A 144,179-nucleotide genomic window follows, 5' to 3' on the forward strand; every position below is an offset into this window, starting at 1 on the left:
ATAAGTTTTTCTCGTTTCTCGTTTTTAATATATATTAGACCTTTGCTTTTCCTGTCTGAATGGTTTTACACTAGTTATTTTGGGGGTCCTTCATAGCTGGCTGTTCGTAGTGAGCCAATGTTCCGTGTTGAAGACCGAACTTTGACCTATAATGGTTGACTTTTACAAATTGAGACTTGGATGGAGGGTTGTCTCATTGGCTTTCATACCACATCTTCTTATATCTAGGTATTCATTTAGCTAAGACGCCAACCTTCAGACAAAGATATGAAGAAATAATTACGCTTCATTAAACTAAGAGTTGACACGGGATCCCCGCATTTTACGGTAATATTAATGAATGATCCCGAAAATAATGGTTTTCTTCGATTTTCCATCGAGGAAATATTTTTTTCTGAATTATATTATATATAAACGACAAGGTAAAAGTCGCATTTGAATTTCTTGTAGTTATCAGGGACAAACACATATACAAGGACATATTCAACCCTATAGTACTTAAACAGTTTTATACAGGAACCAAATGTATTACATGTTAATATCCCATTGCCTCTGTTGTCGAAAATTTGTAATAACAATCCAGCGGACTATAATTCTGGAGGCGATCCATGACTTCTTTGCGTGTTCGTTCATTTAAGAAGTAAGACGAATGTCAGGTGAAATCATCAGCTTATCCTTTTGTGTTGTTCGTGTTGCTGAACCTTAAGATCTATGTTTTTTTCTTTGAATTGTTGTTTTTCTCTGGTTTGGGCTGTGGGTTGTATTCTCTTCTTTAGTTTTCTGTTGTGTTTTTATACTGCTTTTTGTCTGTTTGTCTTTTCCCCTTTTTAGCATTACGTTCTTTTGTTGTTACACCATTGACTCTCCCCATTCTGTATGTATGTGCCTGTTATTCAGTGGTTGTCATTTGTTGCTGTGTTACATGTGTTTTACGTTCATTTTTTGTACATACATTAGGCTGGTAGTTTTCTCGTTTGAATTATTTTACATTTGTCATTTCAGGGCCTTTCAAAGCCGACTACGATGCCCTTTAGTTTGTAAAATCGGTTTCATTTGGTATCGTGTGAAGGGATGTCTCATTGGCAATCATACCAAATCTCTTTTTTTGTATTGTCAGTTTATTTCCGACTTATGAGTTTGAATGTCCCTCTAGTATCTTTTGCCTCTCTTTGACATTCACCTGTAGACGCTCTCTGCTTTTTGCTTTCCAAAAAGTATTTGATTATGATTTTTTTATTTGAAAATATTAAAACAGAAAAATAACAACAAGTAAAGCACGTCGCATCTGTTTTTCTCTACGTGTAGGATTTTGCTCTTTTCTTACGTCTGAAAAGGAAAGAAAAAATATATACAAAATTAAAATGATAACACATATATGCAGTTATTAGTGGAAAACCTACAGATTATCAATAGTTATTCACGGTTAGTCCAATGACTTGTGTTGTGTTGAAATTTCTTAAATTTTTTGCCACTAGAATTTTTTATATATATATAATTAAACCAAATTCAAAAACTACAACTATCACGTCGGTACATCTTCTTATTAACAATAAAATAAAATTGAGAATGGAATTATTATTAACAAATTGGTTTTAGCCATATAGCCACAGTTGAAACATTATTCAACATACAGGATGCCACACCGAAAGATGCTTTGATTAGAATACGACTTTTTGTAAATTTGTGTGTTCATAATTGTAATTCGAATCCAATTTTTGCATAAAAGAAAAGCAACATATAAAAGATTTGTTACGATTGTCAATGCGACAACTATCTACCAGAGAATGACGTAGATACACGCAACTGAATTTTACCGTACGGCCTTCAACACTACGCAAAACATATAGTATGAAAACATTTAAAACAATTCAAACGAGAAAACAGAAAAAAAAAGTAATAATATATGCCTTTTGGTAAGCTCTCCAGCTTTTGTACTAGGTTTTAGATTTTTTCAACTATTTTGTCCTCGAGCATCACTTAAGGGGGTCTTAATTGCCGAAACGCTCATCTATAACATTGGTACGGTGACTTATCACCACTGAGTCGAAACCTATGTCGAAATCTGTACCAGTAAAAGTGGCACCGAAATTTTATTAAAATGTGGCCGGGTTAAAAATTCGCGGGTCCACAACCCTTCCCTAACCTTGGACACTGGTGTAATAACACACAATAAGAACACACTGAAAAAAAAAAATAGTCAAAGAGACTTGGCTCATCATATTGACACAAAGCACAAAACAAGTAGCAAAAAAACAAAGACGCAAAGTATCGTTCTAAGAGTACTCGCGGTCCCAAACTATGTTCTATTTTTTTATATATAAAAACATGCACGTGACGTCACTATGACACTATGCTTGACATTTTGTACTAAACAAACAAAACTTGAGCAACACGACTGGTGCCACATGTGGAGTTTGATCTGCTTACCCATCAAGAGCACTTGAAATCACCCCAAGTTTTTTGTGGGGTTCGTGTTCTTATTCTTTAGTTTTCTATGTTTTGCCTTGCGTACTAGTATTGTCAGTTTGTCCTTTTCTTTTTTAGCGATGGCGTTGTCAGTTAATTTTCGATCTATAAGTTTGACTGTCCCTCTGGTAGCGATAATAAAATAATTCATTTTTTGTAAATAATTGTCAATAATTGTCAAATTCTCCAATAAGTTTCTTTGAAACAACTTAAAATATAAAGATTATTAAAAACAGATATAAAAAAGACGCACACATACGATATTTATTCGTGAGCCCAACGCAAGTTCTTGATGAACGGTTATCGAGTAATGCATAAACACCTAAATGCAGAATAAGAACAACCGAAAAGTCCTGAGGTCAACTCTGATTGTATCTTTAGTTTAGCAATAAATTAACATAATTATAAGAATTTATAAGGAAATTACTAACAAACGGTATTCAAATCAATGCCAGTAAAATTGAGAATGGAAAGGGGAATGTGTCAAAGAGACAACAACCGACCAAATAAAAAACAACAGCAGAGGGTCACCAACAGGTCTTCAATGTAGCGAGAAATTCCCGCACCCGGAGGCGTCCTTCAGCTGGCCCCTAAACAAATATATACTAGTCCAGTGATAATGAACGTACACATACGATATTTATCAGTGGTTGGTTGATACGCTCTGGACATTGAAATCCACTAGAAACCGTTTTTATTAGCAAATGTAAGGAAATAGATTTATGATATCAATTCTCATAACACGTATTTAGACCGTCTGGCTGATCTTCATGGGTTATGTTCACGAAAAACCAAAGGGTATACAGAGAAAAGCCAAAAACGTCTAAGGTATAATGCAATCTTAGTTTTAGCCTATAATTTTATGGATTGGAATTGTACATACAAAAAGTTTCGTTTATATCATGTCACTTCTGAATCACTGGCTACTGAGTTGGTTGTTTTATCCGAGACTGATAGTGTTCAAGCAGCGATACCAACCAAGTACCACAAATGATGTGATTTCCGTTCGTAAAACACTACCAAAGATGTGTTACTAAATATAAACATAGGCAAATGTCCGCAATAGTTGAATGCGTTGAAGGGGTCATGATTGAGAAAAAATGAAATGGTTGCTTCTTATACTAGTAGTTATAAAGTTTGACACAAACTTGTCAAGTTACTTACAAAGAAAATCTGTTGGTACTCGGTCTTGGTGTTAAGTCTGAAAGCAACTTTTGTCTAGCATTTTGTTGTGGTGATAACAAATCGGCTGATAAATCTGTAGACTTGGTGATAAACACGTCTGATTCCAAATGATTGTCATCGGAAAGAGAATCACGTGACTTTGATATTTCGACGGCTGAGGAACATTCATCGAATGGTTTACATTCTTCAGCAGTGTCATTAGAATTATGTGGTATAAAAGCTACACTAAGATAACCACCTTTGTTACCGGAAGATGATTTTGAAGAACTATGAATGGTCCCACACTGCTTACATGGATCGCTCGATTTAACATCAGTCACATCTGGCTGAACCTCTTTCTGAGATTGACCTTGTGCAATGTCAGGTAGGTCAACAGATAATTGTTGTTGTTTCTTACTTTCATCTGATTTAGATTTCGTTGAGGTCCGTTTATAGTGGACCACACATTGGGCTGCTTGTGGAATGTGGATTTGAACATGATATTGATATTGTGGATTAGCAACATGACATTGTTTTCTAAAACATCGCAAATGATTTGCATGGTTATTTTTGTCATCGTCATGGTTACTTGTCCTTGGAGACGTGATCGAACAACACCTCCTTATGTAGCTACAAAGTTTCCTAATGAAAGATTTCCTCAATAGAATATATAACCATGGGTCTAAAGTTTGATTTAGACTCGCTAGTCGAACCGTGGTCAAATCTATCACAAAATTGGATTTCCCTGTGACCATTGTGATTATAATCTGAACCTGCAATAATAATGGAAAAAACGATTATTAATTACGTTATTTTAGTCTGACAAACATGATTTACTATTACTGTTAGTTGTATATGACTAGCTTTTAGTAACTGCCAATACAAATGTACTTTTAAATCGGCACGGTTTCTTTAGTTATTTCGATAGTTTTGTTAGTTCAATCTGAGTCAAGTTTTTTCAAAAGATTTTTACTGTTTATTCTGATGTTATCAGTTTGGCTGTCACACATTGTCGCAAGTTATACTGTTAGGGGAAGGGTTGTGATGTCTCTATAATTGTTATATTGATGTCGATTTGACATAGTTTTTGTTCAGTTGTTGCCAGTGAAAATATGTGGTATGATTTTTCTTTTAGTGTCATATTAATAAAATTGAGAATGGAAATGGGAAATGTGTCAAAGAGACAACGACCCGACGAAAGAGTAAAATAACAAGTTTACAGAAGGCCACCAATGGGTCGCCAACACAGCGAGAAAATCCTGCACTCGGAGGCGGACTTCATGTAGATAGCCCCTAAACAAAAATGTGTACTAGTTCAGTGTAAATTGACGTCATACTGATTTCCATAACATTTAAATGAACTAAAATAATAATAAAATTAAAAAAAACAACATACAAGACTAAAGAGACCAGAAACAAAAATGCGGCGGGCTTAAACATGTTTTGTGAGATCTCAACCCTAAGTTTTGGGCACGTAAGATAGTGAAAAGGTTCTTACTTAATGAATAAAAACTAAAATAGAGAAAAAAAAATCCCAATGTTTTCACTTAAGCGCCATAAAAGCCTACGCGTGCAATTTTTCGCGCCACAAAAGCCTACGCGTGCAATTTTTCGCGCCACAAAAGCCTACGCGTGCAATTTTTCATTTTGCATTCTTTATTATCTTAATGATTTTTGAATCAAAACAGATTTGGGATGTTTCATAACTAACATGTTGCGTGTCGTTTTTTTAAAATAATTCCTAAAATGACTAAATACTAGTAGACTAGACAATTAATTAACGCATGTACCAGAAGCTGTTCATCCCACTTATCACAATGACATTTACAGTATAATATTGATGAATATAATGATTTATGATGTTTCATGACTGTAATCAACATTTTGCTAACCGATTTGTGTTTCTAAATGAATTCCTGAAATGGATGAATAATCTTTATTGAGATATAACACCACAAATTACCATAATTGATGAACTGTCAAAAGTCAAAGCTTTCATTGGAATTAAAAATAAATACTGATAACTTTTAACTGAATTTTTTAAACTTATCACGCGACTGATAACATTTTGTAATTTGACTGGATGGCTGGTTGTCCAATGTCCAGTAACAGGTTTGTATGACATGAATATGAATCCTAATTTGAACTGTACAGTTACGCTTAACCGGGTTTGTAAAGTGCTTTCGTCTGACTTTGAGCCGACCAGTCTTTGCTCTTGCTCGTAAAAGCCGTGTGCATCAAATCCTAGCAAATGTTTGAGTCTTAAGAACGACCCAACACTGAAATCAAATGCACGGCCTCGCGCTACCACGAACCCGTATTTATATTCAGTTGTAAAGGAGAGTAAAAATCGTCTATTTATATTGTTATAAGAACTGATCAGACAATATTTACAGTTTGTTCTTATATTTAATTTGTATAAAAGTAAAGAAAAGTTGTATTTGTGACGACCAACGAAATAACTATCCATAGATGAAGAAGCTCCGTTTCACTGCTAGTCCATGGTGAGCCAATTCAAGAGCCTGTGATTGTTTGTTGCTGATCTAGCATAGAGTTTCTCATTTGACCTGTTTCACGTTTTGTCACATTGAAGCCTTTAATAGAGTTATATACGGTATTTGGCCTATAATTGTTCAAATCTTTTACATTAAAGGTGGCACGGTATAGTATTTTCTGGCCCATAGGGATAATGATAGCCTTTTTAGATTTTTCACCACTTTTTTACACTGCCCAAAATGATTATTCAGTCAACATTCACAGTTAACTGAAGTATTTTCATTATTATTTTCAGAAAGGAATTTGAAGTCCGTATCATGACAGTTTACTTATTATGCTATCTTTACAAACCTAGTGTTTTTGTCATGCAGTGAATACAAAATTTGAAAATATTTAAAAAAAATAAAATTCTCACTTATATGTAAAATTATTTCACAATTTTTTCTACACCTGATTCACCCCTCATTTTCGAAAAGTATGTTATGTAGATACTGTATTTTTGTCCAATCACACTGTTCAGATACATTGACAAAAGTAAGGAATGTACAAAAGAGCAACCTAAATTCCGGAATGTAAAAACTACCGTGCCATCTAAACGGATCTTTAACCATCACACCACACGCTTTATTTTTTGTATTCATTACCTGTATATGTCTTTTATATAATTGCACGACATATTTGCACGACAAAAATCCATTTCATGACATTTACATCTTTTTCGAATTCGATATATTGTAAACCGGAAGTCGTGCATCCGGCGTTTCTTGCGCAATATATGGTTTATGGCCATTTTAAAATCTTATTTCAAATTTACATTTATATATGCTTTTGTAAAGGTTGAAATAAGCAAACATACCACGAATCGTTGTTTAAATGATAATGGTCATTTTAAATTCAAAATTCAAAAAGTTAACCAAAGATATTACCCTTACTTACACACTCGAGGCTTTTTGATGTAAACATTGTCTAAAGAAGAACTAGTGTCCAACTCCATCCATATCTCTTAACCTCTGAGAAAACTTGCGTTCGCAATTTGTTAGATTAGGAAAGTTATACTGAAAGATTTGAACATGCTTTTTTCTTCTTCATAGAATGACTGAAAGTTTTTAGTGGGTGATTCAAATGGTGTTTTATACATTTACTTATCTATATTTTTATGATAAAAATGAAATTCTGAATTCTTAAAATCTGGAGAGCTCACATAACACAATATTGACTACCTTAAATTGTGGTTAATCCTTTTAAATATTTTAAAAGTTTCAACATGTATCTAAAATTTATGTTTTTTTTGTGTTTATTTGGTTGCTATCTTGTGCGTCTGAAAACGTTATTATGTGAATGTCAAGATTTATTAGTACTTGTTTTAAAATAAGAGAACACATGCATTCCAGAAACTAAATATACATGTAGTAGTGATGTACTTATTTTTCATGTATTAGAGAGGGGCCTGGGGTTAATATTCCATTTTATTTATTGTCAAACAACATCTGGTATAAAGTATAGTTATTTAATCAATTATTTTAATGTAATATATTTTTAAAATTTACTGTATTATTCATACTATGTGTATATTTGTATATGCTTGGAAACGGGCCCTTTTAATTTGATTCAATAAATATTCTTGTTGTATGAAAAATATATCTTTGTTTCTAGTCATGCACCAATATATAGTTTTTTTTTTCTTCAGGCAGACATATGCATTTCTACTTACCATTAATGGCGCCCAACAAATAGCAAATACTGTTGTTATCACGCACATCAGAACAATCATTTGTTTTTCTATATCTTTTTGTTTTCGAAATTTCTTTCTAGCTTTTGCATTTTCGTGAAAAACTGGTTCTAGATTGCCTTGCTCTTTAAGCGTCACTTTCTTTAAATATCTGACGCGTAACAAGATAAACATGACGTATATATTACATGATGACATCACAATAATGACGGTTAAATTGACGGAAGAATAGAAATATCCATATGCCGAACTCACTGGATCGTAACTATGGAAATCTAAAAAACACCAAGTACATGGATATTGAATTACATAACGTCCAAAACCCAACAATGGAAATATTCCAATTACAAATACAGTGATCCATATTGTGATCAAAACAATTCTTCCAAACTTCTTACGGCAATATTGGTTATGAAAGAAGGGAAATCTCACTGCAAACAATCTTTCTATCGCCATTGCACATACAATTAAAGGTGTTGCTATTCCAAAGCAAACCATACAAAAACCGTTGAATTTGCATAGCATTTCTCCTCCAACCCATTTCCTATTATTAACATACTGTACTACAGGTACGGGTGATGTACAAATAATTCCTGTCAAATCCGTCCAAGCAAGTCCTGCAACTAACGTATAAAATACACTTTGACTTTTGTTTTTATGCAACACATATAAAGCAAGGATATTTCCCAACAAACCCGCTAAAGACATCAATATGGGAGATATTATGGTAGCTCCTTGGTGGTCACCACTCTCTGATACGGTTTCATTCGAACAGCTTCTATTGCAGAATTTAGGCAAGCTAAATGAATCCATCGTTCTAGCAGAGTACATCTCTTCACGTTATAAACATCGCTACTGAACAAGCTCCGAGGTTGAACTATAATTATCAGATTGATTAAGCCTTCAACCACGTAGTTTTATTCCATGATTTTAGATGATGACACCCGATATAAAAATACGAATGGAAATTATGACCTGCAATAGAAAGTTCTAATGAATTATTTGTTCATGAAACAATCAGTTTAATCAATATGCGTTATACTATAAATCCATGTTTATCCTAGGTGTTAACATGAATGGAAAAAGTATCATATTTTCCACTAATGTTTGGCTAAAATCTTAATGGGGTAGAATCAGTAACAGCCTCACGGCAGAGGTTATTGACCAAATGACATTCTACTTCACATACAGTAATTTAGGTCTTTGTCGGTCATCAACATCATGTTAATATGCTTAACTTTGACATTTCGTTCTATTTAATGTACGTGCAATTCATCGATCTGGTCCATACATTAGGGAAATAACAACATAAATTTTACAGATTCTCAAAATTAAATATCCTTGGACCAATTATCTCAAATCGAAATGAAACAATATTTATGTGCCAATTACCGTTGTTTACTTATTCTGAAAATCCATTACTGCAGGAATATCCTAGTTTGGGACGGAGCTTTCATTAATTATTGTATGAAGAAATAATTCAATCATACTACCTAATGATCGGGTAACGGTCTCTGTTGGGATTTGTGGTGACAATCAGAAATTAAAATTGATATTCATAAAAGTACCAAGATTGTTGCAGAAAATCAGGACTCGGACGAAGAGAATAAAGGTTTAAAATCGTGATAGCGAACGACATTATTATAATTTTAGTAAAGTGACGATGATATCCAGAAATAGTATAAAATAATAAAAACGGTTTGAGCCTTTTCTTTAAAGCCTGTTAATGTACGCTTTCTTCTGATGTTTTAACGTATTTGGCTCTAAAAAATTGTGTTTCTGATCGCTGCTTCATGAAATTGAACCAATAAACGTGAATCCAACAAAGAATCAAAGAATTTCTTGCATTTATACAAATAATTTCGATACACTGTAAATACATTGAATACATTGTGGAACTGTCCATGACGTTAACATACTAAATAAATCCCTGGGTTGTGTTTAAGTTGATTTTAGTCTCCCTGGGTTGTGTTTTAGTTGATTTTAGTCTCCCTGGGTTGTGTTTTAGTTGATTTTTGTCTCTGATGCATATTTTTTTTTTATTAATTGCGTTTGGCTTGTTACTAGCTTTCAGTAACTGCGAGTACTATCAAATCGTACTTTCGTGTTAATTTGAATACATTGGCGGTTCTGACAAAGCATTGTTTTTCGCCAGTTATTTAATTTTTGTTTCGCAAAAAACGCATGTGATTTAGTAACGTTAAGTAATCTACTAAAGCATTTATATACGCAATTAATTTACTTCTATAATTTATCTCTTATATCGTTAAAGTGTTTTTCGTTGAAAATTTAAAGTAAGAAAATCAAATAAATAGCGGAAGCGAATAAGCACACCACATTTATTAAGATAAACTCAATTACTTTGACTTCTGTTCACAGTTGACAAGGAAGATTATTATTAGAACAAGAAAAAAACCCACACATATTCTGACGGAAACTCACATTCTAAGAGACAAAAAATCCTACAGAAATTCAAATATATTTACAGATCCCTTAAAATTCTACAGAGTCCTATATAATTGAGGTTTTCATTGATTACTATTGCGTTTGTGTCAAAATTGACGCACTCCAAAAATGTTTGAATTAACATCCTATGAAATATATATATATAATGGTCGACAACCATCAAAAACCCACAAAGCCACAAAGACACCACATGTTTAGGAATTGTATACATTATATAGATTCAATAATTTCTCTGTCACTTTCAAAATTTATATATCATAAAAAACACATTTTATGCGTATTTGTAGTATTACAGATTTTAATATTACGTACTAAAATTGTTAAAAACGACTCCGCTGATACATATGAATACTTTCATAAAAGTCTTTTTGCTTTGTTTTGCGTTATATATTATATATTCTAATATGACGTGCTTCTTTCGCTTTATGAATAAACCCCAGCTCTAAATCCAATATTTTTTTTTGCACATGCGTATATTGACTATTGCAGAATAATGAATTTTATCAAATTGACATGCATTTAATATATTTCATTAACTTAAAACACTTTAAACTCTTAAATGATGCACATGTTGTTACTACTTCATTTATTATGACTGTAATGTGTTGCATTCCGAAATTGACATATTTGACATAGATACGACAACCGTTCATGCTGGCTGTTAAAAAACTCCTCCCTCTGAAAAATCACGGTGCCAGCTGTTTTCTTCTTTACAAAAAAAAAGGAGGTTCATGGAAGAGCCTACACAATCGCCTTACCCTTATACACATCGGGCATAGACATTACCTTAATTGTCCTAATCAGAATCGAAATAATTGATGCAAGCAATGCTTTATTGTAGTTTTAACATAGGTAGGCATTATATTCGTGTTATTTAAGCCCTCACTATCGCTCGGGCAAAAATAATCACGAATATAATGCAAACCCATGTTAAAACTACAACAAAGTATAGCTTGCATCAATTATTTCTTGAAACAAAATCAAAAACACAAAGAACATGATAGACAAACACGGGTTGAAAAAAATTAGATAACTAGGCAAGGCTCTAACAACAATATCCGGGTGAATACCCAGCACCATGCAAAGTTTTTTTTATATTACAGAAAACCTAAAAAAAAAAACTCGAATAAAAAATATCGCTAAAATAAGAGATGCACAATGCTATATATACTTAAAGATTTCATTAAATTATGAAAAGGGGTTGAGATGGAGATGAGGATACAAATGTGCACTTTTATGTGCAGATATGTAATCCCAAAGATAACCACAAAGACCGTCCAGATAAGAAATGTAGTAAAAGAGGGACGAAAGATACCAGAGGGACATTCACACTCATAAATCGAAAATAAACTGACAACGCCATAGCTTAGAGGCGAACAGAACATCTAGTGAGCAAGATTTTATGAGAGTTGAAAAAAATTAGTGAGGCGATCAGGAGCAGATGCGTATACAATAACCGTGCGTCGACATGATAAATAAAGGCAATGCTAGTAGTGGTATACCGCTGTTCATTAGTCATAATCTGATCTGATTATAAGCATAAACTTATCCGGGTTATAAACTAAAACTGTGGGAAACACACCAACACAACAACTATAAGAGTAAAACAACGGAACAACAGAAAAAAACTACAACGAAAGCAAACGTCAACACACATAGAAACGGACGGTAGATAACAACTACCATATTCTTTGATACAGGGCATTTTAAGAAAAAAAGATGATGGGTTGAGCCTGGTTTTATGGACATCCTAACCTCTCGCTTATATGGCATTGTTAAAAACACCACCAAAACAACAACACTACAGGACAGAAATACAGTACAAACAAATACAAGACAACAGAGCACAGAGAAACACACAAACAAACAATACAACAGCTTACCACAACACGAAAACCGCAGAATAACAACGAACACCTCCAATGAATTTACGCAACAGGACACCACAAACGTTTAAACTTTGTGTCACATGAACAGATCAACGTCACAAAAAAATAACTTTTTTACTCTAGCTACCAAGTTTTTAACATATAAATGATATAACTATAACACAGCGAAAACCCAAAGTCTCAACGAAAAAAAAAGAAATAAAAAACAATTTGTATATTACAAGAAAGTTTGGTTTGTCACTGTTGACAAATTAATTACTTTGTGGTGAACTTTATAAATTTATCACTAGATTTCTATTCCATTCAGATTATTGAATGATAGCTATGCTGCCTTTGGAGATTGTGGTGGAATCATTTTGCTTGGAAACAGAGTATAATGTATACAAGGAATTATTATAGGTTTGTTAACCTTGAATGCTTTGAATTAGGGGATTTACAGGAAAATTTGACAATGATGATTTTGATAAAACGTATACTGAAAGGGATAACAATAATTAATGACTTGAATATGTTGAACATAAGATCGAGCAAATGTTGATTAGACAGATTGCAACCCACATGATGCCATGAAGATACATTTTGTGATAGTTCATTTGACAGCTACCCACTCAGAATTAATGAAGTATGGCCACCTTGTTTGATAATCAGCTGTCACCTAGAGACTACATGGCATGCAAGAAAATATGTCAAAATGTTAATAAGTTGGCTGCCAAATTCAAACCGATTGGCATGAAATAGAGAGTGGCACAGTTATAAACTAGTCAACTGGCCGAAAAAAAAAAACCAAAAAGCACATGCGTGAAAAAAACCCCACATGGTAGTATGAACTTGTATGCATGAGATTCAAACGATAACAAAATAGTATGTCAATTTCGTGTCGCATTCCTAAAAACTCAACTCGATATTGGTATGCGTTTCTATTTCCAGTTGTACAAGCCATAAACAACGAATGCCAATATTCTTAAGAGTCTTTTTAGATATACCATAAGGTCATCATGAACATGAAATTCGGCCAGTTGATATTTATAAATGTACCACGTATTTTTCTAGAACGGTAGGTTTATATGAAGCAGGAAAAGAAGATGGAGTTCGTATTAGTACACATCCAAATTTATTATTATAAATTATTAATTAACTACACTGTTATTGGACTTGATATGATGAAAACTGCCTATGCAATATAAGGTGTATACTCGGCCAATATAGATTTGTTCTGTATTGGCCGAGTTATTCTATATTGGCCGAGTTTACACAATTACAGGATTTCGGAACGACTTTAGTTTTTACATCGAAAGACACGATAAACACAAACTGAAAGTAAACAGTTGTTTGGAAAACATTAATCATCATTAACATGCTGAAAAAGTTCAGTATGGCATATATTTCAGGCTAAAGATGGTCAAATTCATTTAAAAAGCATTTTGAAAGCAGACGATTGAATTATTTCAGGATTTGGGAACGAGTAGATTTTCACAGTTCATTTCTTGACGACCTCATAATTTCACGATGGTACCACAGGCACTTGTCTCAGAAAAATTTTTTCCTATATACCTTAATATAACATATTCAGGTATATAGGAATTTTTTTTTCTGAGACAAGTGCCTGTGGATGGTACAAATCGATCTATCACGTTTACTTTAGCTTATTTTTGGAAACTTTATTTTTAAACCCGAACCAGGCATATGCATTTTGTAATTATGCAAATCTTCGTTCTTTGGTCATTTGGCTTATGGATAGTTGTATCATCAACTCCTACATTATTTTTTTTAAATAACACATGCAATGACAGTACCTTTCGGGGCTTTCCAATTACATTTGATGTGTTGCGTATAAGTTTAAGTTGTAACACTTTATAGTGACTGGAAAGGGTAGAAAAATTCAACAGATGAGGAAATGCTGAAGACACCTGGAAACAGCACCAGATCATTATATATTGGGGGGATTATTGCATCTAATAAAAAGAAACTGAGATTTGGATAGTTCCACTTCAAGGTAAAACTATTTATCTCTTGTGAAATGAAATAAAAAAATATATTGTAACACAGTAGTTAATTAATAAAGATACTATTACGTGTATTTCTGTATTGGCCTTATTATTGGTCCTCGGCCAGCTGTATTGGCATTTGGCTTCGACTCAGGCCAACACAGCAAGCTTCGGACCAATAACAAGACCAATACAGAAATACTTACGTTAATATATCATACTACGGTGCCTCCCTCTCCAAATTAAAAACACACTATATGCAGGGAACGTTATTAAAAAATAAGGTAAAGAGGAGGAAATGGGAAATCACCACCAAAGAGAAAGCTACGCTATCTGCACGACAAATTACCCTTGCAGCCTTCCATTAAGGGGTCTGTAGTGAGTTTTTTCGATACAAAATGTCTGCTCCTACACATTTAGATTAAAGTGCATGCGCTCTGTTACAATAAGATTTATTGTTAATTTTTCCACGTCAAATATACATGAAATATTTTTGTGTAACTATACGTAAAACAAAAAACAATTAATCAATCCCATCATTAGGATTTTCAAAAGTTTTTACAAATTCATATCGCCCTGTTTCAATTATTCATTTGATGGACATTTATGAACAACTTTATAATAGATAAAATTGTTTGTTTAGAAAATATTTTTAGTGACATATCTGAATGTCACCCTCGAGTCTGTTTTTATTTTTACCAATCTCTCATATTATTCCCAAACAAATATCCATCATTAAAGATATTCATACATTAGACTTTTGGGAAATTCTTGAAACGGTATTGCATGTCCTTGAAATTTTACACAATTGAGAGATTAATACAGTCCAAGATGTTTAACGTTTAGATTAGAAAAAAGTACATCTGAAGAATAGTTTTCAATATATTAATGGCGTTTATAAAACTTATCTTCAACTCTTTAAAAAAAAATATCGGGGATGTTAAAAAAAAACAACGGCAAAATAAAGGCAACAGTAGTATACCGCTGTTCGAAAGTCATAAATCGATTGAGAGAAAACAAATTCGGGTTACAAACTAAAATGAGGGAAACACTTCAAATATAAGAGGAAAACAACGAAACAACAGAAACACTAAAGTGCAACAGAAAACCAAACGACAATGTAACACACATAGAAACGAACTATAAGATAACAACTGCCATTTTCCTGACTTGGTTCAGGATATTTTAAGAAAAAAATGCCTAACCTTTTTTTTAATGTAGGAGCACAACAAGAACACAACTTCCACAAACCATCCAATATGAGAATCGAAAACTGTATTCTTTCCATAAGTCTATAATATATACAACCGATATGCCATAATTCTTTTTTAATATTATGAATTATACAAGGTAGTTTATATAATGAACGATACCAATTATTGCAATCAAGGACAAACATAAACAAATTATACAGATATGTCACCTACTTTGGGAATTGAACCTTTGGCACAAATACAAGATAACTCAATTATTAGTCTTTCAAGGAAGTTGACAATATATTCTCAATTCTCTCAGGCAACGTTAACATTTAAGTCAAAGTCAAAGATTTTATTGAGATAAATTCCAAAATCTGGATTATGTTGTTTTCAACTCTCTGAAGCAAGTTTGACATTATATGATATGTTACTTTCATTTCAGGCCGGACATTTTACTTAATCCCTATGCGTTTTGCATTTCTGAATCTTTTCTAAAATGTCGATCAATTCAAGTTGTCATCGCATTGCAATCATCGTTTTAGTAAATGATGGAAAGATCAGAATTTAGAATAAAAGAAAACGATGCAAATAAATATTAATTTTTTTTTTACTATAATGAGACAGTAAAAGGTGAATGCTAGTAATTGCAGTATTAACATGCATTGTTGTTAGAAACAGAAGTTTTTTACCATCATGAAAATAACTAGATGTGGATTGGTTTTCCAAAGCTGCCCAGTAACAACTATCAGAACAACTACAGGTCACCAAAAGCCTTCAACAATGAGCAAAACTCATTTTTTTAGACCTTGCAATGCCTTATGGCACATAAGGCAATGACAAGTTTCCTCCACTCTTCTCGGTTGTTTGCTTTTCTTTCCACTGTGCCCCAGGTATATCCTCTTTTCTTTAGCTCATTTTCTATGGTGCGTCTCCATGTCGTTTTAGGTCGGCCTTTTTTTCTTTTCCCCTCTGGTGTCCATCTAAGGGCTACCTTGGTCATGTCATCAGATGGTTTGCGTATAACATGACCAAGCCACCTACATCTTTCTTGTATTAGCAAAGTCTCCATGTCGTTGGTGCTGGTCATCTCATAAAGATCTTTGTTGGAAATTTTGTTTGGCCAGAATATTTTCATTATCTTCCTCAGGCATGTGTTATGGAAGCTGGAGAGTCTGTTGATATCTTTCTTAGTCATTCTCCAGCACTCTGAGCCATATAGGAGTACAGAAAGTACACAACTGTTATAGAGTCTGGATTTGGTCTCCTTTGAAAAGGCTGTTGTTTTCCAGATCTAGCTTTCCCTATTCGGATCTTTTATATCTTATTCAGCACCACCTTCTGTTGTTATACAACTGCATAGATAATTAAATGAATCTACTGTTTCCAGATGTTTCCCTTCTATAAAGATGACAGGATGTCTCTCTGTATTGAGGTACATTAACTTTGTCTTTTTGGCATTGATCTTAAGCCCAATCATTTTAGCTGTTTATTCTAGCTTTTTGGTCTTCTCCTGCATATGGTGTTCGGTATGGGATAAAACTGCTAAATCATCAGCATAGTCTGTGTCCTCAAGCGTGGTACACAGTGTCCATATCAGTCCGGTGTTACTTTCTGCTAGGGTTGTTCTCATCCAATCAATAGCAATTATAAACAGCACAGATGAAATAATACATCCTTGTCTTACTCCTGATTTTACATGGAAACTAGTGTCAGCTTCAGAGTTGATGGTACATGAGAAATTTGTATAGAACTGCCTGATGAGTTGCACTATTTTACTTGGTATTCCATAGTTTCTCAGAATTTCCCAAAGACTTTCCCGGTGTAAGCTGTCCAACGCTTTTTTGAAGTCCACACAATTTACTAGAAGTTTTCTCTGCCACTCATGACACTGTTCTATGATGTTACGTAGGACAAATATGTGGTCTATGCAGCCTCTACCTTTTCTGAAACCAGCTTGTTCTTGTCTTAGTTTCTTATCCACAGCCTCTATAATTCTTGATATTAAAATTATGCAGAAGACCTTACTTGAAATGGATAGTAAGGTGATTCCTCTCCAGTTGTTTGCAGTTAGTTAAGGCTCCTGATTTTGGAATTGTTATGATGCTGCCTTTAGACCAAACTGTTAGGAATAACAGCTTGTTCCCATATTTTCTTGAATACTGGATGTAAAGTTTCCGCTGCTAGCACTGGATCTATCTTAAAAAGTTTTGCATTTAGTTGGTCTGTGCCAGGTGCCTTTTTGTTTTTCAAGCTTTTAATGTTTTTCTGTATTTCTTGTTTTGAAGGTGGATCTGTGTCTATTTCAAGGTCTAAAGGTGCCGCGGGAATAATTGCTAGATTATCTGGATCTTTCCGATTAAGAACTTCTTGAAAATGTCCCTTCCATCTCAAATATTGATCTCGTTCTGTTGTTTGCATATTGTTGTTTTTGTCTTTAATTGGCATATTAATCTTTGCTTTTTTACCACTTAGTTGTTTAGTTACTTGATAAATCTGTCCCATTCTCTGATTTGAAGCTGCACTTTCTGCTTCTCTTGCTAGGTCTTCCATAAAATCTCTCTTGTTCTTTCTTGTTGCTGTTTTTACCTTCTTTTTGCATTCTGTATACTTTGTTTTAAGCTTTTCTTTAATTCTCTCAGAATGTGTTTGACAAATTTTGTTGTTCACTCCTTTTTTTCATCTATCAATTTCAAGTTTCAGGTGTTATACATTCTTTGTGTACTTGTCTTTTGAATCCTAGTACCTTTCATCTCCGCTAGCCAAGGGTTACGATCCACTCCCGCTCTCTTCACCCTTAGCAGATTGAGCCAACATTTGTGATATCTATGTTGCGCCATCTATCGGAAGATTAAAGTCACGCCCATTCCGAAAACATTATTCTTGACCAATGGTAGCACTTGAACTCTTCAATTTGGAGGTAAAAACACGGAAGCGTCTAGATTCTACCCACTTGGTAAAGCCGGAAACGAAAATATACGTCAACATTCATGCATTTGTGCATGAAACATACACAGGAACTTCTATTAGTTGATTAAAAATATTCAAGTTGTCACTAAATATAGTCGTATGTTTAGTGATGTAAAGACTTGTTGCACAATTAACACGTGGCAATTGTTTACAAACACTTTCTACATTTACACGTGATCATGTTATAGGCGCTTTTTGATTGGATGCAGCGAGTTTCTACTGCAACCAATAAAAATCCTTACCTTGTGTCTCCGAAATAGTATCTCAATCTGCCAAGGGTAAAGAGAGCGGGAGTGGATCGTTACCCTTGGCTAGCGAAGATGAGTACCTTTTTACTGGCTTCTGTGTATATTTCATGTATATGTTGCCATTCATCATTGACTGATATTGTGGTTGTGTCGTCAGTTGTGAGGTTGTCTAATATCTAAAACCTGTTCTTTATTTCCAGTTGAAACTCTTGCTGGATTTTTGGATCTTGCAGTTTACTATCATCCAATTTCCTTTTCACGTTTACATAAGTAGACAGCTTTTTAAGTTTTAGTTTGATGTTTGCAATTACTAGATGGTGGTCACTAGCAACATCTGCACCCCTCATAACGCGTACATCTTACAGCGATCTTTTCTACTTTCCATTGATAATATGGTCTATTTGGTTTTGTCTCTACCATTTGGAGAAGTCCATGTCAGCTTATGTATATCTCTATGAGGGAAGATAGTACCCCCTATTACTAAGTTATTAGCACCACACAAGTCCACTAAACGTTCTCCATTGTCGTTGATTTTGCCACATCCATATTTTCCCATTACTCTTTCATTCCCGTTGTTATCATTTCCAACTTTGGCGTTCAAATCACCCATCACTATTGTAACATCATGTTTTGGTACTTTTTCTATCTCAGATTGTAGCGCTAGATAGAAATCTGTTTTCACTTCATCCTCTTGCTTCATTTGTTGGAGCATAGCATTGAATGATGGTTAGTTTTCCTTGCCTTGCTTGGAAACGAGCTATAATTATTCTTTCATTTACAGGGGCATACTCTATCATGGCCTTTGTTACGTGTCTGCTCATTATAATTGCTACTCCTGCTTGATGTTTCTCGTCGTTTCTACCCGATTACACAATTGTTTCACCTGTACTTATAATTATTTTATTGAATGACAAAACTATTTTATTTATTAATACTACTTTTTCTGTTAAGTCTGTTTTTTGTGATATATATTTGACGTGAATCTGTACTTATGTATCCCGTCATACTTTGAACCACACAATTATTTTATTTATTATTATTACTTTTACTGTTACGTCTGTTTTTTGTTATATCTACTTTACTTGACTCTGTATTTATGTATGCCGTCATACTTTGAACGACAAAATTATTTTATGTCTACCTGTGCGAATTTCAAACGCGCAATTTTACACCAGTACTGAAAACCTTTCATCCTTTATGGGTGGATTTTACATAGATAGATAAAATCGTATAATATAAGCAAAATGAGGATGTTAAATTTGATATATGCCTTTTTGTGCTTCTTCGTTACATTTGTTGTTTTTATAGTGATTAAGATGATAACACAATGTTGACTGCTGTACCCCTATTTTTGACATTTTTACCTATTGCGTCTGTTTGTTTTGTTCACGCATCGTTGACAATGTAATGGAATTTGATGAGACTGTCATACAAGTGAGAGGTTTAGCTAGCTATAAAACCAGGTTCAATCCACCATTTTCTACATAAGAAAATGCCTGTACCAAGTCAGAAATATGACAGTTGTTATCCATTCGTTTGATGTGTTTGAACCTTTGAATTTGCCATTTGATTTGGAACTTTCCTTTTTGAATTTTCCTCGGAGTTCAGTATTTTTGTGTTTTTACTTTTTACCACATCCAGTCCATCTACATTCAGTAATACCTAGCAGGTGGAGTTTGTATGCTCTCATTTCTCTGATGACTTGCGCTTGTTTTCCTGTTTCGTACATTGTTCTTACATTCCAGCATCCAATTTTTAGTTTTGTTCTCGTGCTCAAAATACTTTTCATGTTGTCAGCTTCCGTTATGCTTTCACTGACATCATTCATACTTGCAGATGTCTGCTGGTACTCTGATCTTAATACGAGATGAGTTAGGTTTTTTCTTGTCTTTGTTTCCGTAACTGCATTTTTATTATGAGACGAGATAGTTGGTCTTGTGCTCAACCCCCAACCTGGCGAGCCGGTGGACTTCGTGTTAAGGTTCAAGTCCTCTAGATCAGTTGCAAACCAAGGATTACGAGTCATGATATGTCCAGTTTTGTTCGAGTTGTCTCTATTAAATAGGTTGCCTTGCTGGGCTTTTGACTCCTATCTACCCAACTATTTACCCATAGCTGGAGCAAGGTTGATGAGTGCAAGGGCATGTCCACACATCGATGGGCCTACACACTGCATCTCTAGGGCCCTTGATGCTCCGAGATCCCCAAGCAGTTCAGCCTGACTTCGAAAGATGTCAGTTACCAGTGTTACCAACGAGGAGGATACTGCTGGAGTCTTGGTAATGTAGAGGCTGTACACTGGCAGGAAAGACTTACACACTCGGCTTTCTTTTCACATAAATATGCTAGCCCGCGGAAATAAGAACCATATAAATAGATCTACCGCACTAGACGCCTGTGGAAGGTACACCACCAACACCTAGAGCAAAACTCATACTGTATTGTAAACTATAAAAGGCCATGTGATGACAAAAAAAGTTTTATCAGACTTGTTATTATTTTTCTCAGCGTTGTAATTTGAAGGTTAGGAATCAAGACGAAACTTTGATTTGAGAAGTAAGCCATGGTCACTTTAACACGAATTCACTGACTTTTTAGGTAATCAAAAAACAAGATGAATACAATTTATAAAAGGAGACAAGATATCTTATTGCCAAAAGGGACTGTAGCGTTAAGTAAGAAACGTAGTTCATAATTCAAGATATAAAACTTAACATGAGAATAAGAGAATTCCAACATGCATACCTCTACAACAATAGAAAAAGAATGTTTGTACTCAATAGAATAAACAATAATCAGTATTAACGATTTTCTCTGGGAAGAAAGCATATGCTTCTTTAAAATTTTCAACATATAATTAATTATTTATTAATTGATGTTTTCAGATAACATGAATCCGGAATCCATACAATTCCATGATTACTTGGAAGATCAGACGATTATTATTCATCGTGAATATACTATTGGTAAAAAGACCCCTAGTTATCAGTTACGAGTTTCGTAATTATCAAATACACCCGAAAACAATGTTTCACTATGGTAACATATATATGAAGAGCAGCGAAATACTCGCCATTTTCAACAAATATACTTCAAAGGCAAATTACTTTACAGGCAAACTGTTGATTTTCCTCTGCACAATTAATTAATCCACATCGGTGCACCTATAATCCACCATTGTTGGTCTATTGGTCAATGTAAGTATTACTACTACAGAAATGTTTCACCGCATGGTCAACAATTTTAGTAAATGTACAGTCTGCGGCACATGCGTTCTTCCTTTATCACGAAGAAACAAAGCCAAATAAAAAAAAAAACAAAAGAAAAACAACAAGCATACTAGGAAATTTAGATATGATTAAACATATCGAGAAGCAAAATTCAAATTGGCAAAAGCGAAATAAAAAGAATGGTACCTCCAAGATAAACTTGCGTCGGGAGATGGTACTTCATTTCACTGATCAGATGTATTTTATTCACACAATTATGTTATAAACCTTAGCGTCTTATCGTCGTTCGATTTATTTTGCAAATACATTGCCAGTTTATTTTCGACGAATGCATTTGGATATCCCTTTGGTATCTTTTGACTCTCCTATTAATAAAACTATATTTTACAAATAAATATGCGAAAGCAGACAGAAATTATTGTAAAATGCTATTTATAAAAACAATATATATGAAATGAATTCAACAATGCACGTAGCTTATTATTAATGTGAATATAGTCTTAGTGAAAATAACGTGTACAATGACAATTTTCATTAAAATTTTAGATTGGAAAAATACAGACTGATACAATTATCTTATAGGTAGTTCTACTTAATCTTAGTTACAGAAATTTACAAAATGAGCTCAATTACCGAACGAGTAAACAAGAGCATATCGGGAAACATCAATGAGGCGGCAACCCTCCGAAACAACTACGGTAACCTATTGGTATTCAAAAACAGTAAAATAGATACCAATTTAGAAAAAAAAACAACAAAAGGAACATTCAAATGCATAAACAGAAAGCAAACTGGCAATGCCATTGACGGTAATCAAATTAGTAAAATGCTCCAAATGCTGATTTCTGTGGCATGTGGGTAGAGTGGATTGAGTATAACCTCCTATAAACTGTAAACCAGAATTATTTACTTCAATTAATGTAGACAGTTTACTTATTGAGAGCAGTTGTAATGTGAATGTCTAAACATATCACATTAATATATAAATCAAAATGATTTAATGTTTTTTTTCTCACCAATTTAAAAAAGTTAAAAGTCACTTCTATAGCAAACGAATTACGTGAAACCAACACAAATATAAATTCTTGTGGTCAACACAGTATTTGTGCAGGTGCGATGTTCCTTATACATATTACCAGGAATTTACTAACACGAGCAACACGACGGGTGCCACATGTGAAGCAGGATCTGCCTACCATTCCGGAGCACCTGATATACCCCCAGGTTTTGGTGGGATTCGTGTTGCAAGCCCCAGTCACACTCACAATTCGGCTATCCCGTTTTACTACGTTTTCAAAACGTAGCTAAACGGCAATATACGTAGGGAATCGTATCAATCCGTATTTAAAACGGCTACATACGTAGCTAAGCGTGGATTGAAACGTGATAGGTCCCGTTTGTAGTGGTCTGTAGAATACAAACGTGACTAAAAAAACGTAGTAGGAACGTAGAAAAGCGCAGTAAAACGTAGAAGGAACGTAGAAATACGTATTAGAAACGTACCTGATACGCACTAAAACGTATTTTTGTACGGTATATTACGCTTCATGGTACGCATTACTAGGTTTCATGACGTTTTGCTAGGTATTATTACGTGTCTATGAGTATAACTACTCATGTTTATCTTGTTCTACGTATAATCAAACCAGGTGTATTCATATTTCCCACCGATTGCTGAAATATTTCCTCAGTCTAAGAGCAAGATGAACAGACAACGGATTGAATTGACAAATTGTGGATTATTGTTACACAGTTATTTCAATAAATCGGTGTCAAATCTATCCAAACTCCAGAGATCACAAGGTGTTTCTATTATTAGAATAAACTAATTAACCATGTATATGTCAATCGCCAGGAGCCTAAGCCCTTGCTTTGTGACACTTATTTTGAAAATACTGTATTTGTTTTTAACTTGATTTTTTACCTATAGTTTACCTATAACACATCTTATCAGAAGTCAAAGGAAAGATCATTGTAAAACTCTTAAGCAAGGTGAAAAATTACATGAATATGCACGACACATCAATCAATCCACTCGTTAGTATTGTAAATTTTCAAAAGTTTCGATTTTATATCGCCTTGTTTAAATTTTTTGAATTAATGGACACTATAATATATAAAACTGTTTTTCTCTTTAATATTTTCAAGGACATATCTTGTTGCTTGTTTCTCTACTTGTTTCTGAATCCTAATTATGAATGTGTATATTTGGTGTCAAGATATCTCAGTAGCAGTAGTTTGAATCCTGGCGAGGGAAGAACAAACACTTTGCGAAAACAAATGTACAGATCTAACATTGTTGGGCTGATGTTTAGACGAATTATATAATTATGTATTTATATGTATAAAATGCACTTGTATTATTATTCATAATAAAATATTGTTTACACCAAGGACATATCTGAATTTTACCCTCAAGTCTGTTTTTATTTTACCAATCTCTCATTATGTCATTCCAAACCAATATCCATCATTGAAGATATTAACACATAGGACGTTCGTAAAATTCTTGAAAACGGCATTGGATGTCCTTAAAATTTTGAGTGATTTATTCAGTCCAAGATTTTTAACGTTTAGATATAGAACATGATACATTTATAAGATAGTTTTTCTTACTCTAGTATATGGCGTTTCTAAACCTTTTTTTCTAACACTTTTAAAAATATTAGAGGTGTGAATAAAAAAAAAACAACGTCAAACCCTTTTCCTAAATGTAGGAACACAAATAAGAAAATGAATACATAAACCGTCAAATATGCCTTTGGGATCCGAAAACTGTATTCTTTCCATAAGGCTAACAAACGATATGACATAATTCATATTTTATAATTATGAGTTATATAAGGTAGTTTATATAATGAACGATAACAATTATTGCGGACAAACATAAACTAATTATACAGATATGTCACATACTTTGGGAATTAAAACTTTGGCACAAGTACAAAGTAACACAATTATTAGTCTTCCAGGAAAACTGACAAAATATTCCCAACTGTCTCAAGTATTAACGTTACCATTTATGTCAAAGTCAAAGATTTTATTGAGATGGATTTTAAAATCTGGATTATGTTATTTTCAACTCTCTAAAGGTTGACATTGCATGCTGTTTTAATTTAATTTTAGGCCGGCCATTTATGTTAGTCCCTATGCGTTTTACATTTTTGAATCTATCCTAAAATTTTAATCCATTCAACTTGTCATGTCCGGATTTTTTTTTTATTAAATAATCATTCATTTCGGAATGAAAACAATCTTCTGCTTCGTCGATTGTAATCCATCCAGTGATACAAAGAGGTGGTATCTTGAAAACACATTGTTATGTACTGATTTTTCATGGATAGGAATTATTTCAGTGAAAGATATACAAAGGGATGGAAAATATGTCATAACACATTATAAGGCAACGATAACATATATATATATCTCATAACACATTATAAGACAACGATAACATATATATATCTCATAACACATTATAAGGCAACGATAACATATATATATCTCATAACACATTATAAGGCAACGATAATATATATATATATCTCATAACACATTATAAGGCAACGATAACATATATATCTCATAACACATTATAAGGCAACGATAACATATATATATCTCATAACACATTATAAGGCAACGATAACATATATATATCTCATAACACATTATAAGGCAACGATAACATATATATATCTCATAACACATTATAAGGCAACGATAACATATATATATCTCATAACACATTATAAGGCAACGATAACATATATATATCTCATAACACATTATAAGGCAACGATAACATATATATATCTCATAACACATTATAAGGCAACGATAACATATATATATCTCATAACACATTATAAGGCAACGATAACATATATATATCTCATAACACATTATAAGGCAACGATAACATATATATATATCTCATAACACATTATAAGGCAACGATAACATATATATATATCTCATAACACATTATAAGGCAACGATAACATATATATTTGCATCGTAATGATAATTATAAACAAAAAAGATAAATACTTATCGATATATTTTTTCCAAATAAAGCAGATATATCATAAATGAATAAAAGGAGATATAAATGAGAGTAAATATTAAGTTTTTTTTACAATATCGATGCTCACTAAAGTAAAAAGGATACTCGGGTTAATATCACAAAGATGATCATGAGTTTCCAACAAAGCCAAAGCATAAACAAAAAAAAAGGACAGATAGCTCAATTTTCCTAAGTGAGATAAAACAACAACAAAATACGGATTATAAAAGATGTGTAATCACTTGTTGCCAAAACGGAATGTAGCGTTAAGTAAGAAACGCAATTCATAATACAAGATACAAAATTCTCTTATAAACATGCAAAGGTCTACAACAGAACGAAAAAAAAAATATGTTTGTATTCAATAGAATAAACAATAATCAGTATCAACTATTTTCGTTGGGGGAAAAAGCACATGCTTCTGGAGAATTTTCACAAATAATTAATTATTTATTAAGTGATGTTTTCAGATAGGATGAACCCGGAATCCATACAATTCCATGACTAATAAGAATATCGGACAGTTATTATTTATATCATTATTATATTGGTAAAAAAGACCACTAGATACTAGTTTCTCAATTATCAAATGCATTTGAAAACAATGTTTTACAATTGTAACATCTATATGAGCAGCAGGAAAATGCATGCCATTGTCAACAAAAAGACGAAGAAGAATTATCTGATTTTCTTATCCAAATTCATTCATCCACCTATAATACAATATTGTTGGGCTATTGGTCATTGTAAGTAATACTAATATTAGTGAAATGTTTCACGACCCATAAAGGCCTTGAACGGTCGGCAATGTAAGTAAATTTATAATACCATTTTATCTGTAGCACATGCGTTCTTCCATTACCAGAAAGAAACAAAGCGAATACCACGCCCGTTTTTTCACACAAATATTTAATAAGTCTTAGCGTTCGTTTTATTTTGTAATTGCATTATCTGTTTATTTTCGACTAATAAGTTTGGATATCCCTTTGGTATTTATCGACTCTCCTTTTATAAATTAAGATTCGAAAGCAGATAGAAATTGTAACATGCTATTTCTAAAACATCTGAAATTATTTCCACAATAAAAGTAGCTTATTATTATTATGAATGAAGCTCAAGTGGAAATAACGTGTACAATGACAATTTTCATTAAACTAAATGAAAGTGATATGAGATAAACAGAAATTAGATGCTCATGGGAAGTTAGAAACACAGACTGATTCAATTATCTTATAAGTAGTTCTACCTAATCTTACTTACATATATTTACAAATGGGAAAGTGCAGATAATGCTCAGCTCTGTTATCTGAATGAGTAAACAAGTCTAAAAGCATATGAGATCACGGCAATGAGGCAGCGAAACAAATAATAAAAACTAACTTCTAGTAACTGAAAATGATAACCTATTGATATTCGAAAACAGTATAACAGATGTGAATTGAAAGATACAATGGGGACATTCAAATTCTTAAACCGAGAACAAACTGACAATACCATTGTCGGTAATCAAATTAGTAAAAGCTCCAAATGCATATTTCTGTAAAGTTGTTTTTACTGCGATTACCTTTTCACAGAAGGGTAAGTATTCGAATCTTACCTCCTATAAACTGTAAAACCAGAATTATTAAGTCCACTAAACGTACATAATTTACTCATAGAGAGAAGTTGTAATGTTAATGTCTAAACATCTCCCAAGGATATTTAAATCAAAATGATTTAAGGTGTTTTGTTTCACCAATTAAAAAAAAGACGATGCATCCTACTAGCCTTAAAATTGTTATCAGAAATTTTTGTATTTTGTTTAGATGATCGTTTCTTCTCTTATCAAGTTGAATAAACAGTTTTTCTCGGAAAATAATCAAATCAAATCTTAAATGTCACAGAAATAATTCCAATTACATCTCTTTATAAACACGATCTTACTTTCAGAATAAGAATAATTCAAATCTCGAATAGTTCAAGTCATCTTGCATTGTACCAACTAAGGCAATATACGTTCTCTAGAGAAGGGACATGGATATTCATATAACACTCGCGTGATAGCCATTTATTCGCCGGTATAAGTATTGAATATATTATGATATTGATATAGGCTGTTCTATAATAAATGGAGATAAATAAGTCATCTGTCAATATTGGATATTCAATTAATATACACTCTTGGAGCAGAAAACTTCCCAACAGGACAGTTGTCATATCGCTGTTGTTTCAGATAAATATGATGGGTTTCTTATAATGACACAGATTCATTCCACGAACAAGTTTAAGTCACTTCTATAGCAAACGAATCACATGAATCCAATAAAAATAATAAAATTCTTGTTACATGTCGACACAGTATGTTTGCAGGTGCCAAATTCCTTAGACTTATTACCGGGTTTGTACTGACACGAGCAACACGACAGGGGCTGCATGTAAAGCAGGATCTGCTTTCCCTTCGGGAGCACCTGAGATCACCCACAGGTTTTGGTGGGATTCGTGTTGCTTTCGCCCCTTTTTATCACCATGAAGCACAATTATTATAATACTCTTTAAAGGATCCTAAGTTGACCTCTTTTGCTTTGTTGATGTATGACAATTCATGTACGGGGTTTACTTTTGTCCGATTTTTGTTATTTTATGTCCAAAGATTTCATGCACATTAGCCTTGTCAACTTTTGTCTCATCTAGCGTTTTCAGTGCGAATTTTACCCAGAAAGCGTTTCGATTAGAGCATATTTGGTATGTCTGATTACAATAAATTTGATTAACAAAATTAAAATAACATACCTTAACGAAAAAGTGCTTGCATCTTTAAGTACCCTCATTTGTCTACAAAAAAAATAACGAGTCATTTCAAATATCCAGGTGACAAGAAGATAATCCATTACATGCAAGGTCGCTGAATTATTACATTTATCATTAAATAAACACTCATTACTCTCCTTCCCAAAAATTAATGCCGTAGGATTGCTTGATAAAGATTTCATTTAAAACATATTTGAGAATTCAAAGATAATATAAAAATTATATTAACTGTATTTTGTATTTTTTATTTTTTATTGATAGATATGCTTAAATATATTGAAATTATATATGTAAATAATGAAACTTAAAAATTAGATTTTTTATAAACAGAAATCTCTTTTGTTAGGGAATTCGACTATAATGCAAAACTATTCATATCAAGAATGTTCCTGCACTGGGATGTTCAAAAGACAAATTCAAAACAGGAAATAGTTCTTAATAACAACGACAACTTCACACATTTTGAATTATGCATAGCTTGCTGGAATTATTTTTTCACTTACCTTTTTGAGAAATAAAATCATGTCAGAATACTAAACTTAATATCAACTAAATTCCTACTCATGCTATATGACCGTTTGTATACGATTATAGAATCAATGTTTCACGTCTTTAGATGACTGACGCTGAGGCAATCTTCTGAAGTTATTTAACATAATCAATCGGATATAAAAATGATGTAAACAAAATTATTACTTATACTTACTTAAGCTTTTATTTAGTTTTTAAATGTAATCTCTTAAAAGAAAGATAAACAATGCAAGTTCAGTTTTGTATCATAATTCAAATGTTTTTTTTTAATAATCAATCATTTCCTTTCTAACACAATGAGCAACTATTACTATTCATTTTAATAAGACGGGATATAGCATCCGCCTTCCCTGTTTTGATACTTTATTAGTGATAATACTTTGTTAACATATTTTGCTTTGACAAGAAAGTAATATTATTTGCAATGTAAATATATGTATATATATCATTTAGTACTTTTCTGACGTAGAATAATTTACTTAAAAATAGTATCTTAATATGTAACTTGCTATTTCAAATTATGTTGATTAGTCTGGTACCAGTATTGATGCGAGTTGAAATTATATGCATTTCATCTTCAGTGTCGCTCGGTGACAAGCACTGGACACTTAAAAGTATCACCAAAGAGGTTAGAGAACAAAGATATGTCAATTATTTTTTTTCGCTCCCCATTGTTATCCTTTATCAAACTACTTATAACCATGTCAACTTTTGAAATATCAGTGTATGTGAACATGTTAAGTATGTCAATGGCAAATACCAAACAAAAAAACCCAACCAAAAACAATTATTTGAAGTATAATAAAGTTAGAGAGGAATATTAAGATAATCATATCAATACTGAGAGATAAACTATGCTTGAAGGTAGATCATGTTCTTGTTCTGATTCCGGTATCTATTGTCAGGTAATTGTTTTATTCAACTTTGTGTTGTACAATAGCGTACAATTCCAGAGGCCTTGACATTATTGGTGAGCTTTAAGTATGCATATATTTTCAAAGGAACTCAAAGGAAAGTTTTTAAATTATTATGTATTATGTTTGCGTATGTATTCACTGAGCACATCCCAGCGGAGCTTAGATTACAGTCTAACTGCCGGGCACGAAAAGTCTAAGAAGCCATATGTACACGGAAAATTTAATTACACGACACACCCGTTATAAATGTTAAAGCATATACTTATATTCTCGCTTGGCGAAGTACATAATTCTTGTGAAAAAAAGTAAAACAATTACCAGTAGCTGGCCCAAAGTCATGTCTTTCATTTAAATCGACCTACTTTGCAGAACCTCCTTACTTGATTAGTTGTTTAAATTTTGGACATGCTTAACATGGTGTCCACTTAACCTGAAGCATAAACTATTATCAAAGATCATCAAAGTTAAACGTACTATCAATCTTAAAATTTGAATGAACTTTACACTAAATCAAATTCAAAGCTGTTCTAGGAAAATGTTGCATTTATCTCGCGGAATTCATAAGTGGGCAAGATAGTACAAAAGAGGTATTTTGATTATTATCATATAGTCATTTGGTAATTTAATTAAAATGTTTTTTACGTCATCGCAAATGATTACATAAAGAAGGATACTTTATTATCGTCTTGACAATACAAACTATTTAAACAAATTACAAAGTTCAATGATATAAAACTCGTCATGATTTTTTTAAATTATCAATCAATATTAACCTTACATGAATTCTACACTGCGATGAAGGTCATTAAGGGTTTAAATGTAATATTCGTACATTGTAGGAAATTATAAAATTTATTTGAACGAGCTTTAGAACCAGATCTGTTTCGTAACGAGTAATGTTTTCCCGTTTTCTACAACGTACAAATATCGTTTTTATACTGCAGTGCAACGTTTTGCTAAAACCGATATAGTTTTATTTACTTCCCATACATTTCGTTGTCGTTAAATAGAAAATGTACCCAAAATGGAGGATGTCCTTAAAAATGGACGAAATTAATGTTGGAAGATCTTAAAAAACTTAGTTCCAAATGGGAAAAAATTGAACGTCGATTGTTGTATAATAAAAGGTTTCCGAGACAGTTCAACGAATCGATTGGAAGGGTTAAGGATATTTTCGCGTTTGTAAATCCATTTGAATCGCTACAAAAAGTTTATGAAACCGGACTTGCCGTTGCTACAAACATATTTATTTCATGTTTTATCCTAAAATCTCAGTATCATATACATCTTTATAGGTTTTAATGATATTAACACAGAAAGCTTACGTGAAAGAAACAACACTATCAAATGTACAAATGAACATCTGAAAGACTGATTACCTTTGATCATCAAACCCAGTCAAATATCTGAAAAATTTTTTGTCAGTTAGTTGACATTATCAGTGTCAAATCAAAGGTTTTGGATGATTGATATGCACTAAAAAGGATCTAAACCTTTCATTATTAATTTCTAATATCCATACTTTTTTTTTTATTGAAACAAATCAGTGTAATACCAGCTTCAATTATTGATCAACTGCTGTTTGTTACAAAAGGTTTGCAAAATAAAATTAATAATGTGAATACCAATTGTTAAAATGGCAATCCCCATTTCTAATTCCCTTTCGTAGAACTATGTATCAAGTTTATACCATATCTGTTGAACAATCTATTGTTTCACCTGATACCGGTTCGAAATAAATTCATTATGTATTAATTCAGTCATTATCACAAATATGGTCACGATTTTGTCTGTTGGGACTATTGTGGAATTTTACCATGGACAAGGGAATTATGTTTGTTCATTATTATCTAATACGGAGAACATTGTTAACGTTCAATAAGAAATTCAGATGAAGCTACTGATTTATCTGGAAAATAGTTCAGAAAAATTGATTTGAAACTAGAATTTGAAAAGTTTGGAGAAAATAGTTTTTCAAATAAGAAATTGGTTGTTTATATTTCATTTAAACCAACACGTATGTATTTTTTCTTAATAATTCGGATTGTAACTTTATATATGTTAAGAATAATAAATGAATTAAAATTAACAACTTTATTTTCTAAGTTTTCTGCAAGTACAATCTGTAATAATCAATGTGAATTCGCCTCATAGGTTTTGAGTTTAGTGGATGGATATTTCAAAAAATGATTCTGTATTTTAGTAGGAACTTATTGTGCACCCCGAATGAACTCATATAAAACCGAATCCATACAAAATCTCTCAAAGTGTAATTAAAAATATTGAAAAATTTATTTCTTTCTTTTTCTGATCTATTGTTAATGCCATGTAACTCAATTTCCTTCATTTCAGTGAGTGCCGGTATCTCATATGTCCCATTGAACTATAGATTGAGGATATTACCGAAACTGAAGCTTTGCTTCATACCTTGATATTTTTATCGTTATTGATACAGATGAATGACTTTAATGATCTTGAATCTTCGACAAAGGTAACGATTCTTTTTCCAATTCTCAACTTCCCAATTCTCAGCAGTAAACTAACTGCTGCTACATCGTATGGCGTTCACGATTTGTTTTAACAGTGTTTGATTTAAGTATACCAGATTAGTATTTTAATCGGTAATTTTAGTGATTATGTCCTTTTCCAAAATTGTTACCCATTTGATTGGGTGTGGATTCGCATGTTGGGTTATGCATGCCAATTGATATTTCATCGTGTGTTTTCAATGTTGTGATGTTATACTATTGTTTCTTAAAAAGGGAGAAGGTTTGGTACCATTAAAACGTTTAATCCCACTGCAGATGTTTGCACCTGTCCTAAGTCAGGAATCTGATGTACAGTAGTCGTCGTTTTTTTATGTAATTTATACGTGTTTCTCGTTTCTCGTTTCTCGTTTTTTAATATAGATTAGACTGTTGGTTTTCCCGTTTGAATGTTTTTAAGTAATTTTAGGGCCCTTTATAGCTTGATGTTCGGTGTGGGCCAAGGCTCTGCGTTGAAGGCCGTATATTGAACTATTATGGTTTACTTTTATAAATTGTTATTTGGATGGTAAGTTGTCTCATTGACACTCATACCACATCTTCCTTTATCTATTGCACGTGATGCTTATCCTGTCGAATATCGCTTAGTTCTAATTGTTGTCATTATAAGTACTTTAAGTAAGGAAACATAATCAATGGTTCTTCAGTACTATCTGTAGTTTTAATTGATACAGATAACACAAAATTTCAATTAACGTTTTTAATATTTATCAACTAAAATTATGAACTGCCATTGTAGATAGAATTGACTACTAAAGCACTTAAAAATTAATAAGTTAGTGTACTCTTATGCAAGATTTATATGCTGACTTTCAAAAATTAAGGATTAAATAGATTACACATTATCTTTGTACTGAGAAATGAACAGTAGAACAAATGATCAGCTGCTGCTACTTCATACAATTATATCAACCATAATCGCCAGAGAAACCACTTATAGTTTAATAGAATATAAATGAAGGTAATTTATAAAAGGTTTAACATAATCAACATAATGTTATAATTCTTGTATATTAATAATTTCCTCAACTGATTAGAAAGTTCAAATAAAAAAAGCTATAAGTTAAAAATGTGTTCGAAATATTTCTTCTGAAAGTTTAACATTTGAGTCTTTAAAAAAACAACAAACGGATTGGGTTTTCAAGTAACCATAGGTACTCTGAGGTCGATGCATAGTGTTTTTTCTTTCTTTCTGTCCTTAGCACCGATTTGATTTCAAGGTCATGCACGGACTATTTTCAAATTAAAAGATTCAAGGTCATGTAATTTGCGGTTTTACATTATCGCAAAGTTTAGGACGAAAACATACAGGATGTTTACAAACAGGTTTACGATGGATTCCCATCTTCTGTCAGCCTGTCCTAAGACCATATGATCCAATATGCATGTTGTCGGCTTTTGACGGTCAATTCTATTTTTCGTTTATTAATTTAGGGTAAATTTGGCCGTATTTTGAATTGCATCTCTTTTCCCTTTCTTTCTATGATCATTTATAGCATACTATACGTTTTAGCTCATTGTTGGTGAGCCATGCTATCAACTGTGAACGTTGGATAATCACGTCCTTGTTCTTTGTTTTTTTGTAAATACTTATCAAAGGTACCAGGCTTACAATTGAATAGTTTTCTCTTAGGCAATTATATAACGTTTACTTATTATTATATTGATAACACCCTTAAGATCCCTTTGGGTAAAATATCATTACATTAAAGGATAAAACGTACAATCAAATAATGTGTCTACACCATTATTGTACTGTAGAAGCGATAACAAGAAAACAAAATTAGAGCAGAAAATCCCACTTATGAAACGGTTTTAATCGTATCCACTGCTGAGTGCATGCCAACAGGCCATATTTTAAATATTCAAAGTTCATATATACTGTCATAAATGTCAATCATCTTTTTTGATGTCGCCAAAAGAAAAACAAATAATTGTCAAAACAATTTCAAACTGACATTGATTAGAGGTTGATAATACTTTGAGAAAACAGCAAATGACAGAAAAATGACAAAAAAATCATCCATTGTAATCTATTTAACACTTGAGGGTGGAATGGTATATAAAATCAAAATGCTTCTCTCACTAACAAACGGCTTAAAACAAGTATACATTTATAAGGACAAATGTCTAAATGATATTTTTGTTTTAAATTTGTTTTTACATTTTCTAATTGTCTTGCTACTATACCACCGGTTTGTGGATTGCAATTCTCCAATCTTATCAAAACCTAGAAGTAAGTTCTATGGTGAAACTTGCTTCGACTTTTATTTGATACGTGTGAAATTTAGCTGACAAAACAACCCCGTAACTTGTTTAATTTTATAAGGTTGTTAGCTAGAAGAACAGATACATTTTACACTGATAAACAATATTTTGCTTTAAATGCCCATATGTTGCATATCAGATTATTATCATCTTGCAATATTATTGTTTAGATGCAAAACCATAATGATCGAATATATGATTTAAACGGTGTTTTTTAAATTAAAGAATGATTATTAATAAGATATGTGAATTGGTATTTCTCTAATTGTTCACTGATTTATATCTTTCTTAGAGCACCTATTGATAAATTCTGCTGAAAGTATATTTATCTGATCTGTAAGCTGACTTCCATATAATAATTTAAATGATAAATAATTAATCACAAAATATAACAGTAAACTGCTGTTGTACGTATTTATGAAAAAAAACTGACAATACGACACCACATAAAAGAGGGGCAAGAGATACCAGAGGAACAGTTAAACTCATAGATCGAAATTAAACTGACAACGGCATGGCTAAAAAATTAATAGAAAGAGACAAATGATAGTACAAAAAAGTGATGGCTTCCGTAAATTTTTTAAAACCGATACACTGTGATTTAACTCATCAGAACCATGTTTTACGATCTAAGAGTCTTGTCTTTTTCATTTATCTTGTTGTACTTATTATGTGGTATTGTCTTTCATTACAGAAGGTCGTTCGATAACGTATAGTTTTGTACTTTATCGTCATTTGGTGGAAAATTGTCTCAATCGCAAAGATACCACTTCTTATACTTTCTAACTAACTAAAGATCCCAGAATAGAAATCAGAATTGTAAATCGATTTTGTCCTGTTCCTTATTGTGGCATTTTCACTGAGTCTCATTCGCATTGCAGGTATGCTAGGTTGGTCCCCTCCGTAAAACATTCAGTATGCCTTCGGAATATACAAATATTAACGGTCAGTATGAGCTAATAATGGCCTTGAACTTGAACGTTTCGGTTCCCAGTTTGATGAACGTCCACATACGGTACCAGTTGAAATGCCATTAAACGTCAGACTGAAGTCAGTTCTTGATCAGTTCGTGGAAATCATCCTAAAATCATTGATTCTTAATTTCATAATAGGGAGAAACATGATTATATTAAGGCAAAATAGCAAATATGACAAATGAACAACTCTGATTGAAATATCTGAATTCAAGCCGGCAAAATAAGCTAATTCTATGGAAATGGCTATTTGACCGGAACCAGCAGTGCCAGTTCTTTGTAAAGAATGAAACTTAATATTTACTTTTAAAAAACAACCGTTTGAAAATGTTCACTGACAACATATAATTATCAAATAATTAGTGATATACCAGTAATTAGTAAAATATAACAGCTATAATTACTGATATGTCAAGAATTTCAATAATGGCCGGGAAACAGACTACAGGTATGCTAGCGTAGAAGGAGACACGTAACCATTAGAGTTCACCAAATTCCCGCAGTTGTTTTCTTTTGGTTCTTATATACAAAAGGAAAACAAAAACGATATTTGAATTACTGTTTCCTTATCTTTTTTTTATATTCCATAAGAATGCGACTAATGCTGTATATTGAGCTTTTCATCTATATAATATCAAGCAGTAAATTGCCTAACTCTAAAGACAAGAGGCGAACAAAAAAAAAGACATATAATCTACATGTGATTGAAATACAAGGATATGGGGTTTTAATCAATGACACAAAATCAGTCACTCTAGTGAAGAAAATAAAAGAGGTAGGTACAATTTCTCATAAATTTTAACACGGCAGAGTTATTTTTAAAAGTAGTTAATCACGTATCTGAGAATCTATCAATATTGATGGCTTATTTTGACACTACAATCAAATTATAAAAACCTGAAATAGCCCAAAACTTAAACGTATTTTGGAGGAAAGCTGTATAAATGTATTTCGAATACAACAAATGCATCAATACTTGTTGGAGACGTCAATGTAGACAGACTTTACAAAATCAAGTATAAATTTTTCCTTTTTTTTTTATATAAAAAATGCCTTAAAATGCAACATTCAGCGCCGAAAAACTTCTTGAATTTTTTGAAATATGTGTCCTTATTCCAAAATTTCTCTACCATATGAATACAGAGTATCCATATTCATTCCAATAGGTGCATCTTTCAGATTATCGACCCTGACAGGAAAAAAGTACAGAGGTAATTGTCTCAGTCTCTTTGTCTGACTTATATATTATTTACCACAGTATCATTTCCATTTTCTAATTTCAATAACTTCCGTTGAGTAAGACAAGTTACAATATATATCCAAACAATTTCAATTTAATTTCCGATCAAATTACACATCAAAGGCTTTAGCGGTCACGTTTTTAGTATTCTAAACTGATAAATTATCCATCAATGCAGAAAAATCAGATGTTTGTAAACTCGTCATGTAGTCTTTTTGACTGAGTAAATTATAAAACAACATCCTTGTAACAGAATACAGTGAGCGTTTTGACATAATCTTGCGACTAAAATTAATCGTAAGTTGATATGCTGAAATGTTGTTGACTTACGCGTGTTGTTAGTAATAAATAGTCCCTGGTAAATACTGTTGATAAATATTATGTATTTTACAAGGGAGAAAACAAAAAGTCGAGTACACGTGGCGTAACATGACAAAAATCCCATTGTTTTCGGGGCGCAGGACATTTAAGCGTATTATGTAAATCCTGGAATATTAAAGCGCATACATTAAAGCTCATTTTAGCATAAATATTACAGCCAATTTTAGCGCATATATTACAGCTAAAAAACCAAGAGTTCCAAATGGTGGTGTTGAAATCATCACTTCGTAAATTTTACGGACGCCATCACGAGTTGGTTGACCGTTATGGAATAACCGTTTCACAAAGGATATCGGATATGTTCCTTACGTCGTAACTACAATCCCCTTCCCTTTCACGAATGTGACCTACCGAATTAGACTATTTAGCGGACTTGTAATCACATAAGCAACACGACGAGTGCCACATGTGGAGCAGGATCTGCTTACCCTTCCGGGGCACTTGAGATCACCCCTAGTTTTTGGTGGGTTTCGTGTTGTTTATGCTTTAGTGTTTCATGTTGTGTCATGTGTACATTGTTTTTCTGTTTTTTTTTTTCATTTTTAGCCATGGCGTTGTCAGTTTATTTTCGATAATGAGTTTGACTGTCCCTCTGGTTTCTTTTGTCCCTCTTTTACAGTTCATTTTAGAGCAGACATTACAGCCCATTTTAGAACCAGACTAATCCGTTCATTTGTAGTCCATTTTAGCGAAAACTTACCATGACCACTGAATAATTTATAGCAAAAATAGACATATAGGTAGAATTTCTGGTTTCATCTTCCATATTAAGAAAAAACACTTGAGTTTAAAACTGTTTAACTTTTAATGTTCTGTCTTCAAACCGAATGTTTCTATTGTGCATCCTGAATATTTGTAGAATAATATCTTGTCGAAGTTATTCATGTCATACCAAACAATTAATATCTTTACATTATCATGATTATTGATATAACCAATTTAAGTTCCATTTAAGAATATCTAAATGAGAAAACATTTTAACATTCATAGAAACATAATGGTTGTTCTAAATAAAGTTTTCTCGCACCAATAAATTTAACATCAAAATAATACACGATCTTAAAGATCTTCTAAACTAAATATCTAGTTCCTATACAGTCCTAGATCCATGCACAAGAAAGTGAAAATTTCATATCTTCTTTCAATTATAAAATGGTAAAGTAGTGCTATAAATCTGTCATTTCATACCGATAAGGCGACCGATAATATTACTTAACTGACAGATGTTTTAAACACAAAATTGTAAAACTTTGAAAGTTTTAGGAAAAAGCACAGGCACATTTGGGGTTGACCATCACCGCCTTTTTTTTTTTAAATTTAAAAAAAAATAAAATTGGAAATATTCTTTGATGTTTCTTGCCTGTTAAATTTTATTTGAAAACTAATTATTTTTATATTTGGTTTTTAAATTATTTTAATCTTGCAATTTATTGGAAAAAAATAAATTTTGTAAAAAAAATCAGAATCACATGTATAATGAAAAAAAAAGATACTTTTCTTGAGTGGTATTGTGTATTACATTTTTATCCCTTCTTGCAATAATTGTCACCTATAGATTGAAAGAGAAACGATGTGGTGTCTATGAGTGGTATTGTGTATTACATTTTTATCCCTTCTTGCAATAATTGTCACCTATAGATTGAAAGAGAAACGATGTGGTGTCTGTGAACTAATATAATATAATTGATTTGACAGTTTAATTTGAAAATATGGTGTTTTCTAAGTGGTGCTCTTTTTATTCAACATCATTTTGATGCAAATTCTTGGGCTTAGATCATAGATTGTATAGAATACGCGCTTTCTTTCTTACAGACGAAATCAATGTGGTATTAAATATGACCGAAGAGTTTTGAACTAATTAAGATATATTTGTATTCTTTCATTTTATTTCTACTTTGTTATCCAAGTTATCATTTTCGAATTGAAAATCTATTTTTTTTATAATTTGTCTGCATAAAAAAACGTTAACATTTATATTAAAACTTTGAACAGTGATTGCACAAATTTTAAAGATTTGCACCTCCTATTTCGGAAAGCTTTGCTATTTTTTTTCTAAAACTGCCACTGTTTTGCAACTCTTTTTCTTTAATACTACAGTTGGTACGTAGTTAGTATTTTTTGTAACAACAATAATACTAAATTTTAAACGGAGATTATTATCGTCCATCTCATCTCATTCCGTTTATGAAATATGAAAAAAAGTAAAAAAGATGTTCCTCTTTTATTGGCCAACAATAAAAAAAAAAAAAAAAAAAAAAAACTATAAAAAATGAATGCTTTTATATTGTACTAAAATTTCTACTTACTGGGTATATTGAAACTAATTTTCCCCAAACGAAAACAAATGGTGCTGCTGAATTTCGGAACTCTAAAATAAATTAAAAAAGGTGAAGTTCATAAAAAGTGATACTATCAAACATTTTCAACTAACGTAACCAAAAAATAAAACGAAATCTGGTTTTATAGCTAGCTTAACCTATACCAGTTGTAAGTCAGTTGTTTATAATATACAATCATAGCTTTTAACGGCATACTGTAAAACATGGTATGGTACGATGGTATGGTATGTGTTATGGTATGGTGGTATGGTACAAATACCCACGTACCATGGTATGCATGAATGGTACCACGGTATGGTATGGTACAATTTCTATACCATGGTATAATTTGATGGTATGAAGCATGGTATGTATGTTTTTTTTTTAAATTTCGAAAACTTATTAAGGTAATCGGAAACATGATTTTTCTTTAATTAGCTGACATCTGTATCTGGTTTCTTTTTTGAAAAAAAATATTACTAAAAAAGAAGCGATGTAGACAAAACAGAGACCTTTACTTACATATAGTTGTGAACAGAAATCAAGAGAAAAATGTGAATAAAAAGTGATTGCATCTCCTGCATCAATTATAAAACACTACACTTCCAAATTAAACTATCATTCATATAATACTATGTTAGTTGATAGATACCACATGATTTTATATGTGAAAATTGTTGCATGAAGGAATAGTTAATACACTATATCTGTAGCAATCAAGGAATGTGTCTTCTTTTACTATGTGTAATTTTGTTTTAAAACTTTATTTCAATTTGCTAAAGTCAATACAAAACTGGAATATTTGGATATTATGTGTAATAATAACTAGGTATCCAATCATAGCCTACAGTTCCAGATAAAAAAAAAACAAAGAATATTGACCCCAAAAAAATTGAAACGCAAAAAATATATGGATTTCCACTACATATCTGTCACTGAATTTTTTACAACTATTAAAGGTTCACTTTTTCTTCTTTTTTTAGTAATCTGTTTGATAAGTTAGAATATCTGTCATCTTATCACCATGGCCAACTCTTCTTAAAACTTTTCATGATTGAGATATGCAAATATGTTTTTTTGGGCAAAAATGTAGGACTGTAGAAATCATTCATCATCTCTTTGCCTATAAAACTATGACATCAAATATATACTATATAGCGGAGATATGCTGTTTTATATATATATAAAAAAAAAAACCAACATTTTTGTCTCAACATGTTACATTAGTCATTGTTAGCCTAATATTTTATTGGCTAAAGCATTCTCTGTTATTACATGTCAGGGCTTATATTGCATTCAAATTGTCTGTATGTCAGTCTACTTGTCCCTGTTTTCCCCAAACATTTCTCATATGCTTCTTAAATGAATAACTTATATTTGGTGAGCAACTTATCAATCTATTAAAATGTTCTGCTAATAGGCAAACTGAAAAATCCCAAAAGGAAAGAATCCTATAATTTGGCCATTGTGACACATTTTAAGACCGTCTTGTGATCAATATTAAAAGTTTCTCTTTATCTATTATAGCTTCAAAGATAATATTTGTTTTGGGTCCTTATTGGTCCTTAATTACTAAACAGCTACGACAATAACCCCCAAAATTAAACCCAACCTTCCTCATGTGATTTCGAACCTTGTGCTAATAGTTAATAGAGATCCATTTACTTATACTGAAGTTATTGTCTGTGAATCAGTCAAATAATTGTTTCTGTTAGGCCCCTTTTGGCCCCTTAAACCTAAACAGCTATGATAAAAAAAGCTAAAATAAATCCCATCCTTCATATTGTGGAATGCTAAAGTTTCATAGATATATATATACTTTGAACTATAATGGTTTACTTTTACAAATTGTGACTTGGATGAAGAGTTGTCTCATTGGCACTCATACCACATTTTCTTATACTCAAGTTATTGTCTTAAACCCAAACAAATAATTGTTTGTTACCCCTTTGTGGGCCCTATTTACAAAACGACTATGACAATAAACCCCAAAATAAATCCTAATACTCCTATTGTGATATTGAACCTTGTGCTAAAATTTCATACAGATTTATACCCTTATATACCACGACTCCTTATACCTCTCTGTTTAATAAAAATTGATTTCTTTATTTCTGCATATAAGAAGAACCTATAACCAAGGCTAGAGTCGCTGACGAGGGTACGGCTCGATCAAATTAAAAAATATATAAATTGATCTGAATAGGTACCCGAAACACTTTGGCTGGTCGAATATATTTGAACGGATTGGGAGTGATCTCATTTAAATAATACTGCAAAGAGATGAGTATCGTAAAACAATATTTAAACAGATGCCTATCATTTCACGAGGTAAAAATATAAAAGAGCAACTAGCATAAACAAGACATTTAAATAGGGGGACTTTTGAGAAGGGACCCTTGCTAAGTTGCAAGAGAACTTAGTTGAAAAATCCATAAACACTGTTAATTAATTAAATATATATATTAGATATTTCTAGTAAAAAGGCAATTAGTCATTACAACTCTTGTTATCCGAGATGTTTAAATTGAGTTTGCTCTTGATTGCACAACTATATATAAGTAAAAGTCTATCTGTCTACAACTACTTTCTTTTTTTAGTTATATTTTTTTTCAAAAATAAACCAGATGCATAATGTCAGCTAATTAAAAAAAAATCATGTTTCAAATTACCTTAATTAACCATACCATGCTTCATACCATCAAATTATACCATGGTATAGAAATTTGTACCATACCATCATACCATACCTTGGTACCATTAATGCATACCTTGGTACGGTGGTATTTGTACCATAACACCATACCATAACACATACCATACCATCGTACCATACCATGTTTTACAGTATGCCGTTTTTAACACAGCTTAAATTGGGTTAAAAGATGAAAGAGCAGACATAACAACAAGCATGTAATTATACTGTAATCTCCTCTTTTCAAAACAATAACAAATTTTGGAGATTTGTTTATATTCCGGAGATGGTTTTAACATTTTCATTATATTCCATCAATTGCTCACCTTTCAAGTGTTAACAAGCTATCTTATATTTTATTATCGAGACATCTGTCAGCATAGACGCTTCATTGCCCATAAATTATCTATGCATGTGATATACTGTTTTTTCTATACTTTTCCTATGTAATCATTTTTCCATATCTGAAGAGAAAAATGTGAACAAAGCACTTTTGAACAAAGAAATCTTCTTCTAACGGAACTGTATCCTGTTTGTTGTATAGGTGCAACTATGTAGTACACGACATTTTTTTAATGTATCGTTCTACCTCGCATATCGATACAATATCGATACAATGTGCTTTGTACCGATATTGCATCGATATGCGAGATAGAATGGTACATGACACAAAATTTATTGAATTAATTAATTAATTAATTAACCTCCACTTACATATTAGCAAAAGTAAAAATCTAGTTATACATATTTCCGATGTAAAGCTTCCTAAATTAAACAATTGATCACTTAGTCTACATATCTAACATATTTTATGTTCTGATAAGTTGACATTTAGTCTGTGTTGATCATAGTATCAAGTGTATATACATTGATAACAGAAGGCCATACATTTTAGCAGACATAATCCCTTGTACACATTGAGAATATGTTACTAGTACCTTATTTATCTACCATTTGTTATGTTTTCATTCTATAACTGCGTTATAGTAAAAGATCTCTTACATAAAGGCAACAGTAGTATACCGCTGTTCAAAACTCGTAAATCTATGGACAAAAAACAAAATTAGGATAACAAACTAAAACTGGGGAAAACGCATTAAATATAAGAGGAGAACAACGACACAACATACAAATGTTACATACACAGAAACGGACTAAGCATTAGACAAAATCCGATGAGAATAACAAATATAACATCAAAACCAAATACATGAATTTGGGATAGAAAAGTACCGTGACACGTCTTATAGTAATGTGAATTCACACTCAAATATAAGAGAAAACAAACGACACAACGGAAACACAACGTTAAAATGTGAAACACACAGCAACGAACTATAATATACCAATGGCCATTTTCCTGACATTGAGAATATGTTACTAGTACCTAATTTATCTACCATTTGTTATGTTTTCATTCTTTAACTGCGTTATAGTAAAAGCTCTCTTACATACCTGTTCACTTTCCACTAACAAATCATAAAAAAAGAGTTCTATATCCCGTCATGTATTCAGAAAACATTTGAAAATGTTCTAATAGCAAATTATAATTCCATACTATCAGTAAAATTCCTATAGGCTAATTGTATGATCACAAAGCTACCATCACGATTTATACAATATTTGCAAATACATTCACAGGTTTTAATTACTAAATCAATGGCTGATCTATAAGTTTGATTAAGCATGAATTCAAATAAGTTCCTTTAGAATTATTTCGAAGGTGAAACGTGCTACAAAGCCATTCCTAATTATTAAATGAAAAATGTCGTAGTTTTGTTAAGGCATTATCATAATATATCATCAATGTGAAAACTAAATAACACATTTCACAAGTTACGCTTGTAAACTAGTGACACCGTCTGTGGAATATGAACCAAAACGACGTTTATTGTTGATAGGAAACGCAGATATTTACAACTTTTACAGATGTTACTGGGTGTTGTTACATAAAAAAATGGAAATCTCACAATTAGGAAATTGAAACCACATGTTTGTTGGAACTGTTAATTTGTAAACAAATCAAAATATGAAGTTCGTTTAACGACTGTATGTGTGGAATACTGTATGCAAATATCAATGGTATATCTGCGATGAACATAGTCACCAAATTGTATTTATTCATATTCGTTGTTATAAGATAATACGTGTTGTTTGTTTAGTTTCTAGCAAGTACGAAATTAACATTCCTCCTATCCACTTAATTATAAAATGAAGCTGTCAAAACGACATCAAGCTGGGATTATAACACTTTTTAGTCAAGCAATTATTGAAGTAATTAAGGACCATATCTCTATAACTACAAAAGGTGAAAGTGGCTAATAAAAACTTGACCTCTATTTTTTCATAAGTAACAACATATTACAATTTTAAAAGCATTGGACAATAGTGTTCAAAGGTACCAGGCTTATAATTTAATACGCCAGACGCGCGTTTCGTCTACACAAGACTCAACAGTAACGCTCAGATCAAAACAGTTGTAAAGCCAACAAATTAAAAAAGTTGAAGAGCATTGAGGACCCACAATTCCAAAAAGTTATGCCAGTTACTGCAGGCTAAGGTAATGCATGTCTGGGATAAGAATCCTTAGTAAATTGAAAAGTTCATAATTTTGTAAACAGGAAATTTATAAAAATGACCACATAATTGATAGTCATGTAAACTGCAAAGTGCTGACTCCTGGGCTGGTGATACCTTCGAGGACGAATCCTCCACCAGCAGTGACATCAACCCAGTGGTGTAAATAATTATCTAAGGTACAAATTATTTCAAAAGTTGTTCAACAGACACAGGCAAGGACGTATTTTTACAAAAATAAAAAAAATACCGAACTGCGAGGAAAATTCAAAACAGAAAGTCCCTAATCAAATGGCAAAATAAAAAGCTCAAACACATTAACATAATGGATAATAACAATTGTTTATATGCCAGCTTTAGCTTTAGATTATTGTTTTTAATGGCGGCCGAATTTAACGTTTCAACGTGAGCATGAAAAAACGGGACAGATCGGAATAATTTCGATGTTAAATACGACATGAATTTTTGTTTGTTTACAAAAACAAGAATTCAGAAATTTTGGTAACTAGTGTAACTTATTTAAATTTTATTGTACCACGGAAATTACCGAAGTTAGGACACCAACATCTGACGCCATGTTTCGTCTGCTTCAACTTTCCATGATCAGTGAGGTCAAAACAAATTACTTGAATAATCACAGGTACTTCATATAAAAGTCATAAAATCATAATTAACGATAACATATTTAGCGTAAAAGTTCCGTCCAGCCATGGGAACACAGAAAAAATCTCTCTGCAAGCAATACATATCGGATTTTTTTTTATAATGACCATGCGGCATGCGGGGTAAACTCCGGTGCACTGATTGACCAGGACTACTTATGTTCATCTGCCACATAATTCCACACATCAAGGAACAGTGATAATGACGTCGGTTATACTGTTGAATGTGATCACGGTTGTTCATGTAGCCAATGGCGAATCCAGAACATTTCATAAGGGTGGCACGCTGACGGGGCGCTCCAGTCATGCTTTAGTGATTCCCTATATAATTCACTCTACCATGTACTTTAATATCACTATATTACTATCAGGTTCACATTTCAACCTTTTTAGCAATACACACTTATGGTTACATGTATATAACATCACAGTACCAAAATTGCACTCAGTTACCAAATTGCACCTATTCAGCAAAAATAAACCTGCAGAAATCTTACAAGTTTTCTTTGACCATCTTTTTAAAATGAGCAAATTAAATTTGTTACCAGCATCCTTTTCTTAAAAAAATAATAGTTGAAGCACGGAATAATGTCAAATTGTTTGAAATATTTGAAGAAATAAAACAAAACATCTGTTTATATTTCAGTTTTAAGGATTTGGAATTAACCATACATGTAATGATGTATGGAATTTGGGTACTGACCTCATTACAGTATCATGGATTGTTTGGAGGTCATTTCAAACCCATTTTTCTATGACTCTACATGGTCTCAAAATTAAATTGGTGTAACTATATTGTAAACAAGGATAGTCTACAAAAAAAGCACAGCATACACTTTTGCCTGGTACATAAAAAAAAGTTGGTGAAAAATAACTGACAACATAGGTGCAATTTGGGTATTCTCATGTTAGCAACTTTACAACAGAAATACAAATTTATTTTCATGACCAAAACAAAAAAAGTACAAACCTAAAGGCAATAAAATGCTTCGCCATGCACAGCCTGATACAACAACAGATGTATATTTAGCATATAAAAAACACTAAATGTTTTATGTCAGTTGAAATCAAACATATTTAAATTTTGGACCCTTCAAACCTCAATATGGACTAATTTGAAAACAGTTATCAGGTGAACTCAAACATTTCTTTTCAGCAGAAGTGTTTAACTCCTTAATTTCATATGATAGTAAGTCCTACAAAAATATTGAAAATGTGTACATTTAATTTTTTTTCTAGCTTCTCTCATGTGAAAGCGGTACCTTTTTGGTCACTATTTATGTGTTGCGTCTAAACAAGAAATGTAACACTTGATAGTGACTGAACAGATTAAACAAATACTTCTCAAGAAACAGAAAAAGAAGACAACTTTGAACAGCACCAGTCATGCCAGTATACATGTATGTATGAATAAAAACTCAGATCAGAATAGCATGGACAATATGTTAGTTATATGTCCTTGTGAATATATAGTGAGGAAAGTTATCAATAATTCTGCAGATAATGCAATTTTATCAAGTGTTTTGTACATTTTCTGTTTAAATTTCACACAATACGTGAAACATTCAAACAGGCTAAACTAAATTTTTATTACTGAAAGTTTCAAACAATGACAAGTGTTTTATTTACCAAATAACTCATGTGTTTCTGTGAGAGAGAAAAACATGTGCTATTTTGGGAATAAAAGGGAAAGAAGATCCTTTGCAGCGCACTGGCGCATATCAGTTGTGAATATATATGTGACACTCCCAAACGTGTCCTGTCCCCCAAACGTGTCCGATTCCCCTAAACGTGTCTGTTCTCCCTAAACGTGTCCGTAATATCCAATATTCCCCAAACGTGTCTGATTTTATAACCCCCGAACGTGTTCGATAATTGTTATTCGCCAAAACGTGTCCACTATTTAACGCCAGGACGTCTAACGTCTTTTAGCGCTAATACATGAATAAAATAAATAACGTTTACGGCAATTCTATAATGGGGGACACAGTTGATGAAGTGATCATTTATTAGTATTAGTTTGTTCAATGCCGGTTGTTATTGCAAATTTAATCTGTAACATATAAATCGACTTTTGACCGAAATTGCTTATAGTCCAGTTGCAAGTATTATGCTTGTTTAGACACAAACATGTACAAACAATTCTAGTTCAGTTGGATTAAGCGTTTACCATAGGATAACACCAAATTAAATTCAAATATAATATATTCAGGTTAAACTATGCCTATACATATTGTTTAAAGATGTCAATCTTATTTACAAAGCTTGTATTAACAATTACACAAACAAAGCAAGCAAGCCAAACAAAGTTTTACTTTGCAAGCATTAGGAAATCAGCTGTAATCCGCGAATACTGCACGGTAGGATTTTAAAAGAATTGACTTCCCTTTTTTCAACAGTTCTGATATTTTAAAAGATATTCAAATCATAAACTGGTTATCAGGTATTTTAATAAATTTTAGATTTCCAGCATCACTACTGAAGTGAAGACATACAAACAAGAGTCATACATTGTAAGTCCACTGCCAAATATTTCATGCATTATTTGAACGATATCATATTAACAATAAGTACTATACATAAGTTTTATTATAATACCGGGGAATTAGGATTGGGCCTAAATTTGTTTACGATTATTCGGGATAAACCTTAGTTAAACTTAAAAATCTAAAGACCGATTTTTTTTAAAACTTCACTAAGAAACTATTTGATTCTCTCAAAAAATGGAAAAAAAGCTCTAAAAATTATAGACTGGTAGTAAGGTTTTATATTATGAACTTTTAGTTTCGAGCATCACTTAAATACACGCAATCAAGAGACATTTCGTCCAGTGGCAAATATTTCATGCATGGACAGGACGACAACATACTTTGGATAAGTTATATAATGAGATGCGGAAGAATATTTGCCAGAACTCTTAGATTGTACCTGAACTATTCCGGGAATTTGGGATTAGGCCTAAATGAATTGTGTACAGTTATAAGAATTTACACTTTACGGATTTTAGGAATCTACACTAATCGTAACTCGGAATTAAATTATATTTTTTTGAAGCAGAAAAGAACAGTTTTATTTTTACGGAATATCAGTGTTACAATCTTTAAGTTCCCTTTAGAATCAAATTCATAACAGTGTGGTCGACGATAAAACGTTTGTTTTTAATTGAACTGAAAAATTTACCTACAACTTTTTTGTTATTAGCGATGATTTTATGCTCACTCAGTCTATCAGAGGCCTTTCAGTGGGGATATAAATAATCAATTTTCCACCAAACTATATATTTTGCGTATATATAAAATTACGTAAATGCAAATTTCACAAGGCTTGATCCCAAAAGCTTTTTTACTGTCCAATAACTTGCAAGTACGAAAAAGACAGTCCTGACAGAAGTATAGTTTCTATTATTTTGTTTATATGTTTTGATTTTGCACAACTTTTGAAAGTTGATCATGCATTCTTAGTAAAATATAATTTCAGACCAGATAACAGTTAAACAGATGACATAATTCGACAATTGATAAATCCCTTTAACGTCCGAAAAAAGATAATTATCAACACCAGCATTTTAACTTTTAAAGCCAGTTAAATCATTTTTTTTTCTGAAAGTACGTGCAATATTATAAATATTAATTATCAAAACATAACAAAACACTAGTAAAGACTTTTTTTTAAGTTTTCAATATTATAAAGCAAGGTTATTCCTTATTAGTTTTTCGAATTATTTTATTTAGGCGTGGAGAACCTTTGGTGACCCAACAGTTTAAATGTCTATCGTAAGTACGTCGTGGGCAGTGGTCGTTACAGACAAACGTTCACCTAATCTGTCCCAGTCAATGGATGAATTTAATGTGTCAATCATTTGCCTCAGCCACACTGTTATGAATTTCATTCTATATTATAGGACAAGTTTGGGGGATTGGGCACGTTTGCCGGATTGGGCACGTTTGGGTGTTTATTAAAAAAATGGACACGTTTAGGCGTTTAAATAATACAAATGACACGCTTTGACGCCCTTTTTACAACTAGACATGTTTTGCAGTTCAGTGACGTCGATGTGGACACGTTTGGGAGTATCGGACACGTTTGGGGGGAAGGACACGTTTTTTGAGTGTTACATATATATACAAATATATTTTCTTTATCATGATACTCACGTCGACATTATCAAGAAGTACATATCATAGGAAAAATGCACCAATTACAGATAAAATATTTAAATCACCCTATTTTGTGTGCATCTCCTGCCAAATCAGAATTTGTTGCACCTATATATACTAGACCAGTAAAATCAATATAATTAAGTTAAATTTTGGAAGAAAAACCCAAAATTTTGAAAAAAGAACCAACCCACAAATGTTGTACCATAACCAAAAAATCAATTCTAATCTTCCTTTTGTGTATTGATCCTTCTAGTAAAATTTCATAGAGATACATTCACTTATTTTCAAGTTATTGTGTGGAAACCAAATGTGTCTTCTCGAAAACAACTATGACATGATTAAGCATTTCTCGAAAGCAAATTTTTGACATGCTTGTATTTCCATTCTCAATTTTATTCAGTTGTCATATAAAAACTTGAAAAGTAAGCTACATCATGTACATGTAACAAAAAAAAAAATATGCAAGAAATGACATAAAACTGACTCTGAATACATGAGACTCACAAACTGAAGATGATCAGGAATACAAATGTTTTTTTATTCGAGTCAGATTTTTTTCGCCGAAGCCTTTCAGCGCTATCAATTAAAACTATTTAGTCAAAATTTAACACTAGTACTACGGTTTATCATAACAAATTGGCAAATATGGTCATTATCAACTTAAAAAACTACTGTGTACAGACTTATCTGTGCGGTTTGGGAAGTTTTAAATGTTTTTAGATATATAAAAGTTAAATTTATTTTGCATATCTTAAAGATAAAATCATTTTTGGTGAAGGTCTGGATTCAAAATATTTTTTTTTGTCCTCTGCTTGAACAGATTTTTTATTCATCAATTTGGGAATCGGGATATTTTTTTTAGGAAAAATACCATAACCCCTCCTGCCTTTTCAAGTTCAATGATCGTTCCCTAAACATTTTCCATCTGAAATTATAATTTTATTTTAGACATAAACAATATGTTAATGTAGCCTGGGACATTCGTTCTGAACATGCATGAAATATTTGCCACTGGACGTTAAACAACCAACAACCAATCAATATATATAGGACATTGTCTTAGTATTTATTTAAAAGTTAGCAATACAGCTTATAGGTATATCATAAATATGTACATGTATAAAGCTGGCATTTAAGGTAGCACCTTCCTCATATTATTATGTTTAATATTAGAGAATAGGAAAATAAGTATATTTGAATGCCGCGTTGATGCAATAGACAACAAGTTCAATAACTGATTTGAAATAACCAATATATCAATAAAGTTGTATTTCTCATTTCATAAAATAGCTTTTTAGCAGGCTCGTTATAAAAAGATCATTGATACACACATTTGTAAATTATACGTATCTATTTTTAGAACGGTGAAAATAATTTTTTCATGGAATATCCAACATTCGAAAAACAGCGTTATTTTATATTCTGCGCATTAGACATATTTTATGATTTGAAAAAATCTAGAAATATTAAACATATTTATTTGGAATGTTTTATGTGAATATAAAAATTATGCAATACAGGCTTTGATTTGTTATATATGTAACACTCCCAAACGTGTCCGATTCTCCCTTAACATGTCCGTAATGTTCAATATTCCCCCGACGTGTCCAATTTCATACCCCCCAAACGTGTTCGATAATTGTTATTCGCCAAAACGTCACACGTCTTTTAGCTCTAATACATTTTATCTCCTAAATAAAATCGCTGATTATGTTTAACGGTAATTCTATGATGGATGACACAGGTGCTGAAGTTATTTATCAGATTTAGTTAGTTCAATGTAAGTTTTTAATGATTATAATAATTGCAAATTTAATCTGTAATTATTAATTAACTTTTGACTGAAATTGCTTATTGTCCAGTTGCAATATTTCATATTTATTTAGAGCGAACATACACATAATTCTGGAGTTGAATTAATCGTAAACTTTGTTAATTATTTTGTACTTATAAACTCCGATGATGCCTTTTATATTTATCTGAATATTGCATGGCGGGCTTTTAGCAGCATTTTTTTTCTCACTTTTTTGTCAAGAGTTCTCCATTTGAATTTGTGTGTATTTCAAAAGCTCATCAAATAATAAACTGGTTATCTGGTTTTTTAATAAATTTTAGGTTTCCAGCATCACTTAAGACACACGATAAAAAGACATAACGTCCAGTGCCGAATATTTCATGCATAGATTTATGGATTTTTTAAAATTAATATGATTGTTACGTGATCAACGCCAGTTTTAATTGCAAATTTATTGTGTACTGTATAAATAAACGTGAGACGATTGATTACGTATTGTCAAGTTGCAAATTCTTTATGCATATTTAGAGCGAACAATAGTTTTGCAAGTTTTAATGTTTTTACAGTTGTACTGTATAAATTAACTTTAAACTGATGATCGCGTATTGTCCAGTTGCAAGTATTTCATGCATATTTAGATAGAACATACAAGTTTTAATGTTTTTACAGTTCCATTTAGAGAGAACATATGCTACAAGTTTTTATTTTTTTACATTTGAACATACATGTTTTAATGTTTTTTATTGTTCTGTTGTCTAAATTAAATTTAGACTGTTTATTGCGTATTGTCCAGTTTCAAGTATTTCATGCATATGTTTTTAGAGAAAACATACAAGTTTTAATGTTTTTTCAGTTCTACTGTATAAATTAACATAGGCTGTATAAATTAACATAGACTGTTGATTGTGTATTGTCCAGTTGCCAGTATTTCATGCATATTTATAGAGAACATGAAAGTTTTAATGCGCAAAGAAAGGGACACTTTGACCCGTTAATTTACAGTTTAACTAAACATGTTTGCTTACTATTTACATACGACATAGCCGAAATGACGCCCAAACTTTAACCCAGTTTATTCTGCCGGTTTGAAAAAGTACTAACGTATCTTATTTATATTTTTAATAAAATAATAAAATTAGTATACGTTAATGAAATAGCAATAACCAAATAACGCTTGATATGGACACGTTTTGGGAATTGGACACATTTAGGCGTTTATACAAATGACACGCTTTGTCGCTGTTTTCAACTAGGCATGTTTTGCAGTTCAGTGACGTCGATGTGGACATGTTTGGGGGAATCGGACACGTTTGGGGAAAGGACACATTTCTGAGTGTTACATATATAAATGATTTATATAAGAAAACAACTGCTGGGTTATTTCATTTATTATGATCATTCGTAATCATTTTACGTAACATGTCCTTTATGGGCCGGTGATTAGTGTAATGATGGGTTTGTATTCCTATTGTCCAGAAATGTTGGGACGTCAGTAACGCAAGTGTTTAACGTCACATGCATAGTAGATAATATGAGATTCTGTTTTATTATTTCTCTGAAAGTGTAGCCGAAAGTAAGTAGTCAAAATCATAATAAAATATATAACTCAATAAATACAACAAATAGTAGTAAGGAAGTCTTATTGTGAAAATAAATGTGAATTATTTTGGGATTCATATGCATATGATATTAACCGAGAATGTTTTGACAGAACAACTTCTACAGAAAAAATCCTTAAGATACCATGTGTGCAAATTTAATAATCAAATAGTAATAAAAATAAACTCCTGTCACTTCTCGAGTGAGATACGAGGTCTCCACTTGAGGCCGTTAAATTTTATTTCTTTCCCACGGAAAGTTGAGATTTATTGAACAATAGTAGATGCATTATTAGATGGTTACATTTGTCAGGTTATTTTCGAATATAAACCTACAACATCATAGGCGGTGGTGGTGTTAGTGATGTGTGTCTGTGGGGTTTGGGGTGTGGGGGTGGGGGTGGGAGGGTGAAAACGAAGGACATCGTAATGACAAACGAGTTAATAGGATGTTTATCAAAATATTAAAACCTATATCATTTCAAATCACTTTAAAAACTAGTAACGTTGCATTTTCTTTCCAATCGCAAAAGATCATTTCTAGTAGTTACTTTGCGTATGGGGTGAGATTTATTTTATCTGTTAAAGAAAACTTCCCTGAAATGGTGTATCTAACAAGTGATCAGATAATTTGTACCATAAATGTAGACTTAGATTTAGCATTTTAGTTTTAAATCTGGTTTTAACAGGAAAAACCGTTAAGTGGTTTGTACATTTTAAACAAAAAGAGAAATCTAATTTGTGTTTTTAGTCTACGAGAATGCTGTTTCTATCAAACTGTGACTATCTTTATTTTAATATATTTCCTAAAATAGAACTGAAATGCTGATATAATCAACTAAATTGCCACCGTAAATCTAACGGATTTTCATAATTTACCAGAACGTGCACATTTAAATTAAGCAGGCTCAGTAAAAGTCTACATAGATAATAACATACTCATGACTAATTTGTATCAAACAGCCTTGAAAATGAATTATTAAACAATGTACCGGAACCTGTATTACATCTAATTACAACAAAACCCAAGTGTATGGAACAAGGGCATAAGGGCGTCGATGTTTTATTATCTTTCAAAAGCTAGCCTTTAATACAGGATTTACATACTTACTAAATGTTTATAGAAAAGTAAATTGTTTCCTTGCTAATAATTGTTCTAATAAACACACAGTATCGGAAATTGCATTTCAAGAAAAATGCAATTATAGTAAATAGTTATCAAAAGTACCAGGATTATAATTTTATACGCCAGACGCGCGTTTCGTCTACATAAGACTCATCAGTGACGCTCAGATCAAAATAGTTAAAAAGCCAAATAAATACAAAGTTGAAGAGCATTGAGGATCCAAAATTCCAAAACGTTGTGCCAAATACGGCTAAGGTAATCTACTCCTGGGGTAAGAAAATCCTTAGTATTTTGCAAAATTCAAAGTTTTGTAAACAGAAAATTTATAAAAATGTAAGCAACAGTTAGTATTGTCAGTTTATTTTCGATTTATGAGTTTGACTGTCCCTCTGATATTTTTCGTCCCTCTTTTAGATTGTGCATTCGTTGTGTTAAAGGGGCACTATAGCATCGAGATATATATATAAAAAAACATATTTTTCATGTGACATTCAATTGATCCCTTAGCTAGAGATGGATAACGTACGAACTTTGTATGTTCTGATATTATGAACAAGAATATCAAAATTGAAAGTGAAACAAAGGTAAATCATTTGATTGACTGATTCGATACACAATAAACTTATTCTTATACAGGTAAAACAATAATTAACTTATTTTTCAACTTATAAAATGAAATAAAACAGACATAGAAAAATCCAATTGCATGAGGTCGATATCTTCTTGTTTATGTTTATATCTTGTTATATGACCGTCGGCAGTTTCGGAGGTCATCACGATAGTTAATTAGATGGAGTTTTGACAAAAATTAACACAAACTTCTGATACATATTATCTAGTACATGTATTAATAACTGTTTATTTTCGACTTATTGTAATTTGGATATATGTTTTAGTATGTTAGAAATCACATATGAGAATTGGAGTCAAATCGATCAACATGTTTTTTAAAATAGCCTTGTTTAATTCTGTTTGAGGTTCATATGATTATTCATTTAAAAATATATTTACGAGTTTTTAAAATCGGTTTATTCATGTTGCCTATGTTTTTATGTAGTATTTAGTACTGCACAACATCTTCTAATCATATGGACTACTCAAAGAGTTGTAGATTTTTTTAAATTTCAACTTGTTGAAAACGTGACAATCTCCGTGCACGAAGTATCAGATTAATGTCCTCGACACATTCTGTATATTTCTGCCCGTGGTAATGAGCCTGTAATTCAGTGGTTATCGTTTGCTCATTTCTGTCATATATGTTTTTTATAACTGCTTTGCTATAAACCATCCTCTTTAATTGTTTCACATTTTGCCGTGTCGAGGTAACTAGTATACGATAGGTGTTTTGCTTTTGAAGGTCATATATTGACTTCGAAATGCTGACCTCTTTGTAATTAAAACTCCTATGGATTGTTGTCGGATTGTCTGATATTTACTTATTTATATATAGTCTTTATAGTTTTGTGCAGAATTATGCCCAATTAAAAAAATTTAAAAAAAATAATTTTGAAATGCACAAGTTACAAATTGACAATTAACAAATGAAGAATGATGAATTTTGATACAAAGATACAAGTTACAAATCGACATTTTTCGAATGAAGCATTATGAAATTGCACAGTTACAAGTAACAAACTGACAATTTACCGATTAAGAATGTTGAAACTAATTTATGAATTAAGCGTTATGAATTTCACAGTAGCAAGTTACAAATTACCAATTTACGAATTAACAATTTAGAAATTACACAGTTACAAGTTACGAAATGACAAGTTACGAATTAAGAATTTTGACCCCGTTGGCTTTCCATAGATTTCTAGGTAATGCATGGACTATTTTTAAATTTAAAGGTTCAAGATCTTGTAATATGTAGTGTAACACTTCCGTAAAGTTTAGGAAATACACGCAGGATGTCAACAAATATGTTTACAATTAAATCCCATTTTCTTAGAGCCTGTCCCAAGAGCATATGCTTTAATGCATGCCATCGGCTGTTGTCGGCCAAACACTTTCTTTCGTTTGTTTTTTAAGCGTAAACTTGGCCGTATTTTGAAATGTATCCCTTTTTCTTTTCTTTCTCAGATCTTTTATAGCGTATATACGTTATAGATTTTGCTTATTGTTGGTGAGCCATGCGATCAACTGTGAACTTTGGGTGCTTGTTCTTTGTTTTTTTGTGAATACTAGTAGTTATCAAAAGTAACAGGCTTATAATTTAATAGGATTTTCATAGGCAATCATCGTCTCCTTATTATTATATTGATAACACCCTTAAGATTCCTTTGGTTAAAATTTTATAAAATTGAAGGATATAAATTACAATCAAATAATGTGTCTATACCATCATTGTTTTGTAGAAGCGATAACAAGAAAACGTAATTAGAGGAGAAAATCCCACTTATGAAATGGTTTTAATCATAAGCATCTGAGTGCATGCCAACAGGCCATATTTTAAATATCAAAGTACATATATACTCTCATATGCCAATTATCTTTTTCGATGTCGCAATATTTGAAAAAAAGCCAATAGAAAAACAAAATAATTGTCGAACCAATTTCAATTGATATTAATTATGGTTTGATAATACTCTGGGAAAACAGCATTTGACAGAAAAATGACAAAAACATCATCCATTGTAAAATTTTCGATAATCTATTAAACACCAGAGGGTATAATTGTATATACAATCAAAATGTTTCTCTCACTAACAAATAGCTTAAAAATAAATAAACATTTTTAAAGACAAATGTCTAAAGGATATTTTTGTATTAAATTTGTTTTTACATTTTCTTATTGTATTGCTATCACCGCTTTGTGGATTGCAATTCGATCCAAAAAGCTTATCAACAACCTCGTAGCAAGTTCTATGGTTAAACTTGCTTTTACTTTTATATTTATACGTGTGAAATTTAGTTGACAAAAAAAAACCCCGTACGTGTTTAATTTTATAAGGTTGTTAGCTAGAAGAACAGATACACTTTACGCTGTATGTGGTATACGTGTCCTTTTGTGTTTTGTTTTTGATTTACTGATAACCAATATTTTGCTTCGAAATACCCATATGTTGCATATCACATTATTATCAACATCTTGCAATATTATTGTTTAGCTGCAAAATCATAATGATTTAAAATAACAGAGATCAAATATGTATGATATAAACGTGTTTTGAATTAAAGAATGATTATTAATAAAATATGTGAATTGGTATTTCTCTAATTGGTCACTGATTTATATCTTTCTTAAAACACCTATTAATAATTCCTGCTTAAAGTACATTTATCTGATCTGCAAGCTTACTTCCAAATTATAATTTAAATGCTAAGTAATTAATCACGAAATATTACAGCTTACTGCTGTTGTGCATATTACGCATACTCTGCTTAATGAGGGTTATGAGAAAAGACTGATAATGTGACACCACATAAGTTGTGTGGTCACTATCACGAATTGATAAACTGATACGCTGTGATTAAACTCACCAGATCCAGGTTATACGATCTAAAAGCGGGGCAAAAGATACCAGAGGGACAGTCAAACTCATAGCTCGAAAATAAACTGACAACGCCAAGGCTAAATAAGTGTCTTGTTTTCTCGTTTCGATTTTTTTCATTCGTCTTGATTTGCTTATTATGTGGTATTGGCTTTGCACATTATAGAAGGTTGTTCGATAACGTATAGTTTTGTACTTCATCGTCAGTAGGTCACTGGTGGAAAATTGTCTCAATGGCAATGATATATTTTCCAATTAAGATCGCAGAATATACATCTGAATTGTAAATCGATTGTGTCCTGTGCTATTGTGACATTTTCACTGAGTCCGAAATCGCATTGCAGGTATGCTAGCGTATAAGGTGACACATGAACCTTTAGAGTTAATCCAATTCCCAAATGTATTTTCTTTTGGTTCTTATATACAAAAATTAAAAAAAAAACGAGATTTGAATGACTGTTTCCTCTTATTTTTTTTATATACACTAGTTAATGTGCCAAGCATGATAATCGTGCGAAAATCATGCGTAAATCATGCGTATTTTTCGCACGGAAAACGCCCAAATCGAGCTACATCCGATAATCGTGCATAAATTTACGCATGATTTTCGCATGATTCCTGCACAAAAATTATTCGTATAGAGCTACGTGCGTATTACATGAAATAAATTTACGCATGAGAATCATGCGTTAATCAAAACACATGATTATCGTGCGTAAGTCATGATAAAACTATGTAGTATATTATTTTATTGTTTTTATTGTCTGGGTTTGATAAGTTCTTCTTTTTTAATGTTTTGAAAACTTTTGGTATCTTCTATTTTCATTTTTATACAAATATAAAGTGATTTTTTTGGAAAAAATATATACTTGTATGGTTTGATTTTTATGTCACAGTTGTATTGCTGGAACTTTCACACATTATATACGCATGTAATAGCCTTCATGCGTAAATCATGCGTTTAAGAAATTATGCGATACACGCATGTTTAAAACTTGCGAAAACTTGCACGTGAAGATCATGTGATTTACGCATACTTCATATATCTCATGATTTACGCATGATTCACGCATGATATACGTATGTAATGGCCTTCGTGTGTATATCATGCTTGGCACTTTTGTCTGTGTATACCAGAAGAATACGACTGGTGCTGTATATAGAGCTTGTCATCTATAATATATCAAGCCTTAAATCTCCGAACTCGAAAGACAAGACTGAGGTTAAAAAAAAATAATAGACCTACAAGTAAATGTGATAGAAAAACAAGGATATGGGGTATCAATCCATGACATAAAATACACTCCTATGAAGAAGATGAATGAGGTAGGTACAATTTCTCATGAATTTTCTCACCAGAGTTATTTTCCAAAGTCGTTAATTCTTGACTGAAATTCACAGTATATTAGCTTCACGTGTGTAATCTGTGGTTCTATCAATATTGATGGCTTATTTCTGACACTATAATCAAATAATAACAACCTGAAATAGCCCAAAACTTAAACGTATTTTGAAGGAAAGCTGTATAAATGTGTTTTTAATTGGTGACGTCCTTTCGATTCAGACTTTACAAAATCAATTAAGATTTTCATCTTTTTTTTGTACATAAAAAATGCCTCAAAAGGCACCATTAAACGACGAACATCTTCTCGAATTATTTTTAAATATGTGCCCTTTATATTCCAAAATGTTTCTATAATACGAATACAGAGCATCAATATTAATTCCAGGAGGTACATCTTTTCAGATATTCGACCCTGTGCGAGAATAAAACAAAGGAAATTGTCTCAACCTCTTTGTCTGACATACCACTATCAATTCCTCTTTCTAATTTGAATAACTTCCGCTGAAATAAGACAAGTTACAATATATATCCAAGTAGAAAACACGGAAACAATTTCCATTTAATTTCCGATCAAATTACACTTAAAAGGCTTTAGCGAGTATATATTTTTTTAATTCTAAACTGATAAATTATTCATCAATGTAGAAAAATTGTTTGTAAACTCATCATGCAGTCTTTTGACTGAGTAAATTATAAAACAACATCCTTGTAACAGAATACAGCGCGCGTTAAAAACTTTTGACATTCTTACGACTAAAATAGATCGTAAGTTATACTGAAATGTTCATGACTAACGAGTGTTTGTTATAGTTAGTAATAAATAGTCGCTGGTAAATAATGTTGATAAATATTATGTATTTTACAGAAAGAAAACAAAAGTCGAGAACACATGGCGTAACAGGAAAAAACAAACCCATACTTTCGAAGCGCCAGACATTTTAGCGAAATATATTTCAAGCCACTATGATACATTTTATCGTGGACATAATAGCTCATTAAAGCAGAGACTTAACAGTCCATTTTATCGCAAGACTAATCCGTGCATCCGTATTTTCGTTAGTCCATTTTACCGAAAACGTACTCTGTCAATAGAACTCACCGTACTAAAACCGTGATCAGCAATTTATAAAAGTTGTTTGCATTTTAAATTTGGTAAATAAAAGTTGTTGAAACAAGCGGAGGAAATAAAAATGCAAAATGTGGCTAACGTCACAAAGCCATTTATGGTTGCATACATTATCATCGAATTACAAACAACAACATATATTAAAATATGAAGCATCGACTTAATATCAACAAGATAAAGAGAAGAAGTAATTCCTTTCACAGTTTTATGTAGAATACTATACGTGGAGTATATCATATAAAGAGCCCATTATGTATATTCACTGTGAAATACATTTAAAATTAAACATTTGAGTTTAGAACTGTATATTTTTGGACAGAACATTTAGTATATTGTACTGTTTTGATACTACTGAAATATATAATTCTACTATTAATGAATTTCTGTCTCTAGGAAAGGAATATTGACGATTTTAACTTTTCGATAAAATAAGTAAAACATCTTACTCTTAATGAGCTATACACGTCAGATTTATTTAACTAAAATGTTCAATCACTGCACTAAAATCTAATGACAACGATATTGATATACAAACGAAACACACGACGTTTTTGTTAGTATATCAGTAGTCATTTTCATTAAAACTAAAAAAAACAACCAAAAAAACTTACAGGAATATATTAATTACTTGTGGCTTATATATCTTCTCTTATTATAATTAAGCTGACACTTTCAATGTTCAATATTTTATAGTAATGGTTACTGGACAAAGAGGCAGAATTTTGTTTTTCATCTTCCATATTCTGCAAAATGACTGACTTTAAAAGTGTTAACTTTTAATGCTCTGACTTTACTGGTATACTACTGTTGCCTTTATTTAAACCGAATGATTCTATTGTGCATCCTAAACATTTGTAGAATAATATCTCAACAGAGTTATTCATATCACACGAAAAAAGTATCAACATAATCAATTAAAGCTTCATGTGAAATGTCTTCATGAGAAAAACATTTTACAATTCATAGAAACATAATGGTTGATTTCTTGCACCAATCAACTTAACAACAAAATAATACCCGATCTTACAGATATTCTAAAATAATACCAATAGTTCCTATATAATAAGCGTTTTCATTCTTACAGACGAATGTGGTATTAAACATGACAGAATAATTCAGAACTAATCAAGATATATATGATTTTTCCATTTTATACCTACTTTGTTATACAAGTTATCATCTTCAAATAGAAATAGAATTGAGAATGGCAATTTGGAGTATGTCAAAAAGACAACAACCCGACCATAGAGCAGATAACAGCCATAAAAGGCCACCTATGGGTCTTCAAAACAGCGAGAAAAAGAGGTGGGCATCAACTGGCCCCAAATGTGTACTAATACAATGTAAATGAACGTCGTAACATATAAATGAACTAAAATTCTTGCTCAGACATGTTGCCTCTAAAAATATAAGAAAAACTACGACTGCCGGGGTAAATTCAAAAAGGGGAAGTAAATTAAAAGTGACAATATCAAACTTGATAAATTAACGTAGCGAGTGAAAAACAAAACCTGGTTTTATAGCTTATTAAACTTAGACCACCTGTAAATCAGTGTTTATAATAAACAGTTATAGGGTTTTTTAACACAGCTTAAACAGGGTTAAAAGATGAAAGCATAGAAATAATAACAAGCATGTAAATTTGCTTTAGTTTCCCCTTTACAAAACATTAACAAGTTTTGGAGATTGTTTATATTCCGGAGATGGTTTACATTTTCTCTTTATATTCCATCAATTACTCACCTTTCAAGTGTTAACAAGCTATCTTATATTTTATTACCGAAACATCTGTCAGCATAGACGCTTCATTGCCCATAAATTATCTATGCATGTAATATACTGTTTTTTCTATATTTTTTCATATATAATCATTTTTCCATATCTGTTGTTGGTAAGAGTAAAACTTTGAACAAAGCATTTTTCAACAGAGAAATTTCCTTCTTATGCAACCTTTCAATGTTTGATTTATAGCTGCAACATTGGAGTGCACGACATTTGTGTCATCCAGCATTCTACATAGTATTGTATCGACCAAACAATGTCAACCACCACTTTCATATTTGCTAAACTAAAATCTAGTATTGAAAGATTCCTAAATAAACAATTACTCACTACATATCTTACGTATTTTACCTGCCAATATTGTGTCCTATAATTTATTCTGTTTTCATCAGAGCATAGATATTACATCTATGTTCAGAGTAATCAAGTTTGTGTAAATTAATAAAAGACGATAATTGTAATATCATACGTTTTAGCAGACATGAGCACTTGTCTATATTGAAAGTTTGTTACTAGTACCTGATTTATTTACCATTTGCAATGTTTGCAACACTTTAAATTTGTAAAATGTCTTCTGTTCTATGGTCGGGTTGTTGTCTCTTTGACACATTCCCCATTTCCATTCTCAATTTTAATAGTAAAAATTTCTTACATACCTGTTCTGTTGTTATCAAAAGTTTCCGCAAACAAATCATCAAGAAAGAATTCTATATTCCGTCATTCATTCAAGAAACACTTGCAAATGTGCTAATAACAAATTATAATTCCAATACTGTCAGTAAAATAACTATAGGCTAATTGTATGACCACAAAGCTAACATCACGATTTATAGAATATTGGCAAATACATTCAAATGTTTTAATTACTAAATCAATGGCTGATCTATAAGTTTGATTAAGCATGAATTCAAATAAGACTTCGAATGTGACATGTGCTACAGAGACATCTCTAATGATTAAATAGAAACTGTCGTAGGTTTGTTAAAGCATTATCATAATATATCATCACTATGAAAACTAAATAACACATTTCACAAGTTACGCTTGTAAACTAGTGGCACCGACTGTTAAATATGAACCAAAACGACGTTTATTGTTGATAGGAAACGCAGACATATACAACTTTTACAGATGTTACTGGGTGTTGCTACATAAAAAATGGAAATCTCACAATTAGAAAATTGAAACCACATGTTTGTTGGAACTGTTAATTTGTTAACAAATCAAAATATGAAGTTCGTTTAACGACTGTATGTGTGGTATACTGTACGTAAATCTCAATGGTATATCTGCGATGAACATAGTCACCAAAAAATCGTTGTTAAAGGATAATGCTTGTTGTTTGTTTAGATTCTACAAGTACGACATGAACATTCCTGCTATCCACTTAATTATAAAATGAAGCTGTCAAAACAACATCAAACTGGGATTATAACATTTGTTTTTAAGCCATTGTTAAAGAAATTAAGGGCCATAACGTTTTAACTACAAAAGGTGAAAGTGGCCAATAAAGAACTTGACCTCCATGTTAAAAGACTTTTCATAAGTAACAACATATTACAATTTTAAAAGCAATGGCCAATAGTTATCAAAGGTACCAGGCTTATAATTTAATACATCAGACGCGCGTTTCGTCTTCATAAGACTCAACAGTGACGCTCAGATCAAAACAATTATAAAGCCACAAACAATACAAAGTTGAAGAGCATTTAGAACCCACAATTCCAAAAAGTTATGCCAAATACTGCAGACTAAGGTAATGTATGCCTTGGATAAGAATCCTTAGTATCTCTAAAAAATGTGTAAACAGGAAATTTATAAAAATGACACTATAATTGATATTCATATCAACAACGAAGTGCTGACTACTGGGCTGGTGATACCTTCGGGGACGAAACGTCCACCAGCAGTGACATCGACCCAGTGATTGTTCAACAGACACAGAAAAAGGACGTATTTTTACAAAAATCACAAAAATACCGAACTCCGAGGAAAATTCAAAACAGAAAGTCCCTAATCAAATGACAAAATCAGAAGCTCAAACACATCAACATAATCGATAATAACAATTGTTTACATTATGTTGAATATTATAGAATAAGAGAATAAGTTTATATGAATGCCGCGCTGATGCAATAGACAACACGTTCAATAACTGATTTGAAATAACCAATATATCAATAGAGTTGTATTTTTCATTGCATAAAATAGCTTTGTAGCAGGCTCGTTATAAAAAAGTCATTGATAAATTAAAGATACACACATTTGTAAATTATACGTAAATATTTTAAGGACGGTGAAATTAATTTTTTCATGGAATATCTAACATTCGAAAAAACAGCGTTATTTTATATTTTGCGCACTAAACATATTTTATGATTTGAAAAATCTAGGCACATTAAACACATTTATGTGGAATCATTTATGTGAATATGAAAATTACGCAAAACTAGCTTTGATTTATTATATATATATATGATTTATATAAGAAAACAGCTGCTGGGTTATTTCATTTATTATGATCATTCGTAATCATTTTACGTAACATGTCCTTTATGGGCCGGTGATTAGTGTAATGATGGGTTTGTATTCCTATTGTCCAGAAATGTTGGGACGTCAGTAACGCAAGTGTTTAACGTCACATGCATAGTAGATAATATGAGATTCTGTTTTATTATCATCCTTGCCCTATTTCTACTGGTTGAGCTTCTAATATAAAACAATCCACGTATGCAATTTAGCGTAAATTACGATAATAAAGGATGAAATGTTTCATTACCATATACGACTTGATCAAACAATTATTCATTGCGCTATAATCTATAATTCTGCATATAGGTGGATATACAAGATAAATAACGTATATCATGCATATGTTATCATCAAATTATTAAAATATTAAACTGAAAGTCTAGCCGAAAGTAGGTAGTCAAAATTATAATAAAATATATAACTAAATAAATACAATAAATATTAGTAAGGAGGTCATATTGTGAAAATACATGTGATTTTTTTGGGGATTCATCAATATGCATATGTTATTAACCAACAATGTTTGATCATGTTTTGACAAAACAACTTCTACATAATCCTTAAGATACCATGTGAATTAATCGGGGATTCAAAAATATGCATATAATATTAACCGACAAGGTTTTGACAGAATAACTTCTACAGAAAAAATCCTTAAGATACCATGTGTGCAAATTTATTAATCAAATCGTAATAAAAATAAACTCCTGTCACTTCTTGAGTGAGATACGAGGCATCCACTAGAGGACGTTAAACTTTATTTCTTTCCCACGAGGAGTTGAGATTTGTTGTACAGCAGTAGGTGCATTATAAGATTGTTACATTTGTCAGGTTATTTCCGAAAATATACCGACAACGTCATAGGCGGTGGGGGGATAACAAAAGATGACGTAATAACAAACAAGTGAATCGGATGTTTATTTAAAAAATAAAACCTATATCATTTCCAATCACTTTCAAAACTAGTATAATGTTGCATATTCTTTCCAATCGCAAAAGATCATTACTAGTTACTTTGCGTATGGAGTGAGATTCATTTTCATATTTCCTGTTTACAAAACTTTGAAATTTTCGAAAAACTAAGGATTTTCTTATCCCAGGCATACCTCAGTCGTATTTGGCACAACTTTTTGGAATTTTAGATCCTCAATGCTTTTCAACTTTGTTCTTGTTTGGCTTTATAAATATTTTGATATGAGCGTCACTGATGAGTCTTATGTAGACGAAAAGCGCGTCTGGCGTACTAAATTATAATCCGTGTCCCTTTGATAACTATTATCTGCTAAAGGAAACTTACATGAAATGAATTATCTAACACTTGATCAGATAATTATTACTATAAATGTAGACTTAATTTTAGCAATTTAATTTAAAATCCGGATTTAACTTGAAAACCGTTAAGTGGTTTGTTCTTTTCAAACAAAACGAGACATATAATTTGTATTTAAGTCTACGAGAATGCTGCTTATATCACTATTTTTACTTTAATATATTTCCTAAAATAGAACTGAAATGCTGATATAACCAATTACATTGGCTCCTTAAGCATCTAATTTAAAAGGATTTTTCATTAATTACTAGAACGTGCACATTAAAAAAAGCAGGCCTAATAAAAGTCTACATAGATAATAACATACTCATAACAAATGTGAATCAAACAGCTTTGAAAATAAATTATTAAACAATACATCGGAACCTGAATTACATCTAATTACAACAAAAACCCAAGTGTACGTAACAAAAGTACAAGGGCGTCCATGTTTGATTATCTTTCAAAAGCCAGCCATGAATAATTTATTGTTTCAGTGCATTTCAATTTTGCATCAAAATAAACCAATGTATAATTACAGGATTTACATACTTACTAAGTATTTATAGACACATTAATTGTTTCGTTGCCAAGCATTGTTTAAATAAACACACATTATTTGAAATTGCATTTTCACAAAAGTGCAAGTTTAGTATTGCAACCTTTTGAATTGTTAAATGGTGCATTCGTTTTGTTAAAGGGTCACTAGCTACGATCACTAAAGAAAGAGAATAGTGAAATGATAATTCGCTTCTAGCATGCAGTATTGTTTAATATTGTCAAAGTAAGCTTAGAAACATCGGTGATGAATTATTCACCTGCAAGTGAATAATTCGACCTTATTAAGTCCGTATTCATGCGATATTCAATTTAACCCCTTAGCTAGAGTTGATTAACGCACGAATTATGCGTGTTTTGATATTGAAGGAAAAGAATGTAAACATTGAAATTGAAACAAAGGTAAATCATTTGATTTACAGATTCGATCCCCAAAAACTATTCCTATACAGGTAAACACAATAATTAACGTATATTTTAACATATAACATGAAATAAAACAGACATAGAAAAATCCAGTTGAACGTGGTTCGCTATCTATGTATATTTATGTTTATGTTTATATCTTGTTATATGACCGTCGGCAGGTTTTGAAAGTCATCTCAATCGTCAACTTTATGGCGTTTTGACTAAAATACACACGAAGTTCTGATAGTATCTAGTTTATGCATTATAAACTGTATATATCTGACTAATCGTAATTGGGTATGAGTTGTATGTTATAAATCAAATTTGAGTCAAATCTGTGAACATGATTTTGACAGCTAGTACCCCTTTACGATTTTCCTTGTGTCTATTCAAGAATTGAATTTAAAATCAATTTAGTTTAATTGGTGGATTGATGCTCACAAGGAAGCTATTAAACAAAGAGTTCTAAATGGTGAATTGAAATAATCGATTCCTAAATTTTACGGACGCCACCACGAGTTGGTTAACCGCTATGGAATATCCGTTTCACAGATGATATCGGATATGTTCCTTATATCGTAACTACTATACCCTTCCCTTTTTCACGAATGTGACCTACCGAATTATACTATTTACCGGATTTGTAATAACAAAAGCAACACGACGGGTGCCACATGTGGAGCACGATCTGCTTACCCTTCCGGAGCACCTAAGATCGTACCTAGTTTTTGGTTGGGTTCGTGTTGCTTAGTCGTTAGTTTTCTTTTTTCTGTCTTCTGTACTATTATTTGTCTGTGTGTCTTCTTATTTTTAGCCATGGCGTTCTCAGTCTATTTTCAATCTATGAGTTTAACTATCCCTCAGGTATCTTTCGTCCCTTTGTTTTTAAATTCTGTGTGGAGTTTATATGATTTTCAATTTCAAAAAATGTTTACAAGTTTTAACATCGGTTTGCTCATGTCGCTTATTATTATGAGGTATTTAGTACTGCGCATGAATTTAAGCATATGGACCATTCAACGAGTTTGTTGCAATCTTTATTCTAACTTCTTGAAAAGGTAACAATTTTCCTACACGAAGTATCAGATTAAGTGTCCTCGACATATTATTTATATTTCTTACAGTAGTAACGAGCCTGTAATTCAGTGTTTATCGTTTGCTTATTTTGTCATATTTGTTTTAAATAACTGTTTTGTTATAAATCACCCCGTTAGTTTTGTTGCTTGAATTGTTTTACATTGCCATGTGGAGGTAATTTAAAGCCCACTATATATACGTTAGTTGTTTTGATTTGCAAGGCAGTAAATTGACTTTGATGTGCCTATCTTTATGTAATGTAGACTTGGTTGTTGACAAATTGTCTGATATATACTTAATATTTATATATTATCGTTAAAGTTTTGTGAAAAAATATTGTTTGTTGAACTTATTGTACCTATTCCAAATTAAAATTAAAGCTGATTGTAGATTCGTTGAGAGAGTGGATTGTATTTACTAAATGATATTTAACACCAGTCTTGCATAATCATCCAAATTAAGAGGATTTCACTTTATAGAACCAGTACCCATTCCAGATTATTTCATTTTCATCGTGATTTCTTGATAACACATTTGAAAGCATTTGTTGTAGGCATTTAATTATTTAAGGTACTCAGTATCTAACAACACATCTCAGCATTTTAGTTAAGTCTTATTACCGTAATTTCCGATTCAACATTGCATTCTCAAGAGACGAAATTGATATAGCAAAACGTATCGCTGCTTATATATTTAAGTGAAAAAGTGGAAATGAAATGTAAACATTTAATGCTATGGTGTGTTATATAAAACAAACTAAGATCTCTGGATAAATAAAATTTACGACTTGATAATTTAAATGATCAACATATTATATTATACAGTTTGAGTTATTTGAAAATTTATCACGTGACTATAAAAATTACAACTGTCTCACTTAATATTCTATTAATATGTTAACTGTGCATGGACAATCCCTTTTGAGAAACATGACATGTAGTAACTGATATTATGTCGGATTTGTTTAGATTTTCCTTCAAAATAAATCATTCATAAGCGGATGTGTCCAGAATTACAACGTTAATTCCGAATGCACTTTTATTGATTGCTATTGAAACAGGAAATACTGTCTTTTTTTTTATTCCGATATAAAGGTAAAGAGGAAACCAGATTCGATCTAAGATCCGATCATATTTATTAACAAAATATACCAAGGAGTCCCTTTTCTTTTGACATTTTTCCATATGATAACAGTTAACAAATGTACCAGGATTATAATTAAATACGCCAGACGCGCGTTTCATCTACATAAGACTCATCAATGACGCTCAGATCAAAATAGTTTATAAAGCCAAACAAGTATAAAGTTGAAGAGCATTGAGGACTCAAAATTCCATAAAGTTGTGCCAAATACGACTAAGGTAGACTATTCCTGGGACAAGAAACAATTTTTATTTTCAGTCTTGTACACCATCTAGATAGGATAGTCAACTTAGTGTAAAAATAGTACAATTGCAAAATATTTGTCGAACCCAAGTGAGGAACCTGTTATTGAGTGGTTGTCGTCTATTTGGCCTTAAGTAAACCTCGTCCTTAAGTGATAACATAAAATAATATTTGATATGCAAAATATTAAAGGTAAACACCATTATTATCTGAAAGTATTAAAAAAATTATAGAAAGAATTCAAATGCAGTTTTACTGAATGTTTGCTGTCACATGACGTAATTGTTGTTGATTGTTTTATGGTCTTTTTTTTAATTTGAGCGTCACTTGATGAGTCTTTTGTAGACGAAACGCGCGTCTGGCGTAAATACAAAATTTCGATGAGTTAGTTTACAACAACTGGGTCGATGCCACTGCTGGTGGAGTTTTTATTCCTAGAGGTTTTCACCAGCCCAGTATTCAGCACTTCTGTGATGACATGAATTATCATCGATATGGTCGTAAATTAATTATAAAAAAAACAAACTGTTCACAAAACTTTGAATTTTTAATATACCTAGACTCTTCTACCACAAAAATAGATTACCTAGCTGTTTTTAGCAAAACGTTTAGGAATTTTTGGGCCCAAATGCTCAATGTCATCCTTTATTTGGCCTTTAAACTTTTCTTGAATCGAGCGTCACTGATGAGCCTTTTGTAGACGAAATGTGCGTCTGGCGTAAATACAAATTTTTTTTTCACCTGCTCAGACGTTAATGTAGTTAAATTTTGTCTGTCAGCATTAAATATTCCTGTGCACATGGACCAAACTATCTCTTTGAACGTAGTAATACAGACTTAACTGATACGAAAACAATGTTAAGAATAAACCGCTTAATTACAAATATTGTGTGCAATTTTTTGACATTTGATTTTTGGAACTCGCCGTTTCGTCTCATTTAATACATCTCATTTATATGAAGGTTTTACAAAGAAAAATGTAGACATGAGTTGAATACGCCAATCTTTTTTTCTATGTCAAATGATAAAGAAGGATTCAGCTTTGTGTCTGTTGCATTTTAACATAATTATTATTACATAAGAACAAAAGTTTGCAGAATTGTGCAACTACATATCCTAGAACTGACGATAAATCCCCCAAAACGTTTAACAAATGCAGTTAAAGTGCAGGAAATCAAGGAGGTTTGGCAAAGTTTAAAGAACTTGTCCCACTCACGAACCAACAGTTGATTAAATCGTGTGGAACCTGAATATGAAAAAAAAACCACCCAAACAAACTGGGTACCTTACTTTCACAACTTTTTCATAATTTTCCATATTTCATTAAGATTAACATCAAAGGACATACTCTATGAAAATTATTTGTATCTGAAAGACAATACAAGTTTTGACTTCTGATAGATTTTCTGTTTAATAGGAAGATGCATTATTTACATTTTTTGAAAGCAAAAAAAATTGATTTATTGAAGCATTTAATAATACAGCCAATTTTGTTGCTGAAGCTTGATTTCAAGCAGCAATCCTCTTACAATGAAGGTATGATAATACACGGGAATATCGTCTCAACTTGGAGATATACACTCCGTTTGTAAGTACTGATGGATTGTTGTTATATAGAAATAGGTAGTTCGCAATTGGAAAGCTGAAATAATCTCTTTTGTAGTAAAGATTTGTTTATTCATTGCGAATGTCTAGATGTAAGTCAGGATACAAGATTGCCTCAACTTTACCCATGGTATTCTTTATATAAAGTTCGATTGGGAAAGATGAGTTAAATATAATCACTGCCTAATGAATAAGTCGACAAAGTCCAATTTTCTGTTAGAAAACAGTCATCTTCTCATTAGGCGGCATAACAAATTCAAACACCTTAACGATATAAAAAATGAAGATGCGGTATGATTGCCAATGAGAAAACTCTCCACAGGAGACCAAAATGACACAGAAATTAACAACTATAGGTCACCGACAATTAGCAAAGACCATACCGCATAGTCAGCTATAAAAGGCCCTGAAATGAAAATGTAAAACAATTTAAAACAGAAAACTAACGGGCTAACTATAGTACCGCCGAAAACAGTTTTGAACATTATTAGTGTCTTGAAAGTGAATAAACTATTGTCAGGGACTATATTAAAAATTAAGCCTTCAGTTGAATCAAACTAATATAAGTTGATTATAGAAATACATTTATTTACATTAAAAAAGTCAAATATAGTGTTGTAACTGATAGAACAGTTTTGCACTTTTTTTACACTACATTGTTTTTTAAGGTAATACATTAAACAGTTGATCGATGAGCAATGAATAACACTATACTCCGACATCTTGCTTTAGATAAAACAATGATTGATAATTGGTTAACACGATAATTCAAAATCTGCAGAGTTAGACGTTACATTAAAACACATTATTCCTTAATTTCTGCAGATTAGTAATGATGTGATTTATATTTAAAGTAGAGTAGTTGCATTAGAGTATGGCTATCAGACATGTTGTTATGCAGCGAACATTTAAAGTGTTGTAATTGGATGAACGCCAAAATGACAGCAATTATTTAAACACTCGATATCTTTCTTTTTTCGTTTTCAGACAAGCACATGCACGAAACGAAAAAGTAAAAGGAAAACTGAATTCTGACCGACGATGGTCTAGTCAAAACACGAAGATATTATTGCATGATCTGTAGTTCTTGCTCTGATAGTGACAACCATGTTGAACTTGTTTTTCAATTTTACTCGGGGATCAGACGTCATATATATAACTGCCTTGTGTAACCGTAAGATGTTTACACATTTATAAACTATCGATACATGCGTTTTCATTAACCATTAACATAACCGAATGATTGATAAAAGCGTTCCTGATCAGCGACAATCAAGGTAAGGGAAAGCACTCGTATAGCTCAAAATAATTACATTATCATTAAAGAGTCTCTAAAATAAGAATGTAAAATTCATAAAATTTAAGGGAAATACTTATACATGTCATTTTCTACATATGAACATATGGAAAACAGTAGAATTCATGAAACAAGATTTTGTTATGTAAAAAGTAGGAAAAGAAAATAAATATTTAAAAGAGAGGCAAAAGATACCTAGAAGGCATTAACAGAATTAAATAAAATTGAAAATGGAAATGGGGATGTGCCAAAGAGACAACAACCCGACCATAAAAACAACAGCAGAAGGTCACCAACAGGTCTTCAATGTAGCGAAAAATTCCCGCACCCGGAGGCGTCCTTCAGCTGGCCCCTAAACAAATATATACTAGTTCAGTGATAATGAACTATTTATAAGACAAAACTATTTATAATGACATAAAATAGAAAACATTTTGTTTAGATATAAAAAAGAAGATGTGGTATGACTGCAAATGAGTCGACTATCCACAAGAGACCAAAATGACACAGAAATTAACAACTATAGGTCAATGTTCGGCCTTCAACAATGAACATAGCCCATACCGCATAGTCAGCTAAAAAAGGCCCCGAAATGACAATGTAAAACAATTCAAACAAAAAAAAAATAACGGCCCCATTTATGTACAAAAAAAAGAACGAAAAACAAATAGGTAATACATAAACATACGACAACAACTGAATTACAGGCTCCTGACTTAGGACAGTATATTTAAGACAACGTTTGTTCTGAAAATAACTTGCGAAATGTAGTAATTTCCCAGATAGTTAAAACAAAAGTAGATTGTATCGGGAAAGTCTCAATTGGTTGTTTTTTATTTAAGGTCCAGTTTTTAACATACTGTGGATTCATTATTATTCGTTGGATACCAAATTTCGTGGATTTCGTGGGTACAGGTGAACCACGAAATTGAATGTTCAACGAATTGCATATTTTCTATAGGTTTGTAAGCAGACTATGCCAAAATCACGAAATTAAATATCAACGAACATGTAATTTTTCCTCTATCCACGAAAATTGGTACCCACCAAAATAAATGAATCCACAGTATCCTTCATGTTCAGATGCCAATTCATTAAAATGACGTTATTGCAAAGTGGGTCCACTGATTTGAAGGTCTGCCACTTATAAAAAGAGAAAGGATTGCCTAATAACACGCAACTCACCTACCACAAATCCGTGTTGCCTAATTTTTGAACAGACAATTTCATTACCACTAGGTACCCTCGGGGATAAAGGGAAATTATAAATGACATGTTTTAAACATTTGAGGTTAAACATAGATGAAGCAAACTCCTCTAAAATCATGTTCATAGAATTATTTGCTATTAATTTAAAGTCGTGTTGGATGTCCTCATGCATCGTGACATAAACTGCACGCAAAATATCATTACTATCTAAAATATCAAACTATTTTATTTACATTTGAGTGAGAAAAAAATGTCATCATAGAAATACAAACAGAGTATTGATGAAACAAGATTGCATACCAATTTTACTGGAACAACATAAAAATATTTATTTTACTATAGAGAAAATATAGTACTGGATTTAGATTCACAACAACCTATATCTAATGAACTTGTACTAATTAGAACACTTGATTGAATTGTTTATTCTTGATTGACCCAATTTATGCAAATAAGTATACATGATCAAATTACAACAACAATAAGTACAAACAAAAATTGTGTATCTTACTATCCACTTTAATCACAATCAACGTTTGTCAAAAATAGGTTATATGAAGATTATACAAACACTAGAGTGTAAATAGATACAAAATCTATTTCAGAATGCAGATTCAGTACTCGAGCTTGCATTCAGGTACTATAAACATTCTTCAAGAGATGATAATGTATATTGTTTAACTGGTGCATTAGTCGCCTTAATATAATATTATTGACTTATTTTTTTTTATGAATCCTAAATTTACTTTAAACGTACGTTTAAAAAAAACTACAATGTTAGTTCCATTTTATTTTTTCTTATCTAAATGAAAAGGGAATATTTTGTACTAATCATGCAAACTTTTTGGATAAAATATCTGAGAAAGTGCATAATATAAATGAAATCAGTTCTATTACTACATTCTAAGTTAGATTTGATAAATTACCATGTTATCCGTTTTATCCAAGTTAATGTCATAAAAAACTATTGAAACAAGTATTTTTATTACCGATATATATATAAACTGATGAAGTGCTAACCACAGCATGTGGTTATGTTGTCTCATTTTGGAATGTTTACATTCTATAGGGTGTAAGTAGATCCATGCTTAGGTTTATTGAGTGTGCTTTACAGGACTCTCATCATTCATTAATCAACGTTATTCTATATATTGTTCGTCTAATGCTGATATCATGGACTTCACGTTTGTTGCTGTATTGACTTAACCTATATTTTGTCTTGAAGTACAAATCGTGTAACTTTATGTTTTTCTGTAATCAAACCACAAAGAGTGGTGGCTTAGTACTTCTTAGACGACTTCAAATCATACACAGTTTTCAGCAAAATACCCGAGAACGTAATAGATTATCGTAGATGTACAGTAAATTACTATATACCGCAAATAACCTCTGAACTTTGGTTCTTAAAAGTTCATTTACTTTGTGTTTATAATGCCTTTTTTACGTTCTTTATTCTGATGAGTCTTTTGACCTTCGAACACGCGCGTATGGTGTCCGATTTTGTTATATGGAAACCTATTATAAGGTTATACACTAGTTAATCTTTCACATGACTTTTATGAATAAAAACAAATTGATTGATTCTGCTTTTAGATTAAATTTCTTATTTTCATTTCGATGTTGGCATAATCATATCCATGCTTATCTGGTGGTAAAGAAAAGTAATATAACACTGATAGTGACATCACTAGTTGTAGGGGTGCCTGCGCTTCCTCCGTTCTAGTCAACCATATTGCTAAATATTTTAAATTCAATTGACTTGTTTGCATTGTCGTTTCATGTATGTTTTTTTTTAACATTATTTATCTGCATTTATTTTACTGATGATATTAGTTTTGTGTCATTTTATTTTCTATTTAAAGAAATGAGAAAAGTATTCCGAAGAGAAATATTGTAATACAAATTCGTTAATGTAGAAAATGTAGTCGATTATGTAAAATTTCATTTGAGAAAGATAGCAAATTAGTTGTTAAATTGGTGCGTGAAGGATGTCGTAAGCAATGAAACTTAAATCAAACACTTGAAAAAGTGTAAAGAAACACATTAGTAAATAACATTCTTGTCAATGCCGGTCATGCATGTGTCCGAATAGCATGACATCGATACTTTTTTATTGCTTTTTCAAGTGCATTTTGGCAATAGGAAGAACTTCGAAGAGTAGCTTTATATATTCGTGAGAATGTAAATTTCACCGCGAACATATCAATCCCACTTCAGTTTAGATACAATGTTGATTTACTAATGTTATTCCGACACCACCAGTTTAATATTATTCTGCACTTAAAAGCACCAATAAACTTATATGCGATGATATTAATATTGCTGATCATACCAAATCATCTCCATTTTGTATTTTTACATTTGTTTCATATTTCGTTTGAAGCAGTTCTTAATAATAACATATAGAAACACGGGTGTTATGCAATGTTGTGTTAAGTGTATTTGTTTTTTTTTACCATGGCGTTGTTTCGACTTATGAGTTTGAATGTCATTGGCTTCCTTTCACCTATATCTTATAAGTTTCGTTTGTCCGAAAATCTTGTTTGGATTTATCTTCATCAGGGACGCCGTAAATAGAACTATATCGAACATTTTAATATATACATGACTAATGTGCTGGTCAGACTAAACTTTTTTTTTACTGTTTTAATTTATTGGTTTTGTTTGTCTTTTTCTACAAATGTTTTTCTACTTTATAATAGAATAATAGTATTTTGGTGAACACGATTAAGTTATGCAGTGCAGTATTTTATAGAAATTCATACAGAAACGAGAATCCTACTAAAAACCGGGGTGATTTAATGCAAGAATACGGAACCCTCTACTGAAAATACTTTCAAAATAATTGTAGTTAATGTCTTTTTTTCGAGCAGAAATGTTAAAAACTGATATATAGAACTATACTATACTCAATGTTTTGAAACAGTTTTCTTTGATTAAAACAATATTAGTTAAGCTCTCCGTTAAATTGAACCCATTTGTCTATATTACCGTCAGATGCAGTGACGTAACTGAGAGAACACATTTTCACTTTTATCTATTAGCGTCTTGCCGGGACGTAAATTTATTATAGGGTATGAATTAGAATGTTGATTTATGAACAGCGAATAACTCTCTACAGTGACGACTTATTGTAGATACACCATCAAAAATATAATTAACACTCTGATTTAGAATTCAGAATATAGTTTTGAGACTATGCCTTTACATAATATTCTCTATTACTGTCAGTTTGAAAGTGATAATAGCATTGATTGTGCTAAAAAAACAATATTTTATTTTATAAGAGCTGCATTATACAGAATGACTGTCATACTTTATTTAGCCTATTTTACTTTGTAATTCGAGCGGTATTCATGAATCTTTCGAAGACAAAACGCGCTTCTAGTGTACCAAATTTTAATCCTGGTATATATGACGAGTTTATTTAAGACTTTTTATTATGCAGCGAGCATTTTAATACATAAGTTGCTATAAAAAGTATAATAACAAAAATACCGAGGTCTGAGAAAATAACGTATATCATAATGAATGTATAAAAACATACTCAATGGTTTTGAATTATAGATTCCAGGTACTAACGTTGTTAATCATCTTAATTACATGTTATAGTGTTCTTTTATTTGTCTTTGTGAATTATTACTTTAACTGTTTAGTCTATTTTTGGTAATATTCATTTTTAGTCGCTCGGTACTTATACATTGTGTTATTGTGATATGGTAAAATTATTGGATTAACGCTAATATTACAGCTATAATTTAAACACTTCTTCTTTGAAACATCTATTTGGTATACAATACAATTCTATATCCGTTGTCTTCATGTCACTTGTACAGTGCAAGTAATTACTGTGAAAATTAACAACCTTGCTTCACACGTTAACACAGCATGATATAAGCAGATCTATTTATGAATATGTTTTGTTTACTTGATAACATAATTTTCACTTTAAACCTATACATACTTGAAGATATGAGTTTTTTCTTTTGATTCCAATTTCTATTTAGATATCTTTATAATTTATACATTGTTTAGAAATTCAATTTACCAACAAACCGTTGATAAGTCTTATTCACATTTGCGGGAAAAGGGACGATATAGTAGTGACAATTTAAACTTATCCTTGGTCATCTATGAAACTAATATTTTATAACATCAACGGTCAGTATTGTTCGGTTTAATTATTACATTTTTATCAATGTTTCTTTTCAAATGAAATGTAAACTTTATCAAAATAATGAAACACAAAAACATAGTTTTATTTATTCTATGTATCATTATTTTGAAAAATGTATGGACTAAATTTGTGCTATAAAAATGAAATGAAAATAAAATATTTAACATAATAAGAAATACATAACATAAAATTAGCATACATTTTATTAACCCATTTTGTTTTTTTATAGTTGTCGGATATTGTCTTTAAATTCGGTCACCTGAATTGACTTAATACTACATACACATATATGAGCAAGAATTGTGTCTTTCATCAGGTTGTTAACATTTAACAAATCAGGCAAAGATTTTGCAAGAATGACACAATTTCTGGTATGTCAAGTTGTCGTTCCCCCGAGAAAAACATTGTAATTTATTTTTCTAGTGAGTTACAATATCTTTTAATGTTAACTTTAATTGAGATTTTGTCCCACTAAATTAAGTATTTACTATATACACGTATACATGTATACATGAAAAAAGATATAAAGGCAACAGTAGTATACCGATGTTCAAAAGTCATAAATGACATATATTGACTGCATAACAGTTCGTTAAAATATCCGCAAATATTAACAGCGAGTGCAATACTGTTGTTGAAAAAAAAAGATTAGAATATATTAATGTTTTGGCCGAGAACAAAGAAAACAATACAAACAGGGTATCATTAAATGAGGTTCTAATGTTGCAAATTAGTTCTTCTTGAATCTCATAAATCTTATTCAAAGTAGGAAAACATTTCACTTACCTCTTTGAAACTTTAGGAAACAAAGTATCAATACACACACAGAAAATTATCACGTCTTCAATATTCAATAAACACGATAAGCTCCAAACTTACTGTATTTCCAAGAAAATGTAATTATCAGAATACCTGGCCTTGAAGGCATAAAACTTTGCTCAGTGCTCGTAACATGAAATCCAGCAATTTGATTGGTTGATTTTCGAGTCTGAGTACAAAAATCATGCTTGAAAGTTTTATGACCGTGAGGCCTGATAAGATAAAACAATATTCAGTTTATGCATTATTAGCAAATAAAGTCACATGTTCCAATTACAACATCAATATTTACAGACAAAAAAGTGAATTATGTAACGAACTATCCACTTGAAACACAATCAATGTTTGTATAGTACAAAGGTTTTATGAAGATGATACATACTATAGAGTGTAAGTAGATACAAAATCTATATCAGCATGCATATTCAGTACTTAACATTCAGGTACTGTAAACATTCTTCAAGAGGTGTTTTTCAATAATGTTAAGCAGGTGCATTTGTCGTCTTATACTAATGTTATTGACGGAGTTGTTGTTTTATTTCTGATTTCACATCAACCGCAAGTTTTTCCAATAGTACAATGTTCGTACTTCTTTTTTTCTTAGTTAATCAAGATAGAAAAGAAGATGTTAATAGTACTGTAACGAGGGGTTCAAATCATGCAAATTTAAATATCTCAGGAAGTGCATTCTATAAATGAAATCATTTCTATTTCTAATTCTGAGTCCGATAATATTTGATTAAATGTACTTTATATCCGTTTCGATCAAAAGAAAAAAATTGCAACAAGTACATGCAAATGCTGAAGTGCTAATCATAGCATCGGGATATATTTCAATAAGGATGTATTAATACGAAGCAGTGTCTTTTTTGAATATCTAATTTGGGTGAACTTCCATAGTTTAGAATCATATAAGCTTTTGTCAATTTTGAATTTGAATTAAACTCAACATTACTATTTATGTCAATATTCTAAAAATCTAGAAAGGATAAAAATACATTTACAATGTTTTTAAAACAGCAAATATTGCATCACAGGAAAATTGGTCTCAAATCTTACATATACATAATATTATCTGGAATAAAGTATAAAGAATTACAGTGTCTCCTTTACAGGATCACTTCCGAATTTCGTTGACAAATGCATTTCTGTACAAAATTAAAATTATACAAAACAGTCAATGTACTTTTTGTACAAACGAAAAAGAAACCATAGAAAACATATTGTGGTCTTGTCCATCATTATTTGACGTATGGGCAGAACCTATAAGTTGGATATATACAAAAATCCTGATTGAACTACCTCTTCATTTATAAATAGTTTTTTCCGGATACTAGAAAAAAAAACCCACACATACGAAACATCATAGTATTGTTAACAAAATATTGTATATACAATACAAAAATGTAAGCGAACACGGAAATTGTGTAAATTTAAAGCTTTAAATAATTATCTTAGAGAAAATCTGTTTATTTTAAACTATCGTGCCTAATAGAGAGAAGACATTGCAAAGAGCTGGAACACATATAACATCAACTCATAGAATAATTATACAAAAGTAAGTTTTAAGTATTCAGACAAATATACTTCCAATCCAGACTGCAATATGCTTGTCATCATATATTAATATGAATTCATTTTGATTAACATTGCTTAAGGATAATTGTTTTTTAAAAACATTTGAACTATTTCCCCTTATTCTATATCTACTTGTTCTGTCGCTTCGTAATTCTTGTATTACCCGCTTTGGATGTACGTTCAAAAAAGAGGGACGGAAGATAGAAGAGGGAAAGTCAAACTCATTAATAGAAAATAAACTTACAACGCCATGGCTAAAAATAAAAATACAAACAGAAAAATAATAGTACAGAAGAAACATCATAGAAAACTAAAGACAAAGCGATGGAACCCCACCAAAAACTTGGGGTGATCTTAGATGCTCCGGAAGGGATCCTGCTCAACATGTGGCACCCGTCGTGTTGCTTATATTATTATATGTTAAATAGTCTAATTTGGTAGGTCACATTCGTGAAAAGGGAAAGGATAGTGTAGTTACGACATAAGGAACATATACGATATCATCTGTGAAACGGTTATTCCATAACAGTCAACCAACTCGTGATGGCGTCCGTACAATTTACGAAGGGAGGATTTCAACTTCCCTATTTGGCATTTGGTTTAATAGCTTCCTAGTGAGTAGCCACCCCTATCAAGGAAATCTTGATAGGAAATACAAGCCCGGGAATATCGTATCAATTGGGAAATATATACCCCGTATGCAGGCGCTGCTGGAATGTTGCTACATAGAAATGGAAATTTCACAATTGGGAAGCTGAAATCATCTCTTATGTTGTAAAATTTTGTTTTCAACCAACCCTCACTGTCAATATCTAGATGTAGGTGAAGATATGAGGCATACTTAGCTGTATCTGTAGTATCCTTTGTCTCCAGTTCGATGGGATAGATTATTTATATAGCGGATCGTAAAGTTAAGGGATATTACTAACTTCTTATCTTTCTTCATAAAAAATTCTTGCATGAAGTCATAATCATAAAGAAACAAGTCGGCAAGAAGAGGAGCACAATTGGTTCTCATTGGAATTCCGACAGTCTGTTGAAAAACACGTCCTCAACGTAACAAATATGTTGTCAATCAAGAAATCAAGCATCTTGATAATATCAGTTTCAGAGAAGTTTTTGTTTGAATCAGAGTGATTCTTTACAAAGTAGGATTTATCCCTCCAAAAGACAAGATACTTGTATCTACGTTCGACATTCTTTTTAATGGAACAAAGTAATACCAACTCTTTCAATTTGTCTTTTAGTTTGGAATGGGGAATATTTATGTACAGTGTAGAAAAGGTCAAATGTTTTAATACTAGCGCAAGAAGAGAGAGTCTTAGATTGTATATCCTTTAAAAGATCTTTTAGTATTCACATCTGATTCATGCCACCTCTAGAAAAGGCAGTTTCACAATAACTTTGGATTGCTGATAAATAGATGTTAATAGTTTAAAAAAGAGGTTTCGTGGAGCACTTGGCAATATACCGTTGTTTATAAAGACACTTATGTAGTTTAGGTATTAAATACAGTGATGGAAGATCCAGTTCTTTATCTTTGGTTAAAATTCCAAAGGAACATAGAACAGATCGACGATTATCCCGAATTTCCTCTTTGGTAAGTGCTGTGAGGGTATATATTGAGTTTTCAAGTGAATTGCCAATACCTTATTCATTTATCAAGCATGTAATGATATTTATTTGGGACTTTATCTGTGGGGACAGCAACATATTTTTCATGAAGGTAGGACAAGTGTTTTGCAAAATTTATGTAGTCAAACTGTACTATTTTCTTTTGATTTTCATTAGATTTTTATCTGCTTATGAGCTTTCGACTAAATACGAACCGTGTGACCACTGCAGTAAATACGAACCGTGTGACTACTGCAGTCGAAATTCGAATGTCAATTCGAATCTTCGTCTCAAATCGAATCGTGCGTTATTTCCAATCGACGTTTTAATTTGAATGTAATCATAATTTCCTCAATATACAACAATTTAAGAGTGCCAAATCATCATGTCTGATCTGGAAGTGTATTGAGTAAGCAACATTTATTTAGATGTGTTTGTTATTGTTTAAAACATGTAGCTTTCATTTCACCACGAAGAAGCATTAGTATATTTATCACGACATATCTGTGCTAGTTTTCATAGTTAATGGTATTTGAACGGAAGCAATGTGGAGAAAAATGTTCTGTAGTATTTATCTTGTTTGTTGATCTAAAACTAAATAAATATATCAATTTTGTGTTTGATAAAGAGGGGACTGGAAGTAAAGAAGTTCTAGCTATACAATGCAAAGTTTATAAAACTTTTATTAAAGGATATTAAGTTGGATTCATAATTAACGGACGCAATTACATATTATAAGATGTCGAACCACAATGTGTCATTACGTGCTGGAAAACACATTTAGATGTCAAGGATGGCTAATCAATGCATTTAATATAATAAAACTTAAAAATATGATTGATGTCTGCTCAACGATCAGAGGCATGTATTACTTGCATATTCAGAGAACATCGGTTGTATAAAAGGAGATGCACAGCATAAGTCAATTAGAAATCAACTACAGAACATTAGTAACCTACTATTCAATATACCGTTGTAAAACATACCGTTGTAAAACATACCGTTGTGTTTAGCTTTAAAAACTTAAGTCTTGTCAAGTAATGAACATTTCAATCAACACCAGAAAACAAGTTATCCTGGAACGAAGTGTTTGACATGCACCTTTCTCGCTACATTGAAGACCCATTCGTGGTATTCGGCTGTTGTCTGCTCCTTTTCCATTCTCAATTTCATCTTCTACAAAAAAAAACAACATCTCATTTGATGTGTTTTATCATTTGATTTTGCCATTTGATAAGGGACTTTCCGTTTTCTTCGGAGTTCAGCATTTTTGTGATTTTACTTTTCACATGGTTCAGATAAGGTTTAAGACTCTTCCGTTTTTAATTTCAAAACATGTTAAACACTAAGATTATCATATGAGACAAAAACCGGGGTACAGAAAAAACAATTACTTAATTTTACTGATGCCAAAGTCCTGTTTTTACGCTATAATAAAGGTCACTCTTCTAGTGTATGCTCACACACATAGATCAAAAAGTTCCGACGAAAAAATCCGATGCCTCTAGTTTGGACAGTACCATGCAATTCCTATAAAGCATTTCCTGATTTCAGTGCCGAAAGTCCAAATATCTGGTCCCTGTCAATCTACTGACAAAAACTGTCAGGTGCATTAATTGTTAACTTATTCTCGTCATATGTTCCATAGGAAGTATTTACATTTGTAAGTTTAACTAGCAGCAATAATTCAATCAACAACACTCGTACTTTAATCTTAAAATATCTTTATATATGTGGAAGTTAATGTCCTTGCATTTATTCTTAATACTGTCGTGCACGAGTAATGCGAAAATGGGCACTAAGATCAATTACCGATTATCTTGTCAGAATATAATGAAAAGATAAATGGATTACCAAGAACATAACCCTTTACCCTTTTAATTAAGATTGATTATGCTTTTAAACCTTATTTGTATGTCTTTTACTAATTGTAAATGAGTATGAGACTGGGTACAATAAAAAGATAAAAGAAAAATGAAAAAAATTAAATAATAAACTTTAACATTGCCAAATATCATAGCTTACGCATACATGGAGCGGGCGAAACTTGTTTGTTAGATCTTAAACCTCCCCTTTACCTCTAGTCAATTTGGATTCAATAAACACAGAACAAAACACACGGCAAAATCAGTTGAAAGAAGTCTGAGTCCTATCGAAATAATTGTCAGATGAAGTACAAGGTATTTCCAAAATAGTCCGAAATTCGATTTTCTAGCAAAATAATTTTCGAACGCGAATTTGATTTCAAGCACCGACCTGATTGTTAAATTCTATAACCATTTATCTTTTTTTTTTATGTTAATTTTAAATAGAATCCTCTTACCATTCTTTGGCCCCTGATCCAATCTGAAATGGCAAAAGAGAGACGAAAGATACTAGAAGGACAGTCAAACTCCTAAAATCGAAAATAAACTGACAACGCCATGGCTAAAAAAGCAAAAGACATACGGACACAAAATAGGAAATGTGTGAGTGTGTTGTTTTTCTATGTTGTTTTGTATACGTTTTGTCGTTATTTTCTATGATTTGCCTTGGCTCAGTTTGTATTTGAGTTGAGATATCTGTTTGTTATCTTTTCTTTCTCATTTAGATATGAAATTCTAAGTTGATAAAAAATCATCCAAGAAATATCAATGTTGAGTAAAAAAGAGATTCAATAATGACCTTCTACCCAAAACTGTTGTGTTAATGGCAAGCAACAGCTTTACGTTGCTTGCATGTTTTGAGATAATAGATATCAAAGGTACCAGGAGTATAATTTAATACGCCAGACGCACGTTTTGTCTACATAAGATTCATCAGTGACGCTCAGATCAAACTAGTTATGAAGCCAAACAAGTACAAAGTTGAAGAGCATTGAGGACCCAAAATTCCAAAAAGTTGCGCCGAATACGGCTAAGGTAATCTATTCCTTGGATAAGAAATTCCTTAGTTTTTTTTTGAAAATTCGATGTTTTGAAACAGGTCATTTATAAAATGACCATACAATTGATATTCATGTCAACACCAAAGTGTTGACTACTGGGCCGGTGATACCCTCGGGGACGAAACGTGCACCAGCAGTGGCATCGACCCAGTGGTGTTAATAGTTATCAAAGGTACCAGGATTATAATTTAATACGCCATACGCACGTTTTGTCTACATAATAATCATCAGTTACGCTCAAATCAAAACAGTTATAAAGCCAAACAAGTACATGGTTGAAGAGCACTGAGAACCCAAGATTCCTAAAATTGTTCCAAACACGGCTAATGTAATCTATTCCTGGGATAAGAAAATCCTTAATTGTTTCGAAAAATTCGATGTTTTGATAATACATTTCATCATTAAATTTCTACTAAACGTCATTTTTCTAAATTTAAGGCGGTGATTTTGATTTCTTGACAAGTTATGTATTTAGGGATTTCAAATTTGTCTTTTCTATATCTTCATCGGGAATACAAGCAGATTAGGAAATTTGATAAAAGATGAATGCATTTTAATCGAAGAATGTCATTCATAAATTCATCTTTTATATATGCGGATAATATGCATTTTTTCTCTGTTTATATCTATACAACAATGAATTCCTACAGGAAATTAGGCTTTGTAACATCTCTCTCTTCACTTGCAATCCGTGATAATGTTAAAAAAATCCTTTTGTTTTACTGAAAAGTCCTTATAATATTACAATTTCACTGTTCTTCGGAAATACTTTTCTATAATATCTTTTTATTATCAATATGAATACGCTGATTTTCAATTTTAGGTAGTTTGTCTTAATGTATTACTATTTTGTAAAACAATAGGTATGGCTTAAGTTGCTTTCTGCAAGTACTGTTGTTGATATTGTTATATGAAATATTATCTGATATACAAAAGAAAAACAGTGGACATAGAAATTCTCTCTGTATCAAGTAAAGACTAAGAATTTTGAGCTTGATAGGAATTCAATCGAAAATGTAATCCATTTATCGAAAATTAAAAGTAAAAAAGCATATATTAATTAATTCTTCTAAATAATAATGTGCTTGTATAACGTCATTGTCTTCAAAATGAGTTTTCTGTATGAATATTTTGTCTTTAACGAATAAAGTTAGGATGTTAGATCCATGTAAATAGTCTTGTCAGAATAAAATTTAGAGCTTGACCTATTATATGTCCACATACACTTTTCCATGTACAATGTAGAAACACAAATTATGTATATATACGAATTTAAAAAACAAGAAAAAAAGTAAGGCTTGATAACCCGTCTCCTGTTTCGTAAAAATACCCAAATAAATTTTATGTTTTGATTATTTTTCGATTATGATATTAATCGAATGTACTATAAACAATAATTCATATATTTAATTATAGTCACAGTTATATTTGTTACTATTATTTTAGAAGAGAAAAATGATAGTGAGTAAAGGTAATCATAGTAGGTTTTTAGATCTCGTGAAAATTTTTATGATGGATGTCAGGAAATATATAAGAGACATGAAGAAAAATAAGATGACAGTTAATGTTGTGAAGATTCAATAGAGAGTGTGATTGAGGACATAAGCTTGTTACATCATGATTATCTATACACGCATATTGCTATTTTACAAAATAAAGAGTTATTTTCATTTATTATCCAACATTTCTGATTAAAATTTTCGATGGAGACATCCTCATATAGGTCTATTTCTTACGTTTGTATAATTAATATTTTCTGTTAGAAATTGTCAAGGGGGATTAAACGGAGACGAATTGGCACATTGCTCGCACTTCAATTGTTTCCCTCTCTCGGTCAACATGACATGTGTAATACCAATAATATATTACTTTATTAGCTGGATACTAAGTTCTTGCCCCTTGTCAGAATGTGATAGTACTTCTCATCTAGTCAAGTTATTTATATTCTATGATAATTATCATGTTATTGATCTTACCTAATAGAAGACACTGTCATCAACTTCGACTCTTGGCGTAATTCAAAAATTGTGTTCAAATATCATAAGTAATAAAAGGAATCAAAGATCGGTGTTTGGGGAATTACATAAATACAAACTGCTATTACTTTTACTTCCGGAGTCCATTAAAACAAATCAAAATAAAAAAAATAGCAGTTTATAGATTTAATGCGTCCTATGCGACTTACGAATGTCATAATATTAATCTTTTTAAATGAAAGTTCTGTGTAAAGCCAAGTTTAATGACCATACATACCCACACTTCATGTCAGTTATTTAGATTTCCATTTGTAAAACCCTATCACAAAGCACGTAGAAAGAATTATATTGTATAAGGATTTCAAAGATGTTCAATAAATGTTTATGACTTCCTGTAAACTGTCAATGATCCATATTGTTATAATAAAAAAGGAATTATTGCCAGTGAGACGACTACCCACAACAGACCAAAGGACACAATAATTAACAACTTTAGGTCACCGTTCGCCCTTCAGCAATTAGCAAAACGCATACCGCTTAGTCATCTATTTTTTCTTGTCAGAATGACGACAATGGTTGTCTTTTTGTAATATCCTTATATTTGCTTTGTTATTTTGAGAATTTTCTGTAACTTGGAAATACTTAAAAGCGTTTTTTTTTTAAATTGTTTACTTCCTTGTTTTTTTTTATTGATATTGAACACGCTATTTACAATCACTCATTTCATTTTAGACTCAGAACGATTCAAATAGTTATCAAAAGTACCATGATTATAATTTTATACGCCAGACGCGCGTTTCGTCTACATAAAACTCATCAGTGACGCTCAGATCAAAATAGTTAAAAAAAAACCAAACAAATACAAAGTTGAAGAGCATTGAGGACCCAAAATTCCAAAAGGTTGTGCCAAATACTGCTAAGGTAATCTACTCAAAGCTTCACATTTAAAACAATCTTTATGAATGTTTATCATGTGAATTTGAACATGTAAACTGAATTATGCCTCCAATATGAATTGCATTCTGGTTCTAAAATTGTGTTATAGAGTTAAATATGTTAACAGGAGTAACACATAGGAATCACTGTCTAGTGGTGATATAAGTATTTATTACACCAGTAATGTTATATTAGCAATGACAAATAAGAGTTATGGTGAAAAGTAAAGGGGTTATATAGCTTATGTCATCAACATCATGTTTTTAATTACCATTTTTTTCATTTCACCCATTTAAATTTGTTTTCTTGGCATAACCTGAACATTCGATGCACATTTTGTTTTAATAACCATTATTACATACTAAACACATTGGTCTACTTCAGAAAATTACGTAATAATATAAATAAGCTACATTTCAACTTGTTTAGTGGTTTAGAATGATTGTTATAGAACAAAATTAGGTCGAATAATTAAATTAAAAAAACTGATAATTAGCAAAGTAGTTTAAATATCATCAGCTGTTTATTTGGCGTAGATGCAAGGAATATGTCATCATACAACTATCCACTAGAAGCAAAATCCATACCATGTTATTAGCTATAAAATTCCAAGACTAGACTTAACGTAAAAAGATTCAAACAAGGAAAACATCGGATAGATTTATGCACAAAACTATAAACGGAAGCAAATATTACACACAAAGAACAACCATTAACCATTGAAATACCACAGGCTCCTGACTTGAGATGGGCGTATTTGTCGTTATATTATGTTTTATTTGCTGTCTCAATACATATACTGTCGATGCATTACTAGACTACGAATTTAAATATTTACTGAAGTCTACAGTTAAACCAGGTTTAATCCACCTTTTTCTACATATGAAAATGCTGTACCAAGTCAGGAATATGCTTGTTATTATCCATTAGTTTGATATGTTTGAGCTTTTGACTTTGTCATATAATTGAGGACTTTTCTTGAAGTTCGGTTATATAGGCTTTTATGCAGACTTCTGTCCGCGAAATCAAATATCATCCACAAAAATTGGTTCCCTTGAAAATAAATGAATCCACAGTACCTGTATGCATGTTTTTTTTTGTTCACTAAATAATACGCTAAAAGTTTTACACCTAGATAATCATTGATAAAATAAATACTATTGAATTCATGAATAGTCATGAGATGTAGATATCTGTAGATCTGGAAGTAGTGGTATAACGTTAAGGGTATGAATGGTGTGTTAAATATGTTTTAACAAGAAAGTTATTGAATATAGAGAAACAAGAGTAAGGCTTATGTACAATTATTGTTAACCATGACTTTTCGTTGTTATTACTATCACCGAATATGCATACCTTCATATTTCGATGAACAACACAATGTGTGTATACCTTTGGCTAATAAAAATGATAAGAAATTGCCATTCTAATTGTATAAGCATGTTTGTTTTGTGTACTATTTATGACTTTGTTGTTTATAATCACTGTCAAGTACGGCCAATTATATTGGCATTTAGGACTGGATGGTGTTGTGTCATCAATATCTAGAGCTTGCTTACATTAAGAGGGAACATTTTGTAAAACTATGTGATTTATTTCATTTTTATGTACTTCTGTTTTTTTAATTATCTATTCCAGTAATAGAGGTACTTGCTTTTCTAGTCCTGAATTTTATATTGTCTACAGTGTAAATACACATTAAGTGATATTTGTGTATATGGAAGTCTTAAGATGCATTAAAAAAAGGCAACAGTAGTACATTTTTATCGCTGTTCGGAATTCATAAATCGATAGTGAAAAAACAAATCCGAGTCACAAACTAAAACCGAGAGGAACACATTAAATATAAGAGAACTACGACACAACAGAAACACAACATTAAAATGTAACACACACAGAAACGAACTAAAATATAACAATGGCCATTTCCCTGACTTGGTACATGGCATTTTAAGATAAAAATGGTGGCTTGGACCTGGTTTTGTGGCATGCCAAACCTCCCGCTTTAATGTCATTGTTGAATATGTTATTAAAATGACAGCATTACATAAAAGGTCTGTATGACAGGATGACTGCATGACAGGATGACTGCACGACAGGATGACTGCATGACAGCATGTAACATTTTTAAAACACGTAAATCATGAAATATCATATCAAAATTGGAGCATTGAATAGGGGAAACTAGACATACCTCTTTGGTATTTTCTTCTTTTGCTATAAAGAATCTCTTATGGAGAGTTGTCTCATTGGCAATCATACCACATCTTCTTTTTTATATCAACATTCTCAAAGAAATCTTATCACTGACTCTGACACCAGTCTTAAACTAGTGGCCAATTCTAGCGAAAATTCAAGCTTGTGGCCAATTCTAGAGACAGGAAAGCCAGGGCATTTAACAAGGGAACTCAAGAGGTGTAATTATATTTTTACCCGTAATTGGGAATCCATGGGCAGAGTCTTCGATTTTCAGTGCTAAAAATTTACTGTGCAGGGTTCTTTTTATTTTTCATGATGTTATTTTTGATTCTTTGACACATTGTTCTGACTTGGTATGATTTTCCTTTTTTAATATATAATATATATACTTCAAAACAAAACCGTCTACATGAAAATGGATAACCAAAGTAAATAAAAAAAAAAAACCCAATAAATTTGATACCTTTGATCATACAAAAGGTGGTTTGTTTTTTTACGAGGATTGGTAGTGATGTACTAAAATATTAATACATAGCTTAGGACATAGTGTTTTGAGCAGTTATGAATTTATTTATTTCCTATACATACAATTAAATAAGGATCATGTTCACTGCCGCCAATAGATCAAACGTCTCTTTTTTGCAGCGAGAAAATTTCGTACCAGTAGTCGGGCTTCAGCTGGCACATAAACAATGTAAACAAAACTATCCAGCGATGTTGACGCTACACTAGCTCCGAAACATATAAACTAAAATTTTAAAACCTACAAGACTTAACACAAAGGATAGATATTCCTTACTAGGGACATGCGCATTAATGCAGCAGGGTAAAACATGTTTTGTGAGATATCAACCCTCGCTCTATCCTCTAGCGAATGTGAAATAAGCAAAAATACAGGAATATGCACAGTAAAACTCAGGTTCATAGACGTATGGTCGGATGATAGAAAAGATAAAAAAATATATAAGTAAGCAAAATGACAATGATCAACATAAATTAATAAAGGACTCTTGCAGTTACTGACATACCTGCTTCAGCCTTAATCTAATTAATCGAAATTTGTTTTGTCATCATATGAAAATCAAGTACGATCCCTCAAGTAAGGATTAAATATCATGCCATCATAAATTATACGACACGAACATTACCGGTATCATGCCAACAACGTTAAATTGTATTTGACGGCTAATACAAGTTATCGCCGCCGCTATATATAAAGGAGTTGTACTACATGTGTTTTTGTTTTACTAGATGCAATGTTTACTTCGGAATAAGAATGCACATATATTAGAATTTGCCATGATCATTTCAAATCGATTTTGTACATGTACCTGGTGCAATGTAATAACTGAAAATAAGCTGAAGGAACAGCACAATGTAAAGCTTTATTTGTTAGCAATACATAGATTTTCATAGTTATTGACGGCATAAGACAAAAAAGAGTGGTCGAAAAAAAAATAATAAGGCAAAACAATCAAATATTATCCTCCTCAATATAAAAGCTAAGCGTGTTAGCATATTTTGCTATTTGATATTAAAACAAAGTCGATGAGCACGTGAAAGTACTACAACATAACGATCACATTACAATTGACAATGATTGATTTTGAGTAATACGATAGGGTGTTTCTTGTCAAATTAAAGTATGTATCATTGGTGTTCAATGTCACAACGTCGTGTTTTCCTAATTCAGTTGAGTCTGTGGTAGAAAGAAAGTAAAATCTGCATATTCATTATGACGGTTTTATATTAACATGGTATGACGGAACAATGAATCTTGATTAGATTAACAGAACTTTTCTTATAGGAATAGAGTACCAACAGGACGACCACGATGGAATTCACAAAATTGTTTTACAAACTGACGAAAGACTTTCACGTTTTTTTCTTTCTTACTGATATGTTTCAACTAGGTAATGACAGTTGCTTTCATGAAATAATCTTCCCCGTATTTTAAATCGTTTTATTCAGCTTTTCAATTAAAAATAAAAAAAAAAGCTTTTAGCTTCTGTCATTACAGTATTCAGCAACAAATCATTTCTGCTTTTTGTTGCGGGTCAAATCCTCCTTAGTTATTGCATCAATAGCGTTCTTCTAATATAAATTCAGGAAAATAAAAAAAAAACAATTTAAGTTAATATTTATCGACATCTTTCTGGCAGATGAAATATGTACATGCAGTCGAAAAATCTTTTGCGTAATGTGACAGAGCTTCCGATTTTGATCCCATGCTGGCAAATGACAAAAAGAATGGGGTTTGATTAGATCAATAATTTGGCCCCTCATATGGCACATTTAGTAATGCCACAGTAGATCGCTGATGTCAAAAACTCATAAATATATTTGTAATGTTCAACTTATAAAATGTTATGGGATACGCATAATCGCAAAATCAATACCACATTGCATTGACAGGTAACAAACTTCGACATTTATGCATTCATTATCCGAACAAATAAATTTCAGATCTAAAATTGCGAACTTAAAGATGCTCGCTTGTCATGGTTTGAAATTTTTGTCAGATTTTTGGAGTCCTCAAGTATTATCCGCTTGAATGCCTTAAAACAAATTTGACCATTGACCCCATTTGTCTTTTTATAAATCTTTTACGTATATTATTTTAAGCCAAATTTGGAAAAAATCTTATAAAATCTTAATTTTTTTTTAACAGTTTTTGAGAACTTATATTTGTCAATGATAAAGCTATGATAATTCAAGAGAGAACATTTCCCCGACAAAATTTCAATGCTTATATATCTAGAACAAGCACATAGACCTATACTTTATTTCTGCGCTTTTGGTTTTTTATTAATCCCTTATCAATATATACTAGTGGTTAGCTTGTTATTTTGAAACTAAATAGCGAAATTCGATTATTCATTTTTTTTGTTACCGTGTATCTAATGAAGTTGTTATTCAGCTTTATTAGAGGAGGTTTTGGTTTACACATTTATAACCAAATGTAACGCTGGATAATTAATTATCTAATTTCGAAGGATATAGAACACCGAGCACCTTCGTTCAGCTAAATTTTTGGGTGCATGTTATCTTTTTGTTATAAAGCAATTCAACAATTTCGGTTCTTATACATCCTTGGCTTTCAAAAATAAGTCTTTAAGCATTACTGAAGAACGGTAATCCAGAAGCGCATGCAATCAATAACGAGTCGCTTTCTTTTATGTATTTATATATTTGCGCCTTACATTGTGGCCTCGATCGAACCACATAAAGGTTATTTAAGAAAACACTACCTTATTGCAGTAGATGGTGTTATACGTGTTGTATTTCATAAATTAGAACACACATCATTACAATTAATATAAGTGTTTGTAGTTTTTCTCTTTTTCGTTTCAATATTTTGTTTTGTCTGTGTTAAAAAAAAGTATTTTAATACTCCTTGGTTCTTTTCAATATTGCAAGACAGTAGCTATACTCAATACTTAGATTAAAGAACTTTGAAACGCCCAATAAAAATAAGAGACATTTAAAGCTTTTGAAAAACACATTGAAATCATTGAAGGGGAAACTCTTTATCAATAAAATATATGTAGTTATGGCCCAAAATGCAATGAAATAGATCGATTCTTGCTTATTTTCTTAAGTTTTATAAGTAACTTTTATCTTAATTGAACGACATGATAATGGACAATAGTAATAAAAGCATAGAAAAAAAGTATGAATGCTGTTTCTGGTAAACAGTCGTTTTAAGAGATCTACTAGTGATACGTATCAAAATATCGATACATTACTGAGGCCACATACTGTTATAGCGTTTTGGATTTGCCTAACAAATTTCATGGAGCAGTTTAACTACAGCGTCATAATTTGAAGCATGTTTCTTGCTATTGGAATATAAAAGTAAGTAAACACTTAAGGTTTCATTGTGCTAGGTAGAAAATTTACGTTCCAAATGAATCAACAATTTCCGAGCTGGTATATAAGAACTATAGATATTAAACAAAGGAAGAATTTGATAACATATATTTCCAATTGATAAATTATTGGGAGAGTCAGTATGAGAAATATGCCATACGTGGTTTTTAAAGTATGAAATATTCATCTTGAGAATGAAATAAAAAAATGGAATGTGGGAAGAGACAAATAAAGTTCTGCGCTTTAGCGCATGATACGCCCGTTGCTCTTTTAACTTGTCTTTTATGCTTTAAATGAATTTATATGATCAACTAGAAATATATATACAAATCAAAAGGGATGTTACATTAATATATTCACCAAAGTTTCATAAAATCATCCTTTTTTAAGTATAAAAATTCATTACTTAAGAAAACGTAAAATCTAAAATTTATAAAAATGGAAAGGGAGCTTATGTCAATAAATATAAACAATTTATCAAAGTTGCATAAAATGTTGTGAAAGTGTTAGTTATTGGCCCAAAATTGGAAAATTCCCCATTTTTTAAGCATAAAAATTCATAACACGGAAATGTAAAATCTGAAATTTAAAAAAATTGAAAGGGAGCTTACATCAATAGATATAAACAATTCACCAAAGTTTCATGGACATTGGTGAAAGCCTTTTTGAGTTATTGTCCGAAGTGTTGAAAATCCCCCTTTTTTTATGAATAAAGCCCCATAAATCCAAAACTTAAAATCTGAAATTTATAAAAATTGAAAGGGAGCTTACATCAATAGATATAAACAATTCAACAAAGTTTCATGGACATTTGTGAAAGCCTTTTTGAGTTATTGTCCGAAGTGTTGAAAATCCCCCTTTTTTTATGAATAAAGCCCCATAAATCCAAAACTTAAAATCTGAAATTTATAAAAATTGAAAGGGAGCTTACATCAATTAATATAAACAATTCAACAAAGTTTCATGGACATTGGTGAAAGCCTTTTTGAGTTATTGTCCGAAGTGTTGAAAATCCCCCTTTTTTTATGAATAAAGCCCCATAAAACCAAAACTTAAAATCTGAAATTTAAAAAAAACGAAAGGGAGCTTACGTCAATAGATATAAACAATTCACTTAAGTTTCATGGACAGTGGTGAAAGCCTTTTTGAGTTACTGTCCGAAGTGTTGAAAATCCCCCTTTTTTTATGAATAAAACCCCATAAATCCAAAACTTAAAATCTGAAATTTATAAAAATTGAAAGGGAGCTTATATCAATAGATATAAACAATTCAACAAAGTTTCATGGACATAGGTGAAAGCCTTTTTGAGTTATTGTCCGAAGTGTTGAAAATCCCCCCCTTTTTTTTTATGAATAAAGCCCCATAAATCCAAAACTTGAAATCTGAAATTAAAAAAAAACGAAAGGGAGCTTACGTCAATAGATGTAAACAATTTACCTAAGTTTCATGGACATTGGTGAAAGCCTTTTTGAGTTATTGTCCGAAGTGTTGAAAATCTCACCTTTTTTATGAATAAAGCCCCATAAATCCAAAACTTAAAATCTGAAATTAAAAAAAACGAAAGGGAGCTTACATCAATAGATATAAACAATTCACTTAAGTTTTATGGAAATTGGTGAAAGTGTTTTTGAGTTATTGTCCGAAGTGTGGACGACGGACGGACGGACGGGCGGACGGACGGACAGACGGACGGACGGACAACGTTATACCATAATACGTCCCGTCTAAAAGACGACGGGCGTATAAAAACGACAAAACAGCAGAAAACAGCTCAAGGCCATTAATGGGTCTTCAACAAAAGTAGAAAATCCCACAGCCTTTGGCGGGCTTCAGTCGTCCCTTTAACAATCATGTACACTAGTGCAGGGGAAATGGACGTCACATTATACTTCGAAACATGAAAAATATAGTTTGATCAATCATTTCTTGACCTTGAAATACATATGTATACGACAAAAAATCGAATCAAAAATATGATTAACCATATACAATGTATAAACGTCGTTGATTAAATGTAAATTTATATTACTGTATGGAAAAAAAATTATGCAAAAGACAACAGTAGAAATTTCTAAGACTCGTTAAACAATCTCCAGCATTCAAGCCTTTCGATATCACGCTAGGAATAACATTCGAAGGTGGGCATGTTTTAATTGATAATAGAAAGTAAAATCACAAAAATATTGAACTCCGAGGAAAATTCAAAACGGAAATCTCTAATCAAATGGCACAATCAAAAACTCAAACACATCAAACGAATGGATAACAACAGACATAGCCCTGAATTGGTACAGGCATATTCTAATGTAAATAGGACATACATGTACTTGTAGTGTATTTTGTATTTGACATTGGAAAATGATTTTCATTTGACGTAATTTTAGCTGAGATCTAGGCTAGGGTTAGCTCAATGATATGACATATTGTATTGGTAATCACAAATGCATAACACGCATTTCCATTATAAAGCCTCATTTGCAGATCATTGCTTTTGTCTACTTTTGTTGCGTCTCTGAAGGCATGTACCCGCTCCATGATTTCTAATTGTTCTACCAATACTAAGACAATACACTTATCACACTATGATGTACTTGACAGAGGATATTTAACAAATAATGCTTTTGAAAGTATAATCTTTTGTGCTTCCATATCAACAACAATCATTCACGATTTTAGTTGAGATAGTGTTTTCTAGATGTATTCATCTGAATTCGTTTTACCTTTCAAATAAAATCTGTAGGGACACAAAAAAAGAAGCAGATTATTTAGCTAACGCATTGGGATTCAATAACTGCAGACATGTTAACATAGAGTTTTAAGAAATTATTTAGAACGAATCTTTTTCATCTCATATCATCACTTGAAATAATAATTACTCAATTTAGTTTGATAGTTTAAGAAGTACTTTTAGTTATGAATATGAATGTTCTGACTGATAGTTTTGGTTATACTAAACAAACGTAGACATCGTCCTAAAGCAATACATTAATATCATGGTAAATCAAGATCAAAATATTTTAATTATAGTTCAGTCTAAAATGACAGGGGAGTATTATTTGATTAAAATTTGATATCTTGAAGAGAAGTTGTTATTAATCTTTTGTTATAAACAGTAAAATATACATAAAATTGCATAACATCGTCCCTAAATGTCGAAGGTAGTCTGATAATTATAACAAGAGGCTCTCAAGAGCCTGAGTTGCTCACCTGTATTTTTTTGCTTAAAACTTTCATCAATTATAACATATGCTTTTCAATCTCTATCAATCATTGGCTTTAACAAATTAAAATGTTCTTTGCATCTTTTCTTCATAAGGAAAATGCATTTTGCCCCTATAATTCATTTAAACCATGGTGGCTAAGTTTCTGGTCGTACAAAGAAATTAAATACCCAATTTATACTAGGTTCTCTGAATTTCATCCAGCTTTTTTTTTTTTTAAAGAAGAATTGTTTTTTCAAGGAATCGAACTAAATAAACTAATTGTGAAAAATTGGTATTGGTAACATTGTTTGTTTTTAACTTTATCATATGAAGATTTATATTTCTATCGCTTCCGAATCATGAGTTACTAGCAATACTTTTTATAAAGGGGGCCAAAATGAGATTGCAGATTGCACTATACAAATTTGTTTTTAATTTTGATTCAATGTTGTAAATCCAGTTTGTTACTTAACTTAACCGCTCGATGTCTGCCCCGACAGGTGACTGAATTGTGGATTTGATCTTTCTAACAAAAATACTTCACATATGGAAGAATGCGTGAGAGGTTCTAACAGCTATAATTTGTCGACTGTTTTAATCTTAAGAAATGCACAAAAAAGAAGATGTGATATAAATACTAATTAATTTGGGGTGTTTTTGTATACATTTTACATAGGATGAAAGGGACAAGTTATGAAGGAAACCTTTCATTTTACAAAAAACATATCTACTGCAGTAGGCAAATTTCAATAATGGTATTGTCTGGTTTGTAAACATTAAGATAACATATCAAGAAGCATAGTGAAATCAAATCAATAACATCGCCTATCATAAAACTGTTCTATGGCAGTTGATTATACACAGACTGTAGGGTTATCGTTAGTTTTGCTGTCATTAAAACAATATTGAGCAACACATTATTCCATCTATTTAGTTTGAGTTAGATCAGTGTGTTTTTTGATTACCAAAAGCTTTTAACTAATTATAAACACAAACTGCAATGAAAAATTATAATTAGCAATTTTAATAATTCAAAATTTCGGGCGACAATAGTTTACCGATAATAAAATCTCGTAAATAGATTAATACAATACACGGAAGCATAAAACTGAGGCAATAACATGAACTCATCAAGAAATGAAACCGGTGCGTCTACACGGTGATGGGATATTTAAGTAAGCAATGCATGTGTTGTTAAATTTGATAGATGTTTTTTGTGCTTCTTTGTTAAATATTTTTTTGTTTTGAGATTGTGACACAGTGATGACTGCTTTACACATACTATGACAATGTTAACTTTTATGTCTGTTTTGTTCACGTATCGTTGTAAATATAATAGAATTTGATGCGACTGTCATACAAGTGAGAGGATTAGCGCTATAAAACAAGGTTCAATCCACCGTTTTCTACATTTGAAAATGTCTGTACCATGTCCAGAGTATGACAGTTGTTGTCCATTTGTTTGATGTGTTTTATCATTTGATTTTGCCATTTTATTATGCCCGCGTCACACTGTCCCGATTTGTATATACGATGGACACCCGAATGCGAAAATTGTAAGTTCGTACGAAGTTGGTCCCGATCTCGTTAAAATACCAAAAAGTGACCGAAGAAAGTACGATGAATAACGAAGTCTATACGATGGTGCCGAAATTATATACGATAGCAAAAGATGGACATACGAAGGTTAACCGAAGACGGGTATTTAAGCTTCATATCTCAGCCGAAGCCTACACGATGGATCACGAAGGCTACACGATGGATTACGAAGGCTACACGATGGATTACGATGATGGCGCGATGGCCATACGATGCCTAAAAGATACTAACAGAATTTCGACAACATATCGTTTCTGTACAAGTCTGCCATGCATGGCGGGAAATCGATCTTTTTGTCTAATTCTTGTAAAACTTAGTTTATTATCCCCTCGCCTACTACATGTAAGTTGCGTGTATATAACATTGTTATTGACACTCTAGACCCAAAATGCTCAAAACTTGGTATGGTGTTACTCGTTAAGAATGTCTTAAGCGCTATTGACTTTAAAGTTCAAAGGTCGAGGTAACAGTGGCAGTTGTAATACAAGGCAATATCACCCTTGTGGACACTCTAAAACCAAAATGCTTCAAAAGATTTTAACCTCATTTGGTATATTGTTCCTCCTTGTAATGATCTGACATTTTTTACGTTCAAGGCCAAAGGTCAAGGTCATTCATGCAGATGGACTTGTTTTTTCTTCTTGAAATATTATAATACACAGGAATTGGTTGCTCATTTTTTTACCTGCTGGTTCTAAAGACAATATTAAAGGTATTTCTAGTTACTGAATGTTTTGGTTGATTTCTAGAAAAATAGTTTATGTATCAAATATGCATATTCAATTTACCATTTTCTGCATGTGTATATACAAATATAGTGTCCATATTTGTCCCCAATATGTTACATACGGGGGGATGCCACGCTCGGCATTGCCTTGTTTGAACTGTAAAATGTGTGCACTAGTCTGAATAATCACCCATAATTATGCCCATGTTTACTGATCTATCTTAAAGGTAAGGTAATGGGTTCGTTGATCCCTTTTATTCAAAAAGAGTTCTTTCCAGGAGAATATCATAATAATATAGACAAAAGGAAGGATGTGGGGAAAGCAACAAATGCGGCAAAATATGACATATAGAAAACAAAATGGTTATGGAGTAAACCTTCGTGTGACAACAACTCAGACGATACATATACTTGATATGGAAAATTGACAAAAAATAATATTTTATTTGTAAAAGTAAATCCTGAGCCTGTAATAGCTGCTCTTCTTGTTCCATTTGAATTAATAGAAACAACGCTGTCGCCTTTCTTGTTCTCATAGAATCATATGATATGAGCTCCATGTTTTGTGAACGTCTTTCTTAACTGTCATATTAGACTGACCAGTGCATATCGCGCATGACACTTTAAATGCATTTTAACGCGAAAATTAACTTACATTTAGCTGGATTTATTGCCGTCGTAGTTCCATCTTGTCGCCTTCGTACTTTTATTCGATGGCAACACGACGGGATTACGAGGTCTTCACGAAGTCGAGTTGCCATCGTAAGACCTTCGGGTATCTTAGTGATTCATTCGTGTAGACATCGTAATGTCAAAACTGCCCGATGAAAACGATGGAAACACGAATGCAATACGATGTGCAAAGATGCATTACCGGTGACATTACGATAGTGAGGATGGTGATACGAACTCAATACGAACCCTCAACATCGGACGCACCTTCGGGGATTTTTTAACATGTTAAAAAATTTAGAACCCTTCCCGAAGTTGTCCCCGAAGGCTAGAAAAAGTGGCCGATAGTTCTACGATGGTTAAAGATGGCACTACGAATAGCCCGATCTGGATACGATCAGTCCCGATTTTGAAAATTTCCATTATCGTGTTGCATCGGCGTAAAAATCGGGACAGTGTGACGCGGGCATTAGGGACTTTTCGTTTTGAATTTTCCTCGGAGTTCAGTATTTTTGGAATTTTTCTTTTTGCTTTTATGTCATCACACAACAGTTGAATTTCTACTCAGTCGAAATGTCACAATCAGGAATAGGACACGATAAATAGGTCCCCAAAATTGAGACGCTGACCGTAAAAGAGAGTCAAAAGTCTAGGCAAACTCTAGCTCGTTAGTCGGCAAATAAACAAAAACGACCAAAATACAAACAACAGTATTATAACTCAACATAGAAAAGTCTAGACTGATCAAAATTATCCCATCAAACGTCGAGGGCTATATAAGTTGCTCCTCATGGGTAAGCAGATCCTACTTCACTTGTTACCAAACTTATATAGTTTTGATTTCATTCATTCTTTATCATATCTCTGTTAAATAGACGTTGCTTTAAAACAAAGAGTACTTGTGTCTATCGTATCAATGCAATATGACATTAAAGTTGTTCTTTTGTGTTTATTTAAAACTGAATTGCCTATAGGCGAGTGATATGAGAGCCAAATTTACATTTTTAATGCACCTACCTAACACACGGCTAAATTATATATCACTAGAAAGCTAAGAATGTGTACTTTCTAAATATCCCGGTCGTCAAAAGAAATTATGGTGCATTTTTTTTTTAATCGAGGTCAAAGGTCATAGGTGCAATTTCAATTCACGGATACTTCCAGTTGTAAAATTGAGTCAAAACAAAGGCAAAAACGAAACAATTTTATAGGAATGCTGTATTACTGTTGGGAAAATATATTTCTATCATAATATTAATTAATTTTGGTTGATTTTAACGGTAACACATGTAACATAACGTTTTCTCTCGGAGTCTTTGAAAATCAACCATTTAAGTCACACAAATGTATCTGTAGTCGCCATTGCATTATCTAAATCTTATAATACAATCATATCATTTGATTGCACGTGTTTACAAACATATATCTGCAAATTTGATATAAATAATCCGAAACAAAATATTTGAAGCAAGAGGAAAATATAACATATGACGTATTTTTAATTGATTAGAAAAGTCCCATGATGAGCTGTTCATTAAAATTGAGGAAGCGTATGGTCTCCTGTTAGTTTGAAAGCCTGCCAACCGCTTCAAGATCAGACAACCATAGATCAGATTTTCTTTTATTATTGTAGTGCAATATGTTGATATATAAAAAAGAAGATGTGGTATGATTGCCAATGAGACAACTATCCACAAAAGACCAAAATGACACAGACATTAACAACTCATACATCACTAAATCAGATATGATAAGAGTACTAACAAACATAACTAAAATGAGTAAAGTGCTACTAGTATATTTATATCAACAAATTGATAGTTTTAATATAAAACATCACAAGGAAAACATGATCACTCATTGTACTTCAAACTGTGTTTGATTTTACTTCAGTCGGCCGCCGTGTATCTTGAGATATATAATTAATCAAACAACACTTGACAAAGTAGTTTGTACTCTTTTTAAATTAATCTAGTGATGACGTTCGGCTACTTTGGCACTAAGTATTACTTTTTTTTTATCGTGTTTCACCGCTTCAAACAGATGACAGGGCTATTGAACCTTTTATTTGGCTTTCTGATGTTAAAATCCCGTTAGCGTATAACCTAAATGATCGAAACATCGAACCAATGGGATGTTGGACCATTTAGGTGTCGGAATATTGCGATATCGGAATATTATAGCTTCATTTAAACTTGTAATCTCATCATTTTTATCGGTCAACATATCCATACAAAGACAACTTCCTTGGCATGGGCATATATCAGTACAGCAGAGGTTTTGCTCAAAGCGGACACAAGATCTACTATATAAAGATTGAATTAAAAATTTAGAATGGACATGAGGGATTTGTCAAAGAGACACCAACGCTCTAAAAAGCAGGCAACGGCCAAAAACCACCAATGGGTCGTCAATGCAGCAAGAAACTCCCAAATCTGGAGGCGTTCTTCAGCTGGCCCCTACACAAAAATGTACTAGTTTGAAATGATAATGGACGTCATACTAAGCTTCGAAATATACTCAAGAAGTTAAAATAAAAGTTATACAAAACTAAGAAAGGCCAGAGGCTCCCGACTTGGGACAGGCGCAAAATTGCGGCGGGGTTAAATATGTTTTTGGAAATCTCAACCCTCCCCCTATACCTATACCAATGCGTGAACATATCAAATCTTGTAGAAAGTCGAATGACATCAAACCGGACCGATGTTGCATTTTAGCCAACCAAAATCATACGGAGATCTGTTATTGTTTCTGTAGTTAGGTCGACATTGTCTTGGATAAAATTTTAACCCCCCAGAAGAAAAATAATGCCATGTAGAATGGATGCCCCATTTTTATTGTTTCTAATCTTCTAATCAGTCAAACTTGTTGATAGTTATCAAAGGTGTGTCCATAAATACGGTGCATTTGTAGTGATAAACCTAAATGAAAAAGAGTAAAAAAAATATTTATAGATAATATACATTCTACTAAAGCCATACATCTAAGAACTTTGTCAATAGGAATATCGTACGCTTTATTAACTGCCGCAGATGTGTCATCATCTAAAAGCTTAAGACAATATATACAGAAATGTTTTTAAAGCAGATGGCATAATTTCAATTGAATAATCCAGTGAAATATTTTTAGATAATGGATAAGGTGATTGGATTACAACTCTTCCCCTATATCTGCTTCCGTAAAGTACTAGTAGCTGCATAAAGTGCTTGCAACCAGTTTCGCAGTCACTGCTCAGATCTTTAATTTTGACAGACCGTATATCGCATCATTTTACACGGGTAATTTTCCGTCATTAAGGCATAAGACAAAATTATAGAGCTACTGTATACAATATTGGATGCACCTTGGCCTTGTTGAAGCTGTATGCATGTAACTATAAATTGACCATGGTTTTTTAGTTTTTGTTGAAGCTGATCATATGTTGTGTAGTTTTCTCGGTGGCGATCCTCGGGCAGAAATTAAGCCCGCGGTTCACTGATCAAGTTATTAAAGTTGTTAACCAGAATACTTCCTTGTGTACAGGCACGTCATCTTTAATCGTCGAAATGTTAGTAAAAGCTGTTTTATGTTCAGAACTAAATAGCTCTTTAATTTCTGATTTCAAATTTTGTAGCAAATATTTAGCGATGCAAGCTCGATGGTATAAAGATTTAATAGTAAAATTATCATGAGTTATTTTGTAAATCAGATCATTGTAGGAGATATATGTAGTAACACTCAAAACAGCTTGAGTTTGCTCCTCAGAGGATACCTTATGAAGTTGTGTAACTTGCTTATAGGCTTTATACATTTGCAAAATATACAAACAGACAAATCAGAATGAGTTGTAGATCTGCTGCCCTCCGGGCTCGTTGATATATGAGAAGAGACTGGTCGGTAGAATTGGTACATGTAGAACAAAGTCTTTGTACAGACAAAACAGAAGATGATAGGTTGTGCTTACTTTTGAAATAGTTATAGCAACTCTTATGATATTTAGTTTTTTCAAATGGGATGTTTTCATTTTTTTTCATATTCATCGACCAGTCTTCTGTAAACTTTATCTTTTCGTTTTCCCACTGCGGCAATGCAACTGTATCTTCATTTAAGTGTTTAACTACATAGTTTCTATGTAATAAATACATGACAGACTATGCATCTGTGTCAATAAATGGATATTTTTTTTGCTTTTTAGCAAAGGAAGGGTTTCATTGTGAACTGGACTGAAAATTTCGGACACGACTCGGAAGATTTTCTACAATTTTCCGATACGATTCCTTATTTAGAAAGGGGTGAATTCTACAGAACTCAAAAACTATGTTTTACTTTGATTTGATCTTTATTTCGGACGATTTTATATCTATTTAAGCTACACTGAAGTTAAAGAAAGAAATAGAGCCGCTTAAATATGATTTATCGTACTCTAAAAGCACTATTAAGTACACGGAAATCGACTAATATATTCAGTAAAAAACGATAACGAAATAGATAAGGGATTCCGGAAATTATAGTGATTTTACCCAACATCATAAAATTACAGAAATTCGTGATTTTAAGAAATGTTGAGATAAAGTCTTGATCCTGAATGAAAAAACGATAACTGACGAGTAATTTGGTGTGTTCTAAAACGGATAGAGAGCAAAAACATTTAATAAAAATTTAATTGTAGATCCGAAAAGGTCGGGATTATGAAAATTTTGGTACAAAATGTCAAGTATTTAGAAGGAATGCAAAAGCATGCGGAGTTACAGTTATACATATTGTTTTTCATTATTTTAAGAATCTAATTCACTTAATTATTATGTCTAAAAGAAGAGATACGACTTATTTCCTTTGCTTGAAAAACATGTCGTAATTTTATAATTTTCAACTAATTTCTGAAATAAACGTCAATTTTACAAAAACTGCACCGTACGATTTTGTGACGACCGGGCAAAAATCAAAGTTTAATCATTATTCTTTCATTTAAAAAAAAATTAGCCGTGTGTTAGGTGGGTGCATTAAAGTCCTTAACTAGACGTCTTTTTCAAATATTACACTCGCCTACTATGCTACCCCGTGCTTAAATGTAAAAAACATGAATTGCGCTGATATAATATACAGGATTAGAATAATGTCATCTCATTAATGATGAGATTGAATTAAAATTATTGTTCAGTTTAAATTCATTTACTAGTGAAATAGTCTTTTTCCACTTGTATCTATTATAATCTGATTTGTCTTGGGACATTTGCACGGTATAACAATTATTAACAATTATTATATTATACCAACGGAAATAGATGGCGTTATGAGTGCAATTAAAAAAAAACCAATAAGACTAGTTTAACGAAAATAACACAAAAAAATCTTGAATATTTCGTGTCTTTTTATTTACTTATTTATGAAAAAAACCACCAATTGAATTATCGTTTATATCCAAAGATTCTGATATGAAACCGAACTTAAACATTTGAATTAAGAGAAATCTTTTTGATGAAAATCTTGGACGAAAAATATTTTATAATAACACGTCAATCCACTTCTCCATGGAAAATATATCAGATCTCCAAACAAAGTACAATGTGTCTGTACCGACATTCTCGTTTTGCCTGTTCCTAAATGCTGCATACTAAATGCGGAGTTGGAAATTCACATTAAGTCATTAATTTGACTTGCTGGAACTCTAACAAACGGACCTCCACAGTAAAGTGGTCGCACTTTCTCTGTGCGATTAAATTTTATAAGCGTATTTGAGTATAACTGTAATATAAAAACTAATATATTTTCATATCAACAATTTGCTTATTATCACATACTCTTTGTTTTGGCACTTATTTCAAATACAAATGCTTGCTTTGCATTTACCGTTTTTCTTTGCGAATCGTCTGTTGCTCTTCAGGTGAAGAAAAAATAACGTTAACCTTGACAATAGCTTATATTGGAATGTGTAACAATAAGGACTTCACAAGTTCGAAAACAGAATCTCAATTACTTCTACATTATGAATTCATTGATGTTGGATATAGTTTTAGTATGCGTGCTTGTTGAAAATGTTTGTCATATGTCTATACTTTGATCATTGCTATGATGACATTGAGTCGTTACATATCAATACATGTGTGGCAATTCAGTGCAAGGGAAAACAATTATTGACAAGTAACTTTAGACGCATGTTCAGCTTTGTTTTGAGTTCTCGTGATGCACTTTTATAGCCTTCCATATTTGTCTTTCAGATCAATTACAAAAAAATATATATATATATTTTAAGTTTTTTTCTCTCAAAAAATTGGAAAGGAACATTCAATAAATATCATCAAAGCAGTTTTTTTATAACTCATTTCATATTAAGGTATAATTTCATATTCAGTCGCAAATACGTCCTGTATACCATTACTAAGGATGATATAAAGTTCAACACATCAAAGAATAAAGTTACGTAAAGACACGGTTATGATAAAGAGCCTAAATTGCTGTCACTAGAAAAGAAAAAAAATAGAAATTTGCTTTGCTTGGGTTTTTCAAATTATTTTTCTCCTGTAATAGTCTTTAACGTGCAGAAAGTAGTTTATTATTTTTCAGAACAAGAACTGCATATTCTTCAAAAGCAACTTGGTTCATTGCATGTTTTGTTAGGGACCATGGTGCTACATATTTCGTTGTCTGTGTAGTATCTTGTGGACTATCGATTATTTTCTTATCCTTTTTAGTTTGTCGATTCTTTTATTGGTTTTTCCTCGACTCGTGTTATTACCCATTTCGAAAATTAACTATTTCTAAAAGGTAGATATTGAAACTACTGATCAAAATTCCATTATAACAATTCAAACTTGCTGCTTCCATCTCTGGTATCCCACATCACATCCACCGCACGACATTGAAAACAGGTTCATATTTCATCAATTTAAAACACAGCATTCACCCTAAATCAGTCAATTGAAAAAAAATCACCACACTCTCTGAACGATGAGTCTGTTCAAACAATATTAAATACAACATTAATTTAATTACACTGTTGATGCAAACGTTTATGCCAAAAAGTATTACTCTAAACGCATTAGGAAATCAATTCAAAATTTTTTTACAACAGTTTCTTCGATCTCATTTGAAATAAATTCCATATATAATATATACAACTTGTAGGCTAATATTATACAAAACATCACCTCTTAACGCATTTTTTATCCTCGGTCCCTTTTTTTCTTTAAAAAAAACCCCAGAAGATATGGATAAACTACATATCTGATAATAAATAAAGTCAAACGGCTTATTTAAAAATTGCTTTTAAATATTTCGCCTTTGTAATACATACCGAATACAATCATTACAGATACCAGGATTATATTTTGTATTTACGCCAGACGCGCATTTTGTCTACAAAAGACTCATCAGTGACGTTCGAATTCAAAAAAGTTAAAAAGGCAAAATAAAGTACGAAGTTGAAGAACATTGAAGACCAATTTCTAAAAGTTTTGCCAAATACAGCTAAGATAATCTATTCCTGAGGTAGAAAATTGTTATTTCCATTCTTAATTTTATCAAAGGTACCAGGATTATAATTTAGTACGCCAGACGCGCGAAAAGCCTTAGTATTTCACAACATTCAAAAGTTTTGTAAGCAGTGATAGAGAAATATAAGAAAACGAACAATGACTCGGACTTCTCTTGAACTGAATTTTAAAAAGCGTATTGTTATGCTTTTACTTTTCAAAATTGGCTAGAGGTATAGGAGGAGGGTTGAATCTCATAAACATGTTTAACCCCGCTGCAATTTTGCGCCTGTCCCAAGTCAGGAGCATTTGGCCTTTGTTAGTCTTGTATGATTTTTAATTTTAGTTTCTTGTGTATAATTCGGAGTTTAGTATGACGTCCATTATCACTGTACTAGTATACATATTTTTTAAGGGGCCAGCTGAAGGACGTTTACGGGTGCGGGAGTTTTTCGCTATATTGAAGACCCATTGGTGGCCTTTGGCTGTTGTCTGCTCAATGTTCGGGTTGTTGTCGCTTTAACACATTCCCCATTCCCTGTCTCAATTTTACTTATTAATGACTTTTTTTTGAGATTATTTGTGAAAATTATTTCCGCTTGCAGTTTTCTAATGAAATTGTATGTGTACATCAATCTGAAAATGTGAATTGTGTGTTAAACAAATATGTTATAATTTGTTTTTAAATTTGATTTAATATCAGATATTAAATTGTTGGTCAGTGTGAATTTTGAAAAAAATATATAGATATGCTGCAATGACATTAATGGTATCAATTTTCCTGCACCAGATGCGCATTTCGACAATACATATTTCTTCAGTGATGCTCGTGGCCAAAATATTTGAAATCCAAAGCTTATATAAAAGATAAAAAGCTATAATGCAAAAGGTCCAAAAAGTATTGCCAAATCTGTGAAAGGAAATAGACCTTTGCATGAGGGAGATACATTCCTTAATTTATAATTATTTCTAACAGTTTGTAACAGTTTGTAACAGCAAATTTTAATAACACAAACTAAATCCGTATTTTCATGCCAATACAAATGACTACACGTAACGGTGTCAAGAAGTGTAAATTTGAAGTTTGGTGTTAGTACTCATTAGAATGAGGATCACTGAGTATAAATGTATGATTAATTTATCTTAAAATAAAATAAAATAATGCCTTATTGTTATCCATGCTCATTTACATGCATGGCATTTAAAGTTATGATTAACTGCTGTTTGTTTTAATCAAAATAGCTACAATAAAAAATGTTCATGTATATAGATTATATCGGATTTTATATAAAAGAAACTATGAATCCAATGCTTAAAATATACATAGCATGCCAATCTTTAAGACTCCTAACTGTTTTCGAAAAATAAATATAGATATACACGTAACTTGTTTGTAATATGTAAAACATTACACAATAGTAAGAGAAAGATTGCTTTGTTTGGTACATTAAATGCGCGTATGTACGTACAAATCTCAACAGCAAACGTAAATAGCGTCAAGAATTGGAAGTCCAAGTCCTCTATATTAGGTATTCGGTTTTTATGTGATTTCCTATCGAGTAGGTTTATTTCTTTGAATCTGACTACAGCGGTTATTTAGTATTCATTTTATCTTTTTACGACGGTTGCCACATGTTTCGCAGTATCTGCGTACCCTTCCGGGGAACCTGAGATTCTCTCACAGTTTTGGTAGGGTTCGTGTTGCTTAGTATTTATTTTTCGATGTTGTGTTTTGTGTTTTATTGTTATAAATTGGGAATGGTAATGGGGAACATATCGAAGAGACAACAACCCGACCAAAGAGCAGACAACAGCCGAAGACCAACAATGGGTCTTCAACGAAGCGAGAAAATCCCGCACTAGGAAGATGTGATCCTAAGCTGTCCCCTAAATAAAATTGTGTACTAGTTCAGTGAAAATTGACGTAACACTAGACTCCACAACATGTAAATCAACAAAAATAAAACATGCAAGACTAAGAAAGATCAGAGGATCTTGACTTTTGACAGGCTAAAAAATGTGTAGGGGTTAAACTTGTTTTGTCAGATCTCAACCCTCCCTCTATACCTCAAGCCAATATCTGTTTGTCTTTTTTCTTTTTTAGCATATGCGTTGTCAGTTAATTTTGGAATCGTGTTTGGATGTCCTTCCGGTATCTTTCGATCCTTTTTGTATGTTATCATTGAATTGAAATATATCATTGATACATCTTGAAATAATATTTGATGAACTATTTCTATCCATGCTCGTTAACATGCATAATGTTCAAATTAATGCTAAATGCTGTTTATTTTAATAGAAATAAGAACAATATAGAAGATTTTAGATTATATTGGATTTGTAAGAAAGAAACAATGTTTAAAATGTATACAACATGCCAAACTTTTGGCTTCTAACTGTTTTCGGAAAATACATACAGAGATACATGTTACTTGCATCTTAGCATATTTTTTGTAATACTTAAAAAAAAAACTGATAGTGAAGAAAGTACTTAAATTTGATACTTTAATTTGACCAGGTTCAATTCACCATTTTCTACACAAGAAAATGCATGTACCAAGCAGGTATTTGACAGTTGTTATCCATTCGTTTGATGTGTTTGAGCTTTTGATTTTGCCATTTGGCTAAGGACTTTCCGCTTTGAATTTTCCTCGGAATTCAGTATTTTTGTGATTTCACATTTTTTTGATACATTGTATGAACATGCTTATCTTAAATTGGAGAATATGTGTGAAAGAACAATGTTCTTAACTTGATTTGTTAGAAAACACTAAATTGTATCACAGCAAGTGTTTTCCAATCGAATACGTTTTTTTCTTTGACCCTTACTACGACAAAATCAAAGTCGATAAAGAATAGCATTTATTATAAAGATTAATCGCCTGTATTTATCCTTATTACTGTTAAAATAAGTAGAAATTGGTGGCATTTAATACATTACCGATTGTCTTTTCAGAAATTAATGAAGTGGAATTGTTATCACTGTATAACACTTTACTCTGATGCTCCATTACGATATAATGAAGATGGATTGTGAGTTTACGTGATAATGTATTCGTTAAAATTTTTTACAAGCCCTTGGTCAGACTAGGGTTGTATACTAGTACCCTACGATATCATGTTTTATCTATTCGTTGTTATTGAGTTAATAACTTTCAGAAACTAAGACGATTCGTAGATCTGCACTTTGCGTCTTGTGTCCTTATAGTTCTTGTATTTATGCGTCAGATATCATGCATCGTGTTTATCTGATAAGTCAAGCCGTTTCGACATATTTTCATTATTTTTTATATTGTGGTGTTAGATCACTCTCCAAGACAAGCAATATATGAAAGGTGTACTGACATAAGAGGTCTCTAAACTCATTAAAAACGTAGCTCCAAATAGAGCTTTCGTTAGAAGAAGCCATTTAAATTATGTGTATCAGCGAGGAAAAAATGTAAAAGCATAAAAATATAGTAGATATGCTAAAACAGACAATTACTAGCGCCTGTTGATATTTCATAGCCTGACCGGTTTCGGTCCAAAAAAGACCTTCATCGGAGACAGAATGGTGGATAAATGATTGCAGCTTATTTATATAGCCACGCTTACCATGATAAGGTTGATGATTGGGCACTCACAATAAAATAGAAATGTATAAACAAGTTTAAACCTACGAAATTTTATATGTGTCTGTCCCAGTCAAGAGCCTATGTCAAAGTGGTTATCGTTGGTTGTTGTGTCATATTGTTTAAGTCATATAGATCAGGTCGTTTGTTTTATCAATTTAATGTTAAATGTAGATTAGGTCGTTTGTTATAGTAATTTAATGTTAAATCTGGATTAGGTAGTTTATTTTATCAATTTAATGTTAAATCTAGATTAGGTCGTTTGTTTTATCAATTTAATGTTAAATCTGGATTAGGTCGTTTGTTTTATCAATTTAATGTTAAATCTAGATTAGGTCGTTTGTTTTATCAATTTAATGTAAAATCTAGATTAGGTCGTTTGTTTTATCAATTTAATGTAAAATCTGGATTAGGTCGTTTGTTTTATTAATTTAATGTAAAATCTAGATTAGGTCGTTTGTTTTATCAATTTAATGTAAAATCTAGATTAGGTCGTTTGTTTTATCAATTTAATGTTAAATCTAGATTAGGTCGTTTGTTTTATCAATTTAATGTTAAATCTAGATTAGATCGTTTGTTTTATTAATTTAATGTTAAATCTAGATTAGGTCGTTTGATTTATCAATTTAATGTCAAATCTAGATTAGGTCGTTTGTTTTATTAATTTAATGTTAAATTTAGATTAGATCGTTTGATTTATCAATTTAATGTTAAATCTGGATTAGATCGTTTGTTTTATTAATTTAATGTTAAATCTAGATTAGGCCGTTTGATTTATCAATTTAATGTAAAATCTAGATTAGGGCGTTTGTTTTATCAATTTAATGTAAAATCTAGATTAGGTCGTTTGTTTTATCAATTTAATGTTAAATCTAGATTAGATCGTTTGTTTTATTAATTTAATGTTAAATCTAGATTAGGGCGTTTGTTTTATCAATTTAATGTAAAATCTAGATTAGATCTAGATTAGGCCGTTTGATTTATCAATTTAATGTAAAATCTAGATTATGTCGTTTGTTTTATCAATTTAATGTAAAATCTAGATTAGGTCGTTTGTTTTATCAATTTAATGTTAAATCTAGATTAGATCGTTTGTTTTATTAATTTAATGTAAAATCTAGATTAGGTCGTTTGTTTTATTAATTTAATGTAAAATCTAGATTAGGTCGTTTGTTTTATCAATTTAATGTAAAATCTAGATTAGGTCGTTTGATTTATCAATTTAATGCTAAATCTAGATTAGGTCGTTTGATTTATTAATTTAATGTAAAATCTGGATTAGGTCGTTTGTTTTATCAATTTAATGTTAATAGATATAGGAAGATGTGGTGTGAGTGTCAATGAGACAACTCTCCATCCAAATAACAATTTAAAAAAAGTAAACCATTATAGATTATAGATTAACGTAAGGATTGCTCATTGGTAAAAGTACTTTAGTAACCTGGACTATGGTCATCAGTTGTCTCATTGGCAATCCTACCATATGATATCATGGGAATGAAATATTTTCCTATATTTGTATTTTATAGATAAATTATATGGTTCAATAAAAATAAGAAAGTTGATTTATTTTTATTAAGATATTACTGCATGTTAAGAAATATCTAATTAACCGAGTTTTGGTTTACTGAAGTGAATTATACCCATCTACTTTGTTTTTTGTCTAATGGAAACAGAAATGAATGGTAAAATGACGTACATTTTATTGGATCATAGTAACTATCTTCTATACAATGAACAATCTCTATACACTATGGCCATCGATAATGGTTTGCAAAACTTTATGAGGACAACAACGTGTATGCTTCGATTGATAAACATGTAACATCTCTAACCACGAGAAAAAAGAAATGTCGTATATTCATAATACAAGATCCCTGATTGCACACTCGTCTTTTTAAAAATTTGCAAAAAAAAAATCACTTCCCCTGCAAACAATGATAAGAAAAAACTATTCAATAAATGACATGTTAGCCGCGAAGATAGTATTCATTGTAAATTGACGAGAAAACGTTCTGGTATGGCAGACATTAAGAACAAACAAGCCAGAACTACGATTTTCAACTTCGGTCACTATTCAATGCAGCTGATTCCTATAAAACCTTTTAATGTGAGTCCATCAAATATTCCTATTTTTTTTAACGAAACTCGAAAGGCACTGGTTGCAGAAAAGTGCCATCTTTGATCGGATAATAATTTTTGTTAAGGAATTTTCCTTAATTTTGTTTTAACCATGGAAGACATCACTATCAAATCATAATATTACCCGGAAGACAATATATATTATATGGAATATTCGCGCGACAATAAAATAGAGGTAAAAGGTACCAGAGGGACATTCAAACTCATAGAGATAAAATAAATTGAAAATGCAATGGTTAAAAAAAGATAAAGACAAACAGAGAAATGATTGTTCGCAAGCCATAACATCGAAAACTTAAGTATAAGCAACACATACCCCATCACAAACAGGGGAAAATCTCATATGCTCTGGAAGGATAAGCAGATCCTGCTCCACATGTGGCATCCGTCGTGTTGCTCATACTATTCAAACCCAGTAAAAAGTCAAATTCGGTAGGTCAAATTCGTGAAAAGGGAACAGGATTGTAGTTTAGTTTGACATATCCGATATCATCTTTAAAACGGATAATTCATAACAGTCAACCAACTCATGATAGCGTCCGTAAAATGTACGAAGAGATGATTTCAACTTCACCATTTGGAACTCTTGGTTTAAAATCAGTTGTCGAACACAATATCATTTCGGGTGTTTTATGGACAGGACTGTCAGTATAATATTACACACAATATATTAGCTTAGTAAACATGTTAAACATTGTCAGCTTTTTTATTGGTTTGTTAATTGGGGATCTTGAGAAAAGAGAATAAGTTTGGCTCAGTGTAATGCCCTTGATCGAGTGATATATTTGCTAACGGATGTTTATCTGCTTTGGGATGTATATGAATTACCAGAAAAGACATACGTAATACACGAGGAAATATTGAAGATGCATAAAGACGACATTATTGAAAATATAAAGACAAATAAAATTATGTTAATCAGACAAAATCAAGATCATAACATACTGGTCGTAAACAGTAAAATCACAAAAATACTTCACGCTCAGGAAATTTAAAAAAAGAAAGTCTCTAATCAGATGCCAAAACGAAAAGTTCAAACACATCAAACGAATGGATAATAACTGTCATATTCCTGACTTGGTACAGGCATTTTCATTATGTAAAAAACGTTGGATTGAACCTGGTTTTGAAGCTCGGGAGCTATAATCATTAAAACGGGTTTTAAAGCTAGGGCTAGAATCATTTGCTGTTACAAAATGATAGAAATTATTATAAATGAAGGAATGTATCTCCCTCATGCAAAGCTCTTTCATGGATTTGGCTATACTTTTAGTACCTTTCGGATTATAGCTCTTCAATTTTTATATAAGATTTTGATTTCAAATATTTTGGCAACGAGAATCACTGAAGAGACATGTATTGTCGAAATGTGCATCTGGTGCAGGAACATTGGTACCGTTAATTTTATTACTACCACTGGGTCGATGCCTCTGCTGGAGGACTATTAGTCCCCGAGGGTATCACCAGCCAAGTAGCCAGTACTTCGGTACTGGCATGAAAATACGGATTTTTTGTTATTAAAATTTTCTGTTACAAAATGATAGAAATTATTATAAATGAAGGAATGTATCTCCGTCATGCAAAGCTCTGATTCGTTTTATGGATTTGGCTATACTTTTTTGGACCTTTTGGCTTATAGCTCTTCATCTTTTATATAAGCTTTGGATTTCAAATATTTTGGCAACGAGCATCACTGAAGAGACATGTATTGTCGAAATGCGCATCTGGTGCAAGAAAATTGGTACCGTTAATTTTATTTACTTTAAACTTGGAACATTGATTAAGTAGAAATTTGCGAAAAAAAAAAGAAAAAAAAGTCAAAGACATAATAAAAGTGTAGATAATAAACAACTTGCCTTAACATGCTTAAAGTTCATGCAATATCACATTTTACCGACGCAGAAAAATCGCCTTAATTTCAAGGATGAAACTCTCAATGAAAAGGAATAACTCTTTAAATATGAACTTTGTTGCAAATACACGCTTTGAAGTCATCAATATATTAGTTTAACATAAACATCAAGCGATTATTATCACTCTAAACTGTATTCAAAAGGCTTGGAAAAAGATTATACAAATTAACTCTACTAAATCAGTATATCTACTTCTGGTGAAGACTAAATTACCAAGATTACCAATGGCTGAAGCAAGGCAAACAAACGTTTCTGTTGATTTTTTGCACTGAAAGTCTGTAAAGTGTGATTCGTGCATTTGCTTAAGATCTCTTCATAGTTAACTGTTAAAGACGTTGGTGTATGAAATTGAATTTAAAAAGTAAAATAACAATAATACCGAACTCCAAGAAAAACTATAAACAAAAAGTCCCTGATCAAATGGAAAATTCAAAAGCTGGAACACACTAAACGATTGGATAACAACTGTCATATTCCTGTCTTGGACATGCATTTGCTTATGTACAAAATGGTGGATTAAATCTGGTTTTATAGCGACTTAATCTCTCACTTGCATAACATTCTCATAAAATTCCATTTTATTACCAACAATGTGTGAACAAAACAAACACAATGATAGGTTCATTAACTATATGAGTAATTGTCTTATATCATGTCTAAGTATTGTGTTTCCAGATTCTGGTCAATTTATTAAAAGTTCTTTTGAACTTGGGATGATTTAAAGCCTGAAATATTGTACAAAACCAGTATTTAGTGTAAAACTTAACAGTTGAAAAACGTCAGACTACAAATCGAGAAACTAATGTTGGAAGTAAACATAACATTTTTTTTGTGATTTTCTTGTCTATGGCATTGCGTTATTCACCCATAACTCTGATTATCATGTAACTGTTTTATTTTTGTTTAATTGAAAGAAGTGCTAATCGTCAACATTTATGTCATTTGAATTATTGTAGAAACAAATCATTCCGCAGGTATTTCGTTTTTATTATTCTGCAACTTTTCAAAATTATCAACAAAACAAGTTCTGGCACACAAAGACCAAACAATCTGTTTTTATGTCACATCTGGCAGTTATACATAAATATTCGCTTCTCTCCATGTCTACATGATGTTTAATTCTTTGATATGACATAATCACAGTCTTAAAAGAGTGCCGTCAAAAGTTAACTGAAATTTTTTTTTATTGTCATAACAATGAGTATTACTGCAAAGAACAAAAAATCGGAAAATGACGATAAACAAACTAGAATAAAAATTAATACTGTGTTATATCTTCCTTTCCTACGCCTATAATACCTTGATCAGTCGCTCTGTAATTGTTGTAGCACGGCTTCGAGACGAGATCAAGCATTATCAGCGACGTCACAATGTGCAAGGAGACGTTATCAAGCTTGGTGTAATAGAACGATAAATTGAGAGTAGGCTTTTCTTCGTATAGATAAAAAATATTAGCCGCTCGACACAATGTGACGCTTTTTTGCTCGTTATTTGAGCTCGCTCTTCTTAAAAGTTCAAATTATGGCTCGTGGTAAATATTTTACGATATCAATGTGTAGAAAACCCGATAATCTATACTTATACTTGTACTACATAATTAAAAAAATGGTATCAATGTAGGGTAGATAGAGCACTAACAGTGCATTAGTTCAATGGGTTGAGACTTTGAATTTGCCATTTGATTTTTTTTGAATTTTTCGCGGAGTCTGATTTGTGTTAGTATTTCACTTTTTAGTAATTTTTATCTGGTAGATTTCACCAAGAATTAGTATAGATGCAATTAGATATATAAGAAATATTGAAAAACTACCTAATAAGAAGACAGATCTCTGGAATAAACATTATTCGATTAACAGTCTGCTTTTAGAGGGTTCTCAAATTGTGGATTGTAATTCAAATGTCTTCATATTCTCATGTTCACATCTTTTTTATTTCCGTTGATGAAAACATTCACAAACAAACGTGTATAGTTATGCAATCAACATTTAAAATATCTAGCAATCAGATGTATTTCTTATATGTGCTTATGGGCATAAATTTCCATTTATATACTGAACAAAAGTAGACGGTTGAACTTTGTTTAATGGCATATACTAATATATGAATGATAGATATAGGAAGATGTGGTGTGAGTGCCAATGAGACAACTTTCCATTATTAATGTCTGTGCTGAGACGTTTGCTTCAACGAATGTTTCCCCGTGACTTTATTATTAAAGAAATGATATAATTAAACCACAAAGCTTATGACATTTAATCATAAGTCTTTATTGAATTGCAGAAAAAGATAAATGAATTTGTCCCTTACGGTGAATTACTAAACTATTGTAAATTTTACTTTAAAAAAAAAACTTTAGTGCAATGTTCAATCTTTGAAAAATTACATTTTGTTTTGTTAAATTTGTTTTGTAAGCTCACACAACGTTTATTTGTTGAAGTGCTCATTGTTTGTATGTACGATGCATAGTTTTATTAGATGGCAAATATTATATCTTCAACCTGTTACACATAGATAAATGTATATATTTAGGAAGGTGAAACACAGTGAAGTGCAACTACTCTTTTTGCATGTTTGATAGAGAAGACGTTAAATTTATATTGTTCTAAAATAAAATAAAAGAAGAAAATACATTTCTTTTTTTTTGTAGTTCCCATCAATAGCATTGGAAGAAGTTAAAAACATCAGACCAATATTATACAAAGAAACGAGTGTGTCAAAGATATTTTGGCTTTTGTAATCATTTAAAAACACTGTAAATATTATGTAGAGTTTAAAAGTGCTATAATATGTCAAAGTACAGCACAAAAATTATTGTATAAAATTAATAGATATTTCGAGGGAAACAAATCTCAGCTTTGGTCAAACTTGTACTTTTTTGGTTATGTTATCAAAATGTTATTAAAGCACTTCCTGTTTTATACTTAAAAGATTATAATAAGTATAATAACAATAGCAACGGCTACGACCGAATGATTTAAGTAACAAGGAATTACTTCTGATATTGTCTATGAGGATCTTAGCAAGTTTTTTGGCTATTGAGTCACATCTGGTTTCTTATGTATTTAGGCTATTTTTAAGTGTTAATTTATGTTGCTCTCCATCGCGTATCTGATGACAATTTACATATAAACGATCATTACATTTGAAATTTCAGATATGTCTCAGTTTAAAATCAAAACATGAAATTTCTTTCAAAATTTATTATCCGCAGTTTTCCATTTCAAAATACCTGATTAATTTAGGCATTTATGTGTATTTCTCTTGTTCAATCTTTTTTTTAATATACATTATATTTCCGATTCAGGATAAATCTCATATTCAATAAAACAAAACATATTATTTGATAATGTTTGTGTTTAATTATAAGTGCATAGAGTTATCTCGATTCATCCTTCCCTTTCTGATATTTAGATACTCTTATTATTTTTTACACAATAATCATGGAAACATTCCATTAATGTTTTGTATAGAACATATCATTTGATATTGTATGGGTTCAATTATAAGTGCATAGAGTTATCTCGATGTATTCTTCCCTTTCTGATATTTAGATACTCTTATTGTTTTTACAAAATAATCATGGAAACATTCCATTAAGGTTTTGTACAGAAAACGACATAACATGGTATTCAATGTAGAAAAGTTATTATTGTAGTGTAAACTGACATTTATATAATATGTACAAGATTTAATCCATTCAGGAAATGAAAGCTTTATACCAGATTGATTTCTGTATTATATCATCCAGCTAACATGCAGAAGACGAAGTTGACTCATTTTGATATTTTCCTTCCGACTTGAAAGGTAAACTGTTTAACTTCGTACAATGGGACACTGATTTCGTATTGAAAAAAAAAAAATGTATTTACTTATTTGCTTCTGAACCATAGAAATTCATTGGATTGCTAGTAATTCGAATCATTTGGCAATGGATCTATCATGAAGAGAATGCATAGGCTTTATTTATTCTCCGTACTAGTTTATATGTGCAGGATGTTTCTATTTGCTGAAACGTCCTTTGAAAAAAAAAGTTAATTCCAATATGTCGTGTAGATAAAGTGCAACAACGAACTCCTAATGTTATCCAATCATTGAAACAAGAATTTTAGGACTCCGAACACATGAAAGATTCGCTGTTTCATGGCGAAAATCATCACCTTTAAACGCATTCTTTTCTTTTTCCAATAGCAGTACTTTCCTGTCCTTCACCATGATTCGACCACTGCAATACGTTCAAGTTGGCTAATTGTTAAGGTGTTATCTGTCTAAACCTTCTAAAAACAAAATGCATGCAATAGTTTTGCAGCAGACGTGAAACCAAAATCACTTAGCAAATGAATTTAAATAATTTGAAGTGTAACGTCAATTCCTTAAGAGGAAAGAGTGTTTAATGACTGTTATTTAGATATGCGCATACCTTTGGTAATAGATATGTATCTGTATCTTTTTGGAGTTGTAATAAGTTTTAATGTACTACTTATACTTAAGAATCTAGCTTGTTTTAAGGTAATGATTGTAGAAAGTTTGGTCTCGAGCTACCGGATACATTTTTTTAAATAATTCACTGCAAAATAAATTGACTGATCTCTCTTTTATTTTTTAGTTAATTCAATTTCGGCCGTTACAAGCTGTTACTACTGGTAAGCAAAATACTATTGAACTCCTAATTTATACTGTTTACTTATTACCAACAAATAAAATTGTCTGACAAAAACTGATACAATATTGAAATTGATTAAAATGAGTTTTTCTGTATATAGTGAAGTGACATACGAGTATATAATGAAGACCCATAATTTTGAGAATGTTTGGCGTTACATAATGTGTAAATTTTAACTATCGAGTCCTTTACATTCCAAATCCAAGACACAATGTATTACAATTTTTCATTTGATCCTTTGAAAATGAACTTTTCGTAAATAAAAACAATAATTAGTTACTTTGAATGCAGCATCTGTCAATCTGTCAAATGTAATACCAATATGATGCCAGTGGCGTACTCTTTACATTTAACGAGAACATATAGCACTTGTGTTATAGATAATGCATATTTGAAGGTTTTTCTTGTCGTAGAACGCCCCGAGGTGCCTCTGCCTCTGACGTAAAAAACATTTTTTTTTATATAGATTTGCAAAATTTAGTATCCTACCTTACCGACCATAACAAAGTGGGATATTCCTTTCTAATGCGTTAAGGTTTTTAAACGCCTTACGGCTCATTAAGAATGTGAAATAAAACTAACTTATTAATCTAGATATAAACCTTTTCAAAATCATTATCCATACACAAAAAAAAAATACTACAGTAACTGCATGAAGAAAGAAACAAATGAATTGCTACCATCCGAGAACGGGGTATGACAAATTCAAGACACATTGTAAGTAATGTATTATACCGACTTAGTTTGTGGAATAGGGGGTGTGCTATTTTTCTATTTGTAATGACATTTACATTTTAATTGAATTGGATGAAACATTCAGAATGACGGACTTTTGACTAGCAATACATTTTTACACAGATAATCAAGATATAATTATATCCCCTCCCCAACCAACCCTATTGTGAGTTACGTGAATGTGATTCAATAGAATATAAGAATATCTTATTAGTTGATCATTTGATAGAGTTAAAGGTATACATAAATTTAAAAAGCGAAGAACTGACACGAAGACAAATATAAATACATGTAGGTCACAATATGATTTCCTATTCAGTATGTATCGTCCTGAACATGTATGTTATATTTGCCACTGGACGTTAAGCAAAAAAACAACAATCAATCAACCTACTCAGTGTGACTGAATAAGATTTTCAAAAACGTGCACGCGAATATGTTAAATTGGCTTTATTTTTATGAAAGTCTGTATTAGAATTCATCTCACATATATGATAATGTTTCTGTATTGTAGTAATACATTAACAAAACTTCACTTTATATTTGTTTCTAAAATAAAAATGCGGACAAAGACGTAAATTCCCAAATCGGTAACAAAAAACCTTTAAGATTAATAAAATGTTACGTAAATTATAGATTGCATTTTTATCAAGGAAAATAATTACCTCACACAGGTAATTATTTATGCCTCGGAGCATATTTCATTGAAACACGGTATCGTCCGGATTGATTCTGAATGGTTCTGAAAGAAAATAACTCCATATAGGTATATAAATAAACTTAAATAAAGGCATCATTACATCATAACATAACTTTGTTATGTCCAGCTGCAAATCAAGTGCATACGTAGGAAGATTTAATATACCATGACAAGTATTATTAGTTTTAATTCTATTCAATGTGTCTATTACTAAATCCTCCAGAATCTTTACCTTGTTATATAACCAACCAGCAAATTATTTCAGATAACTGTTTTCAATAGATGAATATTATTGGTTATATGTGTATAAAATGTTGATAGATTTATCATTTTTATTTTTGAATTAACCTAATATTAATCTTAAATTCTGTCAACATGTCTGTAACTTGGACAATATAAATTCTTTTAACAAAAATGAAATATTATGGAAATAGCATTGACAAGCAAACACTATTCATGTAAAGTTTATTCCATTAGGGGAATAAATTGTTATTGCTCGATTTCCAGTTCTATATGACTTGGCAAACTTTAATAAAAACAACAGTTAAGTTTATTAAACATTTAATGGACAATAACCAAGTGCTGAAAAACATCAAAAGGAATTATTTCATGTATTGTTTCCTTTATATATATATTTTACGCGTCTGATTCTATTTGTTGAAAGATCTGAAAAATTTGAAAATTAAAAAGCTTTGATTTGCAATTTTGCACTGACAATCAAATCCTTCAAATCGTCTTTAAAAGCGTATATATAAATCAAAATATACTTAAACTAATCTATTTACAGACCATCACACATTTCAATAGTAGAGAAAAAGCATCAATTCAAAACAATAGAAGTCAAAATAAAATTTTACCAAATAAATTTTATTAAATTCGTTTTCGTTGTTTAAGAAGCATGTGTTATACAATTTTTATGTAAGTATAATATGATGTAAATGTATCTTCATTTCTAGTGTTAAATGTGTTCCACAGAGATAAAGAACGCATACTCCTATTACATTATAATATTGTTGCAAGTGTCAAAAGAGAAAAGAATGACTTAATGATACGTCAAGGATAAGATTTCTTTCTAACGTTTTTATAATTAATATTTTAGGTAGAAATCGCAAAGAGAAATAAAGCGGAGACGATTTGGCACAATGCTCGTGCTTCAATTGTTGCAATTTCTCGGTCAACATGACATGCACAATGTGTAATGCCAAGAATATATTACTTTATTAGCTGGATACTAAGTTCTTGCCCATTGTCAGAATTCAACAGTACTTTTCTTCTTCTAGTCAAGTAATTAGATTTTAAGATAATTATCATGTTATTTATCTTATCTTACAGATACTGTCATCAACTTCGACTCTTGGTGTAAATTGTCGGGTCCAATTGTCCAATATCGGGTTCTACCTCACAAGTAATAAAAGGAATCGCATATCGATGTTTAGGGAATTACATAAATACAAAATACTATTACTTTTACTTCCGGAGTCCATTAAAGTAAATAAAAGAGAAAAAAAAAATAGCAGTTTATAGACTTGATGCGTCCGGAGCGACTTAGGAATGTCATAATATAAATCTTTTTAAATGAAAGTTCTGTGTTAAACCATGTTTAATGACCATACATACCCACACTTTATGTCAATTATTCAGATTTCCATTTGTAAAACCCTACCACGTTGCACATAGGAAGAATTTGTATTGTAAAACGATTCCAAAGATAATTTTAGAAATGTTTATGACTTCCTGTAAACTGTGAATAATTTCATATTTAAATATTCCATATTTTTCATATTTATACAAAAGAAGATGTTGTATGTTGCACGAACAAACTCCCTTCAAGAAACAGAAAATTTGTGAATTTTAGGTCATCTAACGGCCTTTAATAATGAGCAAATCCCATACAGCATAGTCAGCTATAAATGACTCCGAAATAACAATTGTAAAACAATTCCACCATATTGATACAAATGTTGTTGCCCATAAAATTATACATTCTTACAATTTTACGAAAAACGTTTCAACTTTTAGCTTTGATTTCTTGTCCGACTGACAACAATGGTTGTCTGTTAGGTATATCGTTGTATTTTTGTTTTGTTATTTTGAGATTTTTCTGTAACTGGTTAATTCTGGATAGTATTTTTAAAATTATTTTATAAGCGGTATACTACTTTTGCCTTTATTTTCTTCCTTGCTTACTTATCTTGTAAAGAAATAATATGTTAACTGAATCATGCTTCTCATGCGAAGTGTATTTTGGATCTGAAATTGTGTTATGCTGTTAAACATGTTAACAGGAGTTACAAAAAACGAATCAATGTCTAGTGGTGATATAATAAAATTGAGAAAGGAAATGGTGAATATGTCAAAGCGACAACCACCCGACCATAGAGCAAACAATAAGTACGTATTACATCAGCAATGTTCCATTAGCAATGACAAACAAGAGTTATGGTGAAAAGTTAAGGGGTTCTATAGCTATTGTCATCAACGGGATCATGTTTCAATTAACACATTCTTCATTTTTCCCATTTAAATTTTTTTTTTTTTTGGCATAACCTGAACATTTGATGATCGAAACATTTGATGCTTATTTTGTTTTAATAACCATCATTACATACTGAACAAGAATGTGTCCAAAGTACACGGATGCCCCACTCCCACTATCTTTTTCCATGTTCAATGGACCGTGAAATTGGATAAAAAATATAATTAGGCATTAAATTTAGAAAGATAATATCATAGGGAACATGTGTACTAAGTTTCAAGTTGATTGGACTTCAACTTCATCAAAAACTACCTTGACCAAAAACTTTAACCTGAAACATGCACTTTCATTTTCTATGTTCAGTGGACCGTGAAATTGGGGTCAAAAGTTTAATTTGCCTTAAAATTAGAAAGATCATATCATAAGGAACATGTGTACTAAGTTTCAAGTTGATTGGACTTCAACTTCATCAAAAACTACCTTGACCAAAAACTTTAACCTGAAGCGGGACAGACGGACGAACGAACAGACGGACGGACGGACGGACGGACGCACAGACCAGAAAACATTATGCCCCTCTACTATCGTAGGTGGGGCATAAAAACATTGGTCTACTTCAGAAAATTACATATATAAGCTACATTTTCACTTTTTTATTGGTTTGAATAATTGTTATAGAACAAAATTAGGTCAAGATAATCAAATTAAAAAACCTCTGATAATTAGCAATGCAAGTTTAATTATTATAAGTGAATGAGCTACTGATATCATTTCACACTTGTGTAATCGCTGATAATCTACACATGCATGTATTGTGGACACATATTTATCAACAAGGATATGCATAGTCCGTAGGTTTATTAATAAACGTATCTTAATAATTGCGATGAACACTATCCACTAGAGACTTTATGGCGTATATTTAGGGAATATATATGACATCATTCCACTATGAGCAAATTCCATACTATGTAATTAGCTATAAAAATCCCAGACATGACGTAATAAGATTTATACGAGAAAAACAGCGGATAAATTTATGTACAAAACTATAAACGAAAAGTAAATATTGTACACGAAAGACACACATTATGCATTGAAATATCAGAGTCTTCAGACTTGAGATGAGCACATTTGTCTAAAAATATATACTGTAGACTTATCACTAGATGTGGGATACCAACTTTTGCTAATTTCTTGGGTACAGGTGAAGTACAAATAAAGAAATTTAGCAAAGTACACATTTTAACCTGGTTTAATCCACCATTTTCTACATACAATAACGCCTGTACCAAGTCATGAAAATGACAGTTGTTATCCATTCGTTTGATGATCTTTGGGCTTTTGATTTTGACATTTGATTAGGGAGTTTACGTATTGAATTTCCTCGGAGTTCGATATTTTTATAAAGAAATGTATGCAGACCTGTGTGAAACTACGAAATCAAATTTTATTGATTTTTTTTCGTAATCCACAAAAATTGGTACCCTCGAAAAGAAATGAATCCACTGTACGCCTTTTTTAAGTCACTTAACCCAAATACTTGCAACTATGAATGATATTGATTGATTAGAAATCGTTGATACAATAAACACTTTTCAACTCAAAAAAAGTCTTGAGATATCCATATCTGTGGAGTTTTGAAGTAGTGCTAAAACTTTTTTTTTCCTCGAAAAAGATGAGACCGGTCTATAAAATAGGTTTTTACAAGGAAAATATCGAGCATATAGTAATAAGAGTAAGACTCAAGTTACCACTACGATATGTTTATAGTTAAACATGACTTCATTGGTCGTTAAAAAAAACCAACATCAATACCGGTGTCTTCCATTTGTCGTTGCTTTCCTCCCTTTTTCTTTCACCAAATGTGACTTATCTCTACTTTGGGATTTTGACGAACAACACAATGTTTATGTATCTTTGCCTAGAAAAGTTAGAAATATCCTTCATATCTTTGTATAAGCTTGTTTGTGTGTACTGTTTTTGCCTTGTTGTAGAAAATATACTGTCAGGTACAGCCAATGGTATAGAAATGTAGGTAGGGATTTTTCCATGTAAATTCATATTTTGACCTTGCTTTAATTTACAGTAAAATTGAGTATGGAAATGGGGAATGTGTCAAAGAGACAACAACCCGACCAAATAAAAAACAACAGCAGAGGGTCACCAACAGGTCTTCAATGTAGCGAGAAATTCCCGCACCCGGAGGCGTCCTTCAGCTGGCCCATAAACAAATATATACTAGTCCAGTGACAATGAACGCCATACTAATTTCCAAATTGTACACAAGAAACTAAATTTTTTTTTTTTCACTCTAATTGATTCTTTATTGCACATATTGCTGTTTAACAATTAAACTTGGTGTACAGCATTTCATCAAGTTTCCCTGTTAGATTACAACTGAATACCCAGGGGTAATATTCAGTAAAATTAACTAATAATTACATTGTTTTAATTCACCCATTAAACTATTATTATATTTGTTAAAAATAATCTTTTCTGCATCACTTAAAGTATTTTTAGATATATTCATATAAAAAATATCTACACAATAATTGTTTTACGGAATTTGATCATTCATCCGGAATGACTTTTTAGGTTCTTTTATTATTTAATCAAAAATAAATTGCGGTCAAGTGACCTCACACGACTTTTCTTATCCTCGTGTTTGGACAATATTTTTTGAAGTGTTTCGTGAATTTGGATTATTAATTTCGATGTGGTTTTTAAAGCTTGGAATAATATTGCGTAAAGGTAAGTTGGAGTGTAAATTTATTTTTCACAGTTGCACTTTCAATCTTTATTAAATTTGTTATTGATTTGACCTAGATAAGTATCGTGTCGTGACCTTTAGTTTACCTGTCTAAGTTTGTAAACAATACCCACATATTTAGTGTACACGTGTCGAAGAACCTATATATTGACAAAGACACACACACCTACACCTACACACTAATATATCTGATTAACCCGCATTATCATTCATACATTATAGTAATATAGTAATAGTAATATAGATGTAATAATTACTGTACACACAAACTTCTGCGCTTACAGTCATTCTTGCTCATTGCCACATGATAAATTTTACAAACAAATTTCTTTCCATACCTTTCACACATACTCACACCTTAGGCATAGCACTTACAGATAATTACTTGCATAGTACATTTATAATAAAGGAAGAAAAAAAACACACATACAATCACACATAATCTAGATCTATAACATCTGGTTTTTTTCTATACATGTAGCTTAAGTTAACTTTAAAATGACTACATTTTTATACTTCAAAATATTCAACACCTTTGTAAATAAACTACTGATCTCTCTATTGGTCATACTATATAATTCTACAGTATTTTCTACCTCATATTCAAAAAATTTTAAGGTGTCTACTGCTTTGTTTTTTTTTATTGGAAACATAATGTGATTTATAGACTGAAAAGAACATTAAGCTAAGCAAATGATTTAGCGCATAGTATACATTGTCATGAATTTTGTATCCTATAACCAAAGAATGAAGACTTATCACATGTTCGCCTATGAAGACTTTTTTAAGTAAAACTTTCATTGATTTCCAGAATGTTTTATGATATGAACATGTAACGAAAAAATGATTATAATTATCTATTTCATTGCAATATGAACACAAATTGTTTTGTGAAATTTTCCACTGAAAAAGCAACACCTCATTTGGCAAAATAAAGTGCATTAATTTCCACCTAAACATTTTTATTTTATTATCTTTAAGATATTCAAAATTAAATTTAATAGAGTCTTTAAATTCATTTATTAGTCTCCCTTTGCTTAAGACTCTTTCCCATTTCAAAAATCCTACTGGTATTTCTGTTTTTGACACACTTAATACTAAGTTGTATATGTTTTTAGCATTAATAGTTAGAACATCATTACAATCTCTAAGTTTAGTTTTTGTTCGGTTGATATGGACTTTTGTTTTGATTGATTCTTCTGATTTTAATTTGTCGGTCCATTGCTTTGGTATGGATTTTTTTAGTTTTGAGAATTCAGAAATCCAATTCCTTTTATTTCTTAATTTTGAAATAATCATTTCTTCTGATATATTTCCTCTTTTATCTATTATGTCATTTATATATAGTATGTTACTTTCAATCCAGTTATCAAAGAACAGACATTTTCCTTGAAATTTTATGAATTTGTTTCCCCATATAACTTGTTTTCTGATTTCTAAATAATTATTGATTTGATCATGATGATTGTTTTCAAAATTATTTACATTTATCCATGTTTTTATCATCTCTTGATAGAAGGTTGGTGTACTGTTCCATATGTTTTTATCTAGCAATTTTGTGTTATTCACATTCATCTTAAAAATAAGAAGGTTTTTTCCAAATTTATTAAGGTATAGTTTTGATAATACAGACCAATTTGCACTTTCTGATTCTAATATTTTTATAATCCATTTTAAATGTATAGATTTTATATAGGATTCTATATCAATCATTTTTAACCCCCCTTCTGCGAAGTTTTTTGTTATTATTGACCTTTTTATTTTATCTTTTCCTCCGTTCCAAATGAATTTATATAAGATTTTATTTATATTTTGTAGATTTTCTTTAGTAATGATACTGTTAGTCGCAATGTAGGTTATATTTGGTAGAAGAAGAGCTTTTACTACTAATATTTTTCCAAGTATTGTTAACTTTCTTTTTGCCCATCTTTCTATAAGTTTCGTTAATTTGTCCAATACTTTTTCAATATTTAATGTTTGACACTCTTTTTTGTCATACCCAAAATATATTCCAAGGCTTTTGATTGGTTTGTCGGTCCAATTTATATTTTCATATTTATCTTTTGAACTTTTTAGTCGTCCTAACCATACCCCTTCAGTTTTATTTCTATTTAGCTTAAGCCCTGAAAAACTTCCAAATGTTTCAATTATACTGAAAGCTAAACTTATTTCTTTCCTTGACTGAAGAAAAAGTGTTGTATCATCAGCTAATTGACAAATTTTTAAATTACAAGATTTTCCATCTAATGTAATTTTTATACCTTTAAAATCTTTATTACTTCTAAGTCTTATTGCCATTAATTCTACTGTTATAACAAAAAGTAAGGCTGAAATCGGACACCCTTGTCTTATCCCTCGAAATATTTTAAACGGACCTGAGACCCACCCATTATTTAAGATACATCCCTTAATGTCGTTATACATAGTTTCCAACCATCTGATAAAGCTACTTTTAAATCCAAACCGTTTCAGTGTTTCGGTCATAAAAGTCCATTCTAGTGAGTCAAAAGCTTTACTAAAATCTAAGAAAAGGATTGCTCCTTCTATATTAAATTTCTCAGAATAATCTATTATATCTTGAATTTGTCTGATGTTAAAACCAACAACAGGGGTTTAGTATCATACCATCATAACATATATGAGAAGAACATAACCCGTGTCATGCCAACAACTGTTTTTAGAATAAATGTGTTTAGTTCTATTTTGTAAAATCGTGTAATTTATTTCACTTTTTTGTACTTTTGTTTAAATATATATTCCACCGTTGTTTATGAGGTACGCACTTTTCTTGACATGAATTGTACTTTGTATATCATGTTAGTAAACATTTCATGATTTATGGTAGTCTTTCGATGTAACACACGTTAAGCATGCTTCATTTCATCAAAATTGCAGCGCATGGAATAAGAAAAAATTACCATATCTCTTTTCTATGGTCTTCTTTTAATCAGAAAAGACAAATAACCTAATTCTTAAATGTTTGAAATCTTATCAATGACTTTGTCACCAGACTCAAACTTATGACCAATTCTAGCGACAAATCAAGCTAGCGACCGCTAAGTCAAGGGACTCTTTTTGTTTTGACTTCCATTGTAAATTTTCTTTTTTCCATATATTTGTCATCACAATCTCATGTAGTTGAGCTTTCCTGATGAAAATCATTATGGAAATGCGTCGTGCATATCTGTCTGGTTTCTGTTTTTTGCATTTATACTCAATAATCAGGATAACAATCTGTTAATGACCCAATATGAAATAAATACAGTAAATGTTATTAAATTTGACATTGATTGTTATAGTCTACAAGGGGTATATTTATGTAATTTCTATAAGTTTATACCATGTAGGATTTATTTGCTCTCCGCCAGATTGATTTCTTTACTCGCACAGTTTTATATGACTTCGCCTACAAAAACAACTTAAAAACAAAAAGACTACATTATAATGGACACCCATTGTAAAAAAAAATGATAATAAATTGTGATACCTGTAATCTTACAAAAGGTGTTTTGTTAACGAGGATTAACAGTGATGTACTAAATTATCAATACATTGCTAAGGAACTCCTTTTAAATGGTTTGTGGATTTTTTTATAAATGAATTTTTGTTTCCTAACCATGCAACGAGTAGATCAAACGTTCCTTTTTGGCAGCGAGAAAATTCAGCAACAGGAGTCGGGATTCCGCTGTCATATAACCATTATTGTATATAATTGTCCATCGAATTTGACGCCACACTTATCACCGAAACATGTAAATGAACCAAAATTTTAAACCACACAATACTAAAATTAAAAGTTAGATGTTCCTGAATTGGGAGAGTTGCATACATGCGGGAGGGTAAAACATGTTTTGTGAGATTTCAACCCTCGCTCTATCCTCTAGCCAATGTGGATTAACAAAAACACAGCTTTACACACAGTGAATTGAAGTCTGAGCCCAATGTAAAAATAGGTAACAGTAGAAACCGAGCAAAATGAGAATGATCAACATAAATAAACAAAGGACTCATAACAGTTACTGATATACCAGCTCCAGACCTCAATTAAACTGATTGAGCGCAATCTCTTCAGTTATAGGTTTAGTATCATGCCATTATGAATATACGAGAGGAACACGTATCATGCCAACAACTGGGCTATAACAAGTTATCGCCGTCACTATAAATAAGTTAAAGTACAGGTTTTTCTTTTACTAGATACAAAAATTGTTTTGCAATAAAAATGCACATGTATTTATATTTGATCATTTCAAACAGTTTTTGTATATACCTGGTGCAATGTTCATGTAATGATTAACAATTAACAAGGGTAGAAGGAAAACACAATGTGAAGCTTTATTTGACAGCTATACAAATTTTCGTAATAGGTGACGGTATTATAAAAAAACAAAAAGCGAAAAGAATGAAACCAAACAGTTCAAAGACTTTTATATCCTGTCTCTTTTTGACGTATTTGTTTTATCGATTTCTCTATCACTCTGTCTCTTTAACAGTGAACCCCTGACCGAGTAATACCTACTTATTTGAAGAATTTTATTAATCCCATCCCACAAGAAATCATGTTCAAATTAGTCGGTCTATAAATACTCAAACTTGACAACAAGATATAATAAACATACAATACACAAGATAAGATTGTAAGCTCATTTTACCATATGATATTAAATAATAATGACGAGCATCTTAAATGTTTGCAGTTTGAAATAACACCCACAGAAGAATCATAATACAATATAAACTGATTGACCATGAGTTATATGATAGTGGGATTCATGTCAAATTCAAAAGTATGTATCATTGGTGCGCAACATTGCAATGTCGTGTTTCCAAATTCAGTTGTGTATGTGGCAGAAAGGCAGTAAAATCTACATCTTATTATTTCTTATTTACATGGTATGACGGAAAAATTTATTTTGATGATATTAAAAGAACTAACAAATTTAACGAACAGTTCCATTAGGACGACCATGATGGAATTCATAAGTTTACAAACTGACAAAGGACTTCTACGTTTTTGCTGTCTTATTGATATGCTGCAACTAGGTAATGACAGTTGCTTTCATGAAAAAATCTGCCCTGAGTTTTGTTTTATTCAGCTTTTCAATTAAAACTAAAAAAGATAATGATTAAGTATCGAAAAAAAAATGCAAATTACCACCAATGCAAAGCTTGTCATACCAATGAGATGTACGTTACATAGAAGTAAAGGCTTTCAAAGAAGAGACTCAACTTGTACTTTCTCAAATATCGAATTTACTTTGTATTACAAACTAGACATAAAACAAATTCATCTGCAATGTAGGATGGGCGTTAGAGCAGATTTTACATCATATTTCTATCAAATGGTAGGTGACTCAAATGTGAAGCATACTCCATTGCTGATTACAAACGCATGATACGTATGACTGATAATAAGTCCGATATTGCAAAAGTAGAGTACAAGTTATTTTTAACTCGACCTCAAGATCTTTTCTTGTGAAAGTAGGTAACTTTTAAAAGTCTTTGATATACCTGGAAAACGATAACAAATTAGAAACGTTATAGGTAGTCAGCATCGTTAGCTCTTTAATATCTGTGGCGAGTGCTGAGATCGTGTTATCAAATCTTTATTTTTCTGATCCCTCATTACCTTTCACAAACAGCAACCACAGGGAACACTATTAAATAGGTGATTTAGCTAATGTGTTGAAAACAAAAAAACTTGAATTGTTACTTAGTTTTAAATTCATATGAAAAATCCATTCTTAACATAAAACTACATAAAAAACAAATAATCTTTTTCAAAGATACTATTAAGCTAAACTTTAACGTCACGTATAAACGAATAAGTATGCAACAGGATTTTGGCATACTACTTTATAAAATAATTTATTTTGAAACTCAATGGGGAACTGGATATCATATAAAACAGAGTGAAAAAAACAGTTTTTCCATCGGGTTTGGATGGAGATTTAGATCTTCATAAAAAGCCAAAAAACACCCAAGTAATGCAATAGATAAAATATGTCCTGTGGTGTTTTAACAACCAACGAATGATAATTGTTTTGTTTTGAATTGGGGGAACATCCAGATAAAGGTGTCATTGGAACTGAATATTACTGTGGTCAAGTTTTATTTTTGGTGTCAGGCGGCCGAGGGGAGCAACGTTTTGCACTTATTGCAGAAGTTATGAAGTATAGTTAAATATTTCTGTAAATTACCATAATGGTATTGTCTGAGAGTTTGAAACTAAGATACAATATCTAGCTGCACATTTTTACTCGATTAATAACATTGCCAATTCTAAACCTGTTGCATGAAGGTTAAGTATAGACGGACAAAAAGTTAATCAATATAATTTCTGTCATTACAACAATATTCAGCAACAAATCATTTCTGCTTTTTGTTCCGGATCAAATCATCATTAGTTATTGCATCAGTAGCGTTTTACTGATATAAATTCAGGAAAATTAATAATAAATTAATTAATCTTTTAGGCGTGTTCTTGACAATACATATATGTTTTAATTGGATTATTTTGAATGAATCTTTTTCATCTCACATCATCACTTGAAATCATGATTACTCTTTCAAATTTCTTGAAGAGTTTTCGATGTACTTTTAGTTATAAATATGAATATTTTGAATGATGATTATAGTTATACTAAACAAACGTAAACATCGTCCTAAAGTAAATTATTTATATTGTGGTGAATCAGGATCATAAAATTTCATTATAGTTCAGTTTTAAATGACAGGGGAATATTGTTTGATTAATATTAGATATCTTAAAGCGAAGTTGTAATAATCTTTTGTTTAAACAGTACATTGTAATACATACATAAAATTGCATAACAGCGTCCCCAAATGTCGATAGTAGTCTGATAATTAAACAAGAGACTCTCAAGAGACTGAATTGCTCACCTGTATGTTTTCGCTTAAATTCGTCAATTATTACATGTGCTTTTCAATCTCTATTAATGATTGCCTTAAAATACATTCAAATGGTCTTTGCATCTTTTCTTCAAAAGCAAAATAGATGCATTTTACCACTATAATCCATGTAAGCCATGTACAGTACAAGGAATACACAATATATACTAGTTACTCTGAATTTCATTCAGCCGTTTGAAAGAAGAATTGTTTTTAAAGGAAGCAAACTAAATAAACAAATTGTGAAAACAATGCCTATAAAGATTTATTACTTCTTGAAGGGTCAAATGACAATTTGGTTTTAAAAAACTGTTTTGTATACCTTCTTAACAATACATGTTTCCTGTACAGTTTATCTTTTCCAAAATAAGGAAGTCAGCAGAATACCGCTAAAACATTATTTTAAATTGGTATTTGTAAACAAATCATTGTTTGTTTTTAACTTTATCATTTGAAAAATTATAATTCTATCACTTCTGATTCATGAGTTACTAGTTATACTTTTATATAAAAAGTGTCAAAATGAGATTGCAGATAGCACCATACAAATTTGTTTTTAATTTGGATTTTATTTTGTAAATCCAGTTTGTTACTTAACTTAACCGCTCGATGTCTGCCTCGACAGGTGACTGAATTGTGGATTTGATCTTTCTATTAAAAATACTTCACATACGGAAGAATTCGTGTGAGCTTTTAACAGATAGCTTTTGTCGACTGTTTTAATCTTGTGAAATCCAAAAAAAGAAGATATGATATAAATATTCATTAATTTGTTTGGTATTTCTTAACATTTTACATAGGAAGTAAGGGACAAGTAAAGAAGGAAACCTTTACTTTAAAAACAAAACAATATCTAAACGGCCATTGGAATATTTCAATAAAGGTATTGTCTGGTTTTTAAACGTTAAGATAACATATCAAGCAGCATAGTGATATCAAATCAATACCGTCGTCTATCATAAAACTGTTCTATGGCAGTTTATTATACACAGACTATAGGGTTATCGTTAGTATTTCTGTCATTAAAACAATATTGAGCAACAAATCATTCCAGCTATTTAGTTTTGGTTAGATCAGTATGTTTTATGCGAACAAAAGCTTTTAACTAATTATTGACACAAATTGCCATGAAAAATTATAATTAACAATTTTGGCATATCAAAAAGTTCAGGCGACGATAGATTAATGAAATACAAATGAATGTAACAAGGAAGCATACAATTGAGGGAATAACTTATCAAGAATTGAAACATGGTAGCGTCTCCATGGTGTTAATGAATCATACACCAGGTAAATTTACACTCAGTCGAAATGTAACAATCAGGAATAGGACACATTAAATAGGTACCCCAACTTGAGACGGTGACCGTAAAAGAGAGTCAAAAGTCAGAGCAAACTCGAGCGCATAAGTCGGCAAATAAAGAAAAACGACAAAATACAAACAACACTATTATAATTCAATTGCAACGTAGAAAAGTCGAAACTGATCAAAACAATCCCAATAAAAGTAGAGGACTATATAAAATCCCCCGGTTGGGTAAGCAGAATATACTTCACTTGTTACCAAACATATATAGTTTTGATTTCATTCGTTCTTTACATATCTCTGTTAAAAGCATGTTGCGTTAATACAAAGAGTACTTATGTTCATCGTATTTATGTAATATGACATTGAAGTTGTTCCTCCATTTTAATTAATACTGAATTGCCCATGCTGTCACTTGCCAAAATGAAACAAACATGAATTTCGCTGAAAGAATATACAGGGTTGAAACAATGTAATCTGATCAATGATAAGATTAAATCAAAATGACTGTTCAGTTAAAATTCATTTACTAGTGAAAGATTATATTGCCACTTGTATCAATTCTTATTTGATGTGTCTTAGAACATTTACATGGTGAAACAGTTGTTATCTTATAGCAACCAAACAAGTACCGTTGTTTAAGATCACATGTATTATAGTCTTGAGATCCAGGCTAAGCAGTTCAGTGGGTACTTTATGTAATAACTTACAGGTTGTTTTTATTGTATATAAAATGTATTCAGAAATCCCCTTTCAGGCTCGACTGAAATGAATGCTAGAAATTGGTTAGACATCCTTTTGTTTATAATGTTACATCTATAATACTAAAATTACGAGGTCCAATTAGTCAGCCGTCATCACGTAAAAACGACGAATCAAAGAATTCAACTTTATATATAACTAATATAGTACAAAGGTGTAGATTAAAAATTACACCACTCCAGGCCCTTTTGTTTTCCACGTAATTAATATTTCCAATAATTAAGAAGTTCCGGGTCGAGTCCGATACCGACACCAATAGTATACTCACCTGTTACCGATTACCTTATCTGTACGTTCCGCATCTGACAGGCGCACCAACAAACGGTGTATTCAGGATTAATATGCTATATAGTATTACACGGGTCATAATCACAGGGTTGACACTACTTAATTGTCAAATTGTTACCTATTGTAGTATTTTAATCAGTTAGACTTTCTAAGATAACAATACGAATACTAAAAATCTGGACTAAAAGAAGGCGTATATGTACAGTTTTCAATTTGTTAGCGGGCATGACGTAACACAGCGAATCAAAGAATTCAATATTTATAACTAATATAGCACAATGCTGTTGATTAAAAAATACTCCATTCCAGGACCTTTTGTTTTCCAAATAATTAATATTATCAATAATTGATAAGTTACAGTTCGACGGGTTCAAACAGAAAGATTTGAAAGCAGAGAAAACTGTGTATCTTATAATCAGCATGACTTTATCAGATGACAATACTAATACTAAAATAAGTCTTGCGCATAGTTATATACTTTAATTCAGTCACGGACCCGCGATATACGGGTGTGTTCTAGTTTACCTTAAAATGACAATTGCCCTTTTTTCGTTCTTCAGCGTGTACCCATTTTAATCTACACACATCTTCCCATATCTATATAGGTTAAAATCAGCTGTAAACCATAACATCTGTTCATGAACTTTTCATGAATAAGAAACAGTTAGAGCGTGGCGTTATGTGAGCAACTTAAAAAACAATATAACTAGTTTTATGAAAATACCACAAAAAATCCTGAGTATTTCGTATCTTTTAACAGATTAACAAACTATCCCGCGAACATGTTTAACCCGCCACTTTATTTATGTATGTGCCTGTCCCAAGTCAGGAGCCTGTAATTCCGTGGTTGACGTTGGTTTTTGTGTAACATATTTGTTTTTCGTTCATTTTTTTTCTAAATAAGGCCGTTCGTTTTCTCGTTTGAATTGTTTTACATTGTCATATCGGATCCTTTTATAGCTGACTATGCGGTATGGGCTTAGCTCATTGTTGAAGGCCGTACGGTGACCTATAATTGTTAATATCTGTGTCATTTTGGTCTCTTGTGGACAGTTGTCTCATTGGCAATCATAAGACTTCTTCTTTTTTATATTGGTGCGATTAAAATGCGATAAACGTAGTTAGATATAACTCTTATATTAAAACTAATGCATTTTAATATCAAGAACTTGCCTATTATCATCACAGCACACTCTTTGTTTTGGCTCTTATTTCAAATACAAATGCTTGCTATCCGTTTACCTTTTTTGTTTGTCAATCGTCGGTTGCTTTTCAGAAGTAGAAAAATCATTAACCTTGACAATAGCTTATACTGGAATGTGTAACAATAAGGACTTCACAAGTTCGAAAACAATATCTCAATTACTTATACATTATACATTAATTGATGTTGGATATAGTTTCAGTATGAGTGCTTATTGAAAATATTTGGAATTGGTTTATACTTTGATCATTGCAATGGTGACATTGAATCTTTACATACCAATACATTTGTAGCAATTCAGTGCCAGGAAAAACACGTTACTTTAGTCGCACATGTTCAGCTTCGTTTTGAGTTCACGTGAAGCCTTCCAATAGTTTTCCATATTTGTCTTTCACGTCAATTACAAAACAAAATAAGAAATATATTTCTCAAAACGTTTCTTTTTAATTTTTTTATCTCTCATATAGTTAAAAAAGGAATCCAATGAATATCATCAAAGCAGTTTTTTTAAGACTCATTTCAGATGAAGTAATAATTTCATATTTAGTCGCAAATACGTCCTGTATACCATTACTTAAGACGATGTAAAGTTCAACACACCAAAGAATAAAGTTACATCAGGCACGGTTATGATAAAAAGCCGAAATTGCTGTCACTAGAACAGAAAAAAAAATGAAATTTGTTTTGCTTGGGTTTTTACTGTAACGGTCTTTAACGTGACGAAAGTAGTCTACTTTCTTTCAGAACAAGAACTGCATACATTTTAAAGCAAGTGTGTTCATCGCATGTTTTGTTATGGTCCATGGTGCCAAATATCTTGTTGTCTATGTAGTATGTTGTGGACTATCGATTATCTTCTTGCCCTTATAGTTTGTCGTTTCTTTTATAGGGTTTTGCACGACTCGTGCTTTTTGATTAACTTCTAGATAGTTTAAGATATGTAATTACCCATTTCGAAAATTAACTATTTCTAAAAAGAAGATATTGAAACTGCTGATCGAATTTCAATTATAACAATTCAAACTTATTGCTTTCATCTTGGGTATCCCACATCACAAACTTTCGGGCAACTGCACGGCATTGAAAGCAGGTTTATATTCCATCAATTTAAAACACAGAATTCACCCTTAACGTGTAAAATTTAAAATACCTCACTCTTTGAAAGATGAGTCTGTTCAAACAATATAAATTGAATATTTAATGAATCACAAATTTAAATACATTGTTTGATGCAAACGCATATACAAAAAAGTCTTACTCAAAAAGCATTAGAAAATTAGTTCTAAAATTTTCATAAACAACATATTCGTTGATTTAAACAGTTTCTTCGATCTCATTTAACTTTGTACTTGTTTGGCTTTATGACGTTTTTGATCTGAGCGTCATTGATGAATCTTTTGTAGACGAAACGCATGCGGACGCATGATATTTTTAAACGTGTTGTTTTCAATTTTTTATGATGACATTTTATAATAATTGTTCAGTTTTGTCATCAATAGTTATTATAGTTAGTATGTCTTATAATTATTCATATTTCATAGCTAAAAAAGCATACAAAACTGTTACTGCGCGTCAGGCGTATTCAATTATAATCCTGGTACCTTTGATAACTATTAAAATACATTCCATTTAAAAATATGCAACTTGTGGACTTATACTATACAAACCATCACCTTGTTTCGCATTTGTTTACCTCGATCAATTTTAAAAAATAAAAATACAAAGTAGATATGGATTAACTACATATCTGATAATAAAAAAAGTCAAATGGCTTATATCAAAATTGCTCTCAAATATTTCGCCTTTGTGATACATACCGATAGATAGAGACATATAGGAAAACAAACTTTATGACATATTTTTTGAGATTATATGTGAAAATCATTTTCCCTTGAAGTTCCTTATGTAATTGTATGTGTACATCAATCTGAAATTTTGAATGGTTTGTTAAACAAAGATGTTTCAATATGTTTTTAAATTTGTCATGAATATCTGATCTAAGATATTGATCGGTATGAATTCCGAAAAATATATAGATCTGCTGCAGATATACTACATGTAACTGTGTCACGTAGTGTGGTATTAAAGTCTGATATTAGTACTCATTAGAACGAGGATCATTGAGTATAAATGTATGATTAATTTATCTTAAAATAAAATAATGAATTATTATTATCCTTGCTCGTTTACATGTATGATATTACCTGCGTTTCGTTTTAATCAGAATAGTCCAATGTTTAAAATGTATAAAGCATGCCAATTCTTTTACTCTTAACAGTTTTCGAAAAATAAATATAGATATGCACTTTACTTGTAACTTATCAATTGTTTTCGTAGTATATTTTTTAAAACATTATACATAGAGAGTAAGGCCGTGTTCACACCAAACGTCGTGTAGAGTAAACATGTTTACAATTAGTTTAGTGAAGTGTACACTGGTTTCACATTACATTTGTTCACATCTATACACCTTGTTTAGCTACCTGTACATACGACTTGTTCCCACTTGTAAACTATATGTCATTTAAATGTTCATTACGTAGAACTGAATTCAAATTTTTTGGACAACTTTTCTAGCGGTAAGGGAACAACCATTTGACTTCAAAAGGGGGGGGGGGGGGTGGAAATATTCCGTTATCCAATTTGATAAAAAAGAAACGGTCATACAGATGATAAAAAATATTCTGAATCAAGACTTTCCCCATACATTATAGTGTTAAATATTGAAAAAAAAATGTATTTGATCACCAGTATTGAAAAAAAGGAATAAAAACGTACGCGTGAAAAAAAATCTGACTCAGATAAAAAAAATAATAACCCTCCCCCTTTTTTAAGTTAAGTGGTTGCTACTTTATGAAAATCATTTTTATAATTTGCAGTAGTTTGAATATACTAGATATGTCTCGATTACGCATTAGAAAACGTTAGCCGCTGCAGCAGCGTGCTTACAGCCGAAAAAAAGGATTGAGATATTAGGGATCACTACATTTTTATCTTTTCTATTTGTTTCAAATGGCATTTCTTCTCCAAGGAGTATTTAGTAAAAGAATATTTTATTTATTTTAAGTGTTATTTAACGCATTTTAGATACTAGACAAACATATCATTTTTTTTAGTTATGCATTTATGCGTGAATCGTTGTTTCAGTAAAGACCAGTGGCGAATATTTGTGTGTACGTCAAGTCGATTCGGGGAGACCTTTTCAAACGAATTAGGCAGCAACTATTTACTTCATTTTTGGGGAGGGGGAGCAAAGGGGGGGGGGGGGTTAGAGGGGCGTGGGCTATTGATTTTTTTTCAGGGCAAATTTTGGTGAGAAGTCGAAAACAATTTTAGCATTATATATAGTGGCAGCTGAGGGTGAAACAAACAATTTTTTTCAGGGCCAAAAACTGGAAACATTTTTTGTTTCCAAAACAAAATCCATAGCTCACCACCTAACCCCTTGCCTTTATGTTTTATACTCTCAACTATAACAGCCCCCCCCCCCCCCCCCCCGAAAATCAATTGGTTGTTTCCTTGTGGGTTCGGCAATGATGCTGCTTTGAGTCTTGATCAGGGGTTAATAACGTACGTGAATTTCTTTTAACAAAAAAAAATCTGTAAAAGTTAGACAACAATTTCTGTAAAGAACTATACTAATAATTATCAAAAACATCAATTTTAATCAAAAATAGTTTCCTCCTTAAATATATACACGGTAAAACTAATGTCCTAAATGCCTAGTTTTGAGTACACTTAACCTACACAAGGCCGTCATTGACTATCGACTGTGTGTAGATAAAACATGATTTACACTACATGTAAACATTGAGTTTTATCAATGGGAACGCAATTGTGTTTAGTTTACGTGTGAGTTACACTAACACAACACCGAATTTAGGTCAATGTGAACACGGCCTAAGAGAAAGATTGTTTAATTTGAAACATTTTATGCGCGTATGTGTGTAAAATCCTTCACTGGTTGAAAAGAATATATCGGAAAAACAAACGTAAATAGCTGGATGTTCAAGTTTAACTATTTGGTACTTAGCTCATTTATGCTTTTCAATCGAGTAGGTCTACTTATATGAATCTGGCTACAACAGTGACTGGATATTCGTATTTGTCATGTATATCACATCTAGAACTTTGATCGGTGTGAATTGCGAACCAATATATATATCAATGTTACAGATGTACTACATGTAACTGTGCCATGCAGTGTAAATTTTAGATTCGATGTAAGTACTTATTAGTATGAGGAATATTGAGTTTAAATGCATCATTAATATAAATTATAATAATCGGATGAATTACTTCTGTCCTAGCTCGTTTACCTGCATTATATTCAAAGTAATGGCTAAATGCTGTTCATCTTAATCAAAACAACTGCAATATGGAAGTTTTAAGGTGTTTAGAATATATTGGATTTGTAACAAAGAAACTATGACTTCAATGTTTAAAATGTATATAGCATGCCAAAATTTTAGCTCCTAACTGTTTTCGAAAACTAAATACAGAGATATGCGTAACGTGTATCTAAGCATATAAAAATAGTTATCAAAGGTACAAGGAGTATAATTTAGTATGCCAGAAGTGCGTTTCGTCTACCTAAGAATCATCAGTGACGCTCATATGAAAAATAGAGAATATGGTAAAACAACTCTGTACATAACTTAATTTGTTTGAAAGCACCAACTATTATATCACTTCCAAGAAGGTTTATTTTCTTCGACCCTGACTATAACAGTGGTTGCAATTTTGAAGTTGATAAAAACCAACATTTATTGTTAAGATAAAGCGCCTGCATTTATCCTTATTACTGTCAAAAAGAGTCGTAACGTGACAGTAGACATTGGTGGCATTTAATACATTACTGATTGTCTTGTCAGAAATTAATGAAGTGAAATTGTAATCACTGTATAACACTTTATTCTGATGCCCCTGTACACTATAATGAAGATGGAATGTGAGTTTACATGATAATGTGTTAGTAAAAAAAAATGGCATGCCCTCGTAGAGAATGGGATTGTATACTAGTAACCTACGAAAACATGTTTTATCTATTTGTTGTTATTGGGTTTTAATTACCTTCAGAAACTAAACGAAGTCAAGCCATTCCGACATATTATTATTTTTGATGTTGTGTTGTTAGATCACTCTCTAAGATAATTTAAGGATTGGGAACACGCAATAGAATATAAATTTACAATAAATATAGGAAGATTCGGTGTAAGTGCCAATGAGACAACTCTCCATCCAAATGACAATTTATAAAAGTAAACCAGACCAGTATAGGTCAATGTACGGCCTTCAGCACAGAGCCGTGGCTCACACCGAAGAACAAGCTATAAAGGGCCCCAAAATTATAAGTATAAAATCATTCAAACGGGAAAACCAACGGTCTAATCTATATAAAAAAACGAGAAATGAGAAACACGTATAAACAACATAAACAAACGACAACTACTGTACATCAGATTCCTGACTTAGAACAGGTGCAAACATTTGCAGCGGGATTAAACGTTTTAATGGTACCAAACCGTTTCCCTTTTTCTGAAACAATAGCATAACATAACAACATAGAAAAACGTCATCTATTAATTTTATTGTGTTTCATTGTTTATTTTTCATCAAAACGCAGTAGATAAAGTCCAGCGTGCAATAAATTCGTTACATGGTTAACTACTGACCCCCTACGGACAATAGAGGGAGAATAAAATCCATATGGATTTTACTTACCCTCTATAAATCCGTAAGGGGTCAGTAGCAAACCATATAACTTATAATATGTTTCTGTCTCTCAGGAGCCTATGTAAAAGTGGTTGTCGTTGATTGATGTGTCATGTTTCTTTTGAGTTACAGTTGTTTTCTTCCCCTAAATGACGATACTGCATGGATATGCTCATTGGTAAAAGCACTATAGTAACCTGGTTATAAGTTGTCTCATTTGTAATTCTACCATTTGCTGTCATTGGAATGAAATGTTTTCTTAGATTTGTATTTTATCGTTAAATTATATGATTCTATCAAAATAAGAAAATAGATTCAGCTGCATTAAAATATTATTCCATTTTAAGAAATATCTCATTAACCGAATTTGGTTTACTAAAGTAAATTATAACCTTCTACTGTTTTGCATTATGCAAACAATAATGACTGGTAAATAAATACTGTACAATAAACAATCTCTATACTTTATGGCCATCCATAATGGTTTGTAGAAATTTAGGAGGAAAAACCACTTATGCTTTGAATGTTAAACATCTACCATTACTAACTTCGAACAAAAAGAAAATATCGTATATTCTAGATCTAAATTGAGGAAGGGACACTCGTTATCTGCTTTGGGATGATTATAAATTATCAGAAAAGACATTTGTAAAACAGGAGGAAAACTCGAAGATGCATAAAGACGATATTATTAAAAATATTAAAGACAGACAATAATATGGAAAACCAGACAAAGTCAAGAGTATAACATACTGGTAGCAAAAAGTCAAATCACAAAAATACTGAACTGTGAAGAAAATTCAAAAAGGAAAGTCCCTAATCAAATGGCGAAATGAAAAGCTCAAACACATCCCACAAATGGGTAATAAAAGAGGGACGAAAGATACCAAAGGGACAGTCAAACTCATAAATCTAAAACAGACTGTCATATTCCTGACTCGGTGCAGGCATTTTCTTATGTAGAAAATGGTGGATTCAACTTGGTTTTTAAGTAAGGGCTAGAATCATTTAAACATGAATCATTGATTTAGAAGAAGTTAGCAATAAAAAAAACACAAAAAAAAACAGAAATGTAGATATTAAACAACTCGCCTTAAAATTCATGAAAACCGACGCAGAAAAATCGTCTTAATTTCAAGGATGAAACTTCTCAACGAACAGGAATACTTCTTTAAATATGAACTGTGTTGCAAACACACGCTTTGAAGTCATCAATAACATTACTTTGACATAAACAACAAGCGATTATTCTTGTTCTAAACTATTAGTATTCAAAAAGCATTAAGAAAGATCATACAAGTAAACTCTCCTTAATCAGTATATCTACTTCTGGGGAAGAATAAATTACCAAGATTACCCATGGCTGACAAATGTTCTGGTGATTTTCTGCACTGAAAGTCTGTAAAGTGTGATCAGTGCATTTGGTTAAGATCGCCTGTTCCTTAACTGTTTAAGAATTGATGGATGAAAAATAAAAGCAGAATACCGCTGTTCAAAAGTCATAAATCGATCGAGAGAAAACAAATCCGGGTTGCAAACTAAAACTAAGGTAATCACATCAACTATAAGCGGAAAACAACGAAACAACAGAAACACTGAAGTGCAACAAAAAACAAAAAGACAATG

The 144,179-nt window shown here is 31.5% G+C and overlaps 2 protein-coding genes across 6 annotated transcripts; both read right to left on the bottom strand.

Moving 5' to 3' along the window:
- Nucleotides 1–1,217: 1,217 nt before the first annotated feature.
- Nucleotides 1,218–78,746, bottom strand: LOC139500053 (prostaglandin E2 receptor EP3 subtype-like). Of its 5 annotated transcripts, none has more exons than XM_071288787.1 (5): nucleotides 78,572–78,746; nucleotides 28,675–28,716; nucleotides 7,838–8,830; nucleotides 3,631–4,403; nucleotides 1,218–1,326 (listed from the first exon to the last, which is right to left on the bottom strand). In XM_071288787.1, exons 3-5 carry the CDS (start codon nucleotides 8,684–8,686, stop codon nucleotides 1,296–1,298), a joined length of 1,653 nt encoding a protein of 550 aa, XP_071144888.1. In that variant the 5' UTR covers nucleotides 8,687–8,830; nucleotides 28,675–28,716; nucleotides 78,572–78,746; the 3' UTR covers nucleotides 1,218–1,295. The 5 variants fall into 5 exon arrangements, with proteins under 5 accessions (XP_071144888.1, XP_071144869.1, XP_071144879.1 ...); XM_071288768.1 differs by lacking the exon at nucleotides 78,572–78,746 and adding an exon at nucleotides 62,884–63,307; XM_071288778.1 differs by lacking the exon at nucleotides 78,572–78,746 and adding an exon at nucleotides 44,018–44,445.
- On the bottom strand, nucleotides 16,191–16,586 carry LOC139499799 (uncharacterized). Its single transcript, XM_071288445.1, has one exon. It carries the CDS (start codon nucleotides 16,584–16,586, stop codon nucleotides 16,191–16,193), a length of 396 nt encoding a protein of 131 aa, XP_071144546.1.
- Nucleotides 78,747–144,179: the final 65,433 nt, after the last annotated feature.

The sequence above is a fragment of the Mytilus edulis genome, chromosome 1 (genome assembly GCF_963676685.1).
Source record: "Mytilus edulis chromosome 1, xbMytEdul2.2, whole genome shotgun sequence".
NCBI lineage: Eukaryota > Metazoa > Mollusca > Bivalvia > Mytilida > Mytilidae > Mytilus > Mytilus edulis.

Bases quoted from the DNA above. Each gene is read 5' to 3' on its own strand.
- LOC139500053 (XM_071288787.1), bottom strand. From the start codon at position 8,686: ATGTACTCTGCTAGAACGATGGATTCATTTAGCTTGCCTAAATTCTGC. The intron at 4,404-7,837 runs GTAAGTAGAAAT...TTATTATTGCAG, and splicing joins TTTGTTGGGCGCCATTAATG to GTTCAGATTATAATCACAAT. The intron at 1,327-3,630 runs GTAAGTAACTTG...TTTCCTTTTCAG, and splicing joins AGTACCAACAGATTTTCTTT to ACGTAAGAAAAGAGCAAAAT.
- LOC139499799 (XM_071288445.1), bottom strand. From the start codon at position 16,586: ATGACTAAGAAAGATATCAACAGACTCTCCAGCTTCCATAACACATGC.